The sequence below is a fragment of the Cavia porcellus genome, unplaced genomic scaffold (genome assembly GCF_034190915.1).
Source record: "Cavia porcellus strain 051 isolate PalLab524CR breed Dunkin Hartley unplaced genomic scaffold, mCavPor4.1 scaffold_1, whole genome shotgun sequence".
Classification (NCBI taxonomy): Eukaryota; Metazoa; Chordata; class Mammalia; order Rodentia; family Caviidae; genus Cavia; species Cavia porcellus.
The window spans coordinates 131945227-132069380 of record NW_026947484.1 but is presented as its reverse complement, the minus strand read 5'-3'; the positions used below and the strand labels follow the sequence as shown (position 1 = coordinate 132069380).

The 124154-nt window shown below is 37.4% G+C and overlaps 2 protein-coding genes across 7 annotated transcripts; one reads left to right on the top strand and one right to left on the bottom strand.

Moving 5' to 3' along the window:
* Nucleotides 1-3354: 3354 nt before the first annotated feature.
* Inka2 (inka box actin regulator 2) lies at nt 3355-18995 on the top strand. Of its 4 annotated transcripts, XM_063255649.1 has the most exons (4): nt 3355-3626; nt 4723-4967; nt 5191-5339; nt 14706-18995. In XM_063255649.1, the coding sequence occupies exons 3-4, from the start codon at nt 5247-5249 to the stop codon at nt 15549-15551; spliced, it is 939 nt and encodes a 312-aa protein (XP_063111719.1). In that variant the 5' UTR covers nt 3355-3626; nt 4723-4967; nt 5191-5246; the 3' UTR covers nt 15552-18995. The 4 variants fall into 4 exon arrangements, with proteins under 4 accessions (XP_063111719.1, XP_005007936.1, XP_005007937.1 ...); XM_005007879.4 differs by lacking the exon at nt 4723-4967 and having other exon boundaries at nt 3356-3626; XM_005007880.4 differs by lacking the exon at nt 5191-5339 and having other exon boundaries at nt 3357-3626.
* Nucleotides 18996-27371: 8376 nt separating this feature from the next.
* Rap1a (RAP1A, member of RAS oncogene family) lies at nt 27372-122624 on the bottom strand. Of its 3 annotated transcripts, XR_010049567.1 has the most exons (10): nt 122485-122624; nt 47539-47622; nt 42837-42905; nt 39372-39428; nt 37097-37237; nt 35095-35238; nt 32589-32703; nt 30735-30914; nt 30319-30434; nt 27372-29091 (listed from the first exon to the last, which is right to left on the bottom strand). XR_010049567.1 is itself a non-coding variant. In XM_003479228.5 (8 exons), exons 2-7 carry the CDS (start codon nt 47593-47595, stop codon nt 30348-30350), a joined length of 555 nt encoding a protein of 184 aa, XP_003479276.1. In that variant the 5' UTR covers nt 47596-47622; nt 122485-122624; the 3' UTR covers nt 28413-29091; nt 30319-30347. The 3 variants fall into 3 exon arrangements, 1 of the variants encoding a protein (XP_003479276.1); XR_010049562.1 differs by lacking the exon at nt 32589-32703; XM_003479228.5 differs by lacking the exons at nt 30735-30914; nt 32589-32703 and having other exon boundaries at nt 28413-29091.
* Nucleotides 122625-124154: the final 1530 nt, after the last annotated feature.

The window sequence follows — 124154 nt, the reverse complement described above, 5'->3', positions numbered from 1 at the left end:
TCCAAGCTTTGTTGGAGCACAGCTGGTTCTGCCTCTCCCTTCCTGCTCATCCATAGGTGCCAAGACCTTTAGGCTCTTGCAGGATACAGAGGGGCCACACTCCCCAACTATGCTGGGTGCAAACCATACCTATTTGACACCTTTGGACTCAGTTCCAGGAGTATACCTCCTCCCTCGTGAAAAACACCCACTATCTACTTATCCCTACTATCTGGGGACAAGTACCCAGGTGCTTCTGAAAGTTCTTTTTTTTTTTTTTTTTTTTTTTTTTTTTGTCTTTTTCATCAGTACCAGGGATCGAACTTCACGACCACCTACTTGCAAGGCAGGTGCTTATGCTGCTGAGCTAAATCCCCAGCCCCTGAAATTTCCATTACAGTTCTGATGGCTTTGAGAAAATATGCCCACAATCAGTCTCAAAATCTCTGATTTCTTTTCTTTGTTTTGTTTTTGAGACGGGGTCTATGTATTCAAGTCTGCCTTGAATTCTTGAACTTACAGTAATCTGCCTGCCTCAGCCACCACAAACATGCACAACCATGCCTGGCCTTTATCTATTTTCAAGTGAGATAATTTTATTCTTTCCCCAGAATGAGGTTTTTTGGGGGGGTGGGCAGGAGGGTGGAGGCTGAGCCATCTGATTTTTCTGTAGAGTAAATGAATCATGTCTCCCAATCCCCATCCTCAGCCCAGGAATATTTATCAATGTTTATATAACCATGGCAACAGGCTTTATTCTTTGTTACTTAAGCCCTTTTTTAAAAAGAAAAAGAAATAGCAAAAGATAGTTCTTTTTCCTACTCCTGCCTCCTACTTTGCCTTGAGAAAAGTTATATCCTCACAAAAAGAAGAGGGTAAGAGGCCCCCTGGATGACACTGGTCTTCTCATGGGTTGCAGTGGCCCAATCATCATGAAAGGACTTCAGAGTTTGTCCATATTTGCCTTCCAAAGTCCTATGGGAACCATATAGTAATTAATATATGCACTTCTGACTTGTCTAGCATTTTTTTTTGAGCTGCACATTGAAAGTAGGTTATTGTTTTTTCCTTGTCAATATCTTTTACCTTAAAAGTGGCTGAAAGGTGAGCTGCCTTTATTAATTCTGTATTCTTCATCTATAAATCAGGCAAATGCCCTTTTCCGGACTGCCTCACAGATGATTGTCAGAAGGGAGTTTTGTAAAGAGTTAAGCTCTTGGGGCCCAGGTTTAGCTCAGTGGTATAAGTGCCTGCTTGGAAACCGTGGGTCGGTAGTGAGTTCAATCAGGGTCAGTCGTGAGTTCAGTCCTGGTACCAAAAAAAAAAAAAAAGAAAGAAAGAAAGAAAAAAAAAAAAAAAAGAAAAGAGTTAAGCTCACATAGATTTAAACCACAAGCAAGGGAAACTGAGGCCCAGGAAAAGGCACATGTTTGTGAAAGGTATTGTGCTATGAACAGTAGAAAAAACCTAACTACCCAGGCCTTGGTTCTTGCCAAAAAATCAGCCTGTTTCTCTTTGAGTTTTAACTGTAGCCAGGCTCCAAGTGGAGGCTTCTCAAGAGGATTCCAGCCCTGAGATCTCAGGGATGGAGAAAACCATCCCTGTGACTCCAAAGATGTTAGCCCCAGATCCATGAATGTTTACTCAGCATTCCTTACATTGGCCCCTTTGCTGTGGGCTGGAGATCTAAATAGTTGAAGCTGGGTTTTCCAGGTTAGTAAACACTTGTGTGGTGTTTCTCTCCAGGCAAGAAAGTCTCCATACAGGAGAATCAATGGCCATGTCCTACTTTCTATCCCAATCCCAGAGTATTCGACCCCAGAACTTGTTCCACTAGGCCAGAAACGGCCACTCTGTTCATTCCACAGTTTCAAGGGTCTCTAGGAAAGGTCTTGCTTGGTGTGTGGTAGATGCTGGGACCTGCGGAGTAGATTTGCTGCTGGCCTGGAAAAAAAAGAAATGCAATTTTGGTTTTCGACTGCAAGCATTGGAAACACTGAAGTAGACGCACAACTCTATTGTGCTGCCCTTGAGTTTTCTGCAGGCACCACTGCGAACAGAGTGGGGCTGAGTGCGGACACTTGGGCAGAGAGAGTGCCAAGGAGACGCAGGCTTGGACTAGGTTCTGCCCACCTGTGCTCTCCCTTCCTCTTCCTTAGTCCTTCCACATATCCTCCCTTCCTCCCTCCTCTCTTTTTCTTTCATCTATCTACTGTTAGCAGAAATTGATACTCTTGCCTGACACATCCGAATGACAGCAGTGCTGTGGTCTCCCTTTGCACCTTCCTTTGCGTCCTTAGGGTTCTAGCCCAGTAGAATCCCAAAGTCCTGCCTGGAGCGAACATTTCCCATTAATTACCTTGAAACAACACATCGCTAATTTCCCTAATTACTCTGGGGCCCTGCCCAGTGGTTCAGGGGAGGAACAGCCCCCGAGCGCAGCGCAGAGAGGCCGAAGAGGCCGGCTTGGATGGTGAGGGGCTGGGCTGCGTGGCCCCACTCCAGCCCTGACCACAACGCCTCTCCTAGGCTCGGGCTGGAGCTCGCGTACCTCAGGCGCCAAGCTGTGCCTGCCGACTGGAATTCCAGCTTCCTAAGTCCCGCTCCCTTCCCGACCTTACAAAGGCGAGCACAGGGGGCCTCTTGGAGAGAGCAAGGTTTGTTTCTCCACTCCCTGCCAGCACTATTGAAAACAGCCCCCATCTATTGTCCGTTTCGTGTTTTCATTAAAATCACTCTCTGAGACTATCATCTGTGTTTTTGCCTGTTTGGCTCATGTTCCTTTCTCCTCTTTTATAAATTCTTGACAGCAGAGATCTTGTCCGTCTTACTCAGTTATCTCCAGACCTATAACCTTGCGGGGAACACAGCAGAACCACTTGGATCATTCTCGGTAAGTTCACGGACGGAGAGGCGGTTTCTCTGCTCTGCTCAGGAGGAGTGGGCTGGGAGGACCGTATGTTGGGGGAGATGAAGTGGAGCCCTGCGTCTTTCGGACAAAAAAAAAAAAAAAAAAAAAAGGAGCTTCTGACAGGGATATTTAGGAGAGGAACTTCTCTGATGGGAGTTGGAAAGGTTAGGGGCAGTGGGGCCCTTTGGCCTCGCGCTGAAACGCAATAGTGTCCCCAGCCCAAGACTGAGCTCTTCCTTTACATCACTGAGGAAATGCTTTGCTGGGGGCGTTGGCACGATCTGGGGTCACGCCCCTCCGCGGTGGCCAGGACTCGGTGACTCCCTCCAGTCCCGCAGTAGTGGCTGCTCCCCAAAAGCGCTGGCGTCCTGGCCCACCCGCGGCTGCCCCCCGCCCCTCCCAGGGGCCGCTCTTCTCATAGGCTCAAGACATTCCCCCCTGAGTTCTGATTGGCTACCCCACTTTTCCCTCCGCCCCCGGCATCGGCAGCGCGCGGCGAGCCGCCGGGACTCAGCTCCGAATCCGGAGCTAGGAGCAAAAGTAAAAGCTCAGCTTGGCTCTGCCGGGGTTGCGGGAGCGCACATGCGGGGCGCAGAGACCGCCCAGCGCTCGGTTCTCAGTGGGCTCGGTGTTCCCACTCGAGGATTCGCCCGTGGAGCCGTGCCCGGCAAATGGGCGCATGAGGAAAGAGAACAGAGAGATGGACTGCTATTTGCGTCGCCTCAAACAGGAGCTGGTAAGAGCGGAACCGACAGCGCGGACGGGGAGGGCGGTTCCTCTGGCCAGACACCTGGCTCTGGCCCCAGGCCCCGGGGAGCCAGGTTGTGTGCGGGGCGCAGAAGGCCAGAGCAGACAGGCGAGGAAGCCAGCTGCCAGGCAGAGAGGGAGCCTGTCCTTCGGGAAGGGGCCACGAGGCGACTTCGGGCAGACAGTTGGGATGAGATCAGAAAAAGTGACTGAGAGAGCAACCAACTCGGCGGAAATGTGACCTAGAGAAACTGGCGAGTGGGGAGAGGGCGCACCCAGAGACAGATGGCACACTGACCGAGAGAGGCAGGGGCGCCGCCGACTTCCTAGGCGTGGGAGCCACAGGGCCAACCAGCCAGACACCGCAGGTGCTGGGCTGAGCTGGTAACCTGGAGCGCAGGGCCGGCGGGGCCAAGAGCGTGCGCAGCCTCATCCCTGCACTGGGCGGAGGTCACCTGGGACCGCTCCGGCAGGAGGTCACCTGGGACCGCTTGCTCGAGACGAGCTGGCAGTGCCCGGGCCCTGAGTTCTGCCGGGCTTGGCAGAGCTGGCGCGGCTGCGGGGGTAGGCTCGGCCGGCTGTCTGCCTGGGCTTGTCTGCCAGCAGGGAGGGGGCTGGCAGCTGTAATGACTGGGGAGGGCCCTGCCGGGAGGAGGGGCGCCGCCTGGCTGATCGCAAGCGGGAGTTGTAGAGGCCCAGCCAGATGTCAGGTCTGGGCTTGGAGAGAGTGCAGGGAACGTGCGGAGGCCCCAGGGTGCAGGAGCTGAGAGAGGTAGCTTAGTCTGGGGAAGGACTGAATCACCGAACAGGGGACGGGAGGAGGTGACTGGAAAGCTATGTTAGGGAGGGCCAGGCTGATTCGCACTGACTTGGTACACCACCTGCCTCCCTCCTCACTCCCCCTTCTGCCTTTATTATTTCTTTAACCACCAGAATTCAAGCAGATATTATGCATGTACACCCCCTTCCCTCTGCCCTTCTCTTCTTCAACAGTCTCCTTCTCATGTTTTTGTTTCTGACTTTGTGTCTTTTAGTTTCTCCGAGTTGTCCTTTGGTCTCACTTTGCTCCTCTCCTTTCTTTTCAGAGGGAGGGCATCAGGTGCACAATACAGACCTGGATCCAGAAAGTGCCAGCTCATGGCTGTCCAGATTCCATGACAGCTTTCCACTTCTGCCTGCAAAGGCTCTACTCTTCCTGCTTGGGAGGGAACTTAACACTGGTTTAGTGCCAGCTTTGGAGGGGAGTGAGGACTGAGCTTTAAGTGGCAGGTGTTCTCATTGATACTTCCTGATCCAGTCACCCTGGCACTCTTCCTGTCTGCCTTCTCAGGTTAATGCTCATTTCTCTAGTCCTTTTTGCTGAAGCCCTTTCTGAGTTGACAGTTGTGAAACTTACTGGTCCACAGAAATATTTGATGACAGCCAAAGTGACTTTTGCTGCTCTTCTTAACCTATATCATGTCCCTCCTATACAACTAGTTTTAACATGCATCTTATGTCAGGATGGTGGCCACAGTTCACGTGCACACAACTCTTTATTTTTCCCATTCTAGTGTCCAGTACCAGGAAAGGAAGATGAGACCATCACAGTATCTGAGGTCCAAAGCCCATGCTGCAAAAAGAAACTAATAGAATCCTCCTCTTTGTGCTTGGAATAAGGAACCACGCCACCCACATCAGGATCTGCCTAAATGGAGTACTTGTGGGTGTTCCTGGCATGGGCCCGAATTTTAAAATCCTACTGATTTGCATTTTATACAGCACCCTAGGTGGGAGGTGGTGAGGGAAAGAAGACAGTCTGTGGATGCCAGGAGAATTTAAAAAAAGGCAAATAGGAATCTGCTCTGAGCTGAGCTCCAGATCTTGATTTGTACCCTCTCTGCCAAGGCCATGAGCCCCCAGTCCCTAGGAGAAGGAAGGAGAGAGGCTAAAGTCACCCTGCTCCCCATCAGCTTTCATTTGGTCTTTTGTTTGAGCAGTTCCAGCCTTTGACTCTTGGAGAGGAAGCCAAAGGCCTGGCTGGGGGCCCAGAGTGACACTCAGATGGGAGAGCAGTACACCCCTCCCTGTGGTCTCCACCCCCTCCCCAGTGCCAGTTTGCTCAGAAAGGAGACCAATGAGGTATTTGAATCTTACTCTCTGACACCTCAGGCTCAGGGCTCAGGTAGAAGGACCAAATTTCTGTGCCTCCGTATCTCAAGTGGGAGCAAAGAGGAAAGTAGTCCTGAAACCAACATTACTAAGGACTGCAGGGACTGCATTAGACAAAGGTTGATTATGGCTGGGATAGGAAAGTATTGGCTTGTTTATATCCTAGGCCCGCAATGAAGTAGGAAAGGCACACATGCAGTTGGTTTACATGATGAGCTCTGGTTGGGGGTAGGGGTGAGGTGCGGTGGGCTTTGCAAAGAAGACAGTTCTTCCCAGGCAGGATTTCTGTGCCTCCCAGGACCATGGTATCCCACAGTGGTTCGTGCCCAGGAATGGCCTCCTGCAGTACTGCCCAAGTTCTGCATCATTTATTTCACTGAATTCCCTTTAAGAAGCAAACATCCTGCAGATACTGTGGAGATAAGACTCCACAGTGTGCAGATAAGACTCCACAGTGTGCAAAAGGAAACACTAACAGATTGTGAAATTATCTGTTTCCAGGGTGTTCTCTGCTGTTCTCCTCATCTTGGTCTTGTCCTTGGACCAGAAAATATAGACAGAAGTCTTCCTAAAACCCAAAGTAGTAGAATTTCTCAATTTCTTGAAAAAAAATTTGCATTGTAACAAGTGAGTACTGGGGGGAGGCTGAAAGTTCAGGAGTCCTGGCTGAATTAAGTTGATGGCTAGAGATCTGCTATTCCTCCTGCCTGGAAGGATAGAGTCAGGTTTCAGGGATGAAATGTGGCTAGAGAAGTAGCAGCAGCTGACGCACTTCTTCATTAAGATGAAGGAGGCTGGGCTGCAAAGACTCAGCAGGGAGCACATCTCTTTCCACTTCTACCCGCCAAAGAGGGGCCCTGCCTGAACACAAGGCCTTGTGACCAGCTGTTCCTTGCACACAGCTCCCTTGTGGGCTTCTAACAAATGGAATAGACACAAACATGTTGAGGAAGCAGATGTAAGATACCCACAGGGCATTCTTCCTGAATTCAGGTCAGTGTAGAACAAGCAGAATACATAAAGCCTGAGTGATCAGGGCTCATAAAATATAGCCAGGCTAGGAAGGCTTCCTGGAGGAGAAGGAGGTCAGAGAGAGTCATCTTCGGGAATGTCTAGCCTAGCTGAGAAATAGGGAAGCAGTAAAGGCTCTCAGATGGAGGAGGTATTCCTAATCAGCCTGGTGTTCCCAAAATGTTCCCAAAATGTACTTCTCTATTCTTTAGTCTTTAGGAACAAGGCCGTAAAGGCGAACGAAGAGAAAGGGAGATAAAGGAGTTACAATAGGAACGGCTTTTAGCTCTTGGGATAAAAGAACAGGTTTTCTTAGGTAGAAATAAAACTTTTGCAAAGGGTCTCATCCTGGTTTTCTTAGATGTTTAAAAGTAGGAGGAAGAGGGTTTTTGTCATTTAGGTGAGGATTAATTAAAAGAGCGTGGAGCATAGGATTTGTATCAGGCCAACTTGAACTTGGCATATTACTTAATCTCTCTCTGCCTTGGTTTTCTCATCTCTAAAATGGAATTTTAAAAATACCTATTTCAAGCTGGATCTGATGGTACAAGCAGGTGTTTCTAGTACTCTGGAAGGCTGAGGAAGGAGGATCACAAGCTTGAACCCAGCCTGGGCAACTTAGTAACTTAGTAAGATGTTTGTCTCAAAATAAAAATTAAATTGACTGAGGTTGTAGCTCAGTGTAAAGGCTCTAGATTCAATTCTCAGTATTGAAAAACAAAAGCAAAAACAATAATACCTACTATGAAAATCAGATGACAATTGTAAGTGAAATACTATCCCACCTGTGTATCCTTATCAACTCTAACATAGTACCTGATACGTTGCAGGGACTTGGTAAACTCTTGAGATTGGATTGATCCGACTGGTTTGCAAGAGTCATTTATTCACAGAACACAACAGTTAATAAGAGCTAATATGTTTAAGGCATTAGTGCTGTGGCTACAAATATAAACACACAGATCCTGTCTTCAGGGAACATATGGTTTAATAGAAAAGATAATAGCATGTATTGATGTTTACATTAATACAAGAAGTTGTACTTTCTTTATTTCATTTTAAAATTCAGAAAATAGAAACATGGGAAGATTATGACTTGGCCCAAGTTAGAGTTGAGAAGCTGCAGAGGATAGAATCAGGCCCAGTCAGTCTGACTATAGAATTTATACTCCAAACCTACAGAGTAAATATATGCAAATCTCTAGGACAGAAATTGAGGATGCATGCTGTATAAGGTGCACAGGCTCAGTGCACTGAGAAAGGAAAAATGACCACCACCTGGGAGGTCAGGGCAGGCGTCCTGTTGTGGAAGAGGTAGCATGTGGGCTAGACACTGAGGAATAACGGGGTCATGTACAGGAGAAAAACAGCATTCCAGGCAGATAGTGAAACATAAGCAAAAGGCACAAAGCAGAAGTAGTGCAGATGTCTGAAGGCCAGATTGAATGTGTGTTGAACACAGGGCATGTACAGAGAAATAGGCAACACTACTGAAAGGGTTGTTGAGGGCAGACTCCAGGGGCGGGGGTGTCCTTGACTGTTATGCCCAAGAGTTTGACCTCTCGTGTTGAAGGGAGAACAGTGTGGTCAGGCATATGCCTAGGACCTAGGAGTGGTGTGGAGTAGAGGAGGGAGATGGAGGAAATTCAGTCAGGAGAGTAAGGTAGTTATTATAATGATCCAGATAAGAGAGTCCGAAGGCCTGACTGACTGCAGGAGAGAGGAGCTAAAGCTCTAAGGGAATGAGGCTTGCTGAGTGAGGCCAAAGGGCAGACCCCTCAAGGAGGTAACTAACATTGGCTCTCTCTTTCCATTTGTTTGCCTCTGGCCTGAACATGTAAGCCCTGGTAGATGATTCAGTTAGGAAAGTAGGCTCATCATTTCACATCCCTCATTTCCTCCTTTCTTTACCCTCCTCCCTCCTGCAGCTCTTGGCACAATTTCTATGTTACCTTCCTGTTAAGAGTCCCAGCCAAAAGCCAAGAAGGTCCCTATTCACTGAGCAGGAGAATAGGCCACTTGGCAAAAATGGGGCTTTTCCCATTTCCGGCCCTCAGCCTCCTCAGTAGCTTCCTCAGGGACTGAAAGGAACTGTATGGGGATCTTGTGAGTAATGGGGGTGGGGAAGTGAGGCAGGGCACACTGCCAGGTCCATGGGCAAAGCTGAGCCTGTGTCAAAGGATTCTGGCTGAGTAGGGAGAGGGCGTGAGATGGATGGATGGAGGGCACAGCTGCAGGATCAGTCAGGGGCCAAGAGCAGGGCTCGGGAAGGGAGCCGAGAATGCTGGCACCTCTTCTTCCATCCCCGTTCCTCCCACATTACAAAAGGCCCAGGGGGAGTATGCCCGGGAGGGGGTGCCCATGGACAGCTGACCCCAGAATACCCTGCTCAGGCTGTGGGATCTGGTGTCCCAATGTCATCTGTCCCTAAAGCCCTAGGCAGCTAGTTCCTCTTCCCTGATTCCTCTGTCAAGAAGAGCCTTTCATGCCAAGGAACTGAATTGGGTCTCAGAAGCCCTTGGAGGATGGTTTCATGCTCTGCCTTCTCATCTCATGGTAAATGCTGCTTCGTGGCCAGTTTCTTCTCACTTCTACCCCATAAGGCTGAATGGTCAGGGATTATGGCATTTTGATGCCAGTTATCCTGGAGGATAACTGCCTGAACTGGCCTGAACTCAGCCTTGGGGGTCTCAGTCCTCACTCTAACAGCTTCAGGACCTCAGGAGCTAGAGCAATATTTTTCTTGGTGGTGATCAAGACAGCATATATATTTGTAGCTATTGTTTATTGATGGCAAGTCATATACTTTTCATGCAAGTTCCTTTATGAACACATTTATTTGCATATACAGATATAAATAAAATATTAAACAGATGTCTGAATCACATGCAGATATGGTGAAAATAATGAGGAAAGCCTGGTGGGCAATGTTTGGGCAACAGGGAGAAGATGATCTGAGATGATTGCTAGTTTCCTAATCCATAAAATGGGGCTTACTCCCCTTGCCTAGCCAGCCTCCCAGAGCAAGAGTGGGGCTCAAGTACTGTGCCAAACAGCATGTGCTAGACACATGGGAGGGCCTATCATGCAAACATTCAGAAACCAATGCATAAACGGTTACTGAATTTTCCCAGTGGCAGGTGGCCAAGTTAGCTAGGGCTGAGGTCAGTGTGAAAGCTGGTTAGTCACTAGGTCTCCAGACTACCATGTGGAGCTCTCTCCCACACCAGGAGGACATCAGCAGCCATGCAGCTCCAAATACATAACATACTGTACACCATGGTAAACATCAGCCAGCCAAAGATTAATGTGCAGAAAATGTTTAAGATGAAACTTAAAACTAGAAGATGCTAGGGGTGGACTGAGTGGTGGCACAGAGACAAAAAGCATGATGAAGACCATTGAGGGCCTTTCTCAGAAGAGATTCCCTGGGATATGACTATTAAAGGCTTTGCATTTGATGCTGGATAGTTCAGTCATACATGTGGACTTGAAAGGGAGGTGGCTGTTAGACCTATACCCACTCAAACTAATCAGGACCACTCAGACCCTCCAGCTGACCCCTGAGAACAAGTGGACTAAAACTGTCCTGACGAAGAACTCGAGACTTGGAGATAGTCAAGCAGCTTCTAGTCTGGAGACTGGGATGTAGAAATGTTTACTGCTGGCTCTGTCTGAGCTGATCCCACTCTTTAGCTTCCACACAGATTGTTCCCTCTCCAGTCCTAAAGCACAAGAAGCTCTGAGAGCAGAGAAGGTCCCACGCTCCGGGTGAAGATAGCAGCTTGGCCTCTAGCTTTTCCTCTGGGGGTGACATCATCCCCTTGGGGTTCATGGGAAAGGTTGTCCTGCTAGCTCCTCTCTCAGTCAATGCCCAGGGGATGCTCCTGCCCCCACTGCCCCTGACCTCTGGGTTTCCCACCAGTCAGCTTCCTTCTTCCTTTCTCATCTCTGCTTCCTCCCCATCCTGGGATTGCTAGCACCTGCTTGTGGCAGGGCTGAGGTCAGCATGGGGGTAGGCAAGAGGATGCCGAGACTTCCTCTTCATTTCCCTTACCTTCCTCTGCACGGGACAGGGTTGGTTGGAGGCGGAAAGGAGAGAAGGGACAGGACAAGAGATGTGTCTTCCTTTGACTGGACCAGATATAATGAATAGATTCCTGTCACGACTATCTGTTAATTTTCTCTTTTTTTGTCTTTTTCGTTTTTACTGGTACCGGGGATCGAACTCACGACTACCTGCTTGCAAGGCAGGCACTTATGCCGCTGAGCTAAATCCCAAGTCCCCTATCTGCTAATTTTCAATGAGGAAAAAGTGTTCTGAAGGTAACAGGAAACCTTAAATGAACAGCTGGCATTTACCTAATGCTTTTTTTTTTTTTGTGCCATATAGAGATACACATTACCTCATCTAATCTGTGTATAGTTGTATAAGACAGAAGCTACCATTTACATGTTAAATAATGCAGAAATTGAAAAACAATTTTAATCTGCCCAACTCATGCAGCTACTACATGGCAGAGCTGAGATTTGAACTCTGTTCCTTTTGTTTCTAGAACCCCAAGTTCTTCACCAGTTCAGAATATTGCTTTTTTTTGTGTGTCTTTTTCCTTTTTATCGGTACCAGGGATTGAACTCACGACTGCCTGCTTGCAGAATTTTGCTTTTAATATGGACTCAATTTCAGCTCTTGTTTACTTAAATGGGGCCTCTGTTTTATGGACAGCCCTGAATTCAAGCATGCCCACACATTTATTCCCATTAGAAAACTTGTACAAAATGTCAGCATTATTTCTTATGGATTTTTCCATACTGGATAAAACTGAATGGGGTCATTTCATTCCTCCCACTGCCTGTGACCTGGAATGTGTTTTGCCTTCTGGAAGGAAACCTGCCAGCTCAGACTCCTTGCTACTTGGCAAAATGAAACTTTGGGAAATGGCACAGGGCCTCTCTCTCTCTCTTCTCTGTCTGTTTAGCAAGTGATTGAAGGTAGCAAGAGTCTGAATGGATGATCTGTGGGGCAAGGGGCTGGAGTCAGAGGACTCAGTAAGTGGTTTATGGGTATGTGGCAAGTACAAGGTGCCAGTTAGTTACTGGGGTGACATAATGATGTACGAACCTAATTCTCTGGCCTCTAGTACTCAATAAATACTTCATGAGCAGCTAGGCATTTGAACTCGTGGAGGACGTGGGGCAAGTACATAAGCAGCAGGACTTTAGGGATGAACATCTTAAAGTCTACAGACAAGCTGCTAACAGGAGCACGGCAAGTACATATAGGGAATAAAGATGTGCCTAGAATTGAAAATGTTGTCATGGGTCTGGGCTGCAGAACCAAGCCATTTAGACTTGAGTTTCTGGGCAATGGATAGCCACTGAGGTAAGTGATCAGAAGTGTGTGTTTAGGGGCTGGGGATTTAGCTCAGCGGCATAAGTGCCTGCCTTGCAAGCACACAGTCCTGAGTTTAATTCCTAGTACCGATTAAAAAAAAAAAGATTTAAAAAAAAAGTGTGGTTTGGGAAAACTGATCAGGCACTCAAATGTCTGGTAGCCCAAAGGCTTTGTCTTAAACAAGTCTTCTGCAGCATTTTAGGGGATGGAAGGACAGGTGCGACACATCTAGGGGAGGAGAACTTCAACATGGTGCATGATTAATTTGGATTAAAAAAAAAAGCAATGGTTGAATGAGGAAGCCCAAAAATGTCTTTGAGGTTCCAGGCAGGCTGGGCAGGAAAGTGGACTGGGGGTTAGGGAAGAATAGGGAAGTCAGAGGGACAGTTTTCCAAGAGTGAACTGAGCGTGAGTCTTCTCTTATGCTGCCCCGGATCTCAGGAGTTGCAGCTGAGTGTTTCTGAAAGAAAAGGTGCAAAAGGCAGGAGCAAAGAGGTCAGAGCCAGGGCCATCAACAGCAGGTGCAGCCACCCATGGGCTCCATGTTTCTTGTTGCTGTTGCCACCACTCCTGAAATGCATGTACCTGCCCATGCACATCTCAGGGTTATCAGAGCCTTGAACAAACACTTATTTTCCCATTTTGGGAAGGTGCACAAAGCATGGGCAATATTCACACTCCAGCAATAGTCTCCCTGCCCTCAGGGGAATCAGTCCTTCATTGTCCTAGTGCTGCTGGCTCACTGAGAGTCTGTCTAGGATGCCCCTCCCTGCAAGGGCCAGGGTTGGCAGGAGAAGATTGAATCCAGAAGCCTGAGCCAGTCTGCTGCCAGTGCAGCCCAGCCTTGCAGAGTTTCCCTGCTGGCCTGCCAGCTACCTATCCCACCTGCCCTCCAGGCTTAACTCTGAGCATTAAGACAGGAGGTAAGATGATCCAACGGGTCTCTGGGGGGCTTAAGAAACAGATGGTCCCCTGCACATGAAGCTTGCCATGAGTAACTTGATCAGGATCTGGGGAGGGAGCTGGCAGGACCAAGGCAGCTTTGGCCCAGGGAGAGTGAACCTTGTGAATGTTATCAGGCAAAGCCTCTTCTCCCCAGCCTCCAAATGTGGCCCTCACCCAAATCAATCTCTCAGCCCCTTCCAAATGGCACCTGAGACTCTGTCTTCAGAAACCCAAAAAAGGTCTGGAAGAATTGGCCTCAGGAACCCCACTCTTGCTTGGCCAGGTCAGCAGAATCAGTCAGGCTAAGAAGGCAGTAGGTGTGCTGGAGCCAAATCTGAGGACAACAGAGAGGACAGGTGTTTGGGAAGGACAGACAGAGTAGGAAGAGCCAGGCAAGGGTTTCTATCAAGTGGGGATTTCCTGGCCTTTATTTCTCTGTTGGTCAGTCAGATGTAAAGAGCAGTTAAAGGAGACACTAATCAATCCTTTCAACCTCTCCCTATTGTCCTGTAGAGGACAGAGTAACCTTAAAGCCAAGCCCCTGCCCAGTCACATTCAAGCAATGTTTGATAGGAATACAGAATTTGGAGTGAGTCAGTCTTGTATTTTAGTCTCAACTCTATGAACTGTGTGAGTAGGTGAGTTACTTCATCCTTGCCACAGTTTTTTCACTTGTTAAACTGAGAAAACTATTAGCAACCTCAGAGTTTATTAAAGATTTAATGAGACGATACATGTAGCTAGCATAATTCCTGTCACATACCAAATGCTCACAAATCATTATTACTACTATCATCATCATCATCCATCAGAGAGAAAGAGGGCCCAGACACCAGAAAGGATAAATTTGGCCACCATAACTTTGGGCACCTTCAAACTGGTCTCAGCTTCATCTTTTATTACTTAATCTTGGAAAAGTAACTTAGGTGCCTCGGCTTCCTCATCTGTCAAATGAGAATGATAATAGTCACTACCTCACAGGGTAGCTGGGGGATTAAACTTAGATCAAGTTATATATTATAAATACATGTGTATGTGCACACACAAACATGCACATACACATGGTCCCTGACATCGATTTTAGACTTATCAGGTCCCCCAAAACATTTTCCTCTAATACCAGTATGAAAGTATTTTTCTTTTTCATGTAGTGCTTTGTGTGAGATATTCAACAGCTTCTTATAAACTAGGCTTTATGTTAGATGGTTTTGCCTAAGTATAAATAGGTGAATGGAAATGTTCTGAGCATTAAGTTAGGCTAGGCTAAGCTGTGATGTTTGGTAGGTTAGGTGTATTAAATGCATTTTCAATGTTTACCATGGGTTTACCCGGTCATAATCCCATCATAAGAGAAGCATCTGTAAGGCCTTTAGGGCAGCACCTCATTTAGTTAGTTTGTTGCTGTTAATGCTATTTCCCATGTTTAGTCTTAGCAGTATTAAAATCTCTCCCAGCATGAAGCTATGCTGAATTGGGCTGTAGAGAGGTGGGTGGCAAGTCTTGGTTCAGGGCCAATAAGGAGCCACCCTGTGGCTCACTGGTCTATGCTTTCTCTCTCTCCTTCAGATATCCATGAAGGAAGTGGGTGATGGCTTACAGGATCAGATGAACTGCATGATGGGTGCACTGCAAGAACTGAAGCTCCTACAGGTACAGACGGCGTTGGAACAGCTGGACATCTCTGGCGGGAGTCCTGTACCAGTCTCCCTCGAAAGTCCCCGGACACAGCCCAAGTGGTCTCACTGGGAAGGTGGCAGAGATCTGGCTAGGCCTGTGGCCTGCTCCTCCCCCTCCAGCCATCCTGCTCTTGGCAACAGCACCAAGTTTCCAAGCCATAGGAGTGTCTGTGGGCGGGATCCCAGCCCCCTCTCCAGGCCACAGCTGCAAGAGCACCAAAGCTGTACCCAGCAGGGGCCAGAGTGGGTGGAACCAGATGACTGGACCTCCACCTTGATGTCCAGAGGCAGGAATCGGCAGCCGCTGGTATTAGGGGACAATGTTTTTGCAGACCTGGTAGGCAACTGGCTAGACTTACCAGAACTGGAAAAGGGTGGGGAGAAGGGTGAGACTGGAGGGGCAGGTGAGCCCAAAGGAGAGAAAGGCCAGCCCCGGGAGCTGGGTCGAAAGTTTGCTCTAACAGCAAATATTTTTAGGAAGTTCTTGCGTAGTGTGCGGCCTGACCGAGACAGGCTGCTGAAGGAGAAGCCAGGCTGGGTGACACCCATGGTCTCTGAATCCCGGGCTGGACGCTCCCAGAAGGCCAAAAAGTGGAGCCATTCCAAGGGCTCTGGACGTTTCCCCTTCCCAAATGCAGGGGAGCCCAGACAAGGGGAAAATCCTCCCACAAACAGCCCCAAGGGCATGGAACCTTCACCCTCAGGCTTTGATATTAACACGGCTGTTTGGGTCTGAATCCTAGAGGGAAAGATGAATGAACCCAAAAGACCAGTCCCTGTGCTGGGCCCCTGGGGAGGAGGGGGGCGGGTGTGTGGCTGTCAGAAGCCCAAATCCAAGTTCCTTTCCTTCAGAAAGGAGGGGGAGGCCAGAGTTCTGGGGCAGGGCTGACTGGAATGCAGTTGGGAGAGGCTGTCACAGGGTTGGCAGGGGGGAGGAGGGACAGCTCCAAGGAAAAATGTGTGTGTTGTGCTTATTTGGGGGCTTCAGGTGACAGTAGTGGAGGCACAGGGTGATCAAAAGGTCCTTCTGACATTCCTCCACTGCCCTCAAAGATCTCAAGTGAACATTATGTGTGGAAAATGGCACTGGGGCTCCCAATAATGACCTGTCTCTGATACTCCCAACTTTATAGCTGCTCCTTCCCTGGCAAGGCATGGCTGCAGGCATGGAGACTGAAGCCCAGATCTGCTATCTGCTCTCTGGAGGTCAGGGCAGCCAGGGGAATCCCCATCCTCATACTACTTCCACGTTGCCATAGATTTGAGCCACTCCAGGGTCCTGGGCAATGGGCTGAATAAAGAGGGCAGTGTATGCTGAGTAGTGGGAAAAGTTAGGAAACCCCTCCTGTGTTACGTGTGGGGATAGATGTACAGCACTCTGCACACTCAAAAGCCTTCTTATAAATGGGCAAGCAAGGCAGGCAGCATCAGTTACACTACCTGTGCTAAAACACTGCGGGCAGGTGGGAAGTGGGGGTGTTGGGGAGTGCCCACAGGGAACGTGCTGGAGCCTGGAATTAAACACACTGCCCCTACTCCAGCAGCTCTGAGAGCCTCTGCTCAGGGCCCAATCTCTTGCACCTTCTAGGGCAGAACACGTAATTTCACCAGCAGGGTGAAGGTGAGCCAACTCTTTAATCCTAGTTCCATTGTTCAGCCCCTCCACCCTAGGCTCAACACTAGCCTTCACGAATAGAGTCAGCAGGGGAGCCTAGCAATGGATGCTCCCACACAGAGGCAGCCAATCCTCCTAAAACAGCTCCAGGGAACCGGACAGTGGAGCTCAGCAAGACAGCTCAGAGGTCTAGGTCCTATCCCGGGGCTTTCCCTTTGGGTTGAGCCCGTGAGGGGCTCTTGCTCCTCCTCCCCTAACAGCGAGCAGCCGAGCAGCCGCTCAGCCTGATGCAGGTGACAGCTGCAATTAGAGGCTTGATGCCTTCCCTCCTCAGAGCATTGAGAGCAAACAGAAGAAGGGAAATAACAAGGAAGACTGCTGCTTTGCAGTCTAGACTGCCAGGGGGTGGTGATTAGATTAGAGGGGGATTAGAGCTGGAGTTGGGTGTGGGGAAACAAAGGCCTCTTTTTTGAGAATTCATTATTTGATAGGCAATGTGGACACTTTCAAACTGGGAATGACCCTAGAGGGTATTGTATTCCAGGTGCACCAAGGGAGGCTCATAGGGGTCACTCAAGCTGCCCAGCTAGCAAATGAAAGCACCAAAGTTTGAGCCAGAGGGTTATCTAGCACCTATAGCTCTCCCCTTTCCTACTTCATTGCTTTGAGTTTGCCAAATACGCTCTCTGGAGGTGCCCATCCCACATGTCTCCCTGGAGAACTCTTGACAGTTCAGGTCCTGGTATGGGAAGTCGGCTGTGACTGCCTCTGGCGGTGGTGGTGGTGGTGATGTGATTGTGAGCAGACTATACATGTGAAGATTCCTCACATGTTCTTGGTCCCTGAGAAGGGGGGACCATTCGGCAAATTATTCAAGATGACACCAGTTTTGAGTCTGGAATGATTCTACAGAAAACCAAGCCACGGGTGACTCATCTGTTCATGGACTGGTCATGGCAGTAAACAAAACTTTACAGATACCTCCCAGTGCCTGGCATTGTGATTGGAACTAAGAACAGTATGATGAAAAGGACCCACCATCTGACCTCAAGAGGATCCAATAAAAAAGAAAATTCTTATTAACCTTCACTTAGATGGACTCCAAGGAACTGAAAACTTATTTTAACTTGAGTCATAACAATTTAGAAGTGATATTTTCTGCCAGCATAGGTGCCAGGAGCCTTTCTACATTAGTGTTCTTATAGCTTTTTCACTGTACCCTAGAAGTGGTTGCTCTTATGATTACCTTACATGGATAGGCCCAGAGAAGGTAAGGAACGTATCCAAGGTCACATAAGGGCAGATCAGGACTGAAACGGTTCCACTGGCTTGCAATCTTGTGCTTTCCACCTTACTCTACAATATGTCCATTTATCTGCCCCACAATCAAATCAAGAACAAAACCTGCCTTCTCCGTATCATCCAACTGCATGGATAACACCTGGCATACTGACTGTCCAGTGTAGCAATTCTGCTTGGATCTTGACAGGGCTGATGTTATGCCCCAGTCACCACATTATGCTTTGTTAAAGAAAGATTCTGGTAATCCACCCTCCTATATTTTTAACTTTTCTGTCCCCTTATGGGCTCCTGCTGTGATGGTGATGGAGACCATTATTTTGCTGAAGCTGAGTGCAGAGATAAATGGGAATACATAGGGCCTAAGATGAGGGAAGAGTGGGGAGCAGGAGGCAGTAGGTACCGTGAAAGTGAAGTACAGAGAAACTAGCAGCTTAATTCTGCCTCTAGGGCTCATTTTATGGTTAATTAGGACGTGCAAATGAACTGGAAGCTCATTTAATTCCTTCCCTAGCATGCAGCTCCACCCTAAACCTGGCCCACTTCGCTGACAGGTATGGGGGACCCTGATTGGCCCAGGCCTCTGCTCAGGGCTCTACCTGCTTCTTTGTGACACCCCTGGCCAGTGTCTACAGATGTTCCCCAGCCTCAGCAGGAAATGGAGAGTCCCTGCTGGGCACAGTTGGTCTGTCTAGCCTCCCACTTTTCATTTCCAACCTTTCAAATTGAAACCTCTTTCCCTTGCTTAGACACTTTAAGACCCTGCACCCTAACCCTTTCAGGGTGATCTCTGAAATCAAAACTGCCATGAGGGACAGAAACCTGGTTAAGCTTTGTCCTACTGGATCCCTGCCTGCTCCCTAGAGCCCTGGAGACAGGGGCTCTTATTCTTTCCCACATTAAGAGAAAAGCAGGAGCCCAGCCTGTCTCAGAAACGAGCTGTCTCTAGCTTTTCCCAGAACAGAGCTCCCCACTCATGGTAGTTAGGGAACTTCTACCCATTTTTTGATATGAGCACTGAATGGTGGAGTGTGACAGGTTTTGAGACCCATTTCTGTCACTGTGTGAACTTCAGCATACTGTTTGACCTTTCTGACCCTCGATTTTCTCATCCCTGAAACAGAAATGCCGGGAAGTTTACAAGACTGTGAACCTAGGAGGCAGGTATACTGCCTGGGGTAGGAAAGCTCCAAAGTCTGTATTTTCCACCTCAGCACTAACCATGAGACTCAAGGCACACTGCTAAAAATAAAGTGCATTCTCCAAGTCTTGTTCTTTTCTACTGTTAAAAAAAATTTATATTCCCATTACTTCATAAGATTGTGGCAAGGATCAGAGACTATCACAGAGGTGAATATGGTCTTGCATACTGTAGATACCTTGAGGCAGTATGTGCCAAATATGTTCATACTCTGGAAGGATGGTATGTGGGGCGGGGGTGGAGACTGGCAGTAGCCTTGGAGTGTAGGTGCTTAAGGACCCCCTCCCACTGCCTATGGATCTGCTTCAGGGACACTCCTGCCACCCTGCATCCCAGACCTCCTCCAGGTCACCTTGGGGCCTCAATCTGGTTTCCTATCTGCTTCCTAGGTCACTGGTGCTACAATCTCTGCCAAAACACAGCTCTTTCAACTTCCTCTAAGACCTTGGGGTCAATGGCCTAAGGGTACCATGGCTGTCTTCAAATCCATTCCCTACTCTGTGAGGGGGTTTTGGAGACTCAGGCTGGTATTGACTAGTGAGAGGTGATGGGCTAGAAAGGCCTCAGGACAAGATCATACACCAGTCACCCAAAGGATTATGGTGAGGATACTCCTTGCTTTGCCCCTGTCCAAGTCCTAAAGCAGGACCTCCAGGTCCAGATCCCCTTCCTAGGAGTTACTTCCTACCCCTACCTGTCACTCTCTCCTTCAATCAGTCCTGACACATTTCTCCATCCACCACCTCCATTCCCTGCCTGGTCTACACCCACATACTCCTGGGCACAGGTACACATGCAGGCACATAGACATCAGCCTCACCAATATCCTTGCAGCAAGCTGATACTTTTGTATTCTTATCCCTTACTAGAGGAGTCCTCCTTGTTCCCTTCAGCTTTCCCAATGCTCCTTGACACTATCTGTGTGTTTCTGGCTAGAGGGCAGTGAGGAACAGTGTGCCCCAAACAACTAGGGGCAATGGTAATGATGTGCAATTAATGCCAAACACGGTCTCCGATGTGCTTTGCATTTCTGCTCTCTGGTTCCCAACTCACTGCCTTTGCACTACTACCCAGCTAGGGGGTGGCATCCCCGCCCAGAGCTCTCTTTTTCTAACAGCAATACCCAAACCAAAGTCCAGTTGGCTAGGGAGGTGTGGTTCAGGCACCCTGTCTGAAACTGCATCTGGGTGCTAGTCTGCATGGGAACTTCTTAAGAATTAGGTTTCGTTTTCTTGTAGCCTATCTTCTGCCCCCACTGGCTGCTGGAATTCCCTTTTCTGCTGTCCTCCCTTCAGCCCTTTGCTCATGAAGGCTGTGGAAGTGCTTCCTAGAGTCTACTAGAACAAAAGAGGGGGGTGCAGGATGCCTTGCCTGTGTGAACTCCTATGGCTTCCACACTTGTCTGTTCCAGGTATCAGAGTATCAGCTGTGCCCAACTAGACCCCAACTGCCTCACTTTGCCTATTCTGGCCACTAACTAGCTTATCTTGCTCAAGAAATTTATCTTGAAGGAGATAAATTACTGAGCGCTCCAAGCTTGAGTTTACTAATGCCACTTACTTTGCACCTTTTTACCGTTTCCTAAGGAATCAGTACTCCATTACGTCACATTGGTTTATCCTTAGCCTTCACTGTGCATCTGAAGGATATTTACCTGTGAAGCCTTTCCCAAGCCCGATCGTAAATTCTGCCACAACCGTACTTTGTAATTCACTCCGTGCACACTGTCCTCCCCTTCTAGACTGAGCACTTCTAGGGTAGTAACTGCTCATTCATGATTCGTGCCTCCTTAGCAGTGAGTGTAGGGCTCCGAATGTGACCTCCACCCTAATCCCTGGGCTGAGCATTCTTTTTACACTCCTGTATGGAAGGTCAACAGTCAAGGCTTTCTCAGCTGCCTCCATTCCCCAAGAGACAGGAAGCAGCAGTTAGAGTCAGATAACATGCAATTTCTCCAACCCAGGACCCCTCTCTAAGAGATTGTGCCCTATGTTCTGCTCCTTAGGCCAGTTCTATTTCAGTGCCAGATGTATGGGGAGCCTCAGCCCTCATCCTTCCACCCATCCCTGTTGTCCTGCTCTCAGTGGGTTGTTCAGGGCTCAAACTCTAACTTCAGATGATCACAGCCACTTCTCTTGTGGCTCAGTGCCAAGCAGATCTTATTATTTGAAAGGTTATTTTCTTTACTCCAGCCTGCAAGTTTTCTCCTTCTTTCTTGACCCCTTTCTACTAGGCTTCCATACATGGTTCATTTCCTCATCGTAATACCCAGTCCCAGACTTACCTACCCTGGAATTCCTTCAAATTTGCTTCCTGGGGACACTGAGTCTGCTAGCTCCTCCTCCCTGCATTGTGATGTTGGCGAACAGGGCAGGGTAGGGCAATGGGGAAGGAAGTGGAGAGTTAGGTGTTGAATGCCTTCCCTACTTCCAGTCCTGTTATTGGCCATGCTCCAGGCATTGTCTCCCTGCTGGGCTGAAATGCCAGCAAGGGAAAATGGGTAAAGCCATTTGTGTACACTTAGTGGGAAAAGATGTCATCAGACATTTTTTTTTTTTTTAAATGCAAGAAGGACTTTCAAACAGGTTAAGTGCAGTGACTGGAACCCTTGCATAGACACAGCTTCCTGATCAGAGCTGACCAAGCTGGCACCAGCCCAAAGTCTCCACACAACTTCCATAGCCACATCTGGCTTAGGGACCAGAGCTTTGGTCCAGACTGACAAAAGCAGGTGCTGTAGTACCTAGGTTGAAGTTCCAAGTATCTGTTCAGATAAAAGTCAATTCATATCCCAGAAAATAAGGGATTAGTTTTCTATCAGTGATTCCAAGGGCCCAAAGAATTCCAAAGCTTCTGATGTAGGCTAGGGAGTATAGGAATTCAATACCTTTAACTTTTCCATGAAGTACATTACTCCACATGGGGCTAGAAGTATAATTCAATGATAAGAAGGCTTCTCTCATGTGGATGAGTACCTAGGTTTAATCCCCAGCATGTCCACACATTCTAAAAAAATCAAAAGCAATGGTACTTGCCTATAATCCCAACAACTCGGGAGGCTGAGGTAGAACTGCAAGCTGGGACAATTAAGCAAGACTGTCTCAAAAGTAAAAAGGGTAGTTCAGTATGAAGGCCTTGATTTCAATATTCAGCACTGCAAAATAGTAAGTACATAAATAAAATGTAACCTCCTCCAAGGAAGACAGGGAGAGAGGGACCAATTTCTGGTCCCACTACTCTAAATCCTATTCTTCCAAACTGGGAAGACTGCATGCTTAGCATTCCCTTAATCCTGCCCACTCCTTCACACTACTATCCCATCCAATTGGGACAGAAAGATCTTAGTAATGTTGAGGACAAATTTAACAGCAGGGCACTGAACTAAGTATGGTTTAGGCCCTCCTTTTAGAATGATGATGGGATCCTAGGGGCTAGACGTATGAGTGGATTAAAAAAAGTTATTTCATAAAGCATTCATTATACAGTCTTGTAGAGGTATAGGAAGGGCTAGAAGGGCAGTGAAGACCTGAGAGAATTGAGAGAGTGAGAGTGTGAATTAGTATTGTGTGACTGTTGGATGCCAGGTACTATGACTGGTAAAGCAGGAAAAACAGAAAGAAAAGATGTTTTCTCTCTTCACTGTTAACATTTCTTGAGTGCTAAAATATTGTTGATTCCCTTCCAAATTGAACTATTCCAACTGATCTCAATCATGTGCCTCAAAGATCATCTTTATTAGAGAAAAAGGGTTTAACTGAAAGAGTGGGAGAAGTATGTGAGATCATGGGAGTAACCCCTTCATTCTGAATTCTGAAATTTCTCTATGCCTGTCCTCACATAGTCTATGCTCTAGTTAATTTACCTAATTTTACCTCCTAGGTCACCAACTTTTTGCTGCAAGGCTTGCCATGCTATGGTCCTAATTCACTCCAGGCTATTTTATCCACATATGCAAAAGCAGTCAAAACTAGGCAACTTCCTGTTCAAGCATCTTTTGTACCAGGCTTTTCCCTGAAATCTGTCTGTAACTATTTTTTTAATTTTTTTACTGTAACTTGTGGAAAATTCTACCCTTCCTTAAAGGCCTAGATCAAATTATTCTCTCTGGAGTATTTCAAATCTTTTAGAATAAAAATCATTGTTCCATCACAGTACTCTGTGCTTAAAATTTCTGCTCCCTCTCCTCCATGAAGGAGTCTCCTCACTTTGTTGTCTAGGCTGTTCAAGTGATCCTCCTGCCTCAGCATCAAGTAGCTGGGACTATAGGCTTAAAATTTCTTAATGCTTCACACTAGTTATTTGTACATGACAAGTTCCTATATATAGACTGTATCTGAGTCAGCTCACTTTCATCATAGACTGTGCTTAATTTACTCAGTGGGTCATTCCTATTAAGGCACGGGTGTTGTTTCATGTTTCTTTCTAGGTGGCCAGTGATGTCTGAAGTTAAGAACTTTTTCCCCATACTTCCTTGACATTGCCCCTACCATACCACTGACTGTCCGTAAAGGTCTCTACCATATCTCTCCCTTTTTTTGGTGGTATGGTACTGAGGATGAAACTCAAGGCCTTTGCACCAAGTTAAATCTCCAACCCTTTTCTGACAGGGTCTTAATACGCTGCCCAGGCTGGCCTCAAATTTCCAATTCTCCCGCCTTTGCTCCCAAGTAGCTGGGATTACAGGTTTGTGTCAACACATAAGGTGCTTTTCTAATTCCTTTTCATCTGTACAGTACCTCAGGGATCTCTATTTACACTCATTCCTAGCCATCCTACCTAGCTTCATCTCACATTTCAAAATATTACATGTAAATCTTCTACTTAGATCTCTTTCCCTGAATCTGACTCATATTCAACTATCATAAATCTCTAGAATGTGAAACTTTCCACAATCAGCATGATGAAAATTGAATTTTCTGTTATCCTTTCTACCTGCTCCTATCATAATCTTCATTATCTTGACCATCAGTCTCAAAATCTTGGAGTTAATTCTTACCAATCTCTATTGCACATATATGTGTCATTAAATTCTGTTGGCTCTGCATTCAAAACATATCTGAATATAAACACTTCACTGCTACTACTGTTTATCGCTTCATTCAGTTTTCTAAGTGGCCTCTGCCTCCAAGTTCGCCCCTATATAGGCCATTGTCAACTTGAAAGAGGATGCCTGATGACATGGTATTGCTGAGTCAGGTCATAATGTTCCTTTTGCTGAAGTTCTTTCCATGGATCCCCAGTCAGAGTAAACACTGAAGAAAATTTCCCCATGTTCAGTCCTACCTATTCCTTCTCCATTATCTATTTCTATTCTTTCTTTGCCATCTCTGCTCCAGACACTGATCTCTTTACTAGTCCTCCAACATGTCAGGCACGTATACATACAGCATATGCAAAGACTCTTTCCATCGCACAGAGGGTCCTTCCTTCCTCAAGGCAGTTACATAGGCTGCACACTTCAAATGTTACTCAGATAACCAACCTGCTCACTTTTACCCATTATTACCTCAGCCCTTTGCAAAGCACTTTGATCCTTTGCACTGAGTAACTCTTTTTCATAGCACTCACTCATCATTAACACACGAGCCCACAAGCACACACACACACACACACACACACAGGTTTTTTTTTTTTTTTTTTACCATTTTCTAAAGATTAAAATTCCAAGGCTGGGGATATAATTCAGTGGCAAAGCGCCTGCCTAGCAAATGTAATGTCATGAGTTCAATTCCCTTTATCAAAAAAAAAAAAAAAAAAGATTAAAACCCCACAAATCAAAGGATTTCATCTGTATTATTTACCGTTGCATCTCTGTGTAGTGTGTGTTCCTGATGGCTCCATAAGGACTATGCCCATGTGGCATACGCCCTACAACATTTACCTAAGAAGCTGGACCTGGGTAAGCTTTAAAAAAATCATTACAAACAACATTCAAAATAAGAGTCACACTACTGTTTAAAATAGAAAGGTTTATTAATGTTTTTTCTTAAGAGAAACAGCTATCCGTTTACTTCTTAAAAGAAGCAATTAGTGGGAATTATATGTCACACCTTGGGCCCAGAATCACAAGAAGCTACTTTATATTTTTTCTTTTTTTGAGGCTACTTCTTAACAAGCCCAATGAACTTGAATTTCCAATACCCCTAAACAGAATCCATGTTGCCTTCTGAGAAAACAGAATTAGGTATCCAGTTAAAGCCTTCAGCTGTTCTCAACAAAAATATTTAAGCAAGACAGTGCAATAAGTGGAATGCATACTGAACAAACCTGAGATAAAACTGCTACTAAGAAAAACCCCTATCAGTGGAATATCTGTACATTCTTAAGAATGACTTTTAATTTTTGTTTCTGGAGGATATGAATGCCAATAGCTGAGTGATTAGACTGCCTCAAAGCTCACATTCATTTCCCTGTCTGAAAGATGTTTTCTTTCCAGTTCCTGGACAAGCATCCAAACCACTTTGGCTCTTTTAAGCTTGGAGCTGATTCAAGTTGGGTTATTTTAGCACCTCCAATAAGTGGTAAGACTCAAATAAAAGAAAAAGCTAACTTAGAAATTATTTTCTTCTTGCAAATTACCTGGCAATTTCTTCACATTTTGGTTTCAACAGACATACAATTTATAAGAGCATATATTATGTTTTCTAACATCCTATCAGGATTGTGTAGAAAGGGAAATGCCAACTTCTTAATTCATTTTTTTGTCTCATAGTTCCTAAAACAAAACTCAGGTATATGAGCTGACAAGTGGATGTGTACCTAAAGAGATAAGGGATAAAATATATTAAATTGTTCAGGTATAAAAAAAGTGTTACTGTTTTATTAGAGGAAAGTATGTAGAGAAAAATAACTCTAAATCATCTGCTTTAATAAAGTCGGTAACAAAAATAAAGGTTACTATTTCCTCTAAATATTAACTTTTACAAGTAAATAATAACTTCAAGGAAGAAGTCTGTTTCACTCAGAAGTAAAAAGTGGCCACAGACGATGGAAGATCAAGGTGCCAAAGAGATGAGTTCGGAGTTATAAGAAGGGACTTATAATACCCCAACGACCATATTTCTCCAAATGTTCTTAAAGGAACTACGTAAGTGGCTGCAGTTTAGTAAGTTAGTGTCATCTATATCCTTGATGAATTTTACTTGTGTAACTTCTCTGTCCAGTTAGAGTATAAACTCCTTTTGAGAAAGAGTCCTGATACTTTGTGAAGAATGCAGCGTACAAAGAGATTGGCTTGAATACTTTCAATGCAATGCCTGTAGAAGTATTAATGATACTGAAGCTCCCCCTAGTGGGTGGCAAGATTTAGTTAGCTTATGTATTTACTGTTATAATTTCTAAAACTGGGTGGGGGGGCACAAACAAGCCATTATAATAGTTTTTTAGTTGGAAAAAAAAGCAAACTATCAATTTTAGTATCAAGCTTCCTTTAAGTTCTATGTTACACAGCCAAAGCTAGTATGCCTTAAACAGCCACAGATACTACAATGGTATCTGTTCCTAGGTAAGTTATGAGACCCACATAATATGCTAGAGACTTGGTTTTTTAGCTATAAAATTACATCTTGTTTTCAGATATACTTTCCATTGGAAACAAGATTAAGAAGTTATATGGGATCATATAAAAATCCACCTGTCTCATTTTCTAACAAAATTTTTTTTTTCTTTCTTTTTCTTTTTTTTTTTTTTTTGTCTTTTTCCTTTTTATCGGTACCAGGGATCAAACTCACGACTGCCTGCTTGCAAGGCAGGCGCTTTACGCTGCTGAGCTAAATCCCCAGCCCCAAGATAATTTTTTTTCTTGAGGTCCCAATGCACTTTGCTGATTTCAGGTGCATACTACTTTTGTGGGGGCAAAAAGGCTTTTTTCTCCATAGTTTCTTCTTCAGTTCAAGTGAGATGTATAAGACATCACAAAGGAATCCATAACAATTGTCTTTCTCTACTGCATTTTAAAATAGAAGACACCGAGTTTATGCTACTAGTCAAGCAGATTGAAAGTCATAACGATTTCTAGTTAATGAGGCAAATAACTACATAACCTATGTAAAAAGGTAGTATTTAGAAACCTATACTAGTTGTGAGATCTCTTTTTATGATTTTAAGTCCAGAGAATCCTTGAAAGGACTCAAACAGAACGACATCAGAGGACTTCACAGTATAGTACACTACAGTATGTCTCTAAGTCAAGCGCAGTGGCATGAGCCTATGGTACCAGCTACTTGGGAGGCTGAGGTAGGAGTACTGCTTCAGCTCAGGAATTTGAAATCAGTCTGGGCAACAGAGCAAGACCTCACCTAAAAAATGAAAAAGAAAAAAGAAAAAAAGGCCTCTCTGATCCACAGAGACTGGCTACATGGCTTCACTTATTTTTCAAGTGTATTATATTCTTTTGTCCCTTAATCACAAGCGTATACATAACTAGATCAGAAGAAGGGAAGTGTTAGGTAACTAAGTTTATTAGAAACTCAAATTAATACAATTTCCAACTTTTAAAACAATATTTTTCAACATTTTCTCAGTTGGTCAGAGCTTGTATATGAGAGTTGACTTTTAAGTTTCAATTTAATAATTGATGAACTGACCACATGAATGCTACTTTACATCTACTTGCAATGAGACAGTATCTAGATCCCTGAGCACTTGATTTAGACTTTCTAGGACTGGTTTCCTTCTTGCTATTTGGGGACAAGGCACAGGGTTTCCTAAGCTTGTTTCTTTTCTTCTCTAGCACTTAACTAGCTAATAAGCTGTTTGCTCTTTCTTTATGAAGAACACATTAGTATCACCCCAGGTCCATGTCCTACTTAAGCCTGCATTTTGTAAAAATGGAAACAACTGGGAAGAAAAAGCAAAGCACCACTATATAGCCAGCTAAAAATTTAACTCTTTTTAAAATATTACAGTACTATACTACTTCATATCTAATTCTTGGAGCAAAAGTTACTAATATCCCTTTTAGGCATTTTAACTTTCACTGACTTCTCTCAAATTCTTCAAACCATTTTAAAGCAAGTTTAAAGATTTCCACGTAACACTTCACTGACGGACCTATACCTTTGCTGGTGGATCCACTTCACCGGTGGACCCATACCATGCAAATTAACAATGGCAAAAGGATTCTCTTAATGAAATTACAAGCTGTGGAAGATTAAAGTAGTAAAAGTTAAACCCTGATACAGTATTAAACTTATCTTTTTACATATAAAAATAATACACAGTGGGATATTTTATTAAGATACAATCTTTAGGATTCAGAGAGAATATACAAAATTATTCTATGTAGTTCAATGTATTTTACTGTATAATGGAATAAATATATATAGAACAGAAAGCAGGAAGTCTGTTCCTAGAGAAATCACCAGTTAGTATAGTTTAAAGCCAACAGGTAGAAAGGAGCTACTGTTGCACTTAGAACAAGGTGGTCATTATAAAATAAAGGTTTTAGATCTATAAACAATAACAAAAACACACAAACCAAATGAAAATGTACTAAAATTTAATCATTCATAAAAGCTGTAATTTAATCTGACAGTAAAACACAAGAAGCAATATTAGAGTTGGTTTAGTATATTATATATTTTAGCTTTGAAAGCCATAGAAATCAGTTATCCCAGTTTTTTCCTATAAAAGACCCATTTTTCCAAAGCAGTATGCACAATTTTAATTAGAATATGACAGATGATATTTCATAATTTTTAAATATAAAATGAAATTAATGACTCAAAAAAGTTATCTGCTGCAATGAGTTGAGGAAAAGTTTCATAATTGATATTACAGATATAAAGTATAATGGTTCAACTTTTTAGTGCTTGACAGGGAAGAATCATGATAAAAAGATCAATATGAAATTATTTGATTATAGTAGCAATATCTAACATTTAAAATGCATCCATGCTCTTTTGTATAATTGTATTAGAGTCAAGTATATTTATTTTCACATCTGTTATAACTGCTATTGCAAAGGAGAAATACTATTGTCTTACTTTCCAAGAGATATACACAGAGCAATTTTTTTCTCCCGAGAACTTTGTGCAAACCAATATAATATCTAAATTCTTCACATAATATATAAAACAGGAGAAGCCTCTTCGGATTTATTTTTTGAAGTCTGGAATGCTGGCACTTTCCAATTAGGCAACAGTTCTTCATTCCTATAATCTGGAATATTGAATAGATACAGATATAGATACGGATATACGTACATACATACATACATTCGTATTCGGTTTTCTTTTTATGCACAAGATGGAAGGTAAGCAAGTGGCTAGTCAATGACACCGAAACAATGGTCTTAGACTACATTTGTATTTCAGAATGCATAGTTATGCTTGAGACCACAGGTTTGATTGCATGAGCCCATGAATACACACACACACACACACACACACACACACACACACACACACACACCCACAAACCAAAAACAATCTTGGCTAATTTATATACTACGCAGTTACAGTATACAGTAACAGGGCTAACAAATTTTCTTCAAAATGTTTTTAAAAATATAGAAGACTTAATTTGTAGGAAGAGTCTATAATTGATCAACTTTAGTTTATCCTGTTTTCTTAGATTTAGTGTTTCACATTACATCTAGCAGTCCTGACTGTAAAAAGGAAAACAAAAACATTTGTTTCTATTCTATCAGCACCTTATTTATAAAAGTTCCTTCTCCACTAAAGAATGACAATTGCTTTTGAATAAATTTTCTGTGGTAAATTCTTCATCCAACCATTTTTTGATGGTGTATATTAAAGACTACCACTTCTAATACAGGCAAAGGCAAGAACAGATGACATACAGACAAATTCAAGGGCAGAAGAATCAGCAAGAGGCCCTTAAGGCTCAGCAAAAAGAGAATGAGGTCTCTCCCCAATTCCCCTGTGATACTGACAACTAAACCCCTAGGAGTACTTTACCACTAGCTCTGTCATCAGTCCTTTTCATTATTATTTTTATTTTGATACAGAATACCAATAAGTTGCCCAGGCTGACCTTTAACTTGTGACCCTTCTATCTCAGCCTCTTGAATAGGTGAGATTGTAAGCATGTGCCACCATATATAGCTAAGCCCTATTCTTTTCTTTCTTTCTTTCTTTCTTTTTTTTTTTTTTTTTGCAGCACTAAGGATCAAACCTAGAGCCTCTTGCATGCTAGGCAAATACACTACCACTGAGTTACATGCCTAGGCTCAAAGTACACATTTTGAATACTCATTCTGCAACAGGCACTAGGGATAGAGTGGTGAGCAGTCCTCAGACTGTAGGACTCTCATGGGGAGGGAAGGAATTCTCCCAACAAATTAGTATTTATTACGTATATCACATGTATAAGGCACAGAATCTGAGAAATGAGAAGGAGGTGATGATGAGAAAGGCATCTTACCTGGCTCAGAGCTGCTGCTGACTTCACATCTAAAGCAGCAGACATGATTTCTTTTTAGGCTTCTTCTTTTCCACTGGTGTTTTTCTATTTATTTGTCTGACCAGGTCATAAAATATCTAAATAAAAACAAGAAAAAGTATTTATACAACCAGTATTTGAGACTTTGTTCTAAAAAACAACTTTAGTTTTGTTAAATATTATTCTACTCTACAACCTACTATTTTGTTGCTTTGTTTTGAAGTCAGGTTTCTTAGAAGTCTCAGTTGACTTTCACTCAGTGTAAAGCAGTACTTACCTATTTAGGAAGTACACTTGCTGTTAGACTAAGAAAAATAACTGGCATCCAAAAACAGAAACAAAAACAAAAAACAACAAACCTGGCAGTGAAAAGTAATGTAGTGAAAACTTTGACTTACAGAAAAGTTGTAAGAAAGTACCAAAGAACTTCTGTATATTCTTCCTAGATCCACCACTCAGTAACATTTTGCCACTTTTACTTTACTATTTTTTTGTCTCTCCATACACATATTTATTTTCTGAACCATTTGCGAGTAGTATGCACACCACAGATCTCTTAATGGTTGAGTGTGTATTTCCTAAGAACAAGGATATTCTCTTATATAACCATATGACAGTTACCACATTCAAGACATGTTAAGCACTGAAACATTACTTTGTATTATCTAGAGTGCAAATTTCAATTTCACCAGTTATCCCAAAAACGCCCTAAAAATTAACTTCCCCCTCCAGAGACAGAATCCACCCAGGACCACACAATATACTTTCTTTCATGACACTTTAATTTTTTAAAATGAAGAATAATTCCCTGGACTTTGTCTTTCAAGGCATTGTCATTTCTGAAAAATAAAGGCTAGTAAAGTTATAGAATTTCCTTCAGTTTGAGTCTGTGTTTCCTCATGGTTAGATTCACATTATACATTTTTGGCTGGAATAAGATAAAATGTTTTATGTCTGTCTTCAGGTAGCATATGCATAGGAAGGTGATTTTTACCTGCCTCTGTTTGGTGAGGTTAATTTTAATTAAAGCACAAAACAGAAAGAGCTTATTGATCTTTGATCTGAAGTAACAAATTTATGTTAAAAAATCCTGTGGAGTCATCCTAGATGCGAAGTACTATACATAGAACCAAAGACCAAAGTACAATGCTACTTATTTCACAAAAGCAGATTATTTTAATTCTGATGTTTATGTACAGTTTCACAGTGCTACATTCAAGCGCTGAAACATGAAATAAACTAAATTTGGTTCTTTGCCATAAATGGAAACACTAATTTGTTAATGACTTGGAATACAAATAAATATTATAAATATTCCTTCCTAATACTTATCTGGCATAAATAGTGCTTTGTAGAGGTTAATTTTAAAACATACTGGTTTTAAATAACACCACAAACACCAACTGACAAAGTCTGAATAAAATACCAAACATGAATTATATTTTTCTTGATTTACTTTGGAAATCAAACCTAGGAACTTGTCCATGCTAGGAAAGTGCTCTACCACTGAGTCACACCCCTACTCTAATTTTCCTGATTTTAATGTGTTGTGTTTATGTAAGAGAATGTCTTTGATCAAGAAAACGCATACTAAAATATTTAATACTAAAGGGGTGCAAATATATGGCAAAAATGTTAATAAATGGTAATCTATATTAAGAGTATATACATTTTTAGTGTTTTTAGCTCTTTTGAGTAAATTCTAGAGGTAAAGTATTTTAAATTACTGGCTTACATTGTTAGTAAACTATTACATTTTTAAAGATGATAATCATCTATTTATTTAAAAAATATAATGATTTATCTCAAAGCTATAATGATTTACCTCAAAGCTATAATTTATTTATACTTTACTGTCTCTTCTTTTTGGCTTATTCTCCCCACTCCCATCTTCTTGAAACGACTTAACTATTATCTTATTTCTAAGAAAAGTCTGAAAACAGAATTTATAAACAAAATGGTAAATGGTAATTGGTTTTACAACTCTACATTTCAAATTGTTTCACAACTTTAAAGACTTCAAGAACTTAATATGCGTCAGCCACAAATGAGCTCTTATTTGTTCCTGAATCTTAATCTATAACCTATAATACAAAAACTAGTAACATGGTAAGCCAGATAGTAATTACACACAGGTAGTTTCAATTCTAGTTTCTTTATGCTAGTTTCCAGTTTCTAGCATGTATTATACAGAAAGGTAACGGATTTTTGTAGAAATAGTCTAAATTATTTCTTTGGAAAGCATTGCCTACCTCACAGCAGCAGATGGTTCAGTGATGAGGGCAAGTTCGAACTATAATATTGGGTTAGAAATGCTGAAAGTCCCCAGCCTAGGTTCTTCCTCATCTCTCTGAACTATAGAAAAATCTAAAGGGAACACAGAATAGAGTTTCTCAATCCCTCTCCCATTCCTAAATTGGGATGTCTTGATTCCAATTATTATTCCAGCCTCAGCAAAGAACAAATTAATTCTTGATTAAGACGGATGTGATTCTGGCATAGCTACTCACTACTTTCAGAACGTAACAAAAGTGGTGTGGACATAAGTTGAAGACAAACAATTAGAGAATTAGAGGGCTCTGCCTAAGCAGTAGTCCTTGTCTGTTTTCAAATTTGAGAGGAAGAGCTGAATATTGAGAAAGTATTATCCCCAAATCCGCAGGCATTCAGAAATTACACATTTACCAGATATCTTAAAGCTGTCTGCGGAACTACTATGAAAAGAATTCATTAACTGGATTTTCAGACTTCAAAGAGAGAAAACTTAAAAAAACAATAACCTCAAATTATATTTTCAGGAATTTCTAGTATGCAGTTTGTATATGTTCTTAAAATGAGTAACACATTTTATTTTACTGATTTTCTGTGTTTGTTTTAGACTCTCCTGTCAAGGATTGAAAAGACTGTCATGAAAAAGTTCAACTACATAGACTACAACCCAAAAGAGGTTTAGTTAACATGTAGGTTCCCATGAAGATACTAAAAACAAGTCTGCCTGCTGGACCATGGCCAACTCAGCCCCAAGGGACTTGCTGAACTCAGCAAGTGGGTGCCAGTATGGTTAAGGACAGGTACAATAAGGAATGAGATCTTATGGTAAGACTACAGAAGGTGACCCTGCATCACTGTTCCACTAGCTGAAGGGCATTCACCAACCCTCACATGTTCTTAAAATTACCTTCTGTTAAGGGAAAGACTGCACTAAAAATTAAAAATTTTATCACGGCCACAGTTTTCAAAATAACCTCTAAGAAATTGTAATTCTAAAACAAGAGAAACTTGAAGTTGAATGTATATCAAATATTCTTTCACTTATTGGGAGTGAGTAAGAAATAATTGTCAACAATCTCAGCAGAATTTGTTTTCTTTTCTTTTTTTTTTTTGTACCGGGGATCAAACTTATGACCTCATGCTTGCCAGGCAGGTGCTTATGCCACTGAGCTATATCCTTGGCCTCTCATTAGGATCTAAACAATTTTTTTTTTTTTTTTTAATTTTGAGAAGGTATCCAGGCTGGGCTTGAACTTGCAATTTTCTGTCTCATTCTCCCAGAGTGCTAGCATTTTAGCTGATACCATAAGCCAGCTGGATGTAAATCTCTTAAGGGTGAGAAAAGTAGCTATCTAGATGACTGTTACCTGAATTGCTGACACAGTGCCAGGTAAACACAGATACTTCCAATATATATTTACTGACTACGTGAGTTTATAAATTTCTTGTTTTTATGTACCTGTTAAAAATGATTTCATTTAAAAAAGCAAGCTCTGGCATTTTTAATTATTTGAAAGAACATGATTTGTAGTAAGCTGAGGTATTTTTCTCCTAGGTATTTAAAATAATTTGGTCATTTTAAAAGTAAGATAATAATCTACAAGTATAATATTAGGCAAGAAGTGACTCTCAGAACTACAGACCTGAGAAAAATGGCAAAGAAAAACACAGGATTCTGATAATGTAATCCACTCTTACCTGTTCTTTATTAATCTGAGTTCTGACTGATGATTTGTGATGCTAAAAATGGCAAGCACATTGGCAAGAGAAAGGAACCTATTCTGTCTGGTTTTTAAAGAAACATGTATGGTAAAGTTAGCAAAAACAAAGAGAATCTCTTAATGTTTTGCTAGGACTGCACTGATTTTTCAGAGACTCAGCAAATTAGTGGCTCTTTATTCTCAGAACACAGTTTGCTTCTGGTTCAGTTTATGTTCATAAAGTGCAGTGCAAAATTCACAGACAAAAAAAGAGTCCACTGAACCTCCATGTCCAGACTAAGGATTGGGTGAGTTCCAGTTACATGTCTAATCACACACAGGTCCCTTACTTTCAGGAACATATCAAAGGTAAGGCAAGTAACACTCAGAAACCAGTCTGTGATATGCATGAAGGTGTGAACATCTTTCTGCGTAACTACTGTTTATCCTAATAACTACTTCAATTTTTGCATTTTCCTACTTCACAACATATTTATATGCATCTAGATAGATAACTGTTATGACACAAAGGTGCTGTGACATTTTTCACATACTACTTTCTGCATATCCTTTAAGGGATTAGCAGGACTTTATATTCTTTATCTTCTTTAACAGGTAAATTTTAATGCTTTCATTAGAACTATCAAAGTGATCTTAAACAGGCTAAAGAAATAGTATTTTTTATGATGCGATAGAACAAAGAGCTCTTTGACATTTTTTGGCTATTAATTTAAAGCAAAGGAAACTAAAATGCAATTGTTTGTGCTGCTTAGTAATTGTAAGTTACCTCATTAACGTTGATCTTTGACTTTGCAGAAGATTCTAGAAAGGCACAGTTACACCACTGTCTTGCTAAATTCTGGCCCTGTTCTTTGCCAACTACTCGCTCATCTTCCAGGTCACATTTATTGCCAACCAAAATCATTGGAACCTGCAAGAAGGAAAAATATAATATAAGCAATAACTGCCAACTTAGAAGTCTTTTCTTTTTTTTTTTTTGGTACCGGGGATTGAACACATGACCTCGCGCTTGCCAGGCAGGCGCTTATGCCGCTGAGCTAAATCCCTAGCCCAACTGCCAATTTAGACTGTTGTTATAAATAAGCAATTAATTGCCACCAACTAAAATGTATTTATTAGAACTATAAGTTTCACTAAATGCTTAAAAAAGAGGGTGAGGGGATTATATATCTATGTGTATTAGGGGAGAGTAAAAAGAAAGGAGGGATAGGAGACACAAAAAATTATGGAAGACACCAGATTTATATGCCAAATTATTTTAAGACTATAATCTAAATGTTCTCTTGGGGAGCGCTGCGAACGGTTGAAATATAAATATAAAAAAGTCTGAAAGGAAAGGAATCTCCTGCAATCTATAGGTACTCACTAGGACTAAATGATTTAAATGCTTCATCTCACAGGTGCAATAAATGCTAAAGTAGCAATATGATCAACAAAGACTAGGTGAAATATTAAAGGGGTATTAAAATAAAAATAAAGCCAAAAGGCAGCCATGCCTTCCTTTTTCCTCCATATCACAAATACTTGGCTATATCCAGCTACAACATTCCCAGTAAGGCAATTAGTTAACAAACTGTATTAACTTTCTCAGTTAAAAGGTTTTCAGGGGGAAGGCCATTTGTTTGTGAGGTGATGGACACCATACCAAAAAAAAAAAAAGAATTAGATACAGTAGACCTTCTACCTAAAAGAAGTAATAGTCACAAGTTAAATGCACTAGACATCTACAACTCCAACTTTTTCCTTTACTATATGAAATAAAGGGATTAACATTATCAGAGCTCAGTGATCTACACATAATTGCCTATGCAAACAGAACTATCTCGGCTAAATTAGTTATGGGAAGGAAGAAAACTATTCATTAAGTTACATGTTGTCATGAGTCATACTGTATTAATCCTTCCAACACACAATAATTACCAAGGTTAAGGTCCGGAATATATGAAGGTGCTCCTGTTGATAATGTGAGACAACAAAAAACTTGGAAAGGGACAACTAAAAATTTATAGCCTAATTTATACAACTGAAAAGGAATTCTCTGTAGCTCAAATCTGAAGTAAACATATAAAATAAAAATTTCATTTTTGCAGATGAAAAGACACTACCAACAACATCAAATAAGGATATATATTTCTAAAGAAAAAAACCTTAAAAATCTAGTTAATTAAAATCTTTAATACAACTCAAAGGAAAAAATTGCATGTAGTAAAAACTGTATTAACAGAATTTTAGAAACAGGAATAGAACATCATGGTTCTTAGTGTTTGCTAAACATTTTCTAATATAACAAAGTCCAACCTCAGTTCTACTTTTCTATATTCTTAGACTACTTTTCTTTCTCACTTTTTGTTCACTTGGCACAATAACCACTTTACTACGTGGGTCGTTTTTTAAACATCTTTTCATATAATTTTTAGGTTAATTTTAAAAGTTAACATTTATTTTGGTCACCAGGGCTCTTTTTGACATGTGGAAGATAACTTTTAAATCCTCAACAAGGCGTGGAAGGTGTGGTAGCGCTCACTAGGAATCTCCCAGAACATGGGATAATGAAGCAAGAAGATCACTGTAAGCTAGTAACCATAGTGGGATACATAATATAAGTTCAAGACCAGTCTGAAAACACAGCAAGACCCTGTTTCAAAACCAAAAAACCAAACCAAATTAAAAAAAAAACCCAGATCCTCTAATGATGAGAGAAAGCAAACATTTTTTAAATTTGGCTGCAGGGAGATGACAATATGTCTTATAGAGAGAAAAATACTTACATCTTCTGTGTCCTTAACCCGTAAAATCTGTTCCCTTAAATCCTGTAAATCATTAAACGTGGACTGAGCTGTAATAGAATATACTAGTGCAAACCCTTGGCCATTCTTCATATACAAATCCCTCATAGCTGTAAATTGTTCCTATAATAAAAAAATAAATATATAAATTTTTGAATGTATACTGGAAATACTTTAAGCAGAATAATCATAAGTGAGTTCCTACTTTTTTTTATTACATACTATCATGATGGAAAACAGGACATAACACACCACAGTTCTTAGCAACTCTGAGGTAATGTTCCTATTCCCGATTTAGGTGACTAGAAACAGTGACAATGAACTGTGAATTGGAAGAAATTCTTTTTTTTTGGTACTGGGGACTGAACTCATAGCCACGTGCTTGCCAGGCAGGTGCTTATGTCACTGAGCTAAATCCCTAACTGGAAGAAATTCTTAACCACTTCAATTTTTTTTGAGTAATTTAAAAGAACTAAACTATAATTTAATCATCCAGCACAGACAGACTCAATATCTCAACTGGAAAATGTTATCATCTTGATAATCCTTAGACTTTGGGTTTGTTTTTGGTGGTGCTAGGGACTGAACCCAAGGATTCATGCATGCTAAGCAAGCAGTCTACCACTGAGCTGCATCTCTGCCCTAGATTCTTTATAAGAGCATCTTTATGACTTTTATTTGCTCATGTTATTTAAGCCATTAAATGTATCACAAAGATATGAGGATAGGGCAATGATGATCACTTTCTTTAGGTAGATTCACTAATTGTTAACATTTTGTCACTGAGCTATAGTCACAACAAATTAAAATTCTGTTTCAATTTTAAACCTGTTTCCTTTTATTTGGTGACAGTCAGCATTGTATAACTACAGATATTAGTTATATTAAAATCTTATTTTAATGCTTCTAAATTATATACAGCATTAAGATTATATACACATATGTATGTATTTATGTATATTCTAAATTATATACAGCATTATATATACAGTACAAATAGCATAATATTAAAATGTATGAGTATTTATAACTACACATTTGAATATTCCCATTTTCAGATGCATTAAACATATAGCATAAATCCAGAAGTTTTGTAAGCTCTTAGTTTCTCTTGTCTACTATGTCTACAATAGTTGTATCTGTTCTATTCTGGCTGATATGCTCAATTTGTATTCCAAGTAGTCAGCTATGCTATCACTCAACCATTTCCCTAACCTTAAATTCTAGTAGACTTTGGTGTGCCATAGACTATGCTTAACTTTCTGTGTTGCTGCCACTGTATTTTCTGGGAAGGATGTAAAAATTAGGGTTTTCTGGGTTTTTTCATTTATAAATTGTTAGAAATTCTGGCACTATTATTCCTATTATGTTGTTCTGAGATCACAGTCTTTGGTACTTATTAATGAGAAGAGTAAACACACAGAGCCAATCTGAGTTTTAAAAATTCAATCTAAAAATACTCCTTACAGAAGAAATGCTGTGATATGATTTTACCTACTTCTGAAAATTCCAACCTCTTCCTCAGGTCATTCCAGTTCATCCATTCAACAATTACCCATACAGGGCCCAGTACACTGTATGTCAGACATTGTAATAATGGGGAAATGGTGAACATTAAAATAAAAAATGTCAGGAGGTGTGTGCATGGAGATAAACAAAGATAAAGTATAAAATACACCAAATAGGAATAAAAGTTACAGAGAAAAAGAGGAAGGGAATAGGGAGTTTCTTTGAAGGATGGGAACTGAAGGTTATATTTTAAAGGGAAGAGCTCAAAAGTAACAGGAAGGAGATAAAGAAGGTGAGAAAGTAAGCTCTTACCAGTATGTGGAGGAACAGGATCTTAGGCAAAGGTAATAGCACATGCACAGGACTAAGAGGGATTTAAGAAGCTGTAGGAGGTTGAATCCACTGAATTGGTGAACAAGTGGCCAGAGAAGGCAATATCTCTCTTAACTAAAATTCTGAGTTTAAAATTTAGAAAGATGATGCTGACATTATATTGCTTACCTCAATACAAAGAAACACAGATTCTGCAGATGATCTCAACATACAATGTAATCAGGGTACGTGGGCATTAAGTGTACCACAAATGATTTTTTACACACCTGAGAAAATTTAAGAACCTATATATTCAAAGAATTTTTAAAAATTAGAATAATTACTTTTACACAGAAGAGTTACTCACATGACAAACCATGCTTGCAAAATCTGGGAAGAAAGGGAAGTAGGGAGAAAAAAACACAAACATGCTTACTGTCCCTGCTGTATCCAGGATTTCCAGCATACACTGTTGGCAATCTACTTCAACTTGCTGTGAGAGTGAAAAGAAAAAAAAAATGAAAAAAGGAACATCAAACTGTCATTATACTCTCCTTACGCCTCTTTATTCAAGTACCTATTAACAACTATGAAGCACTTTCTAGCAGTTTCTTGTGTTGGCTGGGACTAAAGTTGGTATCATAAAGAATAGGGGTCTTCAAGCACATTCTATTAATAATACAGAAGCCAAGAAAGTTAATGTTAAGTGTAGATATTCTCTGGATATGTAATGATGCTTATTTGTTTTGTTATTGTCATTTCATTTGTTCTTATTAGAAAGCAAATGATCGTACTTTGGAATTTAAGAAAAATTGTTAAATAGATGCAATTCTAACAGAAAAAAAGGCATGTATTTATTTGTATATTTAGAGAAAAAGCTCAAAAGTACTAAATGGCTGAAAATGCACAAAAGAAGCTGGGCACAGGTACACATACCTGTAATCCTACCTATCATGGAAGCTGAGGCAGGAAGAGCACAAGTCTGAGGCCAGCCTGGATAATACCTTGTCTCAAAATAAAAAAGTGCAGTGGAGGTAGCTCAGTGATAGAGAATTTGCCAAACTTGCATGAGGTTATGGGTTTGACGCCCAACACCTCTCTCAAAAATTACATAAAAGAAGATTTGTGAGTAAAGAAAATTGTCAACTTAGTATATTCAAGTTGTTAAAACATTTTACTAAACTATTCACACAACATTTAAGACACAAGGAGAACACATGATTGTTAAGCAACACTGAGCTCATACACTGAAGAGTTGTATTGCAGAAAAACTATGCAAAGGGTGAAATTTTATACTCTGCATTCCATTTTACCACATTCAATAAAAGAAGAAAGGCTGGCCTAAAGGGAGTATAAACCATCAACTGTAGGGAAATTTTTCATTAAAGGAGGGATTCAGAGAACTTAGTCCTTCAGTATCCTAGGTACAGATCCTGTTTTGTAGTTAAAGATTTAACTAGCAACTTTTTCTGGAGAAATTTCAGTAAAACAACACTATCCTCTAAAAAATAAATGTACCATTACCCTATAATTTGTTTTAAATTATCTCTGTGTAAGACAGGGATTGATAAGGAAGATTTCTCATGGTGCCACTAACTCACTGCCCCTCAACGCAAAGGTGAGTAAAATCTATAAACAGCAATGTTCAGTGAATAATGAACTGTCTCTACAGTTTTGCAGTGTATCTGGAGCACAATTTTGTTTTCAATTTGAAAATAGTTAAATTACCCTGCCAGTACTTCCTGATGAACTTAAATCAACAAAACTTACAGGACTATTAAAAACACATCCTAAAAGCATTTAACAAAGGAATCCTTTCCTATTTGTTGAAAGAAAGCTCTAACATTAGGGAGAGGTATAGTCTTTTATAACACAGTCTTTTCCTTCCTAGTATACTTGTAAAACAAAATGGTGAAAAATTTCCACAATTCTAACTAGTCTTATAGTTACATTTTTTTGGATCAAGACCAACTCTATAGTTTTTTCACTCTTAAATACAATTAATTTTTTAAAAAGCAGTTTTAGGCTCACTGCAAGATTGAGGAGAAGGAAAGAAATTTTCCATGTTTTTCCAGCTTCTACCATACATATGACCCTGGTTATCAACATCTTACACCAGAGTGGTTCCTGACAAACCTACGCTGACATGATTACCAACCAAAGCCCGTAGTTTACATTATAGTCTTCTTTTGATATTATACATTCTATGGGTTTGGACAAATGTATAGCGTGTATCTCCATTATACTACTGTACAGATTCTAACTAACTTTTTGCTAGTCAAAAGGTAAAATTATCTTTAAATTTATTAAATGTATTACACAACTCAGTGGATAACTTCCAGCATAAAAGTAATCTTAATTTTCATTAACAAAAAGTAGCTGAAAATATATTCATATTAATGTAATCCCTTTTTTCCTTTTAAAAATTCCTCATTCAGAAAATGAACACATTAGGGCTGGGTGTGGTGGTGCCTGTAATTCTAGCACTTGGGAGGCTGAAGCAGGAGGATTGTTGCAAATTTGAAACCACCCTGGGCTACAAAGTGAGCTCAACTGAACTGCATAGCAAGACCCTGTCTCAAAAAAAGAAAGAAGGAAAGAACGAACGAACGAACGAACAAAAGAAAGAAAGAAAGAAAGAAAGAAAGAAAGAAAATGAACACATTAAAGAATAAATTACAGGGGCCAGGGATTTAGCTCAGCGGCATAAGTGCCTGCCTTGCAAGTATGCAGTCGTGAGTTTGATCCCTGATACATGAAAACGAAAAAGACCAAAGAAAAAAGAATAATAAATTACAAACCAATACGAAAACATGGAGCTCTCTATACCTTAGAGAAACATTTTGTCTAGGTGAAACTTTTTAAAACAGTTACAGCACATTTTTATCATTTCTTAAAACTATATTATTATTTTTAGAAGTCACTACTAATTTATCATTTATACAACTGTTAAAAGTACACAAATATAGGAGTATAACAAATGCACAACTCAGAGACTGATCACCAACACACATATTCTGTTTCCTATAAGTGTGATGATGAGTGTTACGCTGTGTGTCTAGATGTCTCCCCAAAGCCTCATTCATTTTTAGATGGGGTTTTCAGAGGTAGCTGAATCCAGAGTTTGTGACTGACTCATGGTTAATGCTAGGACTACAGGTGCTAGGATTATAAGTGGATGATTGCTGGCATCAGTCCAGTGACTGGATTAGGACCACCCATTCCAGCAGTCTGGATAAAATTAAAGGGCCTAGTGGGATTGTATCTGCCTTTTCTGCCTTGCTTTTGCTGTCTTTCTCCTTTGGGATGCCCCTTTACCAAGCCACTCTACCTGGAAACCAGGCCATTATGGACTGAAACTTCTACAAACTGTGAGCGAAATAAACCTTTCATTCTTTAACTTTGGGTGTATTTTGTCTCAGCAATGAGAGAAAAGCAGCTAACACAATGGGAATTAAGTATTGGGCAAGAACAACTCAGCCAAACCCTCAACGGTTTGTTGGATCTACTTTCAATGGCTGAAAACTATTTCTCACTATTTCTCTCTCTCTCTCCCCACTCCCATTCCCTCCCTCTCTTCTCCTTCTCCTTCCCCCCTTCTCCGATCCCCTCTCCCCTCCCCTACCCCTTCTCTCTCTCTCTCTCTCTCTCTCTCTCTCTCTCTCTCTTTTCTTTCTCTCTCTCTCTCTCTCTCTGTCTTGTGGAGACAAGATTTTGCTATGCAGTTCAGGCTGGCCTCAAACTAGTAGTGATCCTCTTGCCTTAGCCTCCCAAGTACTAGCATTACAGGTATGTGCTAACACACCCAGCCTCAAAACTATTTAAAAAAAGGACTCCAAGGATCAAGTGTTAAAGATCTAAGGATCTAGTTGTACACATGTGTATACAATTTCACATTTACCTTTCTGTAGGAATCTTCTATCGTTGGGTCATATTTTTCAACAAAAATTCCTTGAACAAATTGAACTGTCTAAGGGAAAAAAACAAAAGTCATTGACTTGAAAGAAAAATTTGACCTTTTTGAATATTACTTAATCTTACACAGCAATAGAGATTAAATGAAATTGTATTAAGATTCTGGGTAAACACCCAAATGTAAAGAATCATTTTTCAATGTAAACAACATATATGTTACATCACACATATTACAGAAAGAAGTGATCATGTTAAAAACTCATCCATATTGTTGTTGCTAGTTACTGTATAATTTTAAAATACAATGAGGATACAAAAACCAGATTTTTAACTTATTAAAACATTAAAATGTAAGTTTTTAATACCTCTTCATGTACCTATAGTAACTACATAGTGCTCCTAAAGGAAAAAGACAATGGCACTAAATTTTTAATTCTTTCCAATTGTGGGAGGAAACAGAAAAGGGAATTTAAATTTATATGTGTTTGTTATGTTCTAGGGACTAAGCTAGTCACTTTTAATTTACAATCACAGTAAATTCACATTTATTCCATATGTAGCTGATTTTCCCATTTGCCAGCTGAAATTCAAATATACCTTCTTTTTGCCTCTAAAGTATTATTCTTTCCATTGGAAAGCACTGCTTACTCATCTTTTTCAGATATTACCTACCAGAGCCCCTCTTATCTGTGTTTATTTTCCTGAAATCTCAGTAATCCAGAGTTAATAATGCTACAACCACATTAAGTAGAAAATTCCAAAAATAAACATTTCATAACTTTTACATTGCATGCCATTCTGAGTAGTGTGAAGAAATCTGACACCATCCTGCTTTCTTCCACACATTCAGAGATAGTGAATCATCTCTCTATCTATTGTATCCATACTGTGCATACTACTCAACCATTAGTCATTTTGCAGTTGTGCTGGTATCAAATCAACTGTTAAGGTATCACAGTACTTGTGTTCAAATAAACCCTTATTTTGGTTAAAAGTGGACTCAAAACATAAAAGTAGTGATTCTGGCAACTCAGCTGCACCGAAGAGAAGCTGTAAAGTGCTTCGTTTAAGTGAAAACGTGAACCAGGTGTGGTGATGGATGCCAGTAATCCCAGCACTCAAGAGACTGAGGCAGGAGGATTGCTGTGAGTTCGAGGCAAGCCTAGGATACATACATAAGTGAGTTCAAGGCCAGACTGCACTACTAGGTAGTGAAGCTCTGTCTCAATAAAACAAAACAAAACAAAACAAAAGTTTTAAGCTATTGTTCTTCTAGTTTATAAATTTATCATTTCCAGAGATACACAGGTACATGGAAAACAGTATATATTGGGTTCAGTACTATCTGTGGTTTTTAGTATTCACTGGAGGTCTTGAAATGTATACCACACAGAAAAGGAGGATTCCTTTATTTCAAAGATTTCTAAAAGCACATACTAGAAACAATGTATTTTATCATTCAGTAAATGAAAAAGAAGTACAGAAGATGGTTATATTTCCTAGACAGCTTTAAAACAGGATATGGTGTATTATTACCTTTAAGGCAAAAGTAAAAATGTGGAAAGAGGTCATTTATACTTAATTACTAAGAGAAATACTTCATGCACTATTTAAGCTTGCACTAAACAGATTAACTTGAATACAGTAAACTTCAAACTTATTTCTCTTACCAAACTCATATTATTTAAAGAAAAATCTGGATATGATCGCACCAAAAGCTTCAGTCTTAATTTTTATCAAGTATTTATTTTCATTTTCTCAGTATGAATTTAAATATGAAAAATAGTCTGATATGTTTCCTAATATGCTTTAGACCAGAGCCTCAGTTCTCAAAATACTGTCCAGAGTCTTTAAGGTCATACTATTTTTATAATGATATTAATATGTACTCTCCTCTCATAGATTTACAGTGTTTTCTAAAGAATATACAATACATACTATTGCAAGAGTGTGGATGTAGAATAAGGAATGAAGTCAAGTGTGACATTAATGAGCCAGATACTAGTGAGACTTGTAAACATGAAAATTGTCTCATACTTCTCACATCTTTGTCACTAAAACTAATCTTTCATTATTTCTCTGAATCTTACATTCTCAATTCTCAGGAACATTTCATTCATGTGGACAGATTTTAAATTTATTCCAACTTTCATACCAAATCCTCTCCTCCTTTCTTTCTTGTATATTATCGTTTTCCTCTTCATTGGATTATTGCCTCCAACACACAAATATGTTTCACTACCTCTAATCTCCAAACAAAACCTCCCTTAACTCCATGATCCCTCTAGTTTCTGCCCCTTTACTTTGTTCTCTCACATACCAAGTTACTTCAACAGTGTATTATATGGTAGCTGCATTTCAAGTCTCATTTACATTTTAAGTCACCTCAGTGTGGTAATGGCACTATTGCTGACTTAAGGCACATTCAACAACTTTCATGTTCCTAGATCATTTCTTTCCTCTTTTACATCTGAATTCTGGGCAGTCATATAGATATGTTCTTTACAGTAAAGCAGAGTACAAGATATATTTTCCTATGATGGATTCTCTAATCCTATCTATTATCTATAGGTTGAAAAGTATGTAAAGCTCAGCTCTTGATTCTTTCTGGTCTCTCCTTAGAGAATTTCATTCATTCCTATGGATTTTGAAAAATTATCCTTGCCTACCTACCACCCATGTTCCCAGTAACTCAATTCAACTCCTAAAATGTAACTGATATTATCCACTATTTACATAATTTGAAGTCTATCATTGTATCTTCAGTCTCCTGAGTCTTACAAGTTACAAGTATGCACCACCACACTTGGCTCTTAACAGTATCATTTTTACGCATGTCAATTTATATGCAGAATAAATTTTTAGAAAGAAAACTGCTGAACTGAAAGTTACTTGCATTTGAAAAAACATACAATCTCAAATATGTCTACAGAGATTATTTTCATAATTAAATACCACTGATATATTGGAGGCACCTAAAATTGTATCATAAGCCTCTTTTAAGCTCTTTCTTTCATTTTTTGAATCAAGGTCTTGCAACATAGTTTAGGCTAGGCTTGCACTCATTATGTACCCCAGGTTGTACTTCAACTCATGGTGAGCTTCCTGCCTCAGGATGGATTATAGATATGTGCCACCATACCTGGTCTTTTAAGCTTTGATCTTGAAAATTCACTTGAACATCGCAGAAACATAAAACTGACTGTTCCTTCTTTCCTGGACCTTATATTAATCCAGACTAAGCTGTGTCAAGTCTACCTCCCACTGAAACCTTAGACCATCTATGTATCACTTCTTCACTACATGGACCTAAATCAAGTTTCCATAAATAATAAACTAGTATTCTTTTTTAAAAAAAGTAATTTAGTATTCTTAATTAGCTCTCAATTTTTCCTATATCCAATTTTCTTGTCAATTAAACAGAGCAGCACTGCACCCATTAAAAGATACATCCAATGTACCAGCCCCCCTTAATGCTTCAATGCTTTCTCACTGGTATTAAAAATAAGTTCCATGTTCATTGTTGGTCTTCAAACCATGGTATGGTCCCTGTTTATCAGCTACCTCATTTCCTTTTCCTCTCCTCCCTGCTCACTCCTGCCTCCAACTACACAGAACTTTCTCTCAGTTGTTCAAATGATAATTTAGGGCCACTTGTCATAGGCTCTCCTATAACAATCTGCACTTTTCTTTCAGAGTATCTCTTTCCCAAGTATAATCAATTAGCTCTTTCTTTAATTGTGTTTTATTATATCTCTACTAAGTTCTAGTATATCTCTACTAAGTTCTCTACTAAGAGACTGTGACTGTCACTGGTTTTGCTCACTATTATGATCTCAGTCTGCAAACATTCCTCACTTAATGACTGAGTTCAGTACCTGTGACTAGGTCATTAAACGCACTGGTTGCTAAATGAGCAACTAATATGGCATATACAATCTTCAGAACAAAGAAACACTCAAAGGAAATTCCAACCTTAATTACTTTGCTTTTATTTGTGTAATTTCTAAATGTAATATTGTAATGTATAAAGGAACATAAAACTATAGTATTTTACTGTACAGTTCAACCGAAATGAACAGAATTGTATAAACAATGTATACTGTAGAAAAAAGACACAGAGGTCCTATAAATAGGATGTACAGAACTGTACAAAAAACAAAGGGCAGATCATTTGTCTAAGTGGTGGGTCATAAGTCTGAACAGCACACCTCAGTACTACATGCAGTTATTAAACAAACAGATCATTAAATGGGAAATATTTGTATAAATGTAAGTTACTGAATGAATATAGCATATATGCAAAACATAACTTTCATTCCATGTAAGTTTGAGGTAAAGGTAGAGGAGGACTTATTCTATTATACTATAATAAAGAGTTTACCCCGGTATAATGTGAACTCCTTAAAAATGAGAACAATCATACTCTTTGAATGAGAAACACTAGTGCTTGATATATAAAGCAACCAGTAAGTATTTGGTAAATAAAAAAGTAAATGAAAATAAAATGGAAAAAAAAAAGAATATGTGAAACAACACATCTCTGCTTAATGGATGATCCCGTCTCTTGTTGGATAGATATTAGGTATATAAAAATGTCACATTTTCTCCCTAGTTACTAAAAGTGTTAAAGCCAGTAATGTTAAATTTCTGTTAATATATACTAATTAGTTAAGTGGCTAACTTACCAGAGCAGACTTTCCCACGCCTCCTGAACCAAGGACCACTAGCTTGTACTCACGCATGATGTGGTCTGTTTAAATACTGACAATCTAAAAAGCAAAATAAATAAATAAATAAACAAAAAATTAACAAACATCCTGAGAATAGCGTAAGCATGTACAACTATCACATCAAATATAGAATTTTGCTTTTTCCTTGATCCTCTCAAAGGAGCAACAAAGGCTACAGAATAAAAACCACGCAGTTTTTAACAGGTTTATAGTGCTACTACCAATTTTAATTCACTAAGGACTATCTTTGACAAGACATCAACTGCTAGCCTGTTCATGTTATTTTAAGTGTCTGATCAGAAAACAAGATGATTAAAACCAGTAACTGTCCTGTAACTATAATCATAAGCCCAATTCTTTGTGAAGCCATAATTTGAGCCATCTAACTACTTTCTTGGAATGTATAATGCACATACTATTTCATTTGCTTAAAACATCATATAATAATTCTCTTTTGTTCATTACTGCATTTAGCCTGAATCATGTAAAATGTCACTTTGGAAATTATTAGGCTATGAACAGGAGATCAGAGTAAAATTAATATTAGCAGATATCAATGATGTATTTCATAAAGCCCAAGTTGCTATAGAAAATAAAAGGAAGTAATTTCCAATGGCCATGATGGAGTAGCAAGGCATACACTTTTCAGACACTGGACAACCAATACGGTAGGACTTTGATTTTTTTTTTTTTATGTTTGTTTTGTTCTGTTTTGAGACAGGGTCTTGCTTTGTAGCGCAGGCTATCCTTGAACTCACTATATCACCCAGGCTAGCCTTGAACTCCAGCCCTGCCTCCTGAGTGCTGCCATGCACTACTACACTTAGCAGGACTGTGATTTTTCAGAGACAGGAAAAAAATGAAGTGAGACCTACACAACTGTACTGGCTTTCTGCTTGAAGACACTTTTCAGACTGTGGTTCAAGGAGAAAAAACTCAAAAAGAGCTTAGAAATACAGAGGGAATTACACATAGGAAACTCCATATATATATATATATATCTGCTCATGGATTCATTTCAGCCTGCGGCCAACACTAAGCTAGACATAAAGTCTGAAAAAAAGCAAAGAAAAGAAGACCTCCAGCTGAACAATTCCCATAGTTTCACATGGTACAGGGGAATAGGATTCCTTTTTCTTTCTTTTTTATTAGTTCTTGAGGCAAGGTCTCCCTGTGTAATTCAGGCTCGCCCTGAACTCACTATGTACCCCAGGTTGGCTTTGAACTCGTGGTGATCCTCCTGCCTCAGCCTCCCGAGTGCTAAGATTACACATGTGTGCCACCATGCCAGGCATGGTTTCTAACTGGAAAATTTTTCCTTGTTGAAAGACCAGGAACTCACTAGAAACCTGTCACAATTCATACTTAGTAGTAGAGCTAAAAAAGCCCTATCGTAAATGATATATTTAGTACTTCCAATAAGGTTCAAAATTCTTTAAAAGAAGGAAAGCAATGCTATTACTCAACAAAACAAAAATAAATATGTCTGGCACCCAAGAAAAAAACTGATACACATAGCAAGGTATGGTAGTACACAACTGTTGTCTCAGTTACTTGGGAGACTTGAGAGACTGTAAGTTTGAGAGCAGTCTAAGCAACATGGCAAGACTCCATCTCAAAAACAAAACAAATTGAGAGATGTGGAAAGAAAAAATAAAGAACATGTGACTAAGCTGGGCGTAGTGGCTCACGCTTATAATCCCAGCACTTGGGAGGCTGAGGTGGGAGGATCATTGTGAGTTCGAGACCAGCCTGGGCTACAAAGTAAGCCCGAGGCCAGCCTGAACTACATAGCGAGACCCCGTCTCAAAAAAAAAGACAATAAAATAAAATAAAATAAAATAAAATAAAATAAAATAAAAAAGAACATGTGACTTGAGTGAAATTAATTAATTAAAACAGCCTCAGAAACAAGATAGCCAAATTAGCTAATGAAGCCTTTAAAACTGCTATTTTAAATACTCAAAAATTTAAAGAAAAACATAATGAGGAGAGAAATAGTAGTCCTAATAACAAGAATTACTATCATTCAAAAACATTCATTATCTGAAATGAAAAATTTACTAGACGGGCTTAATTATACATTTAAAACAGCAGCAGAAAAGTTCATAAAATCTGAAGCAACAAAAATTACTTGTATTAGAGCTGGGGATTTAGCTCAGTCACATAAGCGCCAGCATGGCAAGCGTGAGGTCATGAGTTCCATCCCCAGTACCGCAAAAAAAAAAAAAAAAAAAAAAAAAAAAAACTTGTACTGAAACATAAGAAAAAGGTGAGGAATATGAATGGGCACAGTGAAAGTTGCCTATAGTCTTAGCTACTTGGGAGACTAAGGAAGAAGGATCACTTGAGCCCAGGAATTTGTCTAATTTGGGCAGCTTAGTGAGCCTCATCTAAAACACACACACAAAGACACACACAAATAGGGAGGGAGGACAAGAGGCCGAGAGAAGAGAGGAAGAAGGAAAAGGGAAACAGGAGAGAGGGAAGAAAGGAGGAACGGTAGGCAAAGGAGGGAGATAAAAAAGAATACAATCACAGGATAATATTAAGCTATCAAGGGGTTTAGTGAATGTATAACTAAAATAGGAGGAGAATATTATTTGAAACATAATGACAGAATTTGATAAAAATTATAAACACATAGATCCAAGAAACTCAGTGACTAGTATACACATAAAGAAAAATCACAGAAAGGTAAAATAATCAAATTTTTGAAAAGCTATCAATTAGAAAAAAAATCTTAGAAGTTTCAGGGAGAAAAGTTTAGGAACAAAGTTTAGTTAGGTACTATCTATCTATCTTATCTATATATAGTACTGATATAAAAGTTATATATTCCTGAATAAAAGTTTGAAAAAGTATAGAACTGCTGCCAATTCTTTGAAATTCTCACCTTTGACAAAGCTAAAAGAGAAACTCTATCATGTTTTAACTATGTGTCATGTATGAAACTCTCTCCAGGCTGGTAGACTCAGATCAGCTGATGAAGCCATAGAATTCCCTTCCTGCCTAAGAGAGCAGGATGTGTAGTGCTGTTTGAAAAGATGTACAGTAGCTTATTGCAGAGGACAACACTGCTGAATAAAAGTCTGAGGTGAGGAATCTACTTCCTGGAGTACCAGTCAAAGTCTCAGGAGAATGGGCCTAGAATGAAACATACCAATTCACACCTTTGCTCCTACACTGGAAAAATATGGAACAATGAAATCCAGAATGTGTCTTTTCAAACTTAGCAACTTGTCTCAGAAAGCGAAATCTTCCAATAAGCTGGCACAGTGATACACAATGTTCCAGGCTTTGAGTAAGCATGTGTGAGGCTGTCTGTGGGTTTGATCCCTTGCAGAACCATGAGGACAGTAATCAAAAAAAAGAAGGGAGTAAGGTAGGAAGGGAAAGAAAAATTAAGAAGGAAAAATATACACAGGTTTCTTGGGACTTCTGGAAAAGCAATATAAGACATGAAAAAAATGGAACATCTTAACCAAGAAGGAAGTGATGCCAGAGAGGGGAGCAGAAGAACCACCCCCCAACCAGCAATGGCTGATTTGGAGGAACTAATTGCTTGTTTGACTTTGTAAGACTAAAGCTGGTAGTGGAAGCCACTATTTAGAGGATAACAATACACAATATAGGCATTATTGTAGATTTCCTACTGTCTTATCTGTTTCACTGAACTTTAGTTTGGTTACTCACTTTAAAATTAGAGAAAAAAGGAACATCTTTAAACAACAGGAAAAAAATCAATATGAAAAGCTAAATACAACAAATACATCTTTCAGAAATGAAAGTAAAAAAATTTTTTTCAAACTCCTTTCTAAAAAACTATAGTGAAAAGTTCACCAGCTCAAACAAAGTAAATGAGAGTAAATCTAAAAGATATTTTAATCATGTAAAACAAAACCAGTTAACATAACACATGTATAGAGCTAAAATACAATATTGAAAGAAAAAGGAAACACATTATTGAAGGTGTTTAGAATACATCTGAACTAGTTCAACATTTGAAAATAATGTTAAAGATTCATATTTTAAGCATCTCATAAACCACTACAATAAACAAACAAATGTGAAAAATAAAAAAAGCAAGCATGGCTAATAATACAACAGCTGAGATAAAACCTTCTGGTAGGTCTGCAAGGTGATGCATATATTAATTAGTTGTTTTTAAAAACCACTGTCTGCATGCACCAAAGCACTGTACCTCATGTACACTTTTAGCTGGAAAGAAAGTAAAAAAAAAGCAAAGCAGTGGGCATGATGGTCCATGCCTATAATGGTAGTATTCCAGAGGCTAAGGCTGGAGGATTGCCATAAATTCAAGGCTAGCCTAAACTATATAGCAACACCCTACCTGAAAAAACAATCAAAACAAAACAAAATTCCAAAACCAAAAAAGCAAGCAAAAAATCAAACTAAACCAAAAAACAAACAAATAGAAAGTATAAGAACACAAACAGAATAGTGAAATTAAAACCACATCATTACATCAAATGCAAATCATCTAAATAATTCAAAGGCAAGATAAACAAATGATAGCTACTGTATATGTTGTTTTAAGAAACACATTTTAAAATAAGAATACAGAAAAAGTAGCATTTATTGGTACTAAACTTGCCTCTGCTGAGAATATTACAACTATTTTCTGCATTCAAAAACAAGGAAATACTAAATTTCACCTTGAGAATAGTGAAAAAAAGTTCTTTTCTTTTCTATACAGATATTGATGGTCTTATATGAAGAATTTCTACCTATTCCAAGTAGTCAGCACATTTGGTTACTTAAGACTGGCTGTTCTCATGCACATTTGTTTATACAGGTTTTTAAGAACAGATGTTAGATTTTTTTCAAGTGCTTTTTCTGCTCTCCATATGTTTACTCTTACAGCTAGTATTTAATATTGTACTACGCTAGGTATGTATAGTAGATTCTAGCCTATGCAAAAGAAAAAACAAAGAAGTTCTCTATTTTTAATGACATGGTCTTATATGATGAAAATTTCAAGGACTATACACACAAAAACTGCCAGACTACTAAATGACTTTAGCAAAACTGCAGGCTAAGAGGTTAATATGAACAAAGCAATTGTATACTTATAAACTATCAAAGAACTGAAAAATGAAATAAAAATATCATTTACAAAAAATCCGTTAGAAATTAATTACAGTTGAATTTAACAAAATATATACAAGATCTACACACTGAAAATACAAAACATGGCTGAAATTATAGACCTATAGAGAGATATGCTATATTAAGATATGCCCATATTGTTAAGATATTTAATTCTCTTATTATTGATGTGCAGATTCAGTGTAATTCCAACCAGGTTTCTTGTTTTTGTAGAAACAAATGACTTTATCATTGATATGAAAATGTAAGTATAAAGAGTGATCAAAAACTATGGTGAATGTTCAAATTTACTACAGAGGGAGGAGGTGGGAGGAAGGGGATGAAAAAAGAATTAAAGTGTGTAATATACGTGTACCAACTCCCCATGATGAATGTAATTGTTATGTGCTATAAACATACTAACAAAAAGTTAATACAACAAAGACACATTGTCACTAAGCCCCCTCAAAATACTCTTTTGTTCTGGTATACTTATCCAATCATCTTTGCCACTCACTCTCTGCAGTAGTTCTAGACGTCCTCTGAGTGTCTTTACAAGGTATGATCAGACATATGGTGAATGCTGCTACCTAGTGCCATCCAAAGGAAAAGCAAGTTCATAAAGATCATGATATGTTCTTACTCAACTTAATTCTCTGGATCTGGCAACAGGTGATTTAATGGTTCAACCTCCAAATCAAACTGACCACAAAAGCCAAACATTTCTAATCAATTCAGGATGTAATTCAGGTACACCAGAGCAACTAAATACCTGAAAAAGAATTTCTGGAACTGCTTCAGAAATTGTAAGAACAATGCAATGTGTGTTCCAAGCAAGGGGAATATTCTGAGGGAAATTAATGATAATGTACTTTTTACTGTAATTTCAAAAATAAAATTTTTGACCATACCAGTGTAACTCAATAGCTAACATGTTTTAGCAGAACAAAATTATTACACTATCTGGTTTCAAGATTTACTATAAAACTGCAGTAATGTGGCCTGGGATATAGCTCAGTGGCACAGCTCCTGTCTGAAAAGCCTGAGGTTGTGAGGTCAAGGGCTGCTACCAAACAAACAACAAAAACCCTGAAGTAATATCTATATTGTGATTGACGAAAAAAAGAAAAGCTGGGTGAAATGCAGCTGAATGAAATCCAAAAGTAGAACCATGCACATATGTTCATTCACTTTTGATAAAAGTGGTAATCATCTTCCAAAGTGAATCCCAATTATCCTGGCCTCTGGTATTCACACCTTGTATAGTGCCTTTTCAGGATTTGTGTACCTTCTTCCCACATGAAATTAAGACTGCTTCTGTAATCAACAGAATATGACAGATGTGATGATGGCAAAATACTTCTGAATCTTGCTCCTAAATTAAGGCTTTGTAGCTTGGATCATTTGCTCCGAGGGAGTTCAAGCACCATGTCAAGTATAACACCAGCTCTTCAGAGGCCCACCTAAAGATGAACTGAAGCCTTCTACCAAAGGCCACCACCCACATGTCAACCATGTGACTGAACAAACCTTAAGGTTTTAGTCAAGCCTACTGCAAATGATTGAAACTTCAAGACAGATCTCCAGCCAGAAACTTAACAGTCAAGCTACTACCAAGTCCCTGGTCACAGAAATAGTAAGTCAACAAATAATGATTTTTGTTTTAAATTGATAAGATTTTAGATAACCTGTTACACAGCAACAGATCTTTCACACAGGGTCAAAAGTAATTCAGAGTATAAAAGACAGTAATTTTGACAAGTTAAACAGTAACAGGCTAAGGGGTGGGGATTTCAACTATTATTTTTGTTCATAACAGCCAGAATCTAGAAACAACCCATGTATCCAGCAAGATGTGAATGGATACATTATTGTATATACAATTAATAGAACACTACTGAATAATAAAGAACTGTTGATAAATACAACATGAACAAATCTCAAAAACACAGTCAACAAAATGAGCCTGACAAAATGAATGCATACTGCATATTCCATGTATATAAAAATCCAGAAAACACAAAACTGAGCTATAGAGGCAGCAAGCTACTTGGAACCAGTGGTAGTGGTTCAGAGCTAAGGACTAGGATGGGGCATGAGGATGTTTTTTTCGGTAATGGAAATTATTCTTAATCTTGTCTGCAGCAATAGTTGTATGTGTATACACATATAACAAAATTTATTGAAGTGTACACTTTTAATAGGTTTGTTTTATTACATGGAGATTACAGGTCAATAGAGGTAATCTAAGAAAATTTACTTGGGGAAGAAAAGGATCCATCAGTCTATTATATAGCAAATATAATGGCAAAGATGATCATTTTGAGTCAAATATTTCCTGTGTGTCAAAAATACTAGTTTTCTAGGTATCAGAGAAACAAAAAATGAACAGTGTATTTTCCCTCTTAAATAAACTATTATAGAACAGAAAGAAAGACATACCTACAGTGTGATGTGAATGAAGTCAGTGCACAGATAAAATCAGGGAGTGAGGGAAGAACAAAGAAAAGTCTATCTAAGATAGTTAATTCTGAAGAAACAGCTTAAGCAAACACATTGAAACATTAAATACAAAAGATCCAAGAAATATATATAGTATAGTGTGGCTAGAACATGGAGTTTAAAAAGAAGATACAGATGATGAATCTGGGTTTGAAGACTGACTTTTGCTTGCAAAGCATGTGCCCCATTAAATACAGCAGTTTACATTTTACTAGCTAAGCAAATAGAGAGAAATCAGTTTGTTTTTTAAAGTGAATATAGTTAGATTTAAATTCTGGAAAGATACCTCGGAGAACAGTGGGGAAACTACTCCTAAAGTTCAGATGGGAGATGTGACGGACCTGTACAGTAGCACTAAAGTGAAAAAGAGGACAGCTGTTTTCTGAAAGTAAAACTGGCAGGACTCTGTAAATGATCAGTGATTATAAGGGAGATAACCTTTCAGGCATCTAGCTTAAGCAAACAAGTATACTGTGGCATACCTGCAATTAAGACAGGAGAGACAAGAGAAGGCTGAAAAACAAGATATTATTACTAGCAAAATTAAGTCTGAGATTCTTACTTGTAAAACATATAGCACAGTCTGCTATTTTGACCCACGTATAAAAGCAGTGGATGCAAATGGACTAGAAATACAGACTCAGTAAAAATGTGGTAGCAATTCAAGCCATAGCAGGAGATGAGATCATCAAGAAGAACTTAATGCAGTAAAAAGACAAAAAAGCTAAGAACTGAACCCTGCAAAACAACCACATTTTACTATGGAGATGGAAGGAAAGAAAAAAGGGCAGGTAGACAGTTTGTGTTAGACACCAGGCATTTTATACTTCCATCTATATTAGCCAGTTCCCTCATTTCTATTAAAAAATACTGACAGTTAAATGCAAAAATATACATTTTATGCAGAAATATCCTATCCTTAACCTCCTTTCCTAGCCTTTTAATATTGAGGGGACTGCTGCTCCTTTAACAGTAAGTGAACCTACCATGTCTCTAATTCAAAAGTGTTCATCTTTCAAAAGTAAATCCTAATATAGAAAGCTCATTTATATTCTCCAAATGCCTCCAGTATTTTTTTTTAAGGCAACAAAAATTAGGGAAAAAACTCAGAGGTCATCAAATTATTTTGGGTGTTCTATAACAACAAAATACTTGACCATTTGTTCCTTAAATCGAGTGTTAAGATAATTCAACTTCCAAAGCCATTTTTCACACATTGTAATGTACAGAAAATTATTTTCTTTACAACAAACAAACACCTTAGGTTATGAATGTATACACATAAGCACATTTTCAAACAATAAGAATAAAGTAGCTCATATAAGAAAACATACATACAAATTCTCAATAAGAATAACTGGAGTTAATATTTTCTTTTAAAAGGCAGTTAGTTCTGATTACTGCCAACTTAGAAAACCACTATGTTCTTCCAAGCAAGTCCTATGCCTTTTTATGGAAATCTCTTGTGCTCTGCACTCCCAACACAGCATCAGAAAGTTTCTTACTTTGGTTAAATTTTCCTGACAAATACAGAGGACAGGAATAACTATTACACTATGTTTTAAGTCAAACTTGAGTCCTTAACACTATGATCCAAGTTATAATATCAACTTTTTCGTTCTTCTCTCCTCAAAACTACTCCTTTTACAAAATATCAGATAGTTGTGATGCAAATCAAGGACAATTTTGTTGCTTCTGTATTTTAAAAACATGTAAAGGATTACAAGACAAAAGTTTATCCTGTACAATTGAGCCTGCTGTACAAAATTCATTAAAAGAAATTTAACTGCAATGAGAAATTCTAGAGCAAAACTTTTTATATTAGGAACATGAAAGGTGGTTTCCTAACAATATTGATGGTTATCTCCAATATTTACAGATACCATAAATATTTAAAAATTGACAAGTGGAGCTAAGGGTGTTGCTCAGGAGTAGAACACTTGCCTAGCATGCATGAAGCCTTGGGTTGAAGCTCCAGCACCACAAATAAAACAAAACCCAAGGAACTGACCACAGCATGCTGAAGAGAGACTAGAATGGATACAGAAAGCATAGTTAAGATTTAACTTCCTTAAAAAATCATTTGCATAGTATATCATAATGAAAATTCAATTTTGATACTATAAAATTTTATGAATATCTCACTGAAAGAATTCTCCATCTTGATAGCATCTCCTTTTAGCTTCCCAATCCTCTCAAGGACGGTATACTTTGAAGAAAAGACTATACATGGAGAGAAACTGATCAAACGTGATGTGCAGGTATCCTCTAGTATAAATAAGGGGTTAGTTCCAAGAATACTTCTGCACATTCCAGATACCCAAATTTACAGATGCTCAAGTCTCTTAAACTATAAAATGGCATAGTAATTGCATATAAACTATTTACATCTTCCTGTATGCTTTAAATCATCTCTATTACTTATAATAACACCTAATTCAATATGAGCAGTTATTCTGTATTGTTTAGGGAACTAATGACAGAAAAACTTTTGCATGTGTTCATTACAGATGTAATTTTTTCTGAGTATTTTTTGATCCTCTGTTGATTGAATTCATGAATGCACAGTCTGAGGATACAGAAAGTCAACTACATTTGCCTCAGAGAATACAATGCTCTAACAGCCTACAATATTTATTAACTGATCCCTTAAAGAAAAAGTTTGCTAATAACTGCACTAGGTTTATCAGAGGACTATGACCAACAGAAATGGAGGGCTCACTAATTATACATGAATTTTATAACTTACTCCTCATACTGTAAAACCAGGTACTTTCTACCCATTCCTGAATGAAAGGAAATAAACTGCTATCAATAGAAAAAAATAGATTCTAAAAGTAGCCAGCAATCAAGAATCTAAAGAAAACTATTTGACAGAGGCAATATGGTCAATAAATAGAAGAACAAAACCCAAAGAAGACAAATAACAGAGCATATAGAAGACTATAAAATAAACATAATATGCTAAAGACACTCTGGATGTTGTCATGTCTATGCAAAGGACATGCGAGAGACATGGAAATTAAAACATGACCATTATAATGAAAGTTCAGTTCAAAGACTGGAAAGAGAAAAATGGGTATAGCTGAAGAACTAGTAAATGAACCAATATGCTGAATCCAGAGAGTGCAAAACAAGGACAGAGAGATGGACTGTATATAAGAGGCTGCTATGGTTTAAATATATACCCTGAATTTCAGTGTTGGAAACTTAATCCCTCAAAATCATATGTTAACGGTACTTGGGAGGTGGCCCTTTGGGAGGTGTCTGAGTCATAAAGGCTTTGATCACTCACAGATCAGCGCATTATAGGATTATTTTGGGAGTGGTTTTGTTATAAAAGTGAGCTCTTTCTGGCTTACTTTCTCTCTCACATGTGATACCCTTTGCCATGTTATGATACACCAAGGCCTTCACCAGAAGCTAGACAGATGTTAGCACTATGCTCTTAACATTTCCCAGCCTCTAAACTGTGAGCCAAAATACCCTTTTTTCTTTATGAATTATCCAGCATCAGGTATTTTGTTATGACAACACAGAAAAGGAATTAAGACAAAAAGATAGATCCAAAAGTTCTACCAGTTACCTGCCACAAAGTCTAGAAAGAAAACTGAGGAATCTGGCAACCAAAAAAAAAAAAAGAAATATTTAGGAATTATTCTCACGAAAGAAGTGGAAGATTTATATAGGGAAAACTCTAATACACTGAAAAAAGAAACTGAAGAGGATTTCAGAAAATGAAAAGACATCCCTTGCTCATGGATAGGAAGAATAAATATTGTGAAAATGGCCCAAATATTGTGAAAATTCTCCCAAAACTCTTATACAGATTCAATGCAATCCCAATAAAAATACCACCACACATCTCATAGATCTAAAGAAATCACTCCTAAAATTCATCTGGAACCAGAAGAGACTTAGAATAGCAAAGACACTTCTAAGCAGCAAAGGCAAAGCAGGAGGCATCACAATCCCTGACTTAAAAGTTTTACTACAAAGCAACTGTAGTAAAATCAACATGCTACTGGAATCAAAACAGAGCCGAAGATCAATGGAATAGATTAGAAGATACAACCACAACTACAAACACACTCAACCACCTTATCTTTGATAAAGGGGCCAAATATGTTCACTGGAAGAATGACAGTCTCTTTAATAAATGGTGTTGGAAAAACTGGCTCTCCATATGCCAAAAACTAAGACTGGACCCATGCCTATCACTACATTCTAAATTAAAATCTAAATGGATCAAAGATCTGAATATTCAAGGGTAAAAACCTTAAAGACATAGGGGTAGGCAGAGAATTCATGAACAGGAATCAAACCGCACGGGAAATACTTCCAGAACCAATAACTGGGATCATGTCTTAGTAAAAAGTTTCTGCACGTCAAAAGAAATCTCTAGCATAGTGAAAAGAAAACCTACAAACTGGGAAAAAAATCTTAGCAAACTGTCCCTCAGACAAAAGACTTCTGTCTAAAACATATAAAGAATTTTTAAAAAAATCAGACCCCCAAAATTCAAAGATCCAATCCAAAAATGGGCATCTGAGATGAATACACAATTCTCAGATGAAGAAATACAAAGGGCAAAGAAATCCATGAAAAAATGTTCATCATCATTTAGTCATTATAGAAATGCAAATTAAAACCACACTGAGATTTCATCTTACTCCAGAAAGAATGGCCAGGATCAAGAAAACTACCAACAAACAATGCTGGAGAGGCTGTGGGAAAAAGGGATCTCTCCTGCACTGTTGGTGTGAGTGTAGACTGGTGCAACCATTGTGGAGGTCAGTCTGGAGATTTCTCAGACAGCTGGGATTGGAAGTCCCATTAGTTCCAGCTATTCTACTTCTAGGCATATTCCTAGAAGAACTGAAGACATCATACCACAGTGATATATGTGTACCCATGTTTATAGCAGCACAATTTGTAATAGCCAGATCTTGGAAACAACCTAAATGTCCATCATCTGAGGAATAGATAAAAAAAAGTTGTGGTATTTTTATACAATGGAGTACTACTCAGCTATAAAGAATGATCACATTGAGATATTTATAAATAAATGGATGCACCTTGAGACCATACTCATAAGTGAAGTAAATCAAAGTCACATGTATAAATACCGAATAGTTTCCCTAGTGTAAGAAATGGTAAGAATACATAAAAGTATGTGGTAATCATGATTCCCCATTATATTGCTTTGAAGCCTTATAATGTTTTCATTCATTAGTTGCAATGGTTTCATTCTGAGTTGTTTGATTTTATTGTCTGTGATGGTATAAACAGATATTTTGAAGAAAATAAGATACTATAATAGCTAGTGATGATTTAATATCATCTTGTTTTGAACCACCCACCAACCTTTTGTTCTTCTGTCTCCATCAGTTTTACCATGTTGTTTCTTACTGGATTTTATTATATGTGATAGTATAAACAAAATTTTTTATAAACAAGGAGATAATATAGTAACCACTGTTCGTTTTCTGTTAATTGGTTCTGAATACCCTGTAATACTTTCATTCTCTTGAATGGTTTTACACTGTCTTGTTATGTTTGATGCTATAGTATATGAAGGTATACTCAAATATTTCAAGGAAAGAGACACTGTGGTAACTACTGTTATGTCGGGTTGTCGTGGTTAAACACTATGTTGCTTAAATTGTTCTGTTCTGGCCTGTGTTGTTATATCCTCTTTTATCTTAATCTTTTTTAAAGTAAAATTAAAAAAACAGAGGAATCAAATAATAGAAGAACATTATTAGAGGCAAACTGAAAACTTAGGAACCTTCAGATTCAGAGTGTCTAGTGAATGCCAAACACAGTGAGAAGAAAAAAAATGTACATTCACACCTGAACACATTGTACTGAAATTTCAAACCACTAATAATGAAAACAAAGGGGCCAGGGATTTAGTTCCATGGTGTAAGCACCTGCCTGGCAAGGGTGAGGATGTGAGTTCGATTCCTGGTACAAAAAAAAAAAAAAGAAGGAGAAGGAGGAGGAGGAGGAGGAGGAGAAGGAGGAGAAGGAGAAGGAGAAGGAGGAGGAGGAGGAGGAGAAAAAGGAGGAGGAGAAGGAGGAAGAGGAGAAGGAAGAGAAGGAGAAGGAGAAGGAGAAGGAGGAGGAGGAGAAAAAGGAGGAGGAGAAGGAGGAAGAGGAGAAGGAGGAGAAGCAGAAGAAGGAGAAGGAGAAGGAGGAGGAGGAGAAAAAGGAGGAGGAGAAGGAGGAAGAGGAGGAGGAGGAGAAGCAGAAGAAGAAAAAGAAAACAACATCTTAAAAAGCTGCTTGAAAGGAAAAGAAATACATTCCTCCAACCCTGCTAAATATGGTTGTGCTTATTAACAAAACATGGCAGAAATGATGCTGTATAATTTCTGAAGCTAGGTTAGTGAGGGTCCCAGTGCTTTCTCCTGGATCTCTACTGGGATGAACATCTTGAGCTGTCAGGTTATCTTGACACCACCACTTTAGAGTACCACAGAGAGCTATTTGAAGAGCCCTGGATGTTCTCTCTACATCTGTAAATAAAGAAGCCATAGATATGAACAGAGAGAGCCACCACCTGACTGCAACATTATCAGACACCTGAGGCTAGATCTATCCAGTGGAATCACTTCTTAATTTCATATCCAAAAAATTGAGTTTCTCACAGTGTTTCAAAACATCAGTGAATCAATCAAGGGACAAAGAAGAGAAAAACTGAAAAAATATGGAAAGCTGTCAGTCCAAGTGCATCAGTTAATTTTATTAACTTACATTAATAAAATACTAGCTAGGAATAAAGCAAAATACAAAACAAAAAGTTGAGAAAACTAAAGAAAGGGCTAGGTACATATACAATCATGATTTGATTTTAATACTGGCTCAGTGATTGACAGGGAGATAAAATCAGTATAAAGATTTACAGAGGATTTGATTGGACTACATAAAATCATACTCAAAATTACAAATTACATATTTCTTTTCAAGTAAATATCAGTCATTTAGTAGAACAGATCATAGTGGGCTACAAATCAAGTCTTAACAACTTTCAAAGGAATGTAATCAGACAGTTTTGCAACCATAACGCAATTAAGCTTGAAATCAATATAGAACTGTAACTACATAATCCTAAAAGGTTTGTAAGTTAAACATTACAATTTGAAATAACACATAGGTCAAGTAAGAAGTCAAGGTAGAAATGAAATGATCTGAAATAAATAATAATCAAAATACACCAAAAATTATTAGAGTTGATAGTTCAACAACAAAAGGAAAATGTAAGAGAAACGCATAAGAACATAAAATCATGGCAAGAAAGTAAAATAGTAAAAATTATAGAAATTTCATCTGTTATAAATAATTCATGCAAAAATTTGAAGAAGAAAAACCTGATTATCTGAACATTTTGGTTTAGAAGTAGGAAAGAGAAGTAAAAGTATGTGAAACTTCTCTTGGTTGAAAAATCAATAATGATAATGAATCTTGCTCTTTCCACACATTAAAAAAGATAAGTCAAAACATGGGGAAAATTTAATGCCAACAACCAGCTTATACGTAACTTAAAAATCACCAGGGAAATGGGCCAAGAAAACAAAAGAGAGCGACAAATATAACAAAAATAAGACGAGATCAGTAGTCAAAAGACAATAAAAAGAAATTGACCCACTGCTGTAAACACAATAATTCTAATTCTAAAAATGACAAATAGTAATTTATTTTTTGAAAATTTAATGCTGATAAATACAGGACCTAGAAAATAATAACTTCTGTGGATAAATCTTACATGAACAGTTGCTTTTGTCATTGTTTTAAATACTGATGTTAGTATTAACATAGATACCTAAAACACAAAAAGCATTTCTTTAGTAGCAGCCCACTCTAAAAACAGCTGTAGATAAGGTCATCCAGTTCTTTGAACTTTAGTTAAGAAACAAACCGTTTCATTTCTAAATAGCCTGTTGGAATATCCTTAATGTTGCTGTTTCTTTGTAATGGCCATTTGCTGGGCTTCAGTTTTGCCTACTGCTGCAAACACAATAAAGAAAACTTCTCTTCCGATCTATACTTTCAAATAGTTGAAGAATTCTCCCCAATTTATGTATCTTCTGTTTTAAATTATAAAAATTTTGCTATCATTCTGGCCTCTGCAAAAACTTTCAATTCTCCCTTGTGCTCTTGAAAGTAATACGTACTTGGGGCTGGGAATGTAGCTTGTGTATCATGTACAAGACCCTGGGTTCAATCCCCAGCCCCACAATAAAAGGAAAAAGGGGAGGAAAAAAAAAAAAGAAAAAAATCTTGATCAAATCAGCACTATTAAAAGGAATTAGCAGGTGTGTAACAAAAATAAATTCAATCTACAACCTCTTAAATTTCCAGTTGCTTAAGTATTTCCTTATGTATCAGTCAGTGCTTATTAACAGTGAAATGGATTTAATGCAAGATCACAAATACGTAAGAATTTATAAGACTGGCTTATAAGAATTTATAAGAATGGCCAGATACAGAGTTAGATAATGGAAGGGGGCAAAAGGTCTGAGAATAGATGATTCAAAAGATCCACCCGAAGGCCTGGAGCTCACTATAGTGTCTGGCGTGAGTTTGAATCTACAGGGCGAAGAGTCTACAATAGAAGTTTGAAGGGCTGTGCTGGAAGCCAGAAGATGTCCAACATGAAGTTAAAGACTGGAGCTCTTCTGAAGAAACAGAACCAAGCTTTTCTTCTTTGTTTCTCCTTTAATAGTATTGTCTCCAACAATCCTACCTAGGGTGAGTTCTCCAGACCCAGAACTAACTGAGCTAATTTGGTTGGGTGTTTCTTATTCAAATTTACATAATCACACCCTCTAAATTTCTCAATAATATTTATATATTATTCGTTTTGTTTATTTGTTTTAGATCTTGCCCTTATGGTAGATGAGAATTTTAATTTTCTTAAACAATACATAACAGTAGTGTATTTTTCCTTTTTTAAATATATTTTTGTTAACTCTAAAATTATCAACCTAATTTTGCATCCAAACCTGCCAGATAATTGATCAGTTTCATTCTTTTCCCTTTAGTCTTCCTCTTTTGCTTCTCAAAGAAACAAAACCAAAATGCAACAATAACAAGAATACCTTCCTGTTCTTGCTATAACCTGTATACTGGGTTGCTATCTAGGCCTGCAGAGGGTTGCCTATCTAGGGTCTTCTTGTATATTAATTTAGAACAGTATGCTTCAAAGTGCCTATCCACAAAATGCTACAAGTTGAATATACTTTATTGAAATGCTTAGGACAGTAAGTGTTTCAGATTTTGGATGAGGGGGAGAGATAACCCACTATGTGCAGAGACCTTATCCGTACCCATTAAGCATTCCTAATTCAAAATGTGAAATACTCTCAAATCTTAAAGAGCTTAAAAACTTTGGGTTTGGAATATTCAAATAGAGGGTGTTCAACTTGTACTACTATTTGGTACTAGTCCTCCAGAAAATAAAGAATTTACTCCAGGACACAGCTGTCCCATTCATTGACTACATCCTTGGGATTCTCCAAATATTCAAATAAAGTACTAAAATATTTTGCTCCATTCTTCTACTTTGATGGAAATAAAATTTCTGGAAAGCCTTACAAGTGGTCTTGCAAGGCTTAATTATGAAAACAGATACAATAATCTACCATGTGAGATTTAACACAATCCCAATCAAAATACCAATAGCATTCCTCACAGATCTACAGAAAGCAATCAGAATTTGTATGGAACCAGAAAAGACCCCAAACAGCAAAAACATCTCTTGGTAACAATAGCAAGCAGGGGTTACCACAATATCAGATTTGAAGTTATATTACAAAGCTACAAAATAAAAACAGCGTGGTACTGGATCAATTGAACAGAAACAAGGAAGCAGAAACAACCTCAGGCATAAACCAGCCATTTGATTTGATCTTTGACAAGAGGGGCCAAAAACAGACTAGAGAAAAGATAGCCCCTTCAATAAATGGTGCTGTGTTGGGGACCTGAATCTGTAATAAAGGTGGCTCTGGGGTCCAAGACCTATGCAAGTCTTGCCCTGTGGCCTGTACGTAGGTATGTAGAAGTTCTGCTTTCCATTGGTCATGAAGAGAAGGCCACAGAACCTTGCAGCTCACAGGGCAAGATAAAGTTTGTTGAGGACACTGTGATTCTGTGAAACAATATAGCATGAACAAGTCTCAATTGGAAAAAACAGGTTCTCTATTAACCTGTTCCCTATTCTTCGCGCATGCTTTGTTCTTCCTTTACTAGCTTGCTTTGACCACTGCCACTGTCCTAAGAATTTCCCTCCCCTCATGCCCCTGGAATTGACCTCTTCGTCTTCCTAATCCTATAAAATTCTCTGTCTTCTTTATTTTTCATTGTACCACCCCAGCTCCACCCCAGAAAGCGACCAAGGGTCTGATCAGCCCTTGGTATTGCTGGGAAATCATGTGGAAGATTAAGTTGAGATATATGTATGTCACCCAATATTCAACTAAAATAAAAATGGATTGAAGATTTTAAGATTAAAATAGAAATACTTAATCTGCTATATAATAAAATAGGTGAAAGTTGGACACAGTGTAGACAAGGACTTTTTGAACAGAACTCCAAAGATATAAGAAATAATACCAAGAATCAACAAATGGGGTCAAATTAAAAGGAAAGGAAACAACCAACAGAATGGCAGTCACCCACAGAATGGCAAAAAATACTTTGCTAGCTATGTTTAGATAGAGGACTAACATTTACAATATATAAAGAACTCAAAAAAAATTAGACCTCCCTAAATTTAAAGACCTAATTAAAAAAACAGGCAACTGAAATGAACAGACACTTCTCAGAAGTAATACAGATGGTCAATAAATACACGCAAAAATGTTCAACATTGCTGGCCATACAGAAATGCAAATTAAAGCAACACTACGATTCTTACTCCAGAAAAAATGGCTGTCATCAAGAAATCAAATTTAAAAAATAATGGTGAGGTTGGGGGTGGGGATTCTTTTAAATTGTTGACAGGTATGTAAATTAGTATAACCAGTATAGAAATTAGTATGGAGATTACATTAAAATGATATATGCCTACTCATGTTTATGGCAGCACAAATGGAATAGTCTACATGCCCATCAATAGAAGAATGGATAAAAAAAATGTGATATTTATACACAACAGAGTATTACTCTGCCATAAAGAAGGAAAAAACTTGAGGTTTTTGTAGATAAATGTGTTATGACTGATACATTTTGTCAATCTGAGAAGTTTAGAAGTTTAACTAAGCCACTCAGCAGAGAGCCAGGGTTCTTACTTCATAAACATTCTCAGCCTGGGCAAGAGGAAAGTATGTAGATTTTTTGATTGCCCCTATGGGGGTAGTAGCTTGCTTATAATGTAAGGGAAGAGAAGAGGCTTACTCTTCCTCCCTTTCGCTCTTTTTACTTTTCTTGTCTTCCACAGCTTTGAAGTACTGTCCCTGGGTCATGCCATCCTGCCTTGGAGCCAGGTGATTATAGACTGAAACCTCCACAAACTATGAGCTAAATAAACCTTTCCTTCCTTAATTTTGAGCATTGGGTATTTTGTCTCAACCACGAGAGAAAAGTAAGACAAACGGATATATCTCAAAACCACACAGTTAAGTGAAATAAATCAGACATACAAGCTTAAATATTGCATGATTTCTCTCATATGAGAAACTAAAAATAAAAAGAGCAAAACCAAGGATAGATGACAGGAAGTACAGAGATCTTTAACAAATGGGAAGGGGAACAAGAGATAGGGGCAGCAGAGAAGAAAGTGAAAAGCCATTATTAAAAAAGAATCAAAGAAAAAAGTAGAAATATGGCTTTTTCAAAAGGCAAGGGGCCAAAAGAAGAATTAAGATGCATTATGTACACAAACTCCCATGATAAATGTAATCATGATGTACTGCAAACATGTACTAATAAAAAATTAAATTTTAAAGTCTACCATTTGAACTTACTCCTTGAACAAAAATGTTTACTTTGTGCACTTTTCTCTTTTAAAGCAATATCTGCAGTATGTTTAGCTATCTTTCCCTTTTCATTATTGTGCCTTTCTTCTTGTTCTTATATCAATTTTACCAAGATTGTTAAGCTTTTCCTAAGAACCAATTTTGGCTTTGATGAAGTTTCATTATAGGCCTCTTTTGTTTTTATCTAATTTCTACTTTATTTTTATTTTGTTCTTTCTCTTATTCTTTCTTTTCCTAACTTATATTGGACATATGACTCAGTTTCAAACTTCTTTCTTTTCTAATCAGTATCTCAGTTCTTCCAGTAAGGATCACTTTTCTTCTACCTAAAGTTTATCTTCTGGAATTTTTCTTGTTGATGTCTAAGTGGTAAAACCTCTCAATTTTTATTAATCTGGAAAGTTTCTTTATGTTACCCTCGAATTTGAAAGATATTTTAGTTTTAATAGTTATTTACTCTCAGCACATATAGTCACTATCTGATTGTCTTCTGGCTTTTACTTCAAGAAGTCAGTTTTTAAACATAAGATCAATTCTTTTAAAAGGAACATGTCTTCATCTTATGGCTATTTTTGAGATTTCTTCACGTTTAATTATAAAATGTTTAGACTTAGAACATCTTACATAGAATTTGATTCTTAAAAATGTTTGGAAAAAAGTAGTTTTGGAAATTACCACTCATAATCTCCCTAAATATAGTATTATATCTACTTGACTTTTCTTCCCATCTGGAATTCTGTTCAACAACTGTTAGACCTTCTCAACTTAGGACGTAGACTAAGCTACTACAAGAGACCATAAAAATACTCAAGGCTTTTTTTCCCTCTCTCAGATGACAGTTGGAAGCAATAGACCAGGACTTGTTTTGCAGTTCAGTGGTCTGAGAGCCAAGTTTTTATAACTTACTCTCTGTCACTCTTAAAATATTGCCTTCTACACAGCCAAAAATAGCTCACTACCATGCTACATTCCACTCTATGGGAAAAAAGAAGGAAATGACATCTCCTGTCTTCTTTGAATATGATCTAGAAGTTGAAAACATAGTTTTCCCTTATACCCCAAACTGCCAAAATCTTGTTGCACAGTCAAACTTAGTATGAGAAGGCAGTGAAATGGAAAGTTCAGGGAGGCAAAGCAATACTGTACACCCACTAATTATTTGAGAAAACTGGCAATTTCTGCCACAATTTTCAAAATTTCTTTTCATGTTACCATATTTCCATCCCTGTCTCTTTATTTTAGTTAACCTATTTTCCAAATTATCTTCTTGTTCATTAATTATCTAGTATAATCTATTGCTAATTTGGTCCATTGATCTTTAAACTTTTTATATGTTTTATTTCCAAAAATTTTTTTCAAAGTTAATTGTAATGTTTCATAGTCTCACTTTGTTTTTATAAACACTACACTGAAATAGTTAAAAGCCTGAATTTAGGATCTATGTTGCCTTGCTAGAATCCTGATTCTATGATTACTAACCCTGGTTGAATTACTTCCCCATTTGTGCTTCAGTTACAATAAATAAATAAATAAATAAACAAACAAACAAATAAAATGCCTGGCTGAGGACTCTTTTTTTTTTTTTTTTTTTTTAATTTAAGAGGAAAAAGAGAAAAACACAAAACAAACCAAAGCGGTGTAAGGGTACACGTAATACAGAACTACAAAAAAAAAAAAAAAAAAAAAAACAAAACAAAAAAAAACAAAAAAACAAAAAAACAAAACAAAACAAAAAAAACATAACAGTAAGAAATCACCTGTTAGTAGATTACATATTATCATCTTGAAAATAGTTCCTCAAATCACAGTATCAAAGAATACAAGGTGGACATTCAAACAGGGAGACTGCAAACAGCTGTGTTCAATGATCCAAAAACATTGATATAGTCAGCTATTTAACACCCCTAAACACACTTGCTGTTATATCCGTTAGAGCTCTTTTTCTTTTTTTTTTTTTTTCCTCTCTTTTTTACAACAAAATTTACACATTTTGGATTTTATTACTCCTTAGTGCTTATTACTTTTTTGGGGGGGGGGGGAAGAATACAGTCAAATATGACAAAACAAAGCTGTCAGTCAATACCAAGGATAGACATAGCACATGGTGTAGAACAGAGTACAAGTTTATCAACAATGGTTATCAACGTTGTCCCTTGTTTCCTTAAAAAGAATTGTCTATCTCATTAGATATTATAAAGTTGGACAAAACAGTAGAGAACAAGACCAATAAAACTTAGGCATTGTAAACATTACAGGACTTCCAAAGAAGACAATAGTCAAACCAGAATGGGTATCTTAGTGAATCTTATTGTCTTCAAAGTAGTTGCCTATGTCTTCAAACTTGATACTATCATATAGAATGGAACAGAGTCTAATCAGTCAAAACAAGATCGTGGGAGTACTACAGGACTTCAAAACAAGTTAATAGGAAATCAAAAAGAGTTACTATTTATATAGAGGACTCTTAACTAATCTACTCTTGTCATGCTACATTGTACACTCCAGCCAGAATGATCCTTTCAACAGACAGATCTTATCATAGTCACCATCTTCTATAGACAATTAAATGGTTTCTGTTATGGATTAAAAACTAGTGGTCAACTTAACAGCAGCTCAATTAAATCAGGATGGTACTGAGTGTGGATGGCCCACTTGAGAAAAGTTGCCAGCATAACAGGAGATGTGGAGAGGAATGGTTTGGGCGTTGTGCGTACTCCTAAGTGTTATTATTTGGAGCCACTGGTTCCCCTGGAGGAGTTTGTCATGACTAGCTTCCCCAATATGAATTTGGCCATTATCATCTGAGAAGCTCAGGACCTTGTCTTTGAGGGTGGCCATGGTTCACTTTAGAGGAGCACTTGTCCTTAGCTGGAGTGTTGCTTCTTGGCTCTGGAGGGGAAAATGTATGCTGTTTAATCTCCAGAAGCTTGTCACACTGGCTTCCTTTACAGGTACTCGATGGTTTCCATTGCTGGAAGATCTTGGGACCTCATTGTTGCTGAGGAGGGCTGTGGTACTTTTCAGGGGAGCCCTGGTCCATACTTCGAGCAATGTTTCTTGGCTCCAGTGTAGAACTTTCAACCTACTGGCATAGATCCTTCATCTTGCTGGCATAGATTTTCTAGTTTCCACCACTGACCTTTGGGCCTTTCCAGTGCAGATCTATGAAATAGACTTGCATGAGTCAATGTCATGGGCTCTGAGCCTCTAGTTGGATTCATGGGAGGCACTGACATGGAGGCTAAGTCTTCAGCTGGACTCATGCAAGACATTACTGTGGGACCCAGGCCCTCAGCTGGATTTTCCAGGTTTTTGTGTTGTGGACAGATTTCCTGTACTTTCTTGTATTTAACTCTGGATGACCACCATAAAATAATATTATAAATTCTGTGTCCTGTATGTAATTGTTCTCCTTGCAACCCCTGACTAACAGTTTCATTTTATTCTTAAGAAGAAGAGCAAACTCCAAAACACATCCTCCTCAAATCTCTGAATAATCTGACTTCTTTTTACTTCAACTTGTTCTGTACCCCTATTTACTCTCTCTGCCAGACAACCTGGTCCTCCTTTCAGTTCCTTAAATCTGATATGCTTCCTGCTGTCACAGGGCTTTTGCGCAGGCTGTTCCCTTTGCCTAAAATGCTTTTTCCTCCGTGCTCCACTTAGTGCCTGTTCTTGTCTTTAGCTATTAGTAAAGAGGAGTTCCACTAAGATATTCCTTATTAACCTCTGACTCAAAATCTAATAGCCAGGCCAGGGATATAGTTCTGTGGCACAGTAACTGCTTGGCAGGTATGAGGTAGTGAGTTTGATGCTTTGTACAAAAAAAGAGAGCATTTTCTCAGGGATGTAGCTCAGTCGTACAAGCAAGCACCTGCCTGGCAAGCCAAGGACTTGAGTTCAACTTCCAGTACAAAAAAAGAAAAAACCCACTTCACATCCTCTCATTGTACCAGGTATCTTTCTCTGTATATTTGTCACTGTTGCAAATCAATATTTATGTTTATGTGACTGATTACCTAAATTAGACTGTAAGCTCCACAAAGGGGAAGGTTCCTATGTTTCATTTACCCACCTCATTAAAACTGTCATATAGTATGTATTATATATTAAATAAAACAAGCAAATGAACACTTTAACAAGTCGATACTAACTGATAACTTATGGAAGATATACAAAAAGGAAAGCCTCCATATATACATATATATAGCTTTGTGTAGTTCATATAAACTAGAATAGGTTTTGGCTAAAAAAAATGTATTAACTATCACTCAGAAAAAAACTATCAAAACTGTTAAAAGTCACACAAGTAATTAGCTATATGCATTCAACTTAGAATAATAATCGAATTTACATTTTATTCCTAGAATATTTATCTGTATTGTGATAAATTTAGCTTTCATCTCATTTTTTTTTTATCAGTACCAGGGATCAAACTCACAACTGCGCGCTTGCAAGGCAGGTGTTTATGCTGCTGAGCTAAATTCCCAGACCTTTTTATCTCATTCTTAATCAAAAAATCTCTTAAGCTATTTTGTCTTAATAATTAATTCTAAAATTTAGTTATGGAAATTAATATATGTTGCATGGTTGAGTACTACCACATAGAATCATACCTAAGGACTGTTGTTGTGTATCAAAAATATAAACATCTGATTTAAGAAAAGATTCATCATTCTAAATTTTTTAATGAAAATGTGAAAGTACTTATTTTTGTAAAATAAATATAATAGGTTTGTTTCTCGGACTATGAATTTTCATACTATGAGGCAAATGAGTTAGCAAATGTTTTAAAGAACCAAAAAAAAAAAAAAACAACTAGGAAAAAGTGTACCATTTCCTTAATACTTTTTGTCAAGCCATTTTAGAGTCTTCTTTTATTGATATGGTATCAGTTTCATTCAGTGACTGAGGTTACTTATGGCAAAGAGTGAGCCATTTTCTCTCATCAGAGAAACAACTATTTTTGAAATAAAAGCAAACAAAAATACTTCTGCATCAAAACTCTCAAGTTCACTAAATGTGCTACTTTAAATCAGATTAAATCTCTGAAATAAAAATATTTTGCATATTAAAATAATTTTAAAATTAAAGGCTCTCAGACTACAACTTAGGTTCCTAAATACAGAATACTGGGAATGCCTCTAACAAAAAAGGGGAGAATATAATTATATCCAAAAACATTCTGTACTCTGCATTTAGGAACAAAATGTACTGTTGGATTTCATGAACCTGTAAAAACAAGTGAACGCTTGTATCAGTAAATCATCCAAAAGGGTATCATACTTAACAAATGTCTGAATAAAGCAAATGGGAGAGAGAACCACCTTTTTCAACTACTGCTATCTACTTTAGTAACTATTTTTATCACCAATCAAACAAGGAGTACATTTCCCATAAAACAGAGGCATCTAATCTTATTCCCTTAAAACACTGTCAAATCAACTATATATTTGTCTTAAAATGAAAAAGTACAAAGAATTTAGAATAATTTCTAAAGCAAAACATCATTACTGTCACAAAGTTGCTGATGTCTTATTTTTGTGTGTATGATGCTGGGGATTGAATCCAAGGACTTCACATATATATGCTCAGCAAGCACTCTACTACTGAACTACAAAAGCCCTTTCCTTTTTTAACTTTTAGGGATAAGTTCTCAGTTGCTCATGGGGGCCACAAACTTGGGATGTTTATGTTTCAGCCTCCCAAGTAATTTGGATTACAGGTGTGTGCACCACCACATCTAGCTTGATATTTTTATTTTTTAAAGATTAATTTCTCCTGTCCAGCTGAAATGTTTTGGCCTTTCCTGGTAAAAGTAAAACCACATGACTAGCAAATGAACTTTATATACCCTCTTCATTTACAAAGCTTTTACTTTTCTATTCGTTTAGGCAATCAAAACTCAAATTATCATTATCCCTGTTATAAACTCTTATAAAAAGTTTAACTTGGGTTAACTGATTTATGTACAAAATAAGTATAGAGGGCTGTAGTGAAACTTACATCTTCAGACTTTAAGCATCATCCTCTTTTCAATATAGTATTATGCTTGTTACATAACAAAGACAAGACAACAATAACAGTAGCAAACATTTACTCAGTTCTTATTCTGTGCCAGGAACTGCTATAAGAAATCCTTACAACTGGGACCTGCTGTGGACACAGCTCAGTGGTAAGGCACCCATTTAGCAGGCACTAGTTTGATTCCCAGCACCATTAAAGGGGGGGAAATAAAAAAGTCCCAAAAACTTATTATTAGTAGTATCTACTAGTAATATGCTTAAGGTCTCACATCCAGGATGAAAAGCCATGCTCAAACTCAGGCAACCTGGTTCCAGAGTAGACGCTATAACTTGCTAACTTGCCTCAACTTACCTGTGAACATGAATTTAATATGCATTGCTTATCTTTCTTTGGAAGGAAAATGAGAAATGAGGGAGATTAGGAGGGGGGGGATTTTTCATTCTGTACACCCTGCATTTCTCACAAAAGGAAGGGTTGTGGGTAGAGGGAATATTTTGGCCATAGAATTCCAAGAAAACAGGCAGAGACGCAAGAGAATGTTGAAGAGTCTAGTGAAATATCTGTTTTTAAAAAAATTTAGGTTGCTCAAGCATTTTCTATGAAAAAGTCAAGTAAGGAAAGCAATACATTGTGTTTTTAACAGTAGGCTAGCAAGCAAGCTATCATGGGTTTTCTATGATATCCTAACAATTTTTTTTTTTTGTATCGAGGATCAAACTCATGACCCTGCACTTTCCAGGTAGGTGCTTAAGCCACTGAGCTAAATCCCCAGCCCAGAGTTCTTGATTTTTAAGATAAGAGGAGTTAAGAAAAAATACAACACAACACCTTGCTTTCAAGAGAGATGAATCAATTTGTACAGGAGATATGGTCATCAAATAAGAATGATTAATTTTATTAACAAGATCTTTGATTCTGTGCCTAATGATAAGAAATACAAAAAAAGCACACAACTGAAAGGCTTACAGAATTTCAAGGTTTTATTTTGAAGAAGAATTACATTTGGCAAGCCATTCTACTTTGTCATAAAGGAATCAAACAGTGATCCTATAAATTGAAGATCTTAATTTGGCAATCAGGGGATACAAACTGTTTACTTAACATAGATGTTTATAAATAGATTTCTTCAAAGAGTTCTAACACCATTTCTGTATGGCCATCAACCATATACACTGAGTAAATGCCATATACCTGGATCACTGTAATAGCTGCAAATGTACTCTCCCCGTATTCAGTCTTTGCTCTCTCATTGAAGCTAGAATGATTTTTATAAAATGACAAATGTAAACCAAATACTTGTCTCAGGACGATGTTCATAGAGTATGCAGGTTTAGTCTTAAAATGTGATGTCCAAGCAAAGATCTGAAGGTTAAGGGAAATTAAAAAGCAGTTTTGCAGACAGCTGAGGGAAGTAGAACAGCACTGAGATTCCTAATAATTGTCATAAGACCAAGGCGGAGATGAGAGAGAAAATAGCTAAGAGCAAGCTTTTGGACCAAGGGAAGGACTACGGATTTTACTATGAAATAGGAGGTCACTGCATGATTCTGAACAAAGGATGACACACTTACTCTGAAATTTTAGATTTCTCAATTTCTGGTAGAAAGAAAGAGAGAGAGAGAGAGAGAGAGAGAGAGAGGGAGAGAGAGAGAGAGAGAGAGAGAAAGAGAAAGAGAAAGAGAAAGAGAAAGAGAAAGAGAGAGAGGAGAAGAGTAGAGGCAGGAAAAATAATATGAAGGGAGCTCCAATAAGCCAAGAGAACATAAACCAAAATAGCTGCAATGAATGTGGTAATGTCACATCTGGAGACAAGTACTGCCTGCTGCCTTGGCAGTGGGGCAGCTCTCTGGGATTTGTATCAATAAAAAAATCAGAGATATAAAGTTTAAAGGGAAGATCTTTTATTGGATACTTTATTGGGAAAAAGGGGAGAAAAGGAGGAGAGATACTCCCTGAACAAATCAGAGTGGCAGTGGGGGGAAGGGGGGGCATGTCCGGAAAGATGGGAGGACCCAAGGGCCCTTGTCTTCAGCCTTTTTTAAATTAGTGTGGTAAAAAGATTCTCTGCCTTGAAGTGTGTTAACAACTTGATTAGCTATTTTATGCACTAGGGGTCCATCACAGGTTTCCTTAAAGGCCAGACAGTAAGAATGATTCCAGACATATTTTTGTTTGTTTGTTTTGTCTTTTTGGCAGGAAAGAGCATGACACACTGGAGAAAATGAATGACAACCATTCATTTGGGTGAAGCAGTGAGAAGAGACAGCCTAACTTCCAATGAAGCTTCAGTGGAATTATGGATCACTCACTATGTTGCTCAGGCTAACTTTGAACTCACAGGCTGGCCTCAAACTTGCAGTGATCCTCTTGCCTTAGCTTCCCATTACAGACATGTGCCACAACACCTGGAGTTTCCAGATGTATTTTGATGACAGGTCCAAACAGAGAGAAGAGACGGTGTTGGGGAGGGGGGGGTGCTGCTTTAAACAAAACAAAACAGGATAAATAGTAAGCCACAGACTTTTAAATACCAAAACAACTACATCTGGGTGTATATTCAAACTATAAAAAAAAAAAAAAAGAAAATGTTGAAAGAAGTCAGAAGAAAAGAGTAGCAAGATAATAATATACTTCTCAGAAATCAGGCAAACAAGTACGAAGTGCAACATTCAAAATACTGAAAAACAAAAACAAAAATGACTCCTAGCTGGTGCAGAGGCATACACTTATACTCCCTAGTAATTCTGGAGGCTGAGGAAAGAGAACCACATGTTTGAGGCCAGTCTGAGCAATTTAGCAACACCCGGTCTCAAAATAAAAAAGACTGGGTATGTAATCAGTGATAGGCTACTTACCTAGCACTTGTGAGGCCCTGGATTAAATCTCTAGTGCCACACACACACCCAAAATGGGAAAAAGAGAAGAAAAGAAAAATTCACTAAGCTACAATTCCCATTCAACGCAGTTAAAAATGGAAGTAATCTGTGACTAGTAGGCCTATCAAAAAATATGAAAAGTTCTTCAGAAAGAAGAAAATAACTTAGTTCATAAACTTTACTTTCACTTTCCCTTATCTGTAATTGAGCTAACAAATAACAATCTATTTGTAAAAATAATTGTTTTTACAATACTAGCACTGGTATATTAGCTGATTATAATTTACAAATAAATTTAATGAAAGAAATGATATTGTTGTAAGGGCCTGATCTGATGAAGTTGGAATATTTGTTATGAGATACTTGTACTACCTGTGAAGTGGTATAGTGTTACATAAAAGTAGGTGGGCTTATATTGCAAATTCAAGAGCAACCAGTAAAAAAATTAAACAGTAGCACTATCATCAATATGGTAAGATAAAACAGTAACAAGTATACTAGATAATAATCAAAACATGTTATGGTTTAGGTCCAGGTTATCAGCCAAAAGCTTCATGTTTCTAGAAAGTGACTGGATTATGGGAACACAGTGACTTAGTCTACTGATGTATTCATAGCTGACTTGTTAGGTGGTGAGGCTTGAGTAGAGGCAATTCATTGGCAATGTGACCAGGAAGGATGCATCCCTAGATCCTCCCTTCTCTATTTGCCTCCTATTCATCAAGACAGGAGCAGTTTTCTTCATTATGTCCTTCAGCCATGCCATTGAGCTGATGAACATAAAAACTGCGCGCCAAACAAATGAATGTCTCAGGTATCTTGTCCTAATGGTGAGAGAGTGACTAAGACATTGTATCAATAATCATTTTAAATATCAATGGTCTAAATACACAAAAGATTAAGTTTTACGGAAGACACAACTGTATATAGTCTACAAGAAATCAGCTTTAAATAGAAATACACAAATAAATGAAGAGAACGGAGAAAAATACATAGTGCTAACACAAAATCAAAAGAAAGTTGGAAGCTGGGCATGGTGGTGGTTCATGCCTGTAATCTTTGCACTCAGGAAGCTGAGGCAGGAGGATTGTTATGAATTTGAGAACAGTCTGAACTATAGTGAGTACAAGGCTGGGCTACACAATGAGTTCAATGCCAGTGTGAACTACACAGTGAGACCCTGACTCAAAAAAGGAGATGGGGAGGGGGGAGAGGGAGAGAAAGAGGGAAGTAGCGGTAGCTATGTTAATTTTAGACAAAGCACACTTCAGAGTAAGGAAAATTAATCAGAGATAAAGAAGGATGCTACATTATGATAAAAAGCAGTCAATTCTCCAAGAAGATATAACAATTCTTAAAGTATAGGTATACAATATCAGAATATTAAAATATGTCAGGCAAAACCTGACTGGATTGCAAGGAGAAATGTACCAACCTAGTATTGTAGTTAGATATCTAGTTAGATATGCATAGTTAGATATTCAATTTCAGTATCTGCGGATCTAGATTAGGGAAAAAATCAGTAAGGGCACAGCTGAACTAAACAATACCTCAATCAACTGGATCTTATTGACATTTACAGAATATTTCATCCAACAACAGAAGAATGTATGTTTTTCAAGTGCACATGGAAAATTTACCAAAATTGCCTATATTATAAAATAAATAGTGTTAGGAAAATTGTATATCCACATGCAAAAGAATGAAAATGGATCTTCATTCTATACACTCAAAATAGATGAAAAGCTTAAATATGAAAGCAAAACTATGAAACTTATTGAAGAAAGCATAAGGGAAAGCTATGTGATACTGGGTTTAGTGATAATGTTTTTGCACATTCAAAGCACAGACAATTAAAAAAACAAGTTGGACAATATCAAAATTTATAATTTTTTTATCAAAGGATACTAACAAAATGAAGCAACCCACAGAGTGGCAGAAAAGTATTTACAAATCATATAACTGGTAAGGGTTAATACCCCAAATATATAAAGAACTCCAACAACTAAATGACTAAAAGACAACACAATTTAAAAACTCACCAGACTCAGGGGATATAAATAGCCAACAAGCACAGGAAAAGATGTTTAACACTGCAAATCATTAGGGAAGTGCAAATAGAAAGCCCAACACTGATATACAACTTCACACATAGGATGGTTACTATAAAAACAAAAGCAGAAACAAAATAATAAGCATTAGACAATATGCAGAGAAACTGAAACCATGGTGTAATGCTAGTGGGAATGTAAAAATGGTGTATGTGCTATAGAAAACAGAATGACTCCTCAAATAATTATAATTACTATATGATCTAGCAATTCCACTAGTGGGTGGAAGGAACAGAAAAGAACTAGGATTCAAATGATATTTGTTCACCTATGTTCACAGCAGCCTTATATTTACGGCAGTCCAAAAGCAAAAGAAATGCAACTACCCACTGACAAGTTACTGAATTAAAGAATTTTTTATATATGTACCTTGACTTACAATAGGGTACATCCTGATAAACCTACTGTAAGATGAAGATGCTATAATCTGAAAATGCTTATAATATGCATAACTTACCAAACATCATAGCTCAACAATACAATATACTGTGAATCTCCATTGTTTACCCACATGATCTGTGGCTGACAGGAAGCTGTGCCTCTCTCAATCTATCTGGCATTGTAGGAGAGTATCATTCCATGTAGCTATAATATGGACAAAATCTGAGGACACACTAATTAAAACAAGCCAATTACAAAAAAGCTAGCTCTGTGAGGTATCTAGAGTGGTCAAGTTTATAGACAGAAAGTAGTGGTTAATATTAGGCATGGTGGCACACACATGTAATCCCAGCACTCTGGGAGGCTGAGGCTGGAGGATCACTTTGAGTTTGAGGCCAGCCTGGGCTACAAAGTGAATTCAAGGCCAGCCTTAACCAAATAGTGATACCTTGCCTCAAAAAAGAGCAAAAAAAAAAAAGAAAAAATAAAAAAAGAAAGTAGTGGTTGTCAGTGACAGGAAGAGGGGACAATAAAAAGTTACACAAAGTTACACAATAATAGATACAGTTTCACAAAAAGATCAGTTTTGGAGATGGATGGTAATGATGCTTGTATAACAATAAATGTACTTGATACTAAACTGTACCCTTAAACTGGTTATGATGGTAAAATTTAAGCTTCATGTATCCTACCACAATAAACCAAAACACACACACACACACACACACACACACACACACACACACACACACACACACACCCATAGCTTCCGGAGTCATCAGAGTGTGACAAAAAGAAACTTACAGTAAGGAAGGGAAAATCATGTGTGTGGTTTTTGAAAATAAAGAAAATAAAATAATTTTAAATTGGAATTGATCTATTGCTAAAATCTGCTAATAAATCAACTAAGGTAAGGAGCGAGAAATGACCATTGGAGGTTACTGGAGACTTGATAAACTGACTTCAGTGGTATCAAGAGACAAAAACCTGACTGCATTCAGGAAAGAGTGGATTAAATAAGGTAATACATACAAATTTTATAAAGTATACAATGGCAAGTATAATAAACATTACTAAGCATTTTATTTAAAATTACAAAACTGATAAACCCTTTATATGATTTTAAATAGGTTAAAAACTAAAGACAATAGCAAATTCCTCAAAGCATATACTGTGAATAAAATTCTGATATAGGATGAGTATCCATTACTTGAAATGCCTGGGATCAGAGTTTTGGATTTCAGGTCTTTTCCAATTTTAGAATATTTGCACACATATAATACGTTAGGAATGGGACCTAAGTCTAAACACACCATTTATTGATGTTTCACAAATATGTTATCCACAGAGCCTAAAGTTGTCTTGTTTTGTTTTGAATATAGGGTCAAGGCTGGCCTCAAACTTCTGATCCTCCTATTACTGTGCTCAGGTCTGAAGGTAGTTATATATAATATTACAATAATACTAAAATACATCTATGTTTTGATTGTGACGTGTTACGTGAGATCAGGTGTGGAATTTTCCATTTGTGGTGTTATACCAATGGTCAAAAAGTTACCAATCTTGAGAAATTTTAAATTTCAGAGTTTAGAATTACAGATGCTCAATCTGTGGTAACCTACTAAAAGTACTATTGAAGACAGCCCTACTGGATAGTACTAAAAATACTATTAAAGACAAACCAGAAGGCTCTTGTTTTCTGGTTTGAACCAAAAATTCTTGCTCAGGCTGGAAGCATATACATAATGTAGTACATAATCCTGAACAGATCAAGACAGTTAATGTAACAGTTTAGAAGCCCCATAAAAACAAAGCACTAACCCCATCTTTCTTCCTTTTACATTTTGCCACACCCTCTTCTGTAAAATACAAATACTCTGGGTTTATACTTATTCCCAGGATCTATAAGGTCACAGTCACATTTATCTACTGCAATCCTTCCTGCCCTTCTTCATGACCCAACTTCGAAGTGCTATCTATTTACATTCATGCCTTTACAGTTTTCTCATATTTGCGTAACCTCTCATAACTTCTTTTTTACCATGTAATCTTTTGCTGTTGTTGTTGTTTCCCCTGGACAGGGTCTCTTTATGTAGTTCAGGCTGGTTTTGAACTCAACTTTGTAGCCCAGGCTGGCCTTAACTTGTGGCAATCCTCCTGCTTCAGCATCTACAGTGTTGGGATTCCAGGCATGCCAAGGATATATTTTTGAGATATAATTCCATGCTATTAAATATACCATTTTAAAAGTACAATTCAGTGGTTTCAAAAAACACAGTGTTGTATAATCACCACTAATTTCTAATTCCAGACTATCTTTATTTTTTAAATTTAAAAAAATTTTTATTAGTAAATCAGCTCACATTTGTAAATATTGTATTGTCTCTCTAGTATAAAAATAATAAAAAGCTGAAAGAGTAGTAAGATCCAAAATGTACAATAGATATTATAATAATGAAAGGGAAAGAAAATGCTCTAAAAGATATAACTGTATGCATGTTTAAGTGTGCAAGGTAGATAACAGGACCATTTTCTCTTTTTTTCTTTTTTTTTTTATCGGTACCGGGGATCGACATCACGACTGCCTGCTTGCAAAGCAGGCGCTTATGCCACTGAGCTAAATACCCAGCCCCCCAGACCATTTTCTTAACCCTAAAAGAAACTGTCCGTTAGCAGATACTCTCCAATGCTTCTGGTAATAGCTAACCTAATTTATGTTTCTACAGATTTGCCTATTTTGGACATTTCATGGAATCATTTGGTTTGTGGGGGCTTTTGTGTCTGGCTCCATTCTGAGAATGTTTTTAAGACTCTTCCATGTTGTGGCATACCAGTACTTCATTTCTTTTTATAGCTGAGTAATATTCAGTTACATTCCATTGATTCATTTTGTTTATCCATCTATTATCTGATGGACTTCTGGGTTGTTTCTATTTTTTATTTACTATTATGAACTTTTAAATGTACGTTTTATTACTGTGAATATTTTGTATAGACATATGTTTCCAACTGTCTTGGGTTAAATTTATCAGTGCAAATGCTAGGTCATATGGCAACCTTGTTTAACTATCTCAGGAACTCTCAAACTGTTTTCAAAGACAGGAATCTATGAGAGCTACAATTTCTACATATCCCTGGCCAACATTTACTGCAGTTGATTGGAGTTTTTTACACTAGCCATCCTACTGAGTAAAAAGTTGTATGTCACTGTGGTTTTGATTTGCATTTTCCCTAATGTTTTATTTTTGTGATACATTTCTTACATTCAACAAACATTTTCTGCAAAGGGCAGACAACAAATATTTTCTGCTTTGTCAGCCACATACAGTCTATGCTGCATATTATTCTTTGTTCTTAAAAACCTTTAGCTAGGCATGGTGGCTCACACCTATAATCCTAGCATATGGGAGGCTGAGGTAGGAGTATCACCATGAGTTCAAGGTCAGTCTGGGCTTCACAGTTTAAGATAAGCCTGAACTACATACTCAGCCACTATTTTTTAAAAAAAAAAGTCTTCAAAAAGAGTAAATCATTCTTGAGTGCCACAAAAAGCAGGCTCTAAGACCTGTTTGACAGCTTCCATTTTGTTTCATAATTAGCTTCCCTTCTCTGTCAATGTAAAGTTTCCTAAATTACTTTGAATTTCTCTCCTTTTATACTTCAGGGCTCATAAATACAAAAGAAGCTTCTAAAAATGCTTGAACTGAATACATTGCAAAGAATATCCTCAATTAAAACATATATGGGTTGAAAAAAATTTTAAAAGAATAAAATATATGTATAGTTCCCTACAGATATTATATAATCTAAAGCCTACTGGCTTTTTAAATGACTACCAAAAGTACAAAGTCACTTTTGTTTTTGAAATTGAGCAGCTTGACTAGAAATATCATAAGACCTAAAGGCAGAATCTTTCATAATTCCCTTTTAATCAAAATTGAATTTAGAACGTGAGCTTAATTACTCTAGCATCAGATGTAATTCAAGAACATAGTTTTAAATAAAATATTTCTAAACCCTAATGCTGCAAATAAAATTATTTATCAGTAGAACTTGTATTATGTTCTTCCTTCTTGATATATAGCCAAAGAGGGATGGGGAGGCAGGAACACACAGGATTTTTAGGGCAGTGAAGATACTGTATGACCCTATAGTGTGGACGCATGTCATCACAAATTTCGACAAAATGTACAACACTAAGAGTGATTCCTAATGTACAGTAGAGACTGAATAATGATAGGACAATGTATGTTCATTCACTGTAACAAACGAACAACTGGTAGAAAAATGTGGAGAAGGGAAGAGGCTATGCATATGTAGGGTAGGAAGTATATGTAAAATCTCTTTACCTTCTGCTCAATTTCTCTGTGTAATTTTTTTGCTTAAAAATGAAGTCTATTTATAAAGGGTACAATTGGCAATGTGAAAAGGTCAGCAATTTCAACAATTTGAGTTTTACATTCTGGAAATTACAAGTAGATCATATAGCAGGAAGGAATTTTACACAGAAGTTCTTTGATTTAGTAGAACAAAACAATAACACAAAAAATTTCAAACCAAACTAAACCAAAAAAGCAATAAAGCTTAAGATAGCAGACTTAATTTTTTTTATCTCTGGGCAAGTTCCTGAACTTTGAAGCTTTCTCAAATTTTAAGAGCAGAAGTGATGCTACTCATCCTATTTTTTTCACAGAACTGTTAAGAGCTAAGGTGGCAAAATTTGTGAAAAGAATTCTACAAATACTATTATTCATGTATACTGTTACAAGAGTTCTAATCCAAAACTGGTTTCACTTATAAATAAGTATATACCAGGCACAGTGGAACATACTTTTGAGAAAGGAGGACAGCAAGTTTGAGCCCAGTCTGGTCAATCTGGCAGGATCTTGAAAAAGGAATAGGGGGCTGGAGGTTTAGCTCAACGGCATAAGTGTCTGCCTTGTAAGCAGGCAGTGGTGAGTTCGATCCCCGGTACTGATAAAAAGGAAAAAGACAAAAAAAAAAGAAAAAGAAAAAGGAATAGGGATGTAGCTCAGAATGAAGGCCCTGGATTCAATCCCCAGTATGCAAAGTGGGTGTGCTGTGTGAGTATGTTGAGGAAGAGGGCATAAATGAGTCATCAAGATCTTCACGGCTATAACAAGTATTTTTCTCAGTAGTCCTAATGGCATTAATGATCGATATGGTGATTTAACGTTTTTCTAACAGAACAGTGAAAATCACAAATTAATCTCATACTCTAAATAAATAGCATAAAGGTTATCCAATTACATAGAAAGCATTAAGACCAGTTCCCCATCTCTTAGAAATCTAAGACTGCATTCATTCTTTTGTACCTTTAGCATGTTCTTGCTGAAAGAAATAATGTACGCATCTATCTTATCTATCTATCTATCTATCTATCTATCTAATTTATCATAGTTCTAGAGGTTGAATCTAGGGCTTTGCACACACTAAGCAAACCTTCTATCACTGAGCCACATACCCAGTCCTTTCCACTTTCTTTTTGGAGACATAGTCTCACTAAATTGTCAGGGCTGACATGGAACTTGTAACCCTCTTTTCCTAGCCTTCCAAGTAGCAAAGATTATAGGCATGCACCATCGCATCCAGCTTTCAATATTACTTTAAATACTAAATGCTCTGCTAAGAACTGTACAGGAACCAAACAATAGTCCTTTAGAAAAATGCATTTCTGGTTAAATTTTTTTAAAACATTTTTTACCATGAAAATTACTCTGAGTACATTTCTAGTGGGAAAATTTCTGACTAGAACAACATTAATCTTGGAAAATATCTGCTTGATAAAAACATCTGTTTGGTGATGGTGTATAATTGTATTTTTAAAAGTTACCTCACATATCTGGAGGATGGTGCATACCATGTGCAAGGCTTTAGATTTAATTCAGTATTCTAGGATGGGGATAAATGAAATGTCTGAACAAACTGTGCCTTTCTTTTATTGAAATTAGAAAAAAATCAAAAAACCTTGCATTTGACAACAATGTGCTGATTAGCAGTGACTAGGGGTTATAAACAAGCAAACATTTAAGGATGCTAGAAGGGCAGTAAAAGAAATAAATTTCATAAAAGAACTCAAATCATAAAATAAATTGAGAGGTATGAGAACAACCTTTATGTTGTCAAAAATACTCTATTAAATGATACCCCCCACATACATATCTCAACTTAAGAGAGGTTAATTTATTATAATACAAACCTGGAAATATAATAATAATAGATGAATATATACATATGTATGTATATATAATTCCAGACATTAACTACACAGTTATTTTCACTGAAGAGTAAAATTTTTGGCACACTATACTAGAAAGATCAATTTTGTTTATAACATTTATACCCAATCACATTGATAAGCATAAATTTCTCAATCTTTATATCTTAAGTCTTTTCTATACATAAAAGTATCAGCACAAAAGCATATATCAAATGTGACTTTAAAACGCTACACAGACATAAATGATGAAATGATCGACACAATGGTATACTTGAGTCTAATTTTTTGGGGGGACCATGTAATTCTCAACAGTCTTCAAAATGAGTCGTAAGTCAGGTATCATTGCACATGCCTATATTCCTAGCATTTGAGACATTAAGACAAAAGCACCAGCCATTCCAGGCCAGCCTGGGATAGCCAAGGTCTGCCTAACCTATAGAGTGAGACACTGTCTCAAACAAAACAAAACAAAATACCAAAAAAAAAAAAAAAAAAAAGTCACAAAACAAAGAACTTCATATTAGTTAAGTGTTCTAGTTCATATCTGGATGTCCCCCAAAGCCTCATGTAGTCATGAGGGCAGGCTTCTAGAGCTTGTGATTGATTCACAGTCCAACACTTGGATTATGGATGTGAGTGCTACACTCACCCTAGGGTAGGTCGCCTACATACAGTAAAAGGAACAGAAAGAGTCTTTTCTCCTCACTCCTCTCTTTGTGTTCTTGTAGCTTTTGTTATAATCTGCTGCCTTGAACTGTTGCCTCATACCACCTTGCTTTGCAGCCAGATTACAGACTGAAACTGCCGCAAAATACACCTTCCCTTCCTTAATTTTGGGCATTGAGTTATTTTGTCTCAGCAGCAAGAGAAAAGTAACCAAAACAGAATTTGGTACCAAGAGTGCAGTTATTGCTATGACTCTAGCTGAACATGTAGTTCAAGAGCCTTTGGAAATGGCTTGTGGGAAAAATTTGGAAAAATTTGGAAATGTGACTTGAAAGAGTAGTGCTGTACACCTGAAGCTGTTTTACAGAGGAAATTCTGGTCACAGCTCAGAAGACTTAGAAAGCCTGGTAAAGACCAGGTTAGGGAGGTTTCTGCTGGGAACAAGCACTGTATTGGCAGCTAGACTTCAGACAATGCACGTTATGGCTTGGCAAAAAGTTTGTCTACATTTTGCTCATGTCCAGAGATTTTGCCTGAAACTAAGATTAAGGGAAGCAGACTAATTAATCTGGCAGAAGAAATTTCAAGACAGTCAAATGTTGAGGTTGGGGCATGGCTATTGTTGGGGGCTTTTGGCCAGATCTATGTTAAGATTCAAGAACAAAAAGCCCAGCAGACTGATTTAAAATATTGTAAGCTTGGCCAGAAAGGAAGTTCCACTAAAGCTTGGACTGCAAATATAGAGCTGACGAGATCTCCATTGCTGAGAAAGAACAGGATAATAGAAAAGATGGCCTAAAGGCATCACAAAAAGCAGCAAGTATCTACCCTTTGCAGCCTTTAAACTACAAAGGTAAAAGACTTAGCTTTAAGAAGGAAGATGCAGTACACCATGTGCCAGAATGACAGCGGCATAGAGAATCTGTTACTCAGAACTGGATTTGGAGTGCTCAGCAATCCAGACACTGAAGCCTTACAGCCAACAGAGAGGGAAGCCTACTTATTGCAGGTTGCAGTAGACCTTGGCAACATCCCCATGGCACTGGTTTTAGGCACATGCAGAATGCAAGCATTATGAGGTTAAGAATGCTTCCACCAGATTTCAGAAGGCCTGGGAGGCCAGACAGTGTGACTCTAAGAGGGCAGTGTGTGAAGCTTTAAGTATGAAGCCAAAGGTGCAGAAGTCTGGAAAAGCCAGGAACAAGTATTATCTAAGGAAAGTTGCAAGGAAGGAGCAAAGTAGCTTAAGAGAGAAGTTGTGGAAGCTATAACTAAAGGAAGTGCCATAAGGGCAGAGCCATGCAAGCCCCATGGAGCTCACAATTTGCCAGATTGCATCAGATGCTGAATATGGAACTACAAGACTTAATGTTTGCCCTGCTGGATTTTATCTTGCTTTGGTTCCATTCTTTTGTACCTCCTTGTTTATAACTTTTGGAATGGAAACATCTATCTTGTGCCATTGAGTGTTGGAAGTATTAAACTTTATTTTCATTTGTACAGGGGCTTGCAGCTAAGAGTTTGCCTTACATCTTGGAGGAGACTTGAAACTTGGACTTTAAGATTTTGGCAACTCTTAGAGATGAACTAAATGTCTTTTGCATAAAGGATGTGCATGAGTATTTTGAGTGGCCAGGGCTGGCATGTTACAGTTTGTCTGGATGTCCCCAAAGCCTCATGTGGTCACGGCAGCAGGTGTCTGATTCATGGTCCAATGCTGTGATTACAGTTTTGAGTACTACACCCACCCTAGGGTATATACCCTATAAACAGTATAAAGGACAGCAAAAGTCTTCTCTCCTCATTCCGTTCTTTTTGCTCTTGTTCTTGGTGTCTTCTGCCACCTTGAACTGTTGCCACTCTGCCACATCACTCTGCCTTGAAGCCAACTGATTTTGGACTGAAACAGCCACAAACTGAACTAAATACACCTTTCCTACCTTAATTTTGGGAGTCAGGTATTTTGTCTTAGCAGCAAGAGAAAAGTAACAAAGATATTAAGAAATACTAATCAATAAAAAGTAAGTCTAAAATTCTCCATAAGAGTATGAACAGCTTGCTTAGAAGACTAGATTTGGGTTAACCAGAAAAAATATTTAAAATTAAAAAAAAAAAAGGACACTTGACATAGGAAACACCTTAAATATTACTAAAAGCCTTGAGGCCTAGAGTTCAATGGAGTAGCTAGAATGAAGTATCTATGACTAAATTCTCTAGAAACCATAATCTTAACATGTATCAGTTTCAGAGCCCTGATTTAATGCCTTATACTATCAAGAAGCAAATAAATGAATTTTTTTTTTTTGTCTTTTTGAGACAGGGTTTCACTATGTAGTTGAGGCTAGCCTTGAACTCTCAGCAATCCTCCTGTCTCAGCCTCCCAAGTGCTGGAACTATAGGCATAAGCCACCATGCCCAGCATAACTGAAATATTATTACCTATCAATTTATAAGGCATACTGAGCATAGTGAATGTCTCAAAACTAACCTCAACATCTAGATTAACACAGGACAAATAATATAATAAACTCTAACAAAAATTATTCACTATGTTTATCCATTAAGGATATGAGAGAATGAGAAGCAAAGAAAAATGTAACCAGTTATCCAAATCTAAGAAAAATTCCAATCTCAAAATGCTAAATTTGGGTAAATTTATCAATTACATAGGCTCTGCACTAAAAGAAAACATGTTTGAAAAGACAAAATATTTCAAAAGATTAAGTTAGTTGTATGTTAAAATGTTCCATTCTCGTGGATGTATCAATTTTATACTTCCTAAATCTGCATATGTTTAAATTTTACATCAATGGATGAGATGGGAGGAAGAAAAAAGTAAAAAGGCTCAAGATGTGATATGTATACATATCAATACCCCACAATATCACAAACATACACTACTAAAGAGTGTAAAAAAATAAGTGAGCAAGTCAGTGGAAGAAAATAGTACATCAAGTTAAAACAGGAAAGAAAAGGGAAAATGGTGGAGAATGTGAAGAGAAAAACACACGTTATTTCTTCAAATTGTAACAATGCATTGCTAACGCTAACTGAAAAATGAGTAGATGTATATACACTGGACAGACACACACTAAAATAAAACAGCTTGCCAAATCAGTATTATAAGAGAAAAGAAAGTGTAGGAAAAAATTAATCATTTACTAGGGTTTCTGTCAAAACTGGGGTGGTGAGGAGTCCAAAAGAAAAGAAGGTTTACTTTTACAAGAATGTCTTAGCATCCTTTATTATACAAAAATGGATGGTAGGCATACTAGTATATGCCTATAATCCAGCACTCAAGAGGCTGAGGTAGGAGCACATCCATGCATGAGACCAGATTGGCTACATAATCAGTTCAAGGCCAGTCTAAACTGCATAGAGGAACTCTTTCTCAAAAAAAAAAAAAAAAAAAAAAAAAGCTAGAGACTGGGAGGCCTGGGGTGAGTATCCCCACACCATCCTGAACCCCAGGAGGGAGTTTAAGATCTTTGCTCCCGCTGGTAAGGGAACTTTGCTGCTCAGCAGGGCTTGGGCCTGTCTGCACCAACTTTCCTGCTTCCTGCCATGCTCAGCCAGCTCCAGGGATTTGAGCCTGCCTGCCTGCGCCCTCAATTCTAGAGGCTGGGCAGCCTGGGGTGATGTCCCCTCACCATCCCAAGGCACGAGAGGGAGTTTAAGATCATTGCTCCTGCCGGCAAGGGAACTTTACGGCTTCCTGCCATACTGAACCAGCTCAGCAGGGCTTGGGACTGCCTGCACCAACATTCTGGTTTCCCTGCCATGCTCGGCCAGCTCCAGGGATTTAGGCCTGCCTGCCTGCGCCCTCAATTCTGGAGACTGGATGGCCTGGGGTGAGTGTCTGGCACCATCCCAAGCCCTGGGAGGGAGTTTAGGATCTTTGCTCCCAGCAGGGAACTTTGCAGCCTCCTACCACACTGGACCTGCTCAGCAGGTCTTGGGCCTGCCTGCCCCACCCTGAGTGACCCTCTCTCAATCTGGGAAACTAGGCAGCCAGAATCCCAGAAGCTCAGAGCATAGAAGAGGATTTCTAAAAGGCCCAGGGGAAGCCTTGGAATAACATTTAAAACGCGGAAATACAGGAAAATGATAAAACGAAAGACCAAAATACAATCTCATGCCTCCAGCCCATCCCAAGAAACCTTACAAGCTACATACATAGAAGAAAACATGTGCCATACACCTGAAATAACTGAAACAAAGAAGCAACTACAGGAAGCTTTAAAGGAATTCAAACTAGAAATAGTCTCCCAGGTAAAAGAAGGAATAGTAAAAGAAATGAAAGAGATGCTGAACGTATCTAAAGAAGACATAGTTAAAAAATTGAAGGAACTAAACAAAAAGATAGAATCCTTAGATGAAAAATATAAGAAACAAACAGAATACATAAAGCAGATAAACAGAGATATACAAGAAATCAAAAATTCCATTGAAAGTTATAAAAACCACCTCAATGAAAGTGAAGATAGAATTTCAGACTTTGAAGATAAGATTGCAGCTAGTGAACATGAAAGGAAAGATCTTTTAAAAATAACAAGGAATCAGGAAATAACAATTCAACAGCTGTAAGATGATGCAAAGAAAAACAACATAAGATTGATAGGGATAAATGAAAAAGGATACAACATAAAGGGTGTCAAGAGGATATTTAGAGAAGTAATAGCTGAAAATTTCTCAAACATGAGAATGGGATCTGACATCAGGATCAGTGAAGCACATAGAACTCCAAATAACCATAACCTAAATAAAACTACACCCAGACATATAATAATCACCATCCCAGAAATCCAACATAACAATAGAATATTAAAAGCTGTCAGAGAGAAACAACAGATCACCTACAAAGGAAAACCTATCAGAATCACAGCAGACTTCTCAGCACAAACAATAAAGTCAAGAAGAACATGGATTGAAGTATTTCAGATCCTAGAGGAAAATGACTTCCAACCAAAGTGATGTACCCTGCAAAACTGTCCTTCAAAATTGATGGAGAAATAAGATACTTCCACGACAAAGAACAGCTGAAGAACTTCATGATCACCATGCCAACCCTGCAAAGAATACTGCAAAGACAGTTTAGATACACTTAGGAAAAAACCACTAAGCAAAGCAGACAAACAGAATGGAAAGACAAAGACGCAACAGCAGAAAGATATCATGTCAAAAATAAACCAATATATAACAGTTATAACCATTAATGTAAATGGTCTCAATGCACCAATTAAAAGAAACAGACGGCAGAATGGATGAAGAAACAACACCCAACCATACGCTGTTTACAAGAAACCATCTATCCCAAAAGGATACTCACAGACTGAAAGTCAAAGGATGGAAAACAATACTTCATGCAACAGGAACCCACCCCCAAAAAGCGGGAGTAGCTATTCTGTTTGCAGACAATGTGAACTTCAAACCAAGAATGCTGAGAAGAGATAAAGAAGGTCATTACATACCGGTTAAGGGAAAACTGCAAGAGAAAGAGATAACAATCTTAAATATATATGCACCAAATTCCAGAGCACCCAGTTATACAAAGCAAATATTAATAGAAATGAAAAACCAAATTAGCAATAACACAATTATAACAGGAGAACTTAACACACCATTGACACCTAGGGACAGATCAAACAGACAGAAAATCAGCAAAGAAATAACAGAACTGCATCACACATGTGAACAAATGGACTTGATAGACATATACAGAGTGTTCCATCCACTAACATCAGAATACACATTCTTCTCAGCAGTACATGGGACATTCTCTAAAATAGACCATATACTAGCCCGGAGAACATATTTAAATAAATGCAAAAGAGTCGAAATTATCCCATGCATGTTATCGGATCACAGCACCAAGAAACCAGAAATTAATGATAAAAGATACTGCAAAAATCCCACAAACACATGTAAACTGAATAACACACTCTTGAGTAACCAGTGGGTCACAGGGGAAATAAAAGATTAAACAATACCTACAAGCAAATGAAAATACAAACACAACTTACTGGAATCTGTGAGATGCAATGAAAGCTGTCCTCAGAGGAAAATTTATTGCACTGAGTTCCCACATCAGGAAAACAGAATGAATACAAATAAATAACCTGATGCTTCATCTAGAAAAAGAAGAACAAGTCAAGCCCAAAGCCAAAAGAAGAGAGGAAATTATAAAAATCAGAGCAGAAATTAATGCAACAGAGACTAAGAAAACAATCCAAAGAATCAATAAATCAAAGAGTTGGTTCTTTGAAAGAATAAATAAAATTGATAAGCCCCTAGTTAACCATATTTTAAAAAGGCAAGAAAAAGCTCAAATTCATGCAATAAGGAATGAAAAAGGTGAAATCACTACAGACTAAAAATACAGAAGATCATCACCACCTATTTCAAAAACCTCTACTCTCATACATTGGATAACACAGAAGAGATAGACAGATTCCTAGAAACACCTATGAAGCACCAAAGCTAGGTCAAGAAGATGTAAAAACTGCTGAATAACCCAATTTTTATTAATGAAATTGTCAATGTAATTAAGTCCTTACCTACAAAGAAGGGCCCAGGCCCAGATGGATTCACTGCAGAAGTCTACAAGAAATACAAAGAAGACTTAATGCCGACACTCCTCAAACTCTTTAATGAAACTGAAAGGGAAGCAATCTTTCCTAAGCCATTCCTGGAAGCGAATTATTACTCTAGTACCAAAACCTGAGAAAGGCCCAAGTAAAAAAGAGAACTATAGGCCAATCTCTGTAATGAACACAGACGCAAAAATCCTCAATAAAATGCTGGCAAACAGGATGCAGCAAATCATCAAGATTATACACCATGACCAAGTGGGATTCATCCCAGGCATGCAGAGATGGTTCAACATACGTAAATCAATAAATGTCACCCACTATATCAATAAAGCCAAAAGTAAGAATCACATCATCATTTCTATAGATGCAGAAAAAGCTTTTGGTAAGGTCCAACATTCATTCATGATAAGACCCTTACAGAAAATTGGAATAGATGGTCTTTACCTCAAAATGATAAAGGCCACCTATGACAAACCAACAGCCAGTATCATACTAAATAGTCAAAAACTGAAGGCCTTTACCTTAAAATCAGGCACAAGACAAGGATGTCCCTTATCACTGCTCCTATTTAATATAGTACTGAATATACTGGCCAGAGCAATTAGACAACAGAGAGAAATAAAAGGGGTAAAGATAGAAAAAGAAGAAGTTAAATTATTATTATTTGCGGATGACATGATACGCTACATAGAAGACCCCCCAAACTCCATTGAAAGACTCTTAGATATAATAAATAAATTCAGCAATGTAGTTGGATACAAAAATCAATACTCAAAAGTCAATAGCATTTCTATACACTAACAACAAAATCAAAGAAAGAAAAATAAGAGAAGCCACACCCTTCACACTAGCAACCAAAAAAATGAAATATTTAGGAATTACTCTTACAAAAGAAGTGAAAGACCTAAACAGGGAAAATTATAATAGACTGAAAAAGAAACTGAAGAGGATCTCAGAAAATGGAAAGACATCCCTTGCTCATGGATAGGAAGAATAAATATTGTGAAAATGGCCATTCTCCCAAAACTCTTATACAGATTCAATGCAATCCCAATAAAAAATACCACCAATATTCTTCATAGATATGGAGAAATCATTCCTAAAATTCATCTGGAACCAAAAGAGACTTAGAATAGCAAAGACACTTCTAAGCAGCAAAGGCAAGGCAGAGGCATCAAAATCCCTGATTTGAAGTTTTACTACAAAGCAACTGTAGTAAAATCAACATGCTACTGGAATCAAAAAAGAGCCGAAGATCAATGGAATAGATTAGAAGATACAACCACAACTACAAACACACTCAACCACCTTATCTTTGATAAAGGGGCCAAACATGTTCACTGGAAGAACGACAGTCTCTTTAATAAATGGTATTAGAAAAACTGGCTCTCCACATGCCAAAAACTAAGACTAGACCCATGCCTATCACTATGTTCTAAATTAAAATCTAAATGGATCAAAGATCTGAATATTAAAATAGAAATACAATCTATTGGAAGACAGGTTAGGTGAAAACCTTGAATACATAGGGGTAGGTAGAGAATTCATGAACAGGAATCACACCACACAGGAAATACTTCCTAGAACCAACAACTGGGATCATGTCTTTTTTTTTTTTTTTTTTTTTTTTTGTCTTTTTCGTTTTTTTATCGGTACCAGGGATTGAACTCACAACTGCCTGCTTACAAGTCAGGTGCTTATGTCGCTGAGCTAAATCCCCAGCCCCGATCACATCTTATTAAAAAGTTTCTGCAAGTCAAAAGAAATCTCTAGCATAGTGAAAAGAAAACCTACAAACTGGGGAAAAAAATCTTAGTAAACTGTCCCTGAGACAAAGGACTTTTGTCTAAAACATATAAAGAATTTTAAAAAAAGCAGACCCCCAAAATTCAAGGATCTATTCCAAAAATGGGCATCTGAGATGAATACACAATTCTCAGATGAAGAAATACAAAGGGCAAAGAAATCCATGAAAAAATGTTCATCATCATTTAGTCATTATAGAAATGCAAATTAAAACCACACTGAGATTCCATCTCACTCCAGAAAGAATGGCCAGGATCAAGAAAACTACCAACAAATAATGCTGGAGAGGCTGTGGGAAAAAGGGATCTCTCCTGCACTGTTGGTGGGAGTGCAGACTGGTGCAACCATTGTGGAGGTCAGTCTGGAGATATCTCAGAAAGCTGGGATTGGAAGTCCCATTTGTTCCAGCTATTCCACTTCTAAGCATATTCCCAGAAGAACTGAAAACATCATACCACAGTGATATATGTGTACCCATGTTTATAGCAGCACAATTTGTAATAGCCAGATCTTGGAAACAACTTAAGTGTGCACCAACTGAGGTATGGATAAAAAAAAGTTGTGGTATTTTTATACAATTGAGTACTACTCAGCTATAAAGAATAATCACATTGAGATATTTATAAATAAATGGACACAGCTTGAGACCATACTCATAAGTGAAATAAATCAAACTCACCTGTATAAATACCGAATAGCTTCCCTAGTGTAAGAAATGGTTAAGAATACATAAAAGTATGTGGTAATCATGATTCCCCATTATACTGCTTTAAAGCCTACTAATATTTTCATTCATTAATTAGAATGATTTTATTCTGGGTTATTATGATTTTATTGTCTGTGATGGTATGATCAGCTATTTTGAAGAAAGTAAGACACTATAATAGCTAGTGATGATTTAATATCATCTTGTTTTGAAGTCCCACCAAGCTTTTATTCTTCTGTCTCCATCGGTTTTATCATGTATCTTATTGGATTTTATTATATGTGATACTAAAAACAAAATTTTTTATAGACAAGAAGATAATGTAGAAACCACTGTTCGTTTTCTGTTAGTTGGTTCTGAATACCCTGTAATACTTTCATTCTCTTGAATGGTTTTACACTCTCTTTTTATATTTGATACTATAGTATTTGAAAGTATACTCAAATATTTTAAGGAAAGAGACACTATGGTAGCTACTGTTATGTCAGATTGTCTTGTGGTGAAAGACTATGTTGCTTAAACTGTTGTGTTCTGACCTGTCTTGTTGTGTCCTCTTTTATCTTAATCTTTTTTTAAAATAAAAAAAAAGCAAAAAAAAATTCTGCAGTGTAAAGATGATTCCTAAAAAACAAAAATGCTCCAATCATAATACTGGTAATTCTATAAACTAATTGCTTTTTAACACTTGATCTGATATAAACATATGCACGTTTGTGTAATTTGAGGTAATCCCATCCACAGAACAACTCTATTCTATGGCAACTTGAGAAACTTTGAGCCTTTGTGTCCTCTCCTATCATTTTCCTTTTTCCTTCTCGTAAGCCTAAACCCTAAAGGTAATCATCAGGGTAGGCTGAAGTTAAGAATACAGACTGACTCTCAACTTCCTGGGTTTGAGGTCCCACTCTGCCATTTGCTATATATGGAATCCCAGGCCAATGAACAGCTTTTCTGTGTCTCAGTTTCATTATGAATAATAGTACCTACCTCACAGAATTATTTTGAGTAAATGAATTAGCACCTGTGAAACTTATGTATGTGCCCAGTACAGAGTGTGAACTCTACAAATGGTAGTTATCATATCACCATCTATGCTTGAGTTAGGCATTGCTCATTTGCTTCACTTTTCCACGTTTTCCTATATTTCACTCATGAACTGTTCAAATCAATCCATATATCAACTCTCAATGAATCTTAAAATTTTTCATTGCTGGTTAAACAGTGATGTACCTGACATCACTACAAATTCTTGGTCTGAAATCTCAACTGGGCCAGTATTTGCTGTACTTTTGGTCTCATCCACTCACCCCTAAACCAATCCACCCACCTTTTAAAGGGTAAGGGTAGCCTCACATTTAAGATCAGTCCTTTCAACTGTCCTTCATTATTTCCCCCAGGAATCCTTAAAGGTCAAAACCCATAAAGCAATGCCAGGCATGATGGTTCACACCTATAATCCCAGCACTCAGGAGGCTGAGGCCTGTCAAGGCTTCAAAATGATTTCAAGGCTAGCCTAAACTCCATAGCAAGACCCTGTCTCAAAAAGATACCAAACCAAACCAAACCCCCCCAAAAAATTCATTAAGTCATACTCAATAGAGACTGTTTTAACAGCCAAGTTATTTTTATAGTTTTTATCTCAATATTTCTTTTGTTTATTCATTCACAGTTTTACCTGTTAAGGGCTCTCATAATCTCTTAACCAAATTTCTCAAAGAGAAATTAGAGGTTAAGGAGAATTGGGACAGTACAAATATCAAAAACTTAGGGAGGAAACGTGATATTTTGGTTGTTCTTTGGTCTCTAGCTTTATATTCCTCAAATTCATCTTCCAAGATAAGCCAAAATGATTTTATTGAAAGTCTCACTATTGAGAGATGCCATCCCTAAATTTAGTATATGTTACCCTCTCCCTGTGAATTCAGTGTTCCAGATTAAAGGACTAGTTATTTTTCCTACCAAACATGGGTATACTTTAGGAGGCGAAGAAACTGTTAAGCTGGGAGGCTAAGGCAGCAAGATCACAAGTTTAAGCTCAGCCTGGGCAATCTAGTGACACGGTGAGACCTTATCGGAAACAAACAAACAAACGAAAGAGCTGAGGATGTAACTCATTGCAAAGGCCCTGGTTCAATTGTGGTACCACAAAACAATCAAATAAACACTCTTTATAATGCTATACAAAACAAAAACTTCTTTTAAAACATACCAATGCTTTTTCTGGAAAGACTAGATAGAGGGCCCCAAACTTTGTGACAAAATTTAAGATTTTTAAAGGTGCCTATAAGGCCTAAACTCATTATCAGGGCTAATAATATTTTACATAGTCTGTCTCAATGCACATCTTTAACAGTCTCTATAAGAGTAGAAAACAAGAGCTGATGAACTGGGCATCTTTTATTTTTGTACGTCTAGTGTCCCTTCTTCCTTCTTTTTCATAAAATGACATCCTGACTTCTGTTAGAGAACAACCCTTGTACCCCTGCAAACAATTCTGGTGGGAATATCAAGGTATCCCACTTTGCAGTGGGTAAAGGTGATGACATCTAAACTCAAACTAAGCTTGTCAGGCGGAGTTCCCAGCCAGAAAGCTGAACTTGGAGTAGAATGACATGAGGCTGGAAAATGGTTTGAGGTGACTCATTCTGACTGTGAGACCCTAAAGACACTGTTTCATACTACTACATACATCCTCATCCTTGAAAAGAGCCGTAATTTGCCCTAATTCGTCTTAGGGCTTTCACTTAAATTCTGTCATTTGACTTTTTCTGTTATCCCACTTTCTCAAACACTTTTTTCTGCTTAAATTGATTATTCTAGCCATCTGTTGATTCTCGCTACTAAACAAACTTTTATTGAATTGTGTGATGGTTAGCTGACTGTGTCAACTTGGCTAGTTATTTAAACAGAATCAAACTGCTGCTATAAAGGTATGATGGTAGTATGTAAATGGAATGAACATCTACAATCAATTCACTTTAAGAAAAGGTGTTGGGGGTAGTGTATGGTGACACATGCCTATAATCCTAGCACTCACAAAATTGAGGCAATCTCTGAGTTCAAGGTCAGCCTGGATTACACAGTGAGTTCAAGGCCAGCCTCAACTGCATAGTGAGACCGTGTCTCTAAGGAAAAAAATCAAAGCACAAACAAAGAAAACAGTGATTATCCTCAATATAACCTTGGGAAGGTCCCAACCAATCTGCTGAAAGATTTCAAGAGCAAAATGAGAGAAAATCCCTAAGGAAGACTGTAAGACTGCAGTATCAACTCCAGCTCTGCTGATTTGCCCTACAGATTGGAGGGTTAAAAGCTGTTAAAATCATGAAGGTCATCCCTTGAAAAAAAAAATCTCTGTATTTATTGTGTGTGTGTGTGTACGTGTGCATGTGTATCGGTCCCACTGGTTCTATAGGTACATGTCTGGTTCCTTAATACAAATGCCTACTATATGCTTGTACTAAGCACAAACATCAGTGAACAAGAGACCTTTAGTGGTGTTTCTGTTGTTTGCAACCCAAAAACCTTAAGCATTTGTTTTCTAGATTTTACCAAGTACGAAGAAATTAAAGAAAGAAGGCATGCTGGGGATGGGGTAGCTAAAAAGTTGTCAGAATGTGCAGGTTTTTACTACAAGGGTAAGTAAACTGACCCACAAGTCAAATTCAGACTATTGCTTGTTTTTGTGGGGCCTGTGAACTAGAAATGCTTCTCATGTTCTTAATGATTTTCTTTTAAAAAATCAAATTCTAAAAAATCAAAATGAAAACATCTTGTAACATGTAAAAAATTAATGAAATTTAAACTTTTTTTCTATAAATAAACTGAACAGTTTACTCATTTGTTTCCATATGGTTTATGGCTGCTTTCACCATATAACAGCAGTATTGAATATAGTTGATCCTCCATATCCAATCTATGGTATCTAAAGGGAATTGTTTCTAAGGACCTCCTGCAGATACCAGAATCCAGATATTCAGGCCTGTATATAAAATGGCACAGCAGTTACACAAAATCTATATAACATATGTTTAAATCATCTCTAGATTACTTGTAGTATCTAGTATAATACAAATGCTACGTGAATACTGTACTGTGTCATTCAGGAAATAACTCATAAAAACTAAAATTCTATACATATTCAGCACCGATACAATTTTTTTACCCTGAATATTCTTTTATCCATGGTTGGCTGAATCCATAGTTATGGATTCTTTCGACATGGAGTACCAATTGTGTTTGAAACAGAAAACATATGGGTCCTGAGAACCTAAAATACTTATTATCTGTTCCCTTCACAGAAAAGGTTCCCTGCTCTAGTTTATAAAGAACATTACTTTAATGCCAGAGGGAATAGCCAATAAAAAGGTAAGAAATGTTAGAAAAAAGGATAGAAAAAGAGAAAAATTAGTTTTTAACTATTATTTATAATCTTTACAACATTTCTATGAGGTAGGGGTCATTTTATACATAAGACTGAGAAGTTAAAACTAACTTGTCCAAATTTAACAGACATGAATTAAGAACCAGGGTCACACACCAGTTTGGCTTTAGTCTCTGTGTGGTGAACCACAACACCATACTGCCGTATCAATCTACTTGTCTATCTAATCTACACAAATGATCTTGATTTTCGTTAGAATTATACTTACATATTGCTTAAGGATGGATATATGTTGTGAGAAATTTGTTAGTGGGTGATTCTATTGTCATACAAACACCAAAGCGTGTTCATCTAGATAGTATAGCTACTCCTGTATAGGCTGTATGGTATAATCTATTGTTCATAGGCCATGATTTTAAAAGAATGACATTAAACCAAGCACAAGAGAAAACAAAACAACCAAGAGAGATGCTCAACATGAGAGGTATGAGGCGGCTGCAGGTTTAACACAGTACAGTGTTTTACAACAAATTTTTTTTTATCATTTTTTTTTTGTCTTTTTCGTTTTTATCGGTACCAGGGATCGAACTCACAACTGCCTGCTTGCAAGGCAGGCGCTTATGCCGCTGAGCTAAATCCCCAGCCTCTATAACAAATATTTTTTTTAAATTGAAAGAGCAAGAGTAGCAACCCAAGAAATTTAATAAAACTTATCTTTCAAGAATGGAATGTTTATTTACATTTCTAGTTCTTCGTTTTCTCTGTATAAAAAAAGCATATATGAAAGCAAAACTATTTGTATATATTTAAGTTTTTAGAGGAAACTTATGTACTGATATAGCAAACTGATTACTACTTCTAATCTTATTTGTATTCTTTCTTTCATTTGTATTTTTGCCTTATCTATGTCTTTTATAATGTATTACTTATAAAAATGAATTTTTAAAAAACTGACTCAAAGACTTTCAAAGATTAATACAGTGAATCAGAAAGTAATTATACAAAGGACTAATAAAACATTTTTTTGATACTTTCCTGATTAGAAGCTTACTTTTGGGGAGGGAATAAAACACCAAACTAAGGTCTCCCAGCTTCTACGTGGCAGTGAAAATGTATGTTCCACCAAACTCATCAATGAAGACTTGTTACCAAATAGCTATTCCTAATTAAAGTCCTACTGGTACTAACATCACGATATATAGTGAGGGAAAAATATTTTAAATAATTAAAAATAAAATGAATATACTTTAAGTTTTATAAAGCACAAATGTCTATCATACATTTAAATTTGTAGTCATTTACAGTAACTTTGCACACATTTTCATTTTAAAAAATTTGAAATTTTCATATAGCCTTAGTCTTCAGATAATAAAGTGGGCAATGGGTTGGATAATACTGTATTGAAGCTATTACACAGGTTTGACTGAAGGCCTAAAATCATAATAAATCAATTCTCAACCATGAGTTATCACTTTTGGCTGTGATTCTGAGATAAAGGACCCAGCTTCATGTACATATTTTCAAAGTGTTATAGTTAAATTTTAAACTAAAGAATAAAACCTCCAACTTGGTTAAATGGTAAATCGCAAAGGATAAAATCAAGACTGAGATGTTAATTTTCCAAAAACATGACATGGGTTTTTGTTTTGATAGATGGAGACCTCCCTCTTCCTGATCTAAACTGGTATAAAGTTCTTTAATGAGACTATCTGTGTTAACAACTCAACCTTAAGAAATTTAAATTTTAAAAGCAATCCTGCCTGAATCACCTGGGTATTGAATACCATTTATTATATAGTATTCAATATATATTGAATATTAGTCTTCATCCTACTGGTGAACACTTGAGAACGCTAAAAGCATTTGAAAAATCTCACCTCAGAGTGTCTTCTAAAAAAAGTCATTCACAGATAATGATTATTAGTATCAAAATCAACATTTAAAGATTTTAATGCTATGCATGACTAAGTTTAAAGGAGAAACAAATTCTCAAAAGAAATTAGCACTTTTCCAAAAATAAAACATATTTTTATTTCAAAAGATAAAGCATCAATATTATGCAATATTTACTGGTTTCCAATAAAGAAACCTATTTGAATCCAGCAAAAACATTAATTAGATTAAGATTCTATACACATGAAACACTGATTCACAAATGTTAACAATATATATTCTGCTATATTTTGAACTTCATTACATTACAAAGTTCAGCAAAATGAAAAACTGAAATGAGTAAAACTATAAAAATATGCAGAAACAACATAGTAAATACTAAGTACAAGATCAAAAATGTAAGAAAAAATATACTTACTTTAAAAAAAAAAAAACAAAAATTTCACAGCAGATAGAGTCTCAGTCCAAAATGCTACAATCAATAAACCCAGAAATAAAAAGCATATTTGGTAGAAAAGTAGTAGTTCCATGTATTCCCAACAAGCTCAGCATTCAACAGCTTGTTAGTTTACTGTGCTCAAAGATGCCTAACACAGTGAACAAACTAACAGGTGTTTTTAGAGTTCTGAATCATTGCCAGCTACTAAAAGTTCTTAAATATCCATGTTATTATAGTCTGGCTAAAATATATACACTTTTTAAAAATAATAAAACTCTTTCCAAAATTACATAGTAACATAAAAAATATACAGGCACATGTGCATACTTACAGAACATTTTCTATTTCCATATTTAAAAGTATACCATAAAGCTATGATAATTAAAAACTGGTACCAATACCAAAGGAACTAAATAATAAAAAACATAAAAAAGACCTGGGCCTAAGATGAATGTAATTATTATGTTCTGCAAACATACTTTTTTAAAAAAAAGTCTAAGCACATGAAGTACTTCCAATTCTTAAATGACTCAGCAGTTCTATCACAAATGGAAATGTATGATACAGAAACAAGCAAAGATTTTTCCAAAACAAAACAAAATATCCTTCAATATTAGAATGGATAGGCCTGGTATGGTGGCACATGTGTAATCCCAGCACTCTCCCAGCACTTGGGACCAAGGCAGGAGAATCACTTAAAGAGTTTTAGGTCAGCCTCAACTGCATAGTGAAATACTGTCTGAGAAAGACCAGGAAAAAAAAAAAAAAAAAAAAGACAGATTACATTGCACAGTGGAATACTGCTTAAAAGAGTAAGGTAGAAGCAGGCATGGTAGCACACGCCTAAAACTCAGCATTCTGGAGACTAAAACTGGAGAATAAGTTTGAGCACAATCTTAATGACTTAGGGAGACACTGTTTCAACAGTGAAAAAAGGTCAGGGATGAAGCTTAGTGTGAAGGTCCTGGGTTCAACTTTCAGTAAAACAACAAAGAATCATGTAGAATAATATATAGTAATATGAAAAGATAAGCAAAATACCTTAGGCAAGTAAAACATTTAAAATAAATTTATTCCTGTTTCAAAAGATGGATATCACTCTATGAAACTATAAGAAAAGGCTGGACAAATATTTAATAGTGGCTGTCACTAGGAAAAGGAATTTTCAACATATCAAAAAGTATTAATGCTGGGGATTAAGCTCAGAGGTATATGCACCTGCCTGGCAAATGCAAGGTTGCAAGTTTGATCCAGTATCAAAAATAAATAAATAAATAAACATACAGAATAAATAAAGTATTTTTACTTTTGGGAATTTATCCTAAGAAATTAATTTATTATATATGAAAGGAGTCAACTGCAATGATATGCAAAGCAAAGCTTTCACAATGAAGTGTTAACATTATAGGCAATAGTTTATATATATTGAGTATCTTTGAGAAAGCAGTATATCAAAATGTTACAGGCTGAGAGATAACATTAAGAGAAATTTCCTTTAATCTTGTTGAATTCTTGTTGTATTCCTCAGCAAGGGAAATAGTGCCCTCAAAGGAGTGAAAATTGCATCCTTAAAGGGCAAAAAATAAATCTTACTTTTTTAGTGTATTATACACCAATACACATATGTATAATACATATACAAATGTATAAAATTATGTCTGTATCATTAAAATTTCATTGGGAGAAAACTAGAGAAAAACACTAAAAAGGCTGAGTGTTTTATGATAATCATAAAAATATTATGAATCACTGTATTATCGGTTCTTTCTCTGTCTACCTCTATGCTTCTCTGCAGCACTGGGGATTGAAGTCTTCACAAATGATCAATAAGGACTTCACCACTGAGCTATATACCTCAGCCCTCATTCTTCGTTACACAATGAAGTTGGTATTATTTTGGTTTAACTTACGTAATCTATGTACATATAACTAATACAAAAGGTAAAAAGGAATATACTAAACAGCGAAAAGTTAAGATGCATAACTTTTCATTATTAAATATAAATGTGCCCCTTTATTCTAGAGGTTTTAAAAATATGTTTAAAACATAATGCTAAAATGAAAATAAAGAAATAAAATGGAAAAATCTTATATCCAGAATTGTCTAAAATCACCCGCAGGAATAAAATATGGTTGCCTAGGCTCTGTGCTGCCTCCATATTTCTATATATGTGTGTGTGATGAATTTTAAGACACAAGAGTACACTTGTATCATACTACCCCACAGAAATATGAAATCTAGACAAATACATTTTAACTTTAGAATTTTTAAAATTATGTACACAATGATAGAAATAATCTAAATCTCAAAGACCTAGAAATTCCCACTAAGCTATGTTCTTTCTTTAATGAATCTGAAGATTAAAATTTTTTCAAACTACTAAAGATATCCCATTCTTCATTATCTCTATAGGGCAGAAGGCATTATGAAGAAGACAAAAGAAATATGTAATACTCATAATTTGCCACCAAACTGTAGTATTTATGACCATAGTATTATGAAAAAACAAGAGTCAATCTAAATCTGCCAATTCCAGAATTAATCATTGGCTTTTTCTGGGCACCATAATTCATAAATAAGACACTATAAACCTCATGATGAAAATGAAAAAAATACAAAAGTCACTGCTGGAAAATAAAAACTAGGAATTGTCAGTGATCTTCAATTTTCCAGTTAATAGATTTGCTTGGCATGTCAACCTTGAAATTATACAGAATTCAAAATTCTTCTATATTATTTCCCACATTAAATACTTTAGATCTAAGTATAAATGCATAAAAGCCAAAAACTTACTGTATACCTAAATAATGAAACTACCTAAACAATAGCTAGCAGTCCCCCTTAACTAATGGGAATTTACAAACCTACCAAAATAGTAGATACAAAGTATAAGATACTATTCCAGTCCATAGGGATCTTCCACCCCACTGACAGGTGTCAATGACAACTTTTTGGCAACAGAAACAACAGCAATAAAATTTCACTGTTTTCTTGTATGCCAAGCATACTTATTTCTCCAACATGTTTATGAAACAGATACTGGTTTTTTTCTCTTACAGATGAGAAAATTAAGAAACAAGGAGTTTCAGGAATAGCTGGTAAGTACTATATGAAAACTTCGCCAAATATTTGGTCTGCTGACCACAAATAATACTATCAAAAAATGACCAAACATTCAAAGTGAAATTTAGCATACTATTTATATAAAAAGGTTAAATTCTGTAATTGAACAGTTATTCAAAAATCAGAATTTAAATAAATATCATTGAGGCAAATGAGTTAAAATAAAAAGACTTCCAACGCATATCAATAATCCAAATTTTCCCTTTTTTTCATTGATCATATTCACATACTACCAAAACAGTCTTGCTGTGTAGTTCAGGCTGTTGTGGGCTTACTTGAACTCCCAGAGATTCTCCTGCCTCAGCCCCCCAGTGTCACCACACCTAAGCTAAAGTACAAATTCTTATTTTCTTGATCTATTGAGATAGAGTTTTACTATGCAGTTCAGGCTGGCCTTGAACTCAGAGCGATCCTCCTGTGTCAGCCTCTCAAATGCTGGAATTACAGGAGTGGGCCACCACACTCTGCTAAAGCACAAATTCTTAACATATAATTCTATTTACTGATTCATGTGCAAAGCTTTTAACTCATTTTATCTATTAAGAATTTTCTTCCTTAAAGCTTTAAAACTTAATTTCATATTTTATAATGAATTAATTTTAGAACACTTATCTTCTGTTAACAATACATGAACAATGTATATAGTTCATAAAGTATAAGGCTTAAAGGAGGAAATAAAAGTGCCAGTATACCCACTATTGAAGATAGGTCCTTTTGGTGTTATCTTAGTCTATATCCTTACAATACTAAACAGATATTTGTAAAATACAGGAGTGAAAACTACACGAACACTGGTAATCTGCTTTTTTCCCTTAACACAAAAATACCTTTTATGATTGATCATCTATAAAATATTTTGGTTTAAAGGAGTTTAAAACAACTTTTTTGCTGTGTGTTTTTGTTTGTGACAAGGTGTATATAGTTCAGGCTGGCCTTGAACTCACTCTGTAGCTAAGATTGGCCTTAAACTGACCATCTTCCTGCCTCAGTCTCCCTAATGCTGGGTTTAAAGGCATGTGCCACCACACCTAAAACAATCACAGTATTATATTCTGAAAATTAACCATATAGTGGGAGGGGATGTTGCTTCTTTATATAAACAGCACTTTCTTTTACAAGTATTTGAATGTTCAAAAAGTCATTAGTTTTTTTTTTGTACCAGGGATCAAACTCACGACCTCACGCATGCCAGGCAGGCACTTATGCTGCTGAGCTAAATCCCTGGCCCTAAATTTTTAAAAATTAAACAGGTATCTCTGCTGCACTATTTAAAAACTTCACATGTCCATTTGCATGTCAACATACAGGAATATTAAACACATGGTTATGTAAGTATTATGGCTGAAAAAAAATAAAACTGTGACAATTCACTGTAAGCTCAGCCCAGAACACGTTGAATCTAAGCAGAGCCAACTAAGAAACCCACAAAGCAATGATTCTTTATACCCATTATCTAAGGTCTACTAATGCTTACACACACATGTAAGCAGATGGCACTGAGTGGTGACATTATGTCAAGCTTGTTCTATTCATGACAGTAGCCCAATCTAAAGCACAATGGGAACAGTGACATCATCTAAAACCTTCCTTATACATGGCTTCAACTGTAGACTTATATGTGTTCCTGAATTATAATGCTACCAAATACCAATGTACCATTACAATTTTAATATTAGAGTGAAATATTAGTCAGAAGCTAAGCATTTATTTAAAATTCAAAGGGATGCTTTACAACTAGCACTTATCCTAAGTATAAAATTCAGTATTCAAAAGGCAAAGGATTTTTTTTTAAAGGGTATTACTATTTGACTATGGCTGAATTACTGAAATCTCAGACTTATCATTTGAAGGTAAGAGAAACAACTCTGAAAATCTAAACATAAAAATACAAAGGGGTCTGATGGTGATCGTAAAACTCACAATCCCAAATCACTTATCCGTGCCTTAATTTAACATTCTTAAATAATTACATTTATAAAAGTCCTACTACATCAACTTTTAGAGATACACATTATAGGGTAATTGACATGTACATTACATGCAAAACAATTTTCCAAAGCATGAAAACCTTATACTCTAGTTACGTATTTCATTATTAAACTGTGATCAAAATGAAAAGTAGGATACAATAGCACAGCAGTCTAAAAGCTGCCACACAAAAAGCTAGCAGGAAGAAACAAAACACTATCCCGAGAACCAAAAGACCATTATAGTTATCTTTTATACATCTTTCAAACTTTAACTTTTGTCTCAGAAAACTCAAAATAATATTTAAAATATGTTTCTTCAGAGAAACAATCCTTTTCATCCTACGTAGATTTATTTTACTTTGAGCTCCAACCAAGAAGCCAGATTGCCATATTTCATGAAGTAGCGCTCACTGATTGTACTGCTACATATGGTGACACATACATCACACACATCCTCTTCGATATTGCAATTCGAGGCTGCTGCAATATCTCATTTAAAATATTCTAACCCCTCAAAATTAATTTACTTTATCACCTTCATTTCATCAATTTCATTTCTTTTTGTAAAAGTAAATTTCTAATCCAGTCCAGTAAATTTCCAATCCAGCAACTCTCATGTGTCATCTATCAGCAACCCTTCTATTGTCATTTCTTTTTTTTTTTTTTTTTTTTTTTTAATTTTTTTTTGTCTTTTTCATTTTTATCGGTACCAGGGATCGAACTCACGACTGCCTGCTTGCAAGTCAGGTGCTTATGCCGCTGAGCTAAATCCCCAGCCCCCTATTGTCATTTCTTAACAGGCAACCATTCCTATAAGACATTCTTTTAAAAATAACTACAAACTCATTTAATTAGATTAATTTGAGAATTACAAATGTTACAGTCATGGACTTTAGAAATATCACATACATTTTGTTTTGTGGTATTGGGAATTAAACCTGCGATATTCTACATGGAACCTAGCCCTTTCTATTTTTTTACTTTGAGATTGAGTCTTATTAAACTGAGGCTAGCCTCAAACCTACAATCTCTCCCGCACCAGCCTCCTAGGTAGCTGGAATTACTGGCATGTGACACCATAACCAGAATATACACAAACTTTAAAATCCCATTACTTATTAAACGTGCCAGAATCCTAAATACAAGTCACATACTTCTGTATACTAATGAAAGACAAACACATGAATCCACTGTGCATAAACACTTCAATAGTCATTAAATAGACAACTAATGTTGGTTATATAAGCATTCTGACTACTGTGATTCCAACTTGTTTCAGAATACTATAGCAGATTTCATTAATCTATCTATCTATTTATTTACTGTCTTTTAAAACCAGGTCTCACTATGCAGTTCAGGCTGGCCTTGAGCTCACTTCATTGCTCAGGCTGGTCTAGAACTCACAACAACCCTCCTGCCTCAGCCTCCCAAGTGCTGGGATTACAAGCATGTACCACCATGCCCGGCTACTACAGTAAATTTTAAAATAATTACAATAATTAAAAGATGATGTCTTTAGACAACTTACATGACATGACCTCATCTGAGAGAATGCCTCTTAGTTTAAACATGTATAAACTAAGTCCATTTGTGGAGAAGATAGTACCTGGTCAAGGACCACTGCTAAAAAGCGTTAAGACTATCTTCAAATAACTTATGCGGCAGTAACTACTTCTAAGACTGGAACATAAACAAGAATCACAGTTTTAATTCTGAGTTGCAGTGAAGTTTTGGGAAAAAAAGACTGTGTTTGCTCACAGCAGTGCCAATATTTGAAATGGAGCCTTATATATTTCATCAGCTACAATGAAGTAGTTAACCCTGGAAGAGATTATCAAAAGAATTAAAAAGACTTAAGTAAAAAAAAAAAAAAAAAAAAAAAAAGATGATGTCTTGGTTGTAAATACTAGAGTTTAAAGCAGATTTTTTAAAAATCTGAAAACTTTACATATTATTTAATTCACAAAATTTAAGAGAAAATTATACTTCCCAAGTATCTGGTCTTTATTTCCCTCCTCAGGATTTTTGACATGTGATTTATTATCAGTAATTTAAACCTCACAGGAAGGCCAGGTATATAGCTCATTAGCATAGCACCTGCTTGGCAAGTGTGAGGGAACACAGGACAGAAAAAAGCCAAAGTCACCTAATTATTCCTGAAGAAACTTTCTAGATTTATGTCCGAAGAAACAGTGTACACTCAGTAAAAGATTACAACAGAGTAGTGTCTTGTTACTCATTTATTCATTCTCATTCAATCATGTTTGTATGTTAGTAGGGCACAAACATTTAGTGATCACCTATTTTCTGCTTTGCAATGGAAGTCTGCTGTTAGTGTGATTCTCTATAATTACAGCTGTGTAGATCTTCATAAGCTATACAACGTTGGGTTTCACTACCTGTAAAACTAGGACAATACCAGTATCTACTTCATAGATTTACTGTATAATTTAAATGAGATGTAACATCTACCTTCAAAAATTACTAATCCCTTTTCATAAATCTTTCTAAATATTACATTTAGAGTGATTTCAAGCTTCGTATGAAAATTCTTTTATTCTCTATACTTTCCATGTCTTTAAAAGAGATTTTTCTATCAACTACATTGACATTCATTAATCAGATAAGTAAAGACTAATCAGAACTTGCAAAGACTTGGAATTAAGTCTTTCCAAGACTAGGGAATTAAGCTCAATGATAGGTTTTTTCCCTCCACTTTTCTTTTTTAAGGTAGTGCTGGGGATTAAAGCTAGAGTCTAAAACATGCTTAGCAGGTACTCTACCACTGAGTTATCTCCCAGCTCAAATGCCAGATAGTTTCTTAAGGGTAAACACAAATTTTATTTCATTACAGTAACCAACCTATGAATCATCACTAAGTATGATAATGAGTTGTGACAATTAGCCCTGAAGACTTGAGTCAATATAATTACTGGTCAAAAAAAAATATAGTATCTTGCCTGTATACATCTACAGAAAGCAAATATACAATTATTTCACTTTTTACAATTATAAAAAATAATTCATTCTAAACTCTAAAGACCCTTGGGAAAAAATTTACAGCCTACAAATAAATAAGTGATTTTGTAGGTCTATAGAAATTACTAGTTACCCTACAGGTTTGTTTTCAGGCAGTATTATTATTTGTTCATCAGGCGGTTTATTAAATTTATTCCGTGTCAGATGCATACATTTGGACACACTTGTGTAAGCCTAGATTATCATTAAAAGTAGGTTCAGAATATTTTAGTGTATTGATCGAGCAAGATTTGTTTAATGTTGCCCTTTATTACTGGGATTTGGTTTGCCCCTAAATATTTTATATTATAAATAAAGCTGGTAGGTACATCCTTGTACAAACTGCCTCTTTATCTTTTGGCTATTATCTTAAAACATATTTCACAAGCAAGTAATGGATGGACAGCAGGAATTCACTAAGGTTTATCAGCAGGAAAAGAGTATGGTCATATCTTTGTGTTTAAAGTATCTGTCCAGTGAGGGTAATACCTGTTACAGGGTTATGGTAAACACTGGGGTCAAGAAGCTGACAACACATAAAGAACAACGCAGACATAAATTATTAAAATATTGTCATGAAGTCTAACTCCAGAAGAATCATAGCTGAAGATCATCAATGAATTTCATTACACATGCAAATTTTCTTTGGGGAGCTCTTACTTTATCTTAGAATTTGAAGACAGTGCAAGGCCATGAGAAAAGTGAGCCGCAACAAATAAACATTAAAAAATGACCTACTCTTTGTCCTGAGTGCAAATATCTGCTTCAGGAACATGGGCTGGCCTCAGCGGTATGGAAATAGCTTACTCTTGAAGAGACAGTATGTGTGACCGGATAAGGAGGAAGGAGATGTTACCTCATCTCCATACGGTTCAGCAAGTACTATTAGCATAACCACCTGTAAGTTCAAAAGTTGTATTATTTATTCATAAAGAAGTAATGAAGTACCTTATTTATTAGAAAAAATATCAAGCTCTTCACTGTGATTTGTTTCCTACCAACTTCATCTGTTAGTCTCTTCCTAGCCTTGGGTCCTTCTTGCTGTTCTCCAAATAAAAAGGAATAACAAGTGCTTTTTATTTTAGAGCCTTTTTACAAAGCGGGCCTCTGTGCACTTCACTCTTCTTCCTGATTATCTGACATTAAGTAGCACCATCTCAACAAGCTTTCCCTCAATAGTCAGTCTAAACTCTTCCACCATTTTTTATCACTTCACCTTGACATTGCTTCTTTACAGCATCTGGGATGTTTAAAATATTCATGTTTACCTATTTATTTACTTTTTCTCCCCACTATTATCAACTCTTCACTGGTACACAGAGCTCCAACAGTCTTATTCAAGGATAAATTTCTAGTCCCCGGAATAGTATCCACCACCAAATAATCACTCAATAAACTTTTTGGGTGACTAACTAAACTGTGCATTATCATCACTTGAGGAAATTGATTTTGATTTTTTAGTCAGGCGCTTTCATTTATCACTCAAAATTGCTGTTGAGGAAAGTAAGAAAAATAGATACAATATGGTATTAAACCAGTAGGGTTTATTTTTCTTTTACTTTGATCTCCTGGCAAAGAAAGATATAAAAATCTACGTTTCACATATTTCATGTTACATCATGTAAAAACCAAATGAACAAGACATATCCATGCCTATAGTCCCAGCTATTTGGGAGGCTGAAGCAAGAGCATCACACAAGCACAGGAATTCAAGGCCAGCCTGGGCAACACAGCAAGACCGCATCTCTAAAAATGTTGTTTAAAAATTAAATGAACCATCTTATTTTACAACAGTATATCATGAACTGCCAGTTACTTAATCTAGCTAGTAATTTGCTTTCCTACCAAGATGTGAACAAGCTGCTGATAATCTAAAACATAAAGACAGGTCATCATAGTGACAGAACCACAATGTTCCAAACTAGGGACAATTCTCTCAGCTATAATTTAGGGGTTGGGGAGAGGGAGGAGAATCCTAAAGAGAATGATTGTAGTTCTATTAACAAACAGGCAGAAATATCCTCAAAGCTGTACAAAAGTAACTACTAGAATTTTATAGTTTGCAATGTTAAATCACTGCTTTGACTTTCTGAAATCCCTTTAGTAAGTGAAATAGTCACCTGATCATATCTGAGCTTTTCTAGTATCACATAACAAAAACAGTATACACACACATAATCTCTGATACTATGTTCTACACTTGCTTATGAATAAAAGTATTTTTAAAATATTCTCAAGGATACTTTCAAAGAGAATAAATTTAAACAATCACAAAGGACTTCATTCCTAAATTTAGATAATATTGGAAAAAAAGGTCAACTCACTGGTTTTAAAAATAAAAATATCTGTATTTTTACTGTACTTTTTTTAAAATACAAATTGCTGCTTTTCACAACAGGAAGATAGTGAACATAATTCACAGCTCATATAAGTTTACTGATTAGTCAAAAAATATTGATATCAAATCTTAAGGCTGTTTATGTATTATTCAGTCAAGTGGAAAGTATGAACAGTTAGAATCAGGTATTAGAATGTTTCAAAATGGCACCTACAAACTCGTATTTTTTTCAAATCAAGAAAATTAAGGAAAGAGAAGGAGAACACGAATACTAAAAGCAGTATTTTTATCTAAAGATTACACTCAATTCTCTATTTTTTGTTGATCTGTAATTTGTTGCCTTCTATATTCTAAACTGCTTAGCAAGAAGTCTAGTATTTAGTATTTCACTTGCCACCTCTGCTCACTTAACTGATGTTTTCAATCTACCAGCACCTGTGAACACTGCAAAAACCACATGAAAAAGAATTCTACCTTACAGTAGAATTTTAAAATAATATCTCCAGAAATAAAAAGTCTAAAAATAAGGATTTACTGTTAAATAATTCAAATCCTAAATAAACAAAATTTCTGCAAGAGATTGAGTAACTAGAATTTTTTTAAAAATACATAAATATATCTTTTTCACTGGTAAAATTGTATCTTTTACCATTGAATTGAAAAAAAAAAAAAAAAAGGTGAGTCCAATCTTCTCTCAAAAATGACCGAACTCCAGGTAGTCTAGTCCTTAACATTCATACTATTTCTTTTGAACTTCATCTCCAAACTGAAGACAAAGATCTTCCCAACAGTAGCTTCGAGCAGTTCCCCAAAACCTTCTCTTCTGATTTCCATCAAACTCTCAGATCTTGCCATTCTTATATTAAGTTAAATGACTCTCTGTCTTTTGTCTTTTCTTTCTTTCATTTACTCTATAGCCTCTTGTCAGATTCAATCTTTTAAGAATGAATCATCTTACAAATTATTTTCTTTCTATCAAAATATTTTAGGCCGGGTATGGTGGTACACACCTGTAATCCCAGCACTTGGGAGGCTCAGGCAAAAAAGGATTGCTGTGAGTTTGAGGTCAGTTTGAGCAACACAGTGAGTTCAAGGTCAGCCTAAACTACATAATGAAACTGTCTCAAAAAAAACAAAACAAAACAAAACAAAAAAACCCTCAAAAGCAAGCAAATAACAAAAACTCAAATCTTGTATGCCCAAAGAAAGTTTATACTTCTCAACTTAGTATTTAATAACTTACAAGTCTAGCCTCCAAATCCACCTGGGATGGCCTTACCTTCATATTTTCTAACTATACTAAACTATGGCTGCCTATCAAATCAATCTCCTGTTCTTCAAACTCTACTGTACTTTTATTCTAAACACCATACCTACCACAAAGAATGTTCACCACTCTTCCTCCACATGCCATTGAGCACCACAGGCCATTTGCATCACTGTATTTGTGTAAACAAGGATATAAAAATGAGGTATTTCTTCCCTTCTGGAGACTGCCAGGAAAAAAAAATTTAACAAACTAGCTAGCTTTTATTAAATAGCTACTGTGTGTGTGAAGAGGTTTAACATATTAACACATTATTTCTAACTCAATGATCCTATAGAGTAAATAGACTCTTTTAAATTTTAAGAAAGCTAAGGTTTAGAAAGATCAAATCATACAGGTAGCAACTTAAATCTGTAGTCAATAAGTGGTGAAGCAAGGATTTGAAGCCAGGCTTGCCTAAGTCCAGAGCTATCTCTAAACCCTAAGTTTCTTTTAGGTTGGATCCAGGTGACTATTCTCTTTCCTTACCAAAACAATTTCATTTTCCATGATATATTACATGCTATGACAAAATCTTTTCCATATTTGTCATTTTAGTAAAAGAACTTTAAAAATTTTTAAAAGAAACATTCAAACCAACTAATCTTTTAGAATAGCTGCAAATTACTGCTCAAACATTATAATGACTTTATAGATTAATAATAATGAGGATTTTGTGATTACAATCCAAGAATGTAACAGATAATCTATCAAACTGGCAAAGATTGGAAAACCTAACCTACTCAATGCCACTGAAGGTACAGTGAGACACACCATCTTATACATGGTAATCATCCTCTGATCCAGTTATCCCACTCCTGGGAATCTATCCTAGAGAAGGGGGAAAAAAGATGCAATCAAAGATAAATGTACAAAAATGTTGGTGCCAGTGTTATTTGAAAATAGTAAGTTCACAAAAAACCTCAAACTTTCGCACTAGAAAACCAACATGATATTCAGAAAAAATAAAAGTAATACTGAAATACTGTAATGTAAAGGTATAATTTTTTTTAAGAATAAAAAAGTAGATTCAAGAAAAGAGCTGGAAAATATATGTGAACTTAATAGTAATATTCTACCTATGACAGGGTCATGGACGATTGTCCGCTTTGGTTTTTGGTTTTTTTTTTTTTTTTTTTTGTCTTTTTGAGACAGGGTCTTGCTATGCAGTTCAGGCTTTAAGCTCACTCTGTAGCCCAGGCTGGTCTCAAACTCACGAGATCTTCCTGCCTTAGCCTCTTAAATCCTGGGATTACAGGTGTGTGTCACCAAGCCCGGCTGCCATTGTCAATTGCTTTACACTTTAGTGTTTTTATTTCAAATTTTGCCACAATGTCACATGAATTACTTCAAAACTGAAAAAAAAAAAAAGTTTCATGGAGACTAAAAAGCATTTGACTACCGCACAGTACGGAAGTGGCTGAGCTTAAACTCAAACAGTTTGTTTAAAAGATATTGGAAACACCACTTCTAAAAATCTAAAGGTAACGCTTCTAGTAGGAGTACAAGAAACCATTTTGGAGAATAACTATCAGCACAAAAAATCTAATAGAATAAAATAAAATAAAGTAAAATGGAATAGAATAAAATAGTATTGCAAACAACCCAGGGCATCATAGATATTATTTTATAAAATTTTTGTTTTAAATAAATATTTAAGAATGTCAACAAGAAAAACAACAAAAAGTTGAAACAGTTATAGTCACTGAAAATGTCCTGAGTTTAACAAGCACATATTACTTAGAACAGGAATTACATTTTCCAGTGCAAATACTTCAGACTTGTTTTGTTTCCATTTTCTATTATGCTCACATATTCTTTTAGGTTGTTTAAAGAACATCATTTAAAACTCAGTAGTATTTGTGAAAGTATACTAGACCCACTCTCTAACAGTCAGTCAATGCCCCAAAAGCAAACTTCACAGTTAAACAAATTGCTTTATGTCTACTAATCAAAAATGTCCAATTAACCCTAATAGTAAACACAATTGCAAAAAAGTTACATTTATTTTGCAAACTAAATATACTATTGTTGCATGAATAAGTACATCAGGTCATGGGAGGGGAGCCTGAAAATAAAACTGGCAAGCTACCAGCATTCACAAAAAAATGCATTTTGATATATTTTGTCTATTCACACATTTCTGCCCTAACTTTTTAGTTAACTTTAGTGGCACAGGATGATTTTAATCATGAAGAAAAAAACATGAACAAACTGTTCTACAAAACAATTACTGACATTAAACAGAATTAACACTACTAGTAGAACAAGAAAACCCTCAAGATACTATAATGTGTATAATACCATATATATATATATATGTATGGTTTACAAAATAGAAAAGTATTGGACTGGGAAAACTAGGCAGTAGAGCAAATAAAAAACAGTTTTTGGTGATACTGCAGATTGGACTCAAAGCCTTGTGCATATTAAGTATATACTTCACCACTCAGCTACCCACCCAGCCTATTTACTGTTGTTTAAATAACTGGCAAACTTACTTATTCTAGTAGTACTAAAAACCTGTTAGGAAATGAGACCACAAAAAAAGTTGTTCAACAACTAAGACACAATTCAAAATATTCACATTCATTTTATTTAGAAAATGAGTATTGTTCTATTTTTACTCTACCATGAAACTACATTTATAAAAACATATGTCAAGCTCTAGCACACATAAAAATAAACTATTGTTTATAAATTTCTTAAAATAGAAACTACAAATTTGTATTTCAGTGTCCATCAATAATCTGATACATCTTTTCAATGACTGAATCTAAAATCTATCAATGAAATTATACAATATTCACAATGGGATTTAAAAGGTAATCCCAAAGGTATTAACAGATTTGCAATAACGAATAACTACACAAAATTCAACAATTACTGTTAAATTTCAAGTGCTACAGAGATGATTTTATTTCTTTTTGGAACCAGTAATCAAACTCACAACCTTGTGCTTGCTAAGTAGGCACTTGTGCTGCTGAGCTAAATCTCTGGCCCTATAAGGATGATCTTAATAGTTGCTTTCTTAATGTTCTATGGTATAGCCAACATGTCTAGAACAGAATGATTCTATTTATAAATGAATTTTAAAATAGCAGTGAAATACACAGAATGAATTTACAACCAGATTATACGACAGATGTGAAATGTTCATCTGCAGTACGATATTTCCTACTACTGACTTAAGAGTAGTACAAACTGCACTTGGGATTTGGCCAAACTCTAGTTCTCCATGCCTCTCTTGACAGTTTTGTTTTTGGTAGCTAATCCACAGTTCTACCCTTAGTAAAAAATTTTTTAAACATCTAGACATAGTAGGTGTGACTCCTGCAAACAACAGGAGTAACATATTACAGGTAATACATACTTGTAAGCTCAAAGTAAGATCCATCAAAATTTTAATGAAGCTAACCATGTTTTTTATCAGCTATGTGTATTTTAGTATATCCTAATTCTTATGAAATATGGCTCAATTTAAATATATTCTGAAGTCAAACAGGGTTGCATACCTAATTTTAAACTGGTTAACTGTGCTATTCTATCCTTTGAATCACTATTGATGTGAACTAAATAGGCTAGAGACAGAAAACGCTGGAAAAATTGGAGAGATTTATACTTTATTTTCAATTTCAACATAATCTTATACAGCCTAAATAAGTCATAAATGCTTTTTAAAAAGCTCTTTCTTTTTTTCTGAGACAGGATCTCAAGGCTGGTCTTTAACTTACTATGTATATCCTAGGCTGAACTTGAACTCAGGCTATCCTCCTGCCTCAGCCTCCTTCAGTACTGGGATTACAGGTACTGCCTACCACACTCAGGTTCAAAAGTTTAATGATTGAAGTTTATTTCATAAAACAGAATTAAACTTCCATGTCTGTATCGTGTACTTCTAAAAGTTGTAGTAAAAGGATTGGTTTTAGGTCAGTTATAAAACTATCACTTCTTGCTTCAACTCTTACTTTACTAGTGACACACAATTTCTTTTTTTTCAATTGGTGGATGTATATGCACATGTTTGTACCTATTGCTTTTAAAAGACTTATTTCTAACGAAAACGAAAGCATGGCACAATTCGCTGTGGAACAGTTCTGATGATCAGAATATCATGATAAAGAACAAAGCTAAGCTCATAGATACAGGCTCAGATCACTTAATCTTTAAATAAACTGTCCTCTTAATCAGTTATCTCAAAATTACATGAAGCGTACTAACACAGTGTGAATTGTTCAAAGCAAACCCATCATCATTACTGCAAAAAAAATTATACTGTGAATGAACTTATATGGGTGTGAAATAATGAAAAACACCAAACTACCACCTGTACTCCTTAAATTTTATGTACACACACAAGCAGACTCATCTGTCTTAGTAATATATGAAAGTTTTTTATTTTAAAAAGATTAAGATAACAGAGGACATAACAAAACAGATCAGAACAGAACAATTTAAGCAACATACTGTTTCACCACAAGAAAACTCGACATAACAGTAGCTACCATAGTAGCTCTTTCCTTGAAATATTTGAGTATACCTTCATACACTATAGTATCAAACATAACAAAATAGTATAAAACCATTCAAGAGAATGAAAGTATTACAGGTATTCAGAACCAACTAACAGAAAACGATCAATGGTTACTATATTATCTCCTTGTCCATAAAAAATTTTGTTTATACTATCACATATAATGAAATCCAGTTAGATACAACATGACAAAACTGATGGAGACAGAAGAAAAAAAGCATGGTAGGACTTCAAAACAAGATGATATTAAATCAGCACTAGCTATTATAATGTCATGTTTTCTTCAAAATAGTTGGTCAATGAAAGCTTTTTTAATGCTAATACTTTCCATAAGATGTGATTTCATATTAAGTCATATAGTAAGTATATGATATCAGAATAAGCAAAAAATATTTGGAAATATGCCATAACATTTTATCACAACAGATTAGTTTAATGTGAAAAAGAACATTAGGGGGCAGTACGTTTATGTTAATAATTTTAAACATATCACAATGTTAAGCTACGTTTTGCTGGGCGTGGTGAAACATACCTGCAATCCCAGTGCTCAGGAGGCTGAGGCAGGAGGATTACCATGAGTTCAATTTGGGGAATATATTGAGACCCTATCTCAAAACCCCCCTCCAAAAAAAAAAAAACCCTAAAAAAAAGACATGTTTTATATGAGTTATTTTTATTGAACATCTAAAATAAGAGAATTTTAAAACCAAGAACTTTACCTGTAATCTTAAGTTCAATAAGCATTTACTGAGCTTCTAGCATTGGTCATACATAGTGCTAGGTGCTTTCAGGTAATTTAATTCAACTTACTCTCTTTATAGATGATGAAGTTCTCTGCTTATGCTAAACAAAGTTATCTAGATCAGAACTAGAAATGCTAAGTAAAGTCTTCACAATGGTATAATCAAAGAAGATGAGTATAAGCCTCTTCTATAAAGAAAATTTCAACCAAGTGTGGTGGTTCACACCTGTAATTCCAGGACCTGGCATGAGGCAAGGCATGAGGATCACTACGAGTGGGAGGCCTGCCTGGACTATGCGGTGAGTTCATAGCCAGCCTAAACTACACCATGACATACTGCCTCAAAAAACAACAACAAAATTCAAAGATGCAATGGTGACCTTATTTAATGAAGTCTGTTTTAATAATTACAAAGAATTACAGACAGGCATGGTGGTACACGCCTGTAATCCCAGCACTCAAGAGGCTCAGGCAGGAGGATCACAGCAAATTTGAGGTGGGCTACACAGCAAGACTGTCTCAAAAAAACCAAAATAAAATAAATTAAATTAAATTAAAATAATTTAAAAATTTAAATGTGAGTCTTCAACTGTATTAATTGTGTAAGTTATTCCAAAGAACAAAACATGAGGTTGTCAAAACCATAAGACTACAAAAACATCAAACAATAAAAATTAAACAAATAACCGGAATCATTTTTTAAAAACTGCTTTGTAAGAAAAGTAATAATTCATACTGATAACCGGAAGTCTAACTGCAATATCTTTTTTATGCAGTTTGTTAATACACTAACAAAGTTCATGAGCAACAAAAAACACGGGCAAGATCTGTAGTTATTTAGCTGTTAGATTCTAAATTACAACAGTATGTAAAAACTCCCTAAAGGCAGAGACCCTAATTTATCTCTGTACCCTCAACAGTTAGTACTCAGTGGTTAAATGTTAAAGACAGAGGTGAGCTAAACTCAACCTAATAATCTAAAAGATCTCATTACATGACTGACACTATTTTTGAAGTATTAATAGTATCCAATGAAAATCAAATTGCCATGAAACTTGGGTTTAACAACTGTGGCTGTCAAAATAACTTGACATGTATGCTTTGTAGGCAATTCAGAAATACAGTAAACAAATGTATTCATATACTTTGATCCCGCTGAAAAAGAATCCCAATAAAATGTTCCAAAAAAAAAAAAAACCCACAATGTTGCCTACATAAACATTAACTGCATCATACTTTAATGGAGAAATGGAGGGAAACTACCCACATACCTAACCACTAGAGAAGTACTTTGCAATCAATGAAAAAATTTTAAAATGTAGATTATCTTACTAAGTTATCTTCCCAATTCTACCCATATCCTCTCACCCAAGATGACTTTCAGCCAGAGTGATGTTTACAAACTTAAATTAGAATAGATCTCTTTTCTACTTCAAAGCTTCCAATGGTTCTCATTCAAAGTAACATTACTATGGTCTATATCTTAAAGTGATTCCAGCTACTTTTCTCATCTCAAGCCTTCTTGCTTTCCCTCCTGTTTACTGCCCACCAGCCACACTGAGATCTTTGCTCATAAAAATAACTTTTTGCTCAAGAAAACACACTTGCTTCATTCCTTTCAGGTCTCTCCTCCAGTGTCAGATCCCTTCCTGCCAATGTTCTCTAGACCCGCAATCTACTTCACTCTTCTGCACAGCTCTTATCACCTGACATACACTATGTGTTTATTTGATCATGACAATGTCCTTTCTGAATAGAGTAAAACTCTATGACAGCAAGAACACTGTTTTATCCACATAGTAAGAATTCAGTAAGCACTTGATGAATTAATATTAAATGTTGACATGACCATTAATTACACAAAAAACCATGCATGTGGAATGAATTTGAAAAAGAGGAAAACAAAGCATTTGATTTGTGAATATTTTCAAATTATTACAATACTAAAAAGTAGTTTGTACAAATAAAAACCATAAAGCAGTCATGATTATGATTTTAAGCTGTCAAAGTAACTAACAATCTTATTTCCTTCTAGAAGCCAGGGGTATATCGTTTTAAAGCTGTTAATAGAGTTAGGCTTCTTGGCATACTCCTGTAATCCCAGCACTCAGGAGGCTGAGGCAGGAGGATCACTACAAGTTTGAGACCAGTCTGGGCTACAAAGTGAGCCCAGCCTGAACTGCATAGCAAGACCCTGACTCAAAATGACAAAATAAATAAATAAAAATAAAACTGTAATTCAAACTGGCTGAAATCACTATGCAACCCGGGCTGGCCTCAAACTTGCAGTGATCCTCCTGCCTCTGCCTCCCAAGTGCTGGGGTTACAGGCATTCATCACCACATCCCACACAGTTCGCTTTTGAAAGTATCTAAGATTGGCTTCAGCTGATCTCTGAAACTGAAAGCAAAATCGTGCCAAAAATGCCTGTTACTTTTTCAGAGGACAGGGTCCACCTATTTCATCATATTCTCAAAGATGTCAACAGCCTAGAAAAGCTTAACATTTTACACACTGGTAGTGAAATGCAGAGTTTTTACACAAGATACATTTTAAAAGGACAAATGATATGTAACAACTAATCACATCTTTGTGATCATTAAACTCATTCAACAACTACTAAACACGTATAATCCTTAATACTTTATACTTAATCATATTTGAATAGAATATAATTCAAAATGACAAAAAAACCCCAAGATTCAATGAAACATCATACTAAAAAAAATCAAACTATAATTTCAAAATAGACAATGTTATAGGAAAGCACATAAAGACTGAGGCTTAATCTAAAGCTTAATCAAAATACTACAGACATCAATTACACCAAAAGAAAAGAAAACTGCACATAGCATGCCCACCCCCACACGTTCTGACAGGAAACCCAAAGAAAGTTTCCAAATCCTGTTTCTAGCAGCAGTTCTTGTAAGACTGCCCTTCGGCATCGGTTTGAAGGCTGGCTCCCCTGGTTACATCCAACAGCTAACACTTTATTCTTACTGTACTAAAAAACAGAATCACCTGCCACTCAAGAAACCGAAAACAGTGGCTACCTGTGAGGTTTCAGTCAGTCAACGACCTGTCCTGTGACTCTTCCCTTGAAAGCAGTGAAGAAACAATTTTACCTCCCCAAAAGAAATACAGTATATTACTCCTCACTGTTAGTTCTTTTTCCAAGAGGCCAAAGGTCTCCTAAACTCTGGTTTGCGGCCCTGTGAGGATCAACTGTCTTCTCTTCTTCTTACTATATAAGTTACACAATTCCTTAACTTCCTGAAGGGCAGGAGGCAATCTGACCAACCCGACACTCTCAAGTGTTAGTTTGAAGGAAGACAAGAATCACACCATGACCTCTTTGCCAACGAAATTTAAAAGCAGCAGCAGAAAGCCAAGAAAAAAGCCACACTTGAAAAGGTGAATGCAAGCATGGCAAGCTACAGAAGGCAGGGAGGAAAGAGGGCGGGAAATGGATTGGGAAATGGAGTGGGTTGTTGAGATGTCAGCCCTACCCACTGGGGGAATAAAGGAAGGGAAGTGGGTCCTTGAACCCTGACAAAAGTGCACACACAGAGAGAGCAGCACTCCAGTCCACCTAACCGCTCTAGCAGGGCACAGGACATAAAATTCACCCAGTCCTCCCGCCCCCTCCTCATGTGCCCCTCAAAGGGCAAGCTGGTGTGACAAGCAGCTCCGACCCTAGTCCGGGGACAGCAAGGGAGAAAAGACAGCGACGCCAACCTTCTACATCTCTCCGGGGGCAAGGGATGAGGGCACTGCGTCCGAGAGACGGGGAGGGAAAAGAGCTCGTGCCCTGACACCTCCGAGAGTTGCAGGGTGGGGGACACAATGTCCTCTTTCTCTCCCGCACCCGGCCCGGCCCCTCCCGGCCGACTCCCGCAGGCCCAGCCACAGACGGCCAGCACGGTCCGCGGGCGCAGTTGGCTCCGGCCCAGGCGGCGGCCCGGCCTCGCGAGCCCTGGCCCCTCCCGCGGGCCAGGCCCCCGGCCGCCGCCCCGGACACCGAGGGAACGCGCAGGAGGAAGGGGGAGCCCAGGACGGACCGGCGACTCGACCTGCCTCAGTACAGCCCGGCCGCCCCGCGTCCCCGCTCCCTCAGGGCAGGCTGGGGCTCCCCGCCCCTCACTCACCCCCCGGGTCCGGCGCCTCCTCCACCTCCTCCTCCACCTCCTCCTCCCTCCTCTCGGCCGTGGCTCCGGCTCGGGCTCCGGCTCTGCGCGGCGACGGCGACGGGGACAGCGGCAGCCTCAAGAGCGGCGGCAGCGGCGCCTCCAGAACGCGCACGCACGCAGCACGCAGGGCCCGCCCCTCCCACCTCTCCGAGTTGGCGTCTTTGAGGTTTCGGCCCCGCCTACCCCGGACGTTCGGAGTCCGCTTAAAGGAGCCGTGAGGGAGCTGCTTGAGAGAGCAGAGAGCAGCACTGCAAAGGAACTTTTCGTCTTTGCTGAGTATAGATTGAGGGTAGAGTAGGGTAAAGATTTCAGTGGAATAAAATTGGGAGAGGCCTAATCCATTCCATAAGTACTAACTGAGCACCTAATATGCGCTTGGCACAGTTCTAGACACGGGGTGGTGGGTGGGGGATAAAGCTATAGACAAACCAAGGCTCTGGTGGAGTTTGCATTCTAATGTACGGATAGAGGATAGCAAAAACAATTGCCATACTGGGCATGGTGGCGCAGGCCTGTAATCTCAGCACTCAGGAGGCAGGAGGATCAATGCTAGTTCGAGACCAACTTGGGCTACAAAGAGAGCTCAAGGCCAGCTTGAACTGCATAGAGAATCCCTGTCTCAAAAGTAAAGCGAAACATACAAACTGCAGGTAGTGATAGTGGTAATAAAAATAAAGCAGTGTATGGAACGACTTTAGAGCTGGTCAGACATTGCCTCAAGGAGGAGACCTTTGTCCATGTATATGCATGATAGGAAAGAAGGAGCGTAGCAAATCCTATCAAATGGAAGAGAAGAACAGCTTTCTAGGCCAAGAAAACCAGTAGTAGCTGCAGAGGTGTGAGGATGCTTGTTGGAAGAGCAAAAGTCCACTATGGCTAAGCAGAGTCAACCAGCCAAAAAGTAGGAGTACATAGGCCTGGAGTCCTGGGCAAGTGGCCAGAGTCTGTTGGAGCCTATGAGGCATTATAAGAACAATAGGAAGTCCTGGGAGGGTGAGCCCAGGAAGGATTATACTTGATTCACATTTTTAAAGTTAATCTTGCTATATATGTGAAATATTCAATAGGGAAGGAAAACGAGCACCCCAAAGGGACCAGAAAGGAGGTTGTTCATATTACCTTGTACTAGGGTGAGAGCAGAGGATAGGGTAGGAAAAGGGCCATTTTGTTTTATAGTTATTTTAGTTCTATTTAGATACATTTTGATTGGAATGAATATGGATGAGGAGACAGTGTAAAAGAATGTCATGGTTCTTAGTTTCTGGCCCTGAAGACTGGGTTAGGATTGGTGTATTTAATGGGATGGAGAATACTCAAGGAGAAGCAAATCTGGTGTGTAGGAAGTCAAGAGCTCTCTGTTTAAGGTGCATGTTAAACATCTACATGGAGATGTTAAGTAAACAATTGGATGCATAAATCTGGAGATATAAATTTGGGGCTCATTGACACATATTTTCAAGCCTCAGGTTTACACAGAATTACTTAGGAGAGGACCAAGAGGCACTCTAGTACTTGGAGGTTTAGGAAAAGGAACAGGTATAGTGACACACGCCTGTGATCCCTGCACTGTGGAAGGCTAAAGCTGAAGGACTGGCAGTTCCAGTCCAATGGGGCAACCTAGAGATTCA

Coding starts and splice junctions, on each gene's coding strand:
- Inka2 (XM_063255649.1), top strand. CDS start 5,247: ATGCTGCAAAAAGAAACTAATAGAATCCTCCTCTTTGTGCTTGGAATA. Junction 5,340..14,705: donor TCTGCCTAAATGGAGTACTT/GTGGGTGTTCCT, acceptor TCTCTCCTTCAG/ATATCCATGAAGGAAGTGGG.
- Rap1a (XM_003479228.5), bottom strand. CDS start 47,595: ATGCGTGAGTACAAGCTAGTGGTCCTTGGTTCAGGAGGCGTGGGAAAG. Junction 42,906..47,538: donor GCGTGGGAAAGTCTGCTCTG/GTAAGTTAGCCA, acceptor TTTTTCCCTTAG/ACAGTTCAATTTGTTCAAGG. Junction 30,435..35,094: donor CAAAGATCAACGTTAATGAG/GTAACTTACAAT, acceptor GTTTTTATTTAG/ATATTTTATGACCTGGTCAG.